We start from the raw sequence: 144,179 nt of genomic DNA, 5'->3' as shown, positions 1-144,179 counted from the left end.
TCTACACCAAAGCCAAATATTCGTTGTAATTCTCTGTATTTGGTGGGATCAAAAGGGTCTATTATGAGTTGCTGAAATCTGACCAGACCAGAATATGCGGCGAGACATGACACCACTCGGCCACAAGTTACAATACCTGTTAAAAACGATTTATAATGAAGTTTCACCTTACTCGCCTTATAGTCCAGGCTTTACCCCGTCCGACTATATTTATTTTGATCGAGGCTGAACGCTCTCTTTGGAACAGAGTAGCCGAAATTAGATTGATTCGTCCTTGGCCTCAAAAGATTAGCAGTTCTTTTGGCTCGGAATCCATATGTTGCCAGAATGATGGAAGAAGGTCATAGCTAAGAATGACAAATGACTGAATAAATTTATATTGTACAAATATCTCAAAATAAAAGTTAAAAAATTCCGGATTTTTAAGTCATAAAACCAATAGATAACATTGGTTTGAGCTGTTTAAGCTAAGGAAGAGCTTTAATTCATCTGCATACAATAATATTTTGGAATTCTAAATGCAAGAAGATAGATCATAAATGAATATTACAAATACTACATACATAGGTAAAATACCTTAGAGCAAAAATTTACAATAAAAAGTTATGCATACTTTTAGGCTTTTACTTTTACTTTTTATATGGGGGATAGAGTAATTATGCTCATATCCTTATGAAACTTAACAGATAGATTTGGCTTTATATAAAACTTGTTTATGTCGAATTTCATCACGATACTATTATTTTTATGTGAGTTTTGAACTATAAAACTATTTTCAGAAAGGGACCTATATGTGGACTAAGTTGAAATATGGACCGATTTTCTTCATACTTTGTAGTATGATATCTGGGCACTTGGAACTAGTGTTTATAAAAAACCGACTTTGTCGGTTAACCGAAAATTGGCCTTTTTTAGAAAACCGGTTTTTCGGTTAACCGACATCGAAAAAACCGGTTAACCGTCATATATGTGTAGAAAACATAAAATGTTCAATAAAGTATATACAGCTTTAAAATGTGTAGTTTTTAGTAATCAGGAATGGTTAATATTAAATAACTATAAATGTACAAACGAGCTAAGTCCAAAATTATTATCTCAGTCAAATGGAATTGATTATAAATATGTTACTAAATATATAATACTTGTTTTAATTGTTGAATTTCAACCAAAAAATGTTAATCAAGTTTTTAATTAAATATTTGATAATTTTGAAATTTATTATCACCTCGATTTTCTGATATGAAACAGAAAAGGTTACAAGTCCCAAAAAAGGACCTATAAGATGCAAATGTACTTCGTCTTAGCTGTGAATATTTGTCATCATAAATCATACCAAATATGTACATAAGTAATAAAACTCCATTATCAGATTTATAAAAATATTTCAAATCATGGATTTTAGAACGTTTTTAGTCTCTCCTGTAATATTTCTGAAAAGGACTTTGTACACTAAGCTAAAGAAATGATAATTTAATAAAAAATTTAAGAACAAAACACAATAATGAAGTCAAATTTATTGAAATAAGGTATGTACATCAAATTCAATTTGACGTTTTTATAAAATCATCACTAAATCTATCATTAATCATTTTTAAGATTAAGATTAACTTCTAGAATTATGCGGAATTTAATTTTTAATAGTTTCATTAAGTGCAATTTATTCTGAAAAAAGTTTTTAAGTAAATTCATCGTCCTCTACTATTTAGAATCATTGTAATTCTTAAAAAATATCAATCTAAAGAGGTTTGTATTGTAAATCAGCAGTTTAGGTTTAATTTTTATTATCATAGGAGAACTCCTTTTAATTTAAGTGATTCCGTCTGTATATCAGTAGATATCGCAATGAAAATAATAAAACTCCTCAATTTCCGCACCCAGTATAGTTTATTTGCAATGTTCTTTCCATGCTCGTATAATTATAATAATTATAAGTACATTTCTATTTATAATTTCAGCCAAAGTCTACCACTTCTTGTACTTCCATTTTGTATTTTAACAATACTAAATGTTTCAAGTTGTACATAACCTTAAAAGTTTTTGCTAACAAATTCTTGATAATTTAATTTTCGTAAAAGTTTTAAATAACAAAAAAAAAACTGATTTTATCACAAGAAAAATGTTTCTAAAACCATTTAAATCAACATGAAACAAATGTAAACATGTGTAAAATACAACTTATATTAGTTCAGAAAATCAGGCTTGACATGATGATGTAAAAATGCTATTTTAATTAAAATCGCAAAAAAACCTTTTAAACTATTTTATTTAATAAAATATTTCATAAAATATAAATTTTTTTATACAAAAAAAAAAAAGAATTGAATAAAACGGAGAAAAAAAATCTATAGAATTTAGTTTTACATCCTTTTAACGAAAGAATCCTTTTGTGTGCAAGTGTTTGTGCGTGGCGTCTTTCGTGATTTAACGTCGTCGTATCTGTGTTTCGAGGAAGTAGTTGTCACTACTATGACGTCGTATTTCTATTCTACGTTGATTTTTCGTTTCTTTCGCAGCTCTGACTGACATAGTTAATGGTGCCAAGTACCACTCTTGTATGACAAATGCTAAAAATAGTTTCAATTCCACACAAGAATGAAAAAGCTGGTGGTGATGATGATGATGATGACGACGGTGACTGTGATGATGAAGTAGAAACAGCAACCGAAAAGCAAAAAAAAAAAAACGTACAAGTAAAATATTTGCTTTACTATTACAACAAGAATGAAATATAAAAGAGAATAAAATAATAAGTGTGTGTAATACACTGTGTATGAATGTTTGTACTACTCGTATGTATATGTATGTATGTATGTTATACTCATATGAGTGTAGAAATGTAATGTTATTAATTTACAGTTATACAACATGTGGGTTATTAGAGAAAGAACAAAACAACAACAACAACAGAAATTAAAAAAAAAAACAAATAAAACTCAAAACAATGTTGCCAGATTATGTAAAAATACACAAATTTGGTGGAAAATACGAAAAAAAAACTTTGATCTCTAACTCGTTTAACGTTCACAATAGTTTTTTCTACGATATTTAATTTAAACATAGAAGTAGGACAAATTTACATTAATTGGGAGCGAAAAACTCATCGTAAGTAGTAAATTCTGAAAAGTCTTAAATAGGGTTCCTAATTTCCCTGACTTTTTTCAATCCCGAGAAATATTCCGGACATTTTTTAAGACTAAATTAACTAAAAAACTAGTAATTTTTAAATTCAATGATGTATATGGTAAAATCCCAGAATTTTTAAATATTTGGGATATGAAAAATTGTATATTGTTTAATGGTACATCGTACAGTGGGGCAGAATGAAAATTTTTTGAAAATAAATCTAGCATTTCTGGCATTTGACGTGGGCGTAGCCAAGGAGTATTCGAGTTTAAGATATTAAAATGCGCCATACAAATGATTCAGGGGTGGCGATATGGGGACTCAAAGTAGGGTACCCTCGACATGTAAAATTTTTAAACACGTGCAATTTTTTATTTCCTATCCGATTTCAAGATTTTTATATTTTTGAAAAGCGCTCGTCTAGGTCTTGTAAAAACATGCTTGCGTGTGCTATTTATTTCTTATAATTTCCGAGTTATATGCATTTCAAAATTGAAATTTTAAAATTTTGCCCTACCTTGTTACGCTCTTTTAAAAATATGGGTTGTACTTTTGGACCGAATGAACTCGAGATTTTTTATTAGTTAGACAACTAAATTACGAATAACATACAAAAGATTTCACAGCAATATCAATTATGGATCCAAAAACAAACTATTTTCAATTTAAATATTCAAAAAATAGTTGATTTTTGCTGTTTTTTGGGCGAAAAGGTGACTTAACTCTTTTTTAATTAAAAAAAACTTTCTTTAAGAACATATAACATATATATATTCAGGGTTTTAGGGTAAAATTATTAGAAAAGAACACGACCAAACTACATTTTTTTTAGAAAAGAACACAAAGAAGTGTAAAACGCAGAATAAATGCATTATTTATGCCAGAAAAGAAAACACCATAAAGTCTATCAAAAATATTGCACTTTTTCATACTAAAAAATTTGTATACATTTTCTTAATATTTTATTCAACACAAGTTGGTTCTGTCTGACTCAGTCACATTAAGAAAATTTATAAAAAAACTTTAGTATGGAAAAGTGCAATATTTTTGAAGGACGGAGTTTTAAAGTGGCATATTTTTGAATCTAATTGAGATATTGACTTGATTTTTTTTTGTAAGACCAACAATTAACTTATCTAAATAAAAGAAATTAGTTCGGAATAAATGGATCAAATTGTTCCTAATATTTACAATCCTATTAAAATTTTGATATAAATTTTAGTTTTAGAAACTCAATAAATATGTAATATGTAATCAAATCTTTATTTATTAACGAAACTCGATGAAACTTTCAACGTTTTTTAAGTTTGTCATTCTAAAAAAATGTGTTAAAAATTTGCCTAAAAATTGGAGCAAAAATCCCAAAAATGGCATTTTTTACAATTTTGCCTATAGGGTCCACATTTCCTTCGTGGCTGGGAAAATACTTTGGCGATAAATAGGGAACACATCAAGGTTTCCAAAGCAGCTTTTTGCTTTCTGGGATTTTAGAACATTTGGCCCAAAATTGAATTTTTTATAAAAAATAGGTCAAATTCCGAAGGACGTAGGGGCGACATATTTGAAAATTTTTACATGTTTTTTATACCAAAATATTTTCCGTAAAGATACCCTACAGAAAAACATAAAATTGTTATATGTTCTTAAAGAAAGTTTTTTTTAATAAAAAAAGCAAAAATGCTGAATAGCAAGAATACCTGATCATTTTTTATCATGACAAGATAGTGTTTATAATCCGGTTAACCGAAAAACCGGGTTTTCTTCAAAATGTCGGTTTTTTCCGAATTTGAAATGTTGATTTTTGGTTAACCGGTTTATGCGGTTTATACACTCGTTTAACCGGTTTTTAAAATTTGGGACTAAAATCAGTAAATCTCATGTTTCAATGAATTTGTTTATTAATGTTTTGTTTTTGTTTCGAAAAATTTGTTTGAAAAATATTTATGACATACAATACTACAACACTACGACATCAATGGTTAATTGTGCAATTATATCCAACATTTTACAATATAAAGTTCTTTCAATAAAAATGTTTAATAATTACAATGATTGTAAATAGTAGAGGATGATGAGTGTCCTTAAAAACTTTTTTAGAATCAATTACACAAATTTGAATTCATTAGTGTGTTTTGTTCTTAAAATTTTATTTTATTTATCATTTCGTTAGCTTAGTTTACAAACGTGATATGTTAATTTCCGGAAATGTTACAGGAGAGACTAAAAACATTTGAAATCCTTGATTTTAAATATTTTTGAAATCGGTTAATGCAGTTTTATTACTTATGTGGTATGATTTATAATGACAAATAATCACAGTTAAGATGAAGTGCGTTTGCATGTTAAAGGTCCTTTTTTAGGACTTGGAATATTTTCTGTTTCATATCAGAAAATATTTTTAAAAAAATTATGATTTACAGTTTTTAGTTGAAAATGAATGAACAAAGCAATAATTATAACAAGTATTAAATATTTAGTAACATATTTATACTCAATTCCATTTAACTCAGATAATATTTTTGACATTTTTACAAAACTAGTTGACCCGGCTTCGCCCCGTGGCATTTACTAATGTTAGTTCTTCAATTTTCTCTTACCCACATACACCTGCCTGTTCTTATTTATTTGCAAATAAAATATATAAATTTGTACTGCATACTTTAGGTAGCTTTTTTATTACAGTTATCTGGACTAAAAAAAAAAATTTTCGAGTTTTACTCCGAATTTTTTAATTTTTTTTCTTTACAAATAATTTCCTGAAAATTTCGAATCGAATAAAAAAAATCAGCCAAATCACTCCAGCCGTTCTCACGTGATGACATTACATACATGGACCATTTCATTTTTATATATATAGATAGATAAAATGGACTTCGCACTTTTGCATATTTATAGTTATTAAATATTAACCATTCCTGACTACTAGAAACTAAAAAATGATTAATGATTTAATATTATAACCGAAAACCCGGTTTTCTAAAAAAGGCCAAGTTTCGTTTATCCGACAAATCGGTTTTTTAAAAAGTCGGTTTTTAATAAACACTAGGTACAGACATATGGTAAAGTTGAATTTATGTTGGAGAATTTCACCAAGGAAAATTTTTTGAATATGACCATTATTTTTTTATTATTTATGTAAATGAACTTTCGTAATTTAGCTTTGTAACGTTTAAACAAATTTAAAACCAATTACTATATAGAAACGCATTTTTTTTTAAAATTTCGGATTTGTAATTTTTAAATGTCATGAATTAATCATTCATATCAAGTGTCACACGTGTTGTTTAACCCTGTATCCTGTACTCATGGGTCAAACTTGCCAAAAAAGTTGTCAATGTTTTAAAAGACGAGAAGTTCTTTTATTTAAATCGTTAAAATATTCAAACAAATTTCGGAATGTAATAAATTTGTTTGTAACAGTCATTTTGTCATGGGTGTAATAATGTCAGAAATAAAAAATATATGTATTTTTGATAATGGGAAATATCGACAGGAAGAGCGTGGAAATACCCATATTTAAATTTGTTAACAATTCAGCCTTATAAACAGAATTACTAATAAAACATTTACCTATATTTACTTATGTCAACCTAAAAAAACCCTAGCTAATCTGGCAACAATATAATGTGTTCCATTTCGTAATGTTCCCTTGTAACGATTAGACAACATAACCTTAAAAATTATGACATTTGAACTAAATAGATAGAGTGAACGATAAGACTAAGACACACACAAAAAAAAAAACACTGTTAAACTCAACATTAAGTGAGAGCTAAATTTCTATGACCACATGCGCACTTAGCCGCACAAATTGTCAAAAAATGACAGCTAGAGCAAAAGGATATTTTCTCTTAACTAGTTGACATTAGGCTGCAACAAAAGAAGAGCCGAATAAAAGAAATGAAGAAAATGTAAGCATAATTTGAGCAAACTATAAATTGTGTTATCTATAAAATTCCCGTATTAGTAAATAATGATTTGGAAAATGTTGTAATAAAAATAATGTCACTTGTATGATTATGAGAGTGAGAGAGAGTTATGAGTGCAAACGTGTATTACTATAACAATTTTATATGTCAAAATAAATGAAAGAGATAGAGAGATGTTTCTTTCATTTGCTATGCATTCCGTGAGTGAGTGTGCCAGTTTTCTTCACTTTTTTTTTTGTTTCACGCAATTGTCATTACAGGCATGTAGGGAAAAATATTTCTATTTTGTACTTGATACTCGTACAGCAACTAGTGGTCAAAGTAAAGTGAAATAAAGTATAAAATGAATTGAATATAATAGAAGAAGATGAACAGCAACAACAACAACAGAAAACACAGCAAATTTAACGTTGTATTTTACAGTTATGCTGAATGAAAAGAAGCAGATACAACAAAAAAATTATTAAAAAAAAAGAAATTACAACGTTTATAGACTAAACGACATTGGTGAATGAGAGCGAAGCAGAGCAGTCTTCATTGTGTGAGTGAATGAGTTAGTGTGAAGTTAAAAGCAGAAAAAAATCATAGTATATTTTAAGGCTACATACAATTATTTAACAAAGCACTAGTGTAATTTGTTTTCATTTTTAGGTTAAATAAATTAAAAAAAAAAATAAAAAACATTTGCAAGTGAAAGGAAACAATAAAAAACTATATATGAATGAATGCAAACACTGTGATAAGGGTAAGAGCAGTAGAATCGAAATATAACTCACAACAGTATGTAATGTGAACAAGTGAAATGTATTAATAATAAAAAAAAAATGCTATGATTTATGTGTTTATTTAATATTAATTTCACTAAACTTGTATTGAAATGTTATAATACATTATTCAAATACAAGTATGTATAAATGATTAAATGTTAATGTTTATTTAGCCACCTACATACTAAAAAAAAATATTGAAAAATTTTGTTTTATTTTCGGTTTTGTTCCATAGAAATGTTTGTGTATTTTAGATTTGTTCGCCTGCCTCTTTGATATTTACTTACATACCACTTATTAATTCAAGTTGTTGGTATTTTTTTTTTTGGGTTTGTTGGACATGACATACAATTTATTCCATTTATTTGTGTGTGTTTTTTTCTATTCATAATAATGCGTGAAGATGAAAAAAGGAAGAACACAAATGTGTGTGTGTGAAAGTTTTTTTTTCTTCGGAATCTATTTTCTTTTGTGTGAATGTGTATCTGCCGTTATCTTCTAAATGTCATACGTTTACTAACTGGTTTTTTTCGACTTCTTCAACTGCGGCTGTTGGTGTCGCCTTATAGTATTTTTGTTGTTGGAAGTGTCAGCATCCATTCATCCTACACAAAGCGTGTTGATTGAAATGGTGCGTTTTTATATTCGATTAATTTTTTATTCGAAAATTTCGAGAAAAATATTAAAAAAAAACTATCTTGTTATTAAATTTATTTAGGTTGTAATTCAGAAACTCCACCCGAAATCAATTTTAATTTTTTTTATGTAAATAACTCTCAAAAATTATTCAAAATGTTTATAAAGGGAATTTAAAATATAATTTGATTTGCATTTAACTTCAAGTCTTTTACACTGGGACAGTATTAGCATCATTACCTCATGTCTATACTAGACAAATGTTTATCATAACAATTAATGACGTTTGTTGTCAAGACAAAGTTACCTGAGCAAACGCACTAACAATTGTGTCATAACGAAACAATAATACTAATAAAAGGGGACTATACCTGATAATTTTTTATCTTGACAACCATTTTGAAGTTTATCATGATAAATATTTATCAGGTATAGACAATTTTTGATATAAACATTTTTGTTTTATGACAAAATATGAATATTTTATTTGTTTAATACTGCAAACCCGTAGACTGATGCTAATATTTTTTTCGTGTATGAAAGAAATCTAGGCCTACATTTATATATACTAATCGGCTCAGAACTATGTTCTGAGGCAACTTAACGATGTCCGTCCTACTGTCTGTCTATAGAAAATTGTTGGTCAAAGTATTTGTTATATTATAAACCGCAAAACAGTTGGGTCGATTGGAAAATGGATAATAAATCTACATCTTCTAAAGTAATAGTCCGATTGCAACATGATGTAGGAACGAAATTTGTGACTATCTTGTTAGAGCGTTTTTTTTATTATTTAATAACGCGATTTTTTCGCATTTATAAATATTGTTTGGATAAATTCACAGCAATTTATTGTTGAGGGTTAATCTAGTACCTATGCGTATTTCACTGATTGCTTAGGCCAGATATTCGGGAAACTTTTTTCCAAAAGCAAAACTTTGTAAAGCTTGAAACTTGCACAAATATGAACATATCGAGCCCTTAGCTCCAAATTATCGTAAGCGACATTTTTCAATTTTTTGTTTTATTGCAGAAATTAAAATTTTATGGACCGACTGATGTTTTAGCGGTCTCAGAATTTCAAAATTGTGAATAACATCAAAAATATAGGGGGTAAGATTTTATCGTAAGTCAATGTTTATATTTTACAGTAAACAAATTTTATCGTAAGCGACACACAGTGGTATAGAAAAAAAAGAGGCAAATAAATCTGTAACTTCTAAATGGTTAGATTGGTTTGAATGAAGTTTAACATGCACAAAGAAGAAGTGTTGTTGAGTTTAAGTTTTGAACGTGGACCTCATGGGCCCACCAGGGGCGCGACCAAGGGCCCTCAAAGTAGGACACCTCGGGTATGTTACATATTTAAAACGATATTATTTCTTGGTTTGAGTTCCGATTTCAAAAACATTATACATGTAGAATCTTCTCATCGAGCACTACAAAAAACCTCGTCGTAGCTATAAATTATCTATTATAGCTTAGGAGATATTCGCATTTGTAAATTAAATTTTCAACATTTTTACCCACCCTACTCCAGTTTTTTGATAACAGCGTATCCAAATATTTCCCGCTTTTCTCCAGTTTTCCTTTATTGGACTAACAACACATGTATGTGTCAAATGAGAAAAGAACTGTTTAAAAATAATGACTAAGTCCAAAGTTATATGCATTTGAATTTAAACAATTTTTAAAAAGCAATTTTTCGCTATTTTTTTTTGTTTTAAGTTATCGCAAACAATTTCTAAGAAGATGTATAAGAAATTTCTACTTTCTCAAAGCTAAGTTTTGATAAAATATTTTAAAGGAAAACCAATTTTAAAATTGTTGTTACCGAGGGGACCAGGTCCTTTCAAAAAACACCTATTTTTTATGTAAAATAAAATTTTAGGGCAAAAATTCTCAAATCGCGTATCCGATATCAAAACATAGTAACCGATTATATGTGGCTCAATATGTTTCTAATTATTTTGTAAAGGGTCCCGATAACCCCGACCCTGGTATGGATATTATAGCCAAAAAACTAAAAATTAGCACTTTTGGAATTTTTCAACATTTTTTTGGGAATTGTGGGATTGCTGATAATAAATTTCAAAATTCGTTTTTATTTACAAACAAAAATTTATTTTCAATTCGAAAAATTTTTATCTATGCAAAAATCCAATAAAAAACATTTTTTGTCATATTTTTCAATAAAGTATTCCTTCTGGCACAAAATCATGTCGAATTGATATGGGTTCCAGGACATGAGGGTATCTGGGGTCGTCCTTAGACGTAACTTTTGCGCAAAGGGATATTCATACTATCTTGGTAACCGTATCGAAATTGATAAATGAATGGACTTTGAGTGAGTCTTGTAGAATATCCAGAATGCTCTGAGCTACTCTGACAAAGGATAGGACCGGGACTCTTTTGTTTCTTAGTAGGAATTCGATTAGGCTTCATAGGGTATGATTACTGTACACTGTATGATTGGACACATGTCGGAACGTATGGGTTGCCCACGTTATAGCTATTGTAGAAGTTGTTTATATGAAGAGGAGGTGGAATCAGTACAACACTTTCTATGTGACTGCCCCGCCTTACAAGAACGTAGACTACAACATCTTGGTAGAGCTCTTTTTGATGATAAATTTTTTACATATTATTTTTGAAAAAAAGAAGAAATAAAACCGCCAAAATACTGACAAGATCATTGAATAATTAATTTAATTCCATAATCCACCCCGAAATCTCATTAGTGCTCTTATATCTGTTACAAATTCTAAAATTGAGAATCAATTTAACACAATTAAGTTATTTCAACAGTAATTTTAATATCAATTTAAACAATTTACATTCAAAAAATAACCGATTAAACGACCATATGAAAACAATAGTTATTTGCTTAATACTACATACTATATTGTGCCATCAAATATTTGCCCTTTTAAAGGGCAAAGTCTAAATGGACTATTAATAAACCCACAGATATTGTGGCTCTGTCATGTCGTCACAACAACTACAACTTCTAACTCCTACAATGAACTAGCACACATTTATCAGAAAAGAAAAAAAAATGCAATTTTATGCATTTCATGTCTCTACATGATGTATTGTGTTGGTAGTTGAAAACCTTTATATTGCTAATAAAATATTGATAGAAAGTGGTACTTGAAAATAAATTAGATTTTTATATAAATCCTAACTTCTGCAGGAATTTCCTTAGAATTTTTATACAAGTTAATTGTTTATTTGAATGTTTCCCCCTACGTATACTTAATATTAATTGTGAATTTAAAAAATAAAACATAAAATAAAGCATACTTATTTGGTTTATTAATAAATAATTATACGTAACTAACACCAACGATACACTGTGGGTCGTTTGCAAAACATGAAGGACTAATGGTAAAAATAATAAGTATGCACTCCTACTGGATATTTCAATGTATAAATATTTTATATATGTATACATATTAATGATTGAATGTGATAAATAATTCTACATATATTTAATTGAAAATAAACAGTGGCATCTATCATTTAGTCTGTTTGCATAAAATAATAATACTTAATAATAAAATTTAAATATTTATAAAACTTTTCTGTTTGTGATTGCTATTTTTTATTTGCAATTAGTATATTTGCTAAAATTTTAAATAATTTTATATAATTTATTTGAAGTTTTGTTGATAAGTTCACTGGTATTTTGTACCTTTGTGTCAACAAGACAACAGCGCTCATAAATCTTTCTAAACTTCTGGTCCGATTGAATGCATCGAAGGACAAAGTCTTTCAGAAAATAAAGTTTGTGATTACCCAGTTAGAATAGTCGACTACCTCTGGTTTGTAAAAGTTTGTTCAGCTCGTAACTTTTTACAAATATATACAACTTTCAATGAATTTTACTTTGTTATAAAATGAATAAGAGTTATTTATTTTCTAGATTTTTTCAGTATCTTTCTTTTTGAGTATATCTGACGGGAAAAATAAAACTCCTCAAATGACTTTTATTTTATGAATAATCTTTTTTAGGAATCAAACGATAACAAATTAAAATCCCACTTGATTTTATTTTAATGACTTTTTATTCAATTGCAATGCAAGAGGCTTTACAAATTGTAATGATCTGACCAGCTGCAAGCTTTTGGTGTCAATTTACATAAAATAAGTTTTATTTTCTGACGGGAAATATAAAACTCCTCAAATTACTTTTATTTTATGACGGACAAAAAAATAGTCCACAAATGAGTTTTTTTATGACGGCTATTTAAAACTCTTTTTTTAAGAGGTTCATGAGATCTTTTATTTTTACGTTGAATAATAACTGTTTTCGATGGATTTTTATTTTTAAGTTCACAAAATAACTGTTATAAAATAACTTTTTTGATATCACTTACAACCGTTACGGTCCCTGCAAAAATGGAGCTTAAGTTCTTTAAACTTTTCTTGCAGATTTAAAAAAAAAAATTACTATTTTTACACTATTGATAAAATCTAACGTTAATGCCCGTAATTTCAACAAGTAGATATCTACGGTGTAAAATACCCAGCAGTTAAAGTTACCTAAAAGGTAACTTGACATTATTTTCAAATCAATATCTACGGATAAAAATGACCAAATATTTTTACTCCATAAGCACTTAGCACTGATAGATATCTCTTTGTTGACTCTTTGTTGAAACTACGGGCATAAGAATTACTAATAATACATTTTTAAATCAATATAATCAAGTACCCAACTTCAGACAATGGTCATTACTAAAGACTCACATGGAGTTTTTACTTTTTTTTACAAATTATAAAAAATATATTGATTGAAATTAATTTGCAATTTAATTCTTACCCGCCTGCTCAAAAACTGGGATAGGAAAGCAAATTTTGTAGAAATAGTAAAAAATAAAAAAATAATACTACACCATTTCCAATTGTATTTCAGAAGTTTCTAATTATATTTCAGAACTTTCCATTTTTAATTTATACTTAAAATGTTTCTAAATATATTTCAGAATTTTCCAATTGTTTTTCAGAATTTTCCAATTGTTATTAAGAAATTTCCATTGGTATTGCTTTTATAATTTTCTGAAATACAATTAGAAAATTGTTAAATACAAATAGAAATTTTTGAAATATAATTGGAATATTCTGAAATATAATTAAAAATTTCTGAAATATAAATGGAAAATTCTGAAATTTAATTGGAATTTTCTGAAATATAATTAGAAATTTCTGAATTACAATTAGAAATTTCTGAAATGCAATTGAAAATGGTGTAATTCCAAATTATTTTTTTATTATTTATTAAAAACATAAATAACATCTTAAATTAAAAAATAACAAATATTACGATGTTTTGGTTGGTAGATTCGAAAGGAACCCGTTTCGACTAGCATATAGTGCCCCGTTAGTACTGCCAGCACTCTTGATATATCCATTCTATTATGGGTTATTAGTGTCACAGTTCGTTTTTCGTTAAAAGAAAAATTCTAAGACTCTGTAAGAATGTGTCTGAAGATAATATTTTTAATTAGAGTTTCGTGTTTTAACCGAAGCCGCGGTTTTTTAGGGCCTAAAACCGAACCGTCAATTATTCTTCGGTTTTTACTTTTAATCTATTTTCAGTAGAAGAATTCAAAATTAAGAAATGAAAAATAAACTTTTTTATCCAATGATTCAGCCAATTTCTGATTTTGTTTCTATAACACTTAATATTTAATAAATTATCACAAAACCAAAAAAAATCGAAACCGATCGGTTTTCAATTTTTTAAAACCGAAACCGCGGTTCTGAAATTCTTCGGTTTTTTGGAAACTCTTTTTTTAATAGTCCCTAGCGGAATTGCTACAGAAACTGCATTCGACTAATATATGACTCGATACAACCGACAAAAGTCTTAAATCATGTTATTCACTGTTTCACAATGTACGATTAAAAGTTAACGTGAATTTTAACCGCAAGTTAGGCTAATATGAATTTCACAATGTACAATTAATTCTTAACTGACACTATTTAACAACAAAGTTGCTGTTAAATATAACCGAATAAATTTCGCCGGTTAGCATCTTAATTGTAAGAAATATAATAAAAGAACATGGAAAAACATTTATATTTTTGTAATATTTATAATTTTTAAAAGTGTAAAGCGAAGAAAAGTAAATTTTGCACGGGGTGATCCATATACCACCCGGATATTGCACTTACAAACCAAACAACAAATGTGCACTTTTCCTTGTTGGTTTTCAGTAATTGTTGTTCAGTTTGTTCTGTAAATTTTACAGTTAGGTGCCTTAATATTTTTTTTTGAGTTTTATACGTTTTTTTATTATACCACTTTTAGACAATTTTTTATATTTCAATCTTTCATTACACTATTTTTCGTAAACAAATGTATGCATTATTGCCATACTTTCTACTGAATGCTTTGGTTAAGTAATCAAATGATGGTGAAACGTAAATCGGTAACCGTTGGTTAAATGGTCCCCGTTAAACAAACCGACAGTTAGTTAATTTTCCGGTTAAAATGAAATAATCGTACATTGTGAAAATGGCCGTAAGTCTGTTTTTTTATACAAATATATGGAAATTAACTTATAATGCTCTGCTAATTTGGTTTCGCTTAAAACTCTACAAAATTGTTAGAAAAGAAATTTCTGAAAGACCTTTTTGTTCATATAAACTGCATACGTATGAAATCATTATTTATTTCCTTACAAACTTACAAACAAAACGGAAAAAATTCGAATGAAAACTATAAATTCGTTCAAAAGTTATAGAATTTTGATTACTACTAGCACTGCAATAAAAGAACACTGAGCGTATACTTAATATTTATTATGAATTTAAAATAAAGCATACTTATCTGGTTCATCATTATTATGTATTCTATTTTTATACCAACGGACTGCCAAAGTCGATTGCAATATTAATATTATTATTATTATTAACAAATGCATACTTATTAAGCATAAAACTATTTCAAGATGTGTTGGGGAAGACATAAACTTCCAGAACATTGTTTCAAAGCATGTAAAATTTAATGACAGTTGGCATTACAGTGTGACAAAGTTGCTTAAATTGGAGAGTGAATCACTGAAGCAAATTTTATTCAAAACTATTTTTAATAATATTTATACATATTATTAAGGTTTTAAACGAAGTTTCAGTCATTCCCCTTATATTTGTGATATTAAATTGTATGTACTTATAAACAATACGTATAGAATATTCATAAATTTACAGTAGGTAGAGAAATGAACGCGTCACTATTTGTTAAAAGCTCAAAAAATTGTATTTTAAAACTCTTAAAGTAAAAATGTAGAAATCCTTTAAACACCATAATTTAAATTGACTTATAAAACTATATACAAACCATTCGATCTCTAACAATATTATGACTTTTGAAATAGTATTCCTACACAATCACAATCACAAGTACATGTATCTAACTATCTATCTATCCATACATGTAATTAAAGTTTAAAGTTTGTCAACTATGTATGAGAGTGTAGGTATGTAAGATGCATGCTTGTTTGCTCAAACATATTTACATACAATTCATATACATATGTATGTATGTATGTACACTTGTCTATATTTATTACATACTGTTTTATTATTTATTCCTTTATGAACTTGTTTTACACCCACAATGTACACGCTCTTAAATATACAAAGATATAAATAAAAAATTTAATAATAATATGTTAACAGACTAGTACGTTTGTCCTTTACCAGTTTTATAAGTAGAAATTAAATTTTCAACAAAAATTTAATAAAACAACTATCGAAAGCTACAACACCCAGGCATTAAAATTTAATTTAATTAAATTACTTTGGTCACAAAATCTCGGTAGTATACTGAAGTAGTAAACAATTATATTTTGTTATTATTTATGATGTATATAGTTTATTTTTGTTATAAATTAAAACAAATTGTTTAGTTTTCGGAGTTTGTGCGTTTCTTATGCAATTATTTTATATTTATCTCCAAAGGCCTAAAAGTATGTTAATTGTTTTGAATCTCAATTGATTTTATGATGATTTGATACAGTATTTAATTAACATATACGATTCCATTTTATAATAATACACAGAAAGAAAATGAAATGTAAGAAATAATTTAAATAATAATAATAATTCATAGAAAGTTTATTTTCCAAAAAATAAAGAATGTCAACGCCAAGAATTGAGATTTGAACTTTATGTTTCTCAAAAGGTTAATATTCTCAAAATTTTTCGATAATACACCTTGATACTAATAGCACTATTCCTGACCACCAATTTGATTACAGAAGTACATACAGTACTATTGAACAGGTTTATCGAATAACAACTTTTTCCGGAAAGCATTCGAGAACAACCAATATTGCTTTGCGTTATTTGGAGATATCTCTCAATCATTTGATAAAGTCTGACACGATCGACTAATATACAAAATCACTATCCATCTGAAGCATCTTAACAATTTCAGTCTCACATCAATGAGTTGGTGATAATAAATTTAACAAGATATACCCAGCAGTTTAGCAAGTAGTCAATATATCCCTAATAGACAGCAATTGTCAATAATGCCTGATCACTTGGCAAACCTCAATTTAGTGTCTCTAAGTAATCTAGATGGTAGTCACTTTAAACTAGAGTTTCCAAGAAACCGAAGAATTTCAAAACCGCGGTTTTAAAAAGTTGAAAACCGATCGGTTTCGGTTTTATTTCGGTTTTGTGATATTTTATTAAATATTAAGTTTTATGGAAACAAAATCAGTTAATAATATAAGAAATTCTATACAAATACAAATTTAAAATTCAAACTTGACGGGTTTTCAAAACGATAAAAGAAAACTGGTGCCTTTTCTTTTCATGGTACGTTTTTAATCTATTAAATTAGTTAGCTTATATACATAATGTATAATACATACATTTCTTTCTTCAAAATTGCTTCTCTGTACAGAAAGCTCAATGGTATTATGATACCAAAAAAGGATAACTAACCAAACTAAGGAATACTTTTTCTTTCTTCAAAATTGTGCATTTGGAATATTGAAACTAGAATCAGGAAATTACGTAACGAAGCGCACCGGGTCAGCTACTAATCCATACTTTTATCGGATATTTGAAAATAACTAAGTCTTTGTTACAAAAATGTTGCATTCTTTATTTTAATTAAATAAATAAACAGTAATTTGAAGTTTAATTGTCAGGAAATACTCGTGTGATCAATATTTTTAAATGAGTTTGTGCCATTCTTTATTAACAGGTTTCTTTGACTAGCCTGTTATATTATCTGCAGCAATTATTGTAATAAATTTAAAAAATTTAAGAAATCTTAAGATATTATTTTGAATTTTTCAACTGAAAATAGATTAAAAGTAAAAACCGAAGAATAATTGTCGGTTTCGGTTTTAGGCCTTGAAAAACCCCGGTTTCGGTTAAAACCGAACACGAAACTGTACTTTAAACGTTATTTTACACAGTATCAGAAGTAATATATTGAAGAGTCAGTTGCCACTTAGTGTCCATTTCTAATCTGAAGTGTAGTATGTTTAGTTTTTTTTATTTTTTATTTTCTTTCCAATTTATGGCTAAGCCATTTAATTGACTATGAAGTATTTAATTCTTGTTGTAATATCATTTTACTGTCCCTGGTTAGAACATTCTGTGGCCTGTAAAATTATATTTATATTTAAGCACTAACTTTTTAAGATATTTAAATGTGATGATATGATAGATAACATTTGGGGTGCCCCGATAGACTACACGATAGTGTGCTGGACTATCAATCTGGGGGTTGAGGGTTTGATTCCCGCGAGAAACTCTGAGTGTATCTGAAAAAAACATCAATGGATAAGGTATTAACATCGAATTTTATAAAAAAGGTTCCAACGGGATTTCATAATGATTAAAATTGATTAATCAAATGACTATAGAATTCAAAAGTCCATAAATAAGTGTTTCTTTAAATTATTTTCCAAGCGTGATCATTTTGGGTAAAAAAACACCAACGAAAATATCAATTACCGAACACTTAGGTAACAGTTGTTCCGAAAGTGACAATTTCAAGCAAAAATCATTGAATAAAGAACTAGTTCGGAACCGTTACTGCATACGCAATAACTACTTTATAATCAAGCTCATTCAAGGCCGAATAATTTCAAAATTAAATTCCCGGGAAATGAAAAAGTGGGGGAAAAGAAAAACTCTATTTGTCTGTATTAAGAATTCTCACAACTTACAACACACAGTGGTAAAAAAGAGGGACATAAATCTGTAACTTCTAAACGGATTGAATGAAATTCTCTGCGAGATGTTAAGTTTTTGCTAATAAATTTGCCACGTAAAAACATAAGTTAGACATGTTATATATCAATGGAAAGGGGATTTGGTCCATTTTTTTAAAAATATATATAACTATAGACAGTTAAAATATTCATGGAACATTTGTTTAAAAAACATAACAAAAATAAAAATTTTTCAAATTGAAATTGAATTTTTATTTATGAATATTTTTAATGAAATTTTACACTTATATAGAATTTTTAAATTCGTCATCATCCCGCAATTCCCAAAAAGAAGTTTTGAAAAATCCCTAATATGGTATTTTTTAGTTTTTTGGTTGTAATATCCACACCGTCGGATCGGACCCTTTACAAAATAATTAACAACATATTGGACCATCTGAAATGGGTTAATATATTTTGATATTGATTATGCTATTTGAGAATTTTTCCCCTAAAGATGAATTTTACACAAAAAATGTTCAAAATATTTGATGTAGCTTTACATCAAATATTTGAAATTTGAATTTATACTTTTCAAAAAGTATAAATTATAAATTTCTTCTTAGAAATTTTTTATATAACTTAAAAAGAATAAAAGTATTTTTTTCCTAAAAAACAAGAGAAAAATCAAATATATATAACATTGAACTCAGTAATTATTTTTCTATTTGAGACATACATTTGTTATTAGTCCAATAAAGGTAAATGGGTAAAAATGTTGGAAATTTAATTTTCAAAATTTAATTTTCCTAAGCTATAAGAGATAATTGATAGCTACGAGCAGATTCTATAGGTAAGCCTCCATTTACGCTGTACTTTATTTACGCGAATTCGGTATAACGCGAACTCAAATTAGCAACCATTTTTTCAAATACGCGACTTTTTTTACACGATTTTTATATAACGCGGATTTCTTTTTTGAAAACTTCATTAATGTTTATGAATTTTTTGTTATGTTTTAATCTCTTTTATGTATTAGAATATTTTGTTTTTTTAATTAACATTTTTTCCATAATTTTCGTTAAGAAATAATTTATTTAGTTGAGTTTTTTTTACTTATTTCGCCTTATTTCCGCTTTCATTTAAGGTGTCGATATGTATGTGCATATGGTTTTCTATTTAACGCGATTTTTAGGTCTCAATTTCTTTTTTGTTATTTGACTGATGTATTGTTTTACGCGAAATCAAAAATTATTGGCCCACAAAAGTATTTCGTTCTAAATTAGAACCTCGTTTTACGCGAATTTGATTTACACTCTATTTTTTGGGGCCCAACAAACCGCGTAAATGGAGGCCTACCTGTATGTAATTTTTTTGAAATCAGAACACAAACGAACAAATGAAATCGTTTTAAAAATTTTACATATCCGAGGTGTCCTACTTTGGGGACCCCTGGCCGTGCCTCTGGTTTGCCTATGATGTCCAAATTCAAAACACTTCCTCTATGCGCATATGTGAAATTCAAACCGGACTAACCGGTTGAGTTGAGATAGCTCTTATGCTTTTTTGAACTTATCACTACTAAATATGGACGTACGTTGAAACGTACGTACGTTGAAACAGAAAACATATAAAAATAAAATTCAGAAAATACAAAAGTTTTTCTTCTAAATTGTTAACAAAATTAACAGATATTTTCTGAATATCTGCTGAATTGAGAAATGAAAGAAAAAGGTCCATAATTATTATTCTTGTTCACAAGACTTACCCGTTAAAGGATATTTTACACAAATATCTTCATATTTAACAAATAATTTTATTATTTTGTCACAACTGAGATTTTCCTTCTTGATCTTCATTATTTTGCACTTAAAAATACTTGTATATTCAGATTATCATAGCCTATAAAAAATCGACAAAAATCGGAACAAACCAACCAAGCTACCAAAAGTCAAGAGAATCTACCAATTTTGGTCCAATTGGTATCCTTTTTGATATTATTTTATTATCATTAATAATGGTACTTAATTTCATGTTTTTAATTAGATCTGTAATAAATATATTAAATACATACTTATTTATTACAATTTATTTTACGACCAACCCCACTGTGCAACCGTTAATTGTGTTGCACAACTTTTTATTCCGTTTTTCAATTTTCCCAAAAAAAAACTGCAATTAAAAACTTCTCTTTAGTAAATCCTTGTGTAGTAATAATATTGTTAAATTTTAAGCCTTTACACGTTTTTATTATTCTAGTTATTTTGTGCAAAATTGTTTGTTGGTTTTCAAACTCCTTGAAAGCCGCGTGGTTCAGTTGTCATTTGATTTTTGTTCATTTTTTTCGTTGCTTTTTTTTCTCATTTTATTGCTGTACTTGTATTTGTCAGACTGTCTGTGTGTTACCAACAGTAAATGTAGTTGTATGTATGAAAAAAAATGAGCTGGTATACTTACATGTGCCTGTCAGTCTGTCTGTCTCTGCCCAGCAGTTAAGCAAGTAGTCAATGTATCCCTTAAAGACAGTAATTGCCACAAATATCTTATCACTTGGCTGACTCCATTTTATATATTTTGGACATTTGACACGTGTGTGCACTTTGTAGTGCAGAGAGAAGACAATTGGTTAATTTATACGTCCCAAGTAATCTAGCGTGAAGACAATTGTCACTTAAGTGTCTCTAAGTAATCGAGAGTGTAGTCACTTTAAACGTTTTGTGAGTAATTCGTACAAACTGGTTTTTTACAAATTGTGTTAATATAATTCTCATACAGTTTATTTTTATTTTTGCTTAAGTATACTGATATCCCATGTGAAATAGAATGTCACTTTACTGCCTCTTAGTAACCTATGGTGCAGTCACTTCAAACTTTTTTTGTACTGCACTTTATTTTACCCACCATAAGCGTTGACTACTTTCGATCAGCTATCTGATAGTCACATTGTAATCAAAAGGGTCAATTGACCCCCTGCTTAGGACATGCACATGTTAAAATAACTAGTCAAGTAGCTGATCAAGTAACCAGTTACAAAGCTAGCAAGGTAACTGACGCTATGTAACCAGTATGTGAATCCAATGCGTTGCCTACTTTGGTCCAGCTATTAGACAGACCCATTGTAATCAAAAAGAGACAATTGACCCCCTGCCTAGGACATGCCCGTGTTAAAATGACTAGTCACGTGGTTATTGAAGTAACTAGCTCCCACCCTAAATGATGGGTAAAATCACTAGTTCGGTACTGTCTCCTAGAACTGCTGGGTGCTTGGGCTCTCTAACACAACATGCGAGTGTGTGTTGAGTATGAGATCGTATGAGTAATCAGTTGTAGTTGTAGTATTTTTTGTGTTTGACTTGATTTTGAAACTTCTTCAATTCGTTTGTGAAAATGTTGCGTCAGTGTTTATTTCGAGTTTCATTTAACATCTTCTTGTCTTAAATATTGTATAAAAATATTTAATTTTTATTTTTCTCTATTTCTATGATTTTTTTGTTTTGTACAACTTGTGTCCCTGTGTGTGTGTGATAATAAATTAAAAGTTCAATAAACTTGTGTTGTCAAGCAGAATTTAACGAGTTCATTTCACCATTTTTTTTTCTCGAGAGTTTGCCAAAAAGCAGTAAAAAATCATAAATAAGTTCTCTAGTGTTTAACTTTGCCATAATATTTTAGAAAATGAAGCAATAAAATTAAAGTAAATTTATGAATGTATGTATTAAAATTTAAGAAAATGTGTAATGGTGAAATTAAATTAAAAATGGTGGGTGAATAACAAGTAATTGAAGTTTAAGATTTTTACACAAATTCAAAATGATGAAATAAAATGAAAAATTGTGCCAACGATCACACTTTCTGAATAAATCCTATATAAATAGCAAACAAATCTTAAGTGCAAACAAATCTTAAGTTTACATTGGTCATCACACTGTAAAGTTGTATGTTTTAACTTTACAGTGTGATGGCCAATGTAAACTTAATTGATTTTGTTATAAGATCACATCTAGGAATTTTGCCCGATTATGTAAATTATCCAAAATTATCGTTTTTCATTAAGAAACGCAAGTCGAATATACTATTGTTTAAAAGTGTTTACGCTAAAAAGAGAAAACTGAAAATATTAACTGTTGTTACTTAAGAACAAATACAAGGGAGTATTGAAAACGAATTTTTCAATAAATTATACATTTGATATTTTTGAAAACATTTCTCAGGAATATATTTTTCATTATTAACTTTGCCAGCTATTTGCTGTAAATATTTGTTTTAAATTATCTCGATTTAAACTGTAATTCTGATGCTTTATTTTATTCTAAAAACAAAATTTAAACAAATCCTAATTATTTTCTTCAATAAACTGTGGCTCTAGTAAGTAGTGACATACGTTTGTATACTACTATTGATTAAAAATGTTTTAAATAGTAATTCTGATGTTGTATTTTATTTTAAGTTTTAAACAGTTATCTCTTTATACATAAATCTCAAATTCTAGAACAGTTTCCACGAATTTTAAACCAATCCTAATTATTTTCTTCAATAAAATGTGTATAGGCTAGAGTGCTCCAAAAAAATAAAATTGCGAATTTTGACCATCCCCCCTCTAGAATGGTTCACTGTATTGTAGAAACACGTTGTGTAAAATATTAGGATGATAGGATAACGTTAACTGGTGCCGCAACGACGCTGAAGTTTTGAGGTGCATTTACAAGGGGATAAAATGCAATTTTTTCAGTTTTTGTAAAAATTTTGGCATTAAATAATTACTTTTGCAATTTAATTTAAATGAATCGAAATATACAAGTAATTGTCGTTCTAATAAGATACAAAAAACAAAAATTGGTTAAAAATTGTTAAAGTTATTAAAAAATCGCCAGGCCATTAACGTGTCTCAGGCCACTAGAACAAGAAATGTAGGAACAAAATTTACATATTTTGAGAAATTTTAAAATAATAGCACATTTTTATTTAAAAGATATCCATATTTACTTGTATATGAGTTTTTGTCTTCGTAGGATACCGTTAACCTATTCCAGCTATGACCAAAAAAATTTTATTTTTTAACGGCTGTTTGAAAACTCCAATTTCTAATTTTTAAAAATTTTGTTAAACAAATTTCAAAATTTGTTGATCATCACATTGGGATTTATTGAATAAAAATATGAAAAAAGTATGAAAATACCTCTTCTAGTTTTTCCGTACCCGCGATTTAAATTTTGAGATTTTCGAGAAAAACTATTCTTTGGCCATTGAGCCGAATTTATTTACTGTTATGATTTTCAAGCAAAAGCTATTCAGAATATTATATTCCAGGTAATTTTAAATATAGTCTGAAAGTTTTACTAAAATCGGAAAACGTTAACCCTTTAATCGTGAAGGTCAAATGTAAATTTTTCCAATATTTGGAATTTCTCATGGAAAGATAGCGAAATGTTATATATTTTTGGGCCGATTTTGATGAATCTTAAGAAGTATATAATAGTATTTACAAAACCAGCAGAAAAATTGAAATTAACCTTTAATAGCACTTGGGGTTAAAATGACCCCAAACTTCTAAAACCATAAACAAAATTGTCAATTTCAATAGTGCTGATAAAAAATTGTTTTTTATATGAAACAAACTTTAAAATATTGTATTGTTATTAGAAAATAGTATTACTAAGCCATTTTGAAAAATGTTAAAATTTATGTTTAATTTTGACCACACATTTTTCAAACGGCAAAATATTGTATTTATACCTGTTTTTTGCTTTAATAACGTAATTAATATTTTATTAAGGATTTTTGAATAATAAAATTAATTTTAACCCTTTAGTGTACTTAATTTAAGATAAGATTTAAAAAATAACTCGAATGATTCAGTTTATTTAATTCTGAAAAACATTAAAGTTACCACCATTCATATTGACTGTGTTTTTCGTGATTTTAAAAGTTGAGGGTAATTTTAACCCCAAGTTCTATTAAGGGTTAATTTTAATTTTTCTGCTGATTATGTAAATACTAGACTATGTGTTATATTTTTCTTAAGTTTCATCAAAATCGGCCCAAAAATATATAACATTTTGCTATCTTTCCATAAGAAATTCCAAATATTGAAAAATTTGACCTTCACGATTTACGGCCATTTTCACAATGTACGATTATTTCATTTTAACCGGAAAATTAACTAACTGTCGGATTGTTTAACGGGGACCATTTAACCAACGGTTACCGATTTACGTTTCACCATCATTTGATTACTTAACCAAAGCATTCAGTAGAAAGTATGGCAATAATGCATACATTTGTTTACGAAAAATAGTGTAATGAAAGATTGAAATATAAAAAATTGTCTAAAAGACGGCATAAAAAATAATAATTTGTGTTTTCTTAGTGGTATAATAAAAAAACGTATAAAACTCAAAAATATTAAGGTACCTAACTGTAAAATTTACAGAACAAACTGAACAATTACTGAAAACCAACAAGGAAAAGTGCACATTTGTTGTTTGGTTTGTAAGTGCAATATCCGGGTGGTATATGGATTACCCCGTGCAAAATTTACTTTTCTTCGCTTTACACTTTTAAAAATTATAAATATTACAAAAATATAAATGATTTTCCATGTTCTTTTATTATATTTCTTACAATTAAGATGCTAACCTGCGAAATTTATTCGGTTATATTTAACAGCAACTTTGTTGTTAAATAGTGTCAGTTAAGACTTAATCGTACGTTGTGAAATTCATATTAGCCTAACTTGCGCTTAAAGTTCACGTTAACTTTTAATCGTACATTGTGAAAATGGCCGTTAAGGGTTAACGTTTTCCGATTTTAGTAAAACATTCAGACTATATTTAAAATTTCCTGTAATATAATATTCTGAATAGCTTTTGCTTAAAAATCATAACAGTAAAGAAATTCGGCTCATTCGCCTAAATATGGCCAAAAAATAGTTTCTCGAAAATCTCAGAATTTAAATCGCAGGTACGGAAAAACCATAGGAGGTGTTTCCATACTTTTTTCATATTTTTATTCCCTATTATGTTCTCAATAAATCCCAATGTGATGATCAAAAAATTTGTTTAACAAAATTTTTAAAAATTTGAAATTGCCTTTAAAAAAATTAATTTTTTTTGGTCATACCTGCGAATAGGTTAACGGTATCCTACGAAGACAAAAACTCATATACAAGTAAATATGGATATATTTTAAGTAAAAATAAGCTTTTATTTTAATATTTCTCAAAATATGTTAATTTTGTTCCTACATTTCATGTTCTAGTGGCCTGAGATACGTTAATGGCCTGGCGATTTTTTAATAACTTTAACAATTTTTAACCAATTTTTGTGTTTTATATCTTAGTAGAACGACAATTACGTAAACATTTCGATTCTTTTAAATTAAATTGCAAAAGTAGTTATTTAGTGGCAACATTTTAACAAAAACTTGAAAATCGCATTTTTCCCCTTGTAAATGCACTTCAAAACTAAAACGCAAGTCGGCAAGGGTTGCAAACATGATAGAAAGACAAAATTTCATATTTAACTATAGTTTTATATATATAAAAAAATAGAGGGTATGTGTTTCAAAATTCCCAAAAAAAAAATTTTTGGACACTCTAGTGTACACACTCTATCATTTTGTTTGTTAAATTTGTCCTATACGGTAAAAAGTTGTTCATGCGTAAACAAGATTTTTCTGTGTAAGTTATCAGCTTACATTTTTTAAAAAGACTGAATTTTGCGTGATGTTTATCTCACAGACTATGGTTTTCTGTTTCCGGAGAGGATTTCAATGAACTCCATTTGATGGCTTTGATGACTTGCTTAATCCCCAACGTTTTGCAAATATACGGTTTTTGGTATTCCACAAAGTGCTGTATCAGGGATATGGTGCTCATCTCACGCTGATACAATTTGGAATTTTCGTATGATAATAAATGGGTACCCAATAAGAATTTTTGCTAGAATTCATGTTGAAATCAAGTGTAATTCTAGTCTTGAATTATAGTCATGCAATTGCATTACAGTTGTTTAAGTCTATATTTCGATAGCATTCTCCGGTAAAAATTTGTTTTAATTTGATTTATTTTTTTTTTGGAATTTTCAACCTTTTTCATTACACAAGTCTTCCTTGTGATAATTGTTGTAGCACATAAATTCATAAACTCATATTCTTATTTTGAATAACTGATGCATAAAGACAATATTAGAATTGGCAGCACTGCACTACTGCATGATTTTAAACGGTTTAAGGGAGAATGAATGCATTAAATATCCTTTAATCCCAGAATATTCGCATGCCATATCAATAACGATTAATTGTAATTGTAATTTTTATAGGCTCAAACACTTACACTTTGACTTAAATATCCATATACACATGCACGCGCTCCGTTCAAAAATCCTTGATGAAGAAAGAGTACAAGAAAGAAAGATAATTAAAAGAATTTTTTGTAAGATTTGAATTTGGCACAATCCGTCCATTGTTGAATTTCCTATTTGGCCTTAAAATTGTTCATAAACACACATACACACACTACACTCACTACTCATACAAACAGAAACAGAAGTGAAGTGTGTATTTACTCGTGCTGGTAAAAGGAAACGAAATAATTGTCCAAGTATGGATAAAGCGAGCAAGCAAACAAGCTTCAATAAAAAAGTACACGGTCACAGTCGTAACTAGCAAATACTCGTAGTCGAAGTATGTAACTTTAATGGGATAAATAGAAAAAATATAAATAAGTACATACATAATGGTTAGCATAACAATTAACCCAAAAGTTCAAAGGTCAAACGCACAAAACTTTTATACAACTTAAAAAAAGCCATACTAAACTGTAAACTGTATACGGAATTAAAGTTAACATCATGCAAACAACTTAGAGCAGAATTTTAAAAGAATGTTGTCGTAAAATTTAAAAATAAAAAATATACTTTTGAATAGCATGATATTTAGAACTAATATATGGAAATCACAGGAAATTTATGCGTTGATATTTTCTTTTGTTTCTTTTCTATAGCCATATTACTGAAACCAGCTGATTCATATCTGTGTAATCTGTGACACAAAGCTTATGAAAGAAATATGTAATGTTGCTCCTAAAAGTATACATCAAATATTTAAAGTGTTTTTTATTAACACTTTATTAGTTACACTTGGCAACAAAATCGAAAAAGCCATAAGTCTGAATATATTCTGAAGTTTTAGAGTTTTCATGTTTTTTTTTAAACAAAAAATTCGTTACTTTCATGTAAAAAATATATTTTTTGCTTCAATTTGTTATTATAACTGCGAAACTATTGAGCCGATTGAAACGCAATATATATGTGAAAATCTGAGCATAGCATGGGAAAATTGTTTTCAATATTCAATCAATCGAAAGAAGAACATTAACTACTCAATTTCATGTATATCAAACAAAAAACTTAAATTTTGTGAAAATGAGCGAATTCACTTAATTGTGAATAAATTCGAAAAGGATCAATCGATTTTTATGATCGATATCTCATTTTATTGCTATTATATGTGGATTTGCGATAAAGCAATAAAAACCTGAACAATTTCTGCTGTTTCGATTTTTCATGAGTTGCTATTTTCACTTAATAAATATATTTTTTGCTTCAATTTGTTACTATAACTCCGAAACTACTGAGCCGATTGAAACGCAATATATGAACAGATTAAAGGTTACGTAAAGTTGAACTTTTCAATAATATCCAACTAACCCTTTTTGAGGGTACAGTGAAATTCCTCCCAAATGAAATAACTCCCCACGAAAAAATGAAATAACACCCAACAAATTTTCCATACAACTTGGGACTTATTTCATTATGAAACAACTCCTAACGCATAGGGAGTTATTTCATAATTTTTTGTTGGGAGATATTTCATAATACAATAACTCCCAATGAAACAACTCCCAATGACATTTTTGTTGGGTTTTATTTCATTTTATTTTGGGAATTAGGAGTTATTTCACTGTATTGGGAGTTATTTAATTTTTGTTGGGTTCTACTTTGCCAGATTTTTATACACCCCGGAGGAGAAAACCTTAGCGCACGGCCGAAGGCCGGCAATGCACAAAACTTTTGCAAAACAATGCAAAACTAATTTTCTGAGTGAAGCCAGTTTTTGACACATCCCAGAGGAGTAAAACTTTGCGGTGCCCTATACGCCCGCGATGCAAAAATTGTTTGGTAGGCGAAGAATAATTTCACTTTTGTAGTTCCTTTTTTTAGATTGCATAAATAAATAGCTTCATATTGGGAATTATTTCATTTCTATTGGGAGTTATTTCGCTTTTTTGGGACTAATATTTTTAAAATTATGAAACCTCCGATTATTGGGAGTAATTTCATTTTACCATTTGGTAGTTATTTCATATTTCGAGTTTGTGAATTATTTCATTTTTGAAGGGAATTATTTCATTGGGAGTTATTTCACTGGGAGTTATTTCATTTGGGAGCTATTTCACGGTACCCTTTTAGAGTTATCATAAATTATATGGAGAAACATCTAAAAAAATTAACAATTTTAGAAAAAATCTTTCCATAGAATTCAAAAATTTTACCATTTTTTATCATGATGCATCAAATCTATTAGTGGTTTGTGAAGCCTTTTTTGCTGTTGACCTGTGTTTCATGGGAAGCTCCGGGACAGAAAGTCCGGGGAATTCCGCAAAATTTTCAATACCGAAATCCCGGGAAATAGTGCTAGAATTTCCCAGAATTATTTTATTTAGTTTAATGTCATGCTTTTTGAACTTGACTTAAAGCAGCAAAACAAATGTAGAAGATTCATACAACAAAAAAGATTTAACCCAAATAGACCAATAATGACATGTTCATTATTCGAATTATTCCAAAAACTCGTGAATGTTCAGGGCCATTACAGAATTCTATTCCTATCGAAAGTGGAATTATTTTAGTATTTTGCTTTTTCATAAAGAGTAAAACGAAAATTATTGGAATCACCTTCCGTGGAATTGGATTTTGTTTAATATTATTGGGTTTTCTTCAAGTTTTAATTAACATCTTTACTTAATTTTTGATTTAATAAGCAAAACATGAATAATTCAAAAATCTTATTTTGCAAAAATAAGAGTATCTGAACCATAATTTGGTCTTTATGTTCCATTCAGAGGGTACAATATTTTAAAAAAATAATAAGTTCTTTAGAAACATTGTTGTCCAAAACATCTATCGAAATAAGGGTATATCGTACGTGACATAAAACGGAAGTAATTTTGAGGTACATTTAGAAATATGCGAAAATATTCGAATCGTGAGAGACGTTATGTTTTCTTTTAATTTCTTACATTAAAACAAATATTTTTTCCTTTACAATCCTTCATATTTAAATAAAAACAATATATTGTATGCTTTGATAATAAATAAAATTTAATATCGTACGTGACATACCGTACGTAACAGATTTTTCTCTTATAATAAAACAATATATATTCTGTAAATATACTATGAATACAAAAACTAAAAAAATAAATAGAAAATATATCGAGGGCCTATATTCAAAACCATCTATCTTGAAAAACACAACTTTTCAGGAGAGCCAAAAACAGGTTTTTTCGCGTATTACTTGAATTATTAAAATTCGGTATTCTACAATATTTTCTAAAAGCACCTACTGAATCTCACATATAATTGGTTTTTAAAATTTTGCATTATTGTGGACTTTATGATAGATAGAGGGTTTTGCTTTTCAAAAATATTCAATGTGTATGTATGAAATGATCAGATAGAGGGTTTTGCACTTTAATAAAAATTAATTATTTTGATTTCATTTATGCCATCTTTCAGTTTTTAACGTGATTTATTTAAGATAACTTGATTTATTTCAGATAGCGTCTAATAATACAATATTAAACAAAAAATTATATAAAAAATGTTTTTATTTTGCTTTTGTAAATTTTTTTGAAGTTTGATTGAAGAAATTATTTCAACAAAATATTTGAAAATATTTTTTTTTTTGCATTCAGAAAAATTATTTGTGTAAGATAGAGAAATAACAAAAATGCAATAAAACAGCAAAAAAAATTTTTGTTATAAAATTCACACCATATATGAGTTCTGTTTTACTTAACATTTTACCATAAAAAAGTCAAGTCAAACTCATTTCATACTGCAAGCTAATTGGGAGCCTAGTTTTTGTCTCAATTTTAGCCTAAAATTTATCAATTAAATTAAATATAGTCAGTTTAATCAATTAGTTTTGCCCTTAAAATGTTGTAATAAGCTCTAGATACTTTCACATAGTAACATTTTGCTCCTATCTAAATCATCTTGAAAAAAAGTTTCAAGGCTTTTTGTTTTTTACAGTCGTGGTTGTCATACTCGTGGAATAGCCCATATGTAATTCCTTTGCAAACTGTATGAAAACTTTAGGCATGCAACAACATGAATACAATAATGTTTATCTTAGTTGGAATACATAAGAACGATGACATACATTTAAATGTTTTTATACTAGAAAATGTAAAATATAAATAGTATAAGTTCAAAGATTCATATTAAAGTAGTTGCCACCATAGGAGTTAGTCTGACACATAACAGGCGACATAAAACGTGATGTTGTCAACTTGAACATAAAACGAAACGAAATGAAGAAAAAAATACACAAAATCTAAAACAGAAAGAGGTGAAATGTAAAAGATTTTGCCCAATTAAGAACATTGAAATATGCCTGATACATTATACGACCATAAACCGGAAGCACAAATATCATCCAAGTGAATTCGTTTAAACCCAGTTTATTGACAGTCTTCTTTTCGAATTTTCTACTCTTTTCTTTATTTATTTGTTATGGTAGCAAGAGTGCAGATATAAATTTAGAGCAAAATATCAATGGTTTCCTAGTGTTTCCATGAAGTTCACGAAATTTATGTGTGCAATATTGAGATTTTTTTTTTTGGTTTTTTTCCTGTGGTTTACGAGTAATAAAATTGTCATTTTGTTTGTTTGTAATTCATTGCAGCCTTTGCAACAGAAGCAGTGCAGTAGCAGATGCAGTAGAGGCAGCAGCACAAACTAAAAATAACAGCCATTAAAAAATATAGAAATAGTTCACGATGCCGTACGAAACAATGCACCATTCACAGCAACACCACCACCACCACCATCAAACATCCACAGCTAACGGCATGTACGACTCCTTAAGTTTACAGTTACGCGATGCTGAAACGCGTCGTTCCGAAATCGAACGAGCACATCAAGTAAGTTGAATAAGAAACACAATTTTACTCCCCTTCCTCTGGCCATAATCATTACCTCATCTGTTTATAATTTTCTTTAATTGCATTTAATACAATTGAATTAAATTAATAAGAAATTTCTACCCGAGATAACTGAAACTGAACTGAAACTGTTTCTGTTTTTTATTTATTTTTTGTGTGTGTTTGTATTACAACAGGAAACCTTGGCACAAATTCGTAATCTTAGCAGTTCTGGCGGTCGTCAAGATATAGAAGCCATTGAAAATTTACAATCTCGTGCCAGAGAACTAGAGAAAAAGGTTTGTTGTGTTTTATATGTTGTTTATAATTAACTAACTAAATAATTATATTTATTCAATTCTATACTCTTGTTCTGTATGAATCTTTCTTACTACATCTTTCATTTTTTTTGGTTTATCTCTAGGCTGCTTTGGAAAATGTGCACTGCGAGGAATTACAAATTGAATTATCTGCTGCCATGAAAACAAAATCATCTCGTTCGAGCTGCGAGCAACGACAGAATGTTGCGTCGAGTGCCACAGCTACATCGGGTACCAGTACCTCAGTTACCTGGGCGCCCACAATAGGCCATCATGATGATCAGGGTTCCGAAATTGACATCATTATGGCCAAAATTGAACAGGCACGTTTATCTCTAGCTAATGTATGTTATTTTCTTTGTATGTTTTTCGTCTAAACTCTCGACACGCATTATTAGTGGTCATCTGTGAAAGCTATTTGCATAATGCTGTTACAAAATTCATCATCACCACAATCCCTTTCGTCTGAAGAAGATGTTGGAAGACTATAAAAGTGGGCATTTAACTAAGGAAATTGGAACAAATTAGGAAATTATGAGTGCTAGGAAATATCGAGTTTGGAAGCTTAACATTTTATTATATTAAATTTTTACCCCTTTTCACATAATATTGAACAATTTAGATGAAGGATGACATTAAAGAAGATAATCAAAATCAATTTGGTTAGGTTTCTCAACAATTTCAAATTAATAAGTCTGTTATAAAACTACTGCGAATTGGTTATATCTACCCTGAACAACTCCATTGATAATATCTACAATATAAAATAAGGATAAGTATCTCACATTTCGACGATGTTCGAAAGTACCAATATGCCTGGTAATAGTTTCGTTTCCTATAAGGAAGATCCATGTCAAAGCGGACAGCAGTCGGATTTACCATCTCCGATTTTAATGAAATTTACCACATACATAATATATCCAATATGTTTCTTATATCAGTGACATTTTCAATGGAAACTCATTCCGATGTAAAAATATCGCGATTTGAAAATTGAAAAATTTTTTAAAATTGTCTAAAATTATATACACATAATTGCCCATAACTTTGAAGCTACTCAAAGACCAGACCAAAATTATAAAAATTATTCAACTATAGCAAAAATTCTCAAATCCTATAGTTCCCCACTTTAGATAGCCCAATATGTATTTAATTTTTTTATAGAGGGTTCCAATAACCCCGCTCCTGGTATGAATATTAAGCCAAAACACTAAAAAATCTCATTTTTTGGATTTTTCCAACAAAAATTTTGCGAATTGCTGTATTCGTGATAATAAATTTAAATTTGTTTTTATTTTATTTTTTAACTGTAAAATTATTAAAAAAAATATTCATAAAAAAATTTAATTTCAATTTGAAAAATTTGTATCTTTGCAATTACTCATAAAAAATAAGTTTTTGTTATATTTTTCAAAAAAGTATTCCATTAAATTTTTTAATTGTCAAAAGCTATATGTATATCTTTTTGAAAAATAAATAAAATCCGCTATCCATTGATGTAAAAAAAGAAAAACTTATCACCTCGCAGAGAATTTACCCCTGGTGGGGCCACGAGGTCCAAATTGAAAATTTAAACTCTACAATATTTCCACTTTGCGCGTTCATTCAAATTGGACTAACCATTTAGAAGTTACAGATTTATTTCTCTTTTTTATTCTATACCACTGTGCAATGTTACAGAAGAGTGGTGTACTCTAGAGTCGTTTGTATTTCACTATACGATTTGAGAATTCGGAAGGTGGACTCAGAATTTTGGTTCAGAAAAATGTTCTGAAAACAATTCCAATAAATTAATACCCTTAGAGTCAGGACCTGACTGCCAATCAAATTCATTAGGTCTTCAGTAGAACTTCGGAATCCATATAGTGTATTATTCAAAAGTCCATTCAATTCAGATTAATTGAGGAAGAATTTTATGAAAAAATTCAGCTTGCTTTCTCATTAGATTCGGTATTAATATACTGCCCCTCAGAAACGGTTGAATTGGAACCCACTCGGAAAACAAATGCGTGTAATCTGTTTACAGAGTCTAAGTGGTTCTGCGATACGGAAATTAAAAACGATGTAAAATTTATTCTCGATCCGATTTGAAATATGTTAATAAATATGGAATCTACTAGAAGATGTCTATGGTCCTATTATATATTTATTAGAAAACGCATTGAAAGAAAAGCAAATGAATTTGACAGTAAAATGAACACTGGCGAGTTAAGAATTTCAGACTATAAGGTCTGGTAATTATACAATGAATTAAAAAAATCTCTAATGTGGTATTTGTTGAAATGCTACTTCATATTGAGAAAGTGGTTAGAAGTAGTTCCTTTAGCAACTTTATTAAGTTAAAAAATTGCCGTTCACCTTATAAAAATTAGGAAAAAGGCTAATTCCAGCTGATGGGTCTCAAATATGATAATGAGAAGATCATTATCAAACATATACTTCTCTGTAAATAATCTGAAATATAACCAAAAGATCTTATTTGATATGTTGATTTTATAGTTAGAACATTACATTTTGTTTAGAATTTTATGTTTTCTTATAGATATGATTAATTGAGAATATTGAACAATATTTAAGGTCCGTTGTCAGCCTTTAGTATAACTGGATCTTATAAATCTAAAAAAGGCCTACATCGAAATAAAACTATTAAGTGGTGAATTAACCTTGAGATTTATTCCAGTACCTATTTATGGCTACAGTATATCTGTTGTGGAATATTCATACATATATTATTCCAAGAACATATTCGTGGTACACCAAAGATTTAGTTAGGTCTGCACTAAACTTATTACACGTTCCACACTGGGGCAGAATCAACATTTTTTTGGAAATAAATCTGGTATTTCTAAACGGCTTGTCCGATCAGGATAAAATTTGATGTGGGCGTAGCCAAGGCGCTTTCCAAAAATATAAAAATCTTTGAAATCGGGTGGGAAACAAACAAATTTTACGTGTTTAAAAATTTTACATGTCGAAGGTACCCTAGGGTAGAGATGAGCGATCCCGTGATTTTTGAAGAACGTCGTTCTCAGTGAACGTGATTTATAAATCACTGTTCTTTTAAACAGTGACTGTGATCACGTTTTGTCTATGTTAAGCAAAATAACAATTATGTTACGAAGAATACATTATGTATTATTTTCATTCTTAAATCTGTTCTTATGTTAACCAAAAACTAATATTTGCTGATTTAAAAACGTCTGTTAAAAAAACATAGGAATATAACAGAATTAAGCAAATGCAACAAAATGTTAAGAGAACTGATATGTTACAAATATTTTATTTTACTTTTTTATGCGCCTAAAATATGCAGTAACTGTTGTTACCAGTGAATGTTGAAATATATAAAAGAACGACATTTAACAGTTTGTTGAAATACGTAAAAGAACGACATTAAAAGTACCTGTTACTTTCTCCATTTGTTACCAGTGATTTTTTAAAAACGTTACCAGTGAATGTTGAATAATATAAAAGAACGACATTTAACAGTATGTTGAAAAATGTGGAGTAACGATATTAAAAGTACCTGTTACTACAGTTGTTCCAGTGATTTTTCTAAAACGTTACCAGTGAATGTTGAAAAATATTAAGGAACGATATTTAACAGTATGTTGAAAATATGAAAGAACGACTTAAATGTACCTGTTACTTGCAATATTCAGTAACTGTTGTTACCAGTGATTTTTCAATCACAGTGATTAAATCACAGGTATGGAAATATCGCTCATCTCTACCCTAGGGTAGGGCAATTTTAATAACATAAATTCGAATACTCCTTGGCTACTCCCACGTCAAACTTTATCCCGATCGGATGAGCCGTTTACAAATGCCAGATTTATTTCCAAAAAATTTTGATGCTGCCCCACTGTGCGTTCATGCCTAGAAAACTTGCAAGTCACCTAAATTTTAATCACTCATAATCTTCCTATATCCAAGACATTCTGCACTAAGATAAACTATAGATTATAAATGGACTCTATGATTTAATATGTGATGCACTACAAAGCACCCCAACAAAGAGTTTTAATTAAGGAATTTAAAAACAACCAACGGTTTCCCTTCATTGGCACTCATTCAGAGACCTGCAAAATCCACAGTAAACTTCAACTAATTCAAATGGTCCTTGTAGAAAAACATGAAATTTCATTAAAGGAAACATTAAAAAAAAACATAAAAGTTCATGTAAAATAATAATTAAAATAATTTATTTTATTACTATTTAGGATAATCGAGTTTTGGCTGAATTGGAAAATCCAAGAACATCAGCCGGTCTATCATCCATGCCCACAAGTTCCATATTGAATACCACAAATAGCGAATTTAAAACCATATCAAAATCTGGTAATTTTAGGAAATTATATGAAAATATTGTAATAATTTAAATGAAAATCATTTGTCCTTTATTTTGTAGAACTTGAAGAAGAACTGAATCGTTATAAGCGTGCAGTACTTGGTGGCAGTAGTGGGATGTCGGGTACGGTGGGCAGTAGTGCCTACACTGGTTACTCGTCCGCTTTAACCTCCACCCTACCAAACGGTGGTGGCGGTGGTGGTAGTGGTACCGGTAATACCGGTGTGGTTTCAAGTCATTCGGGTACCACGTCGTCTGGTCATGGTCCCGGTCTAACATCCATATCGGCCTTGGTGCCAAATTCAATCGGTGGCATTTCCTCAAGTCTTAGTAGTCATGCTATAACGGCTGCCTCAGCATATGGTGGGGCCGGAAGTGGCGCTGGCTCATCGGCCATTGATAAGCTGTTGAGTGGAACAAGTGGAATCACTGGCATTCCACCATTGCCGGTAAATATTCATACGATGAAGTCTATGCCATCAGCATTAAGTCAGGTAAACTAAAAGAATTCTTTACATTCCACCACAAACAATTCTTAAACATTCAAAACAGACATTTTAGAACATGCATCAGTTTATCAATTAAATATTTAATAAAAAAACAAAACATAAACTTACATACGAGTACTTGCTAGAACAAATCACTCGACAATTTATCATTAGTTGACATAAAAAAAAATATAAATAAATTAACATGTTTTTAAGATTAACTACAATAGCCTAACATTAACATTAACATTGACATAACAGCTAATATTCGTACTAACATTTTATTGTTCTCGTGCAGATTAGTTTCAACGTTCCATGAATTTCATTTGTAAATTGAAACATTTTGATTTTCAGACTTGTATTGGAATTTGAAACAAGGTTTTTGTTAAAATGTTTGCTTAAACTATTTTATTTTCCTTCAAATATATTTGTGGTTGTTTTTAAATTTAATTATTTTTTAATTTTTGGCTTTTGCACGTTTATTTGTTTTTTTTTTCTTTTATCTGTTGAATTTCTTTCCTCCAAAAGAAAACATTTTAATTTTTCAGGGTGCTCCTCTTTCATATTCTTAAACCTTTTGAGAACGACCCTATAATATGAATGAACAAGACTTTATACTGCCAAATCTGGAATAGCTCCTATGCTATCCTTTTACTTGAGAGGAACCAAAGAAGGCAACAGTTTGGCTGGTGGTCTGTATCTAGAGTTTTTCACAGGAATTCCCGGGCCAGAAAATCCCGGGAATTCCGCAAAATTTTCAATCCCGGAATCCCGGGAAATTGTGCGAGAATTCCCGGGAATTATTTTCCTTAGTTTTATGTGCTGTTTTTTGAACTTGACTTTCTCTAAAAGATACTTAAAGCTCCAAAACAAATGCAGAAGATTCATTCAGCAAAAAAGATTTAACCCAAATAGACCAAGTTGGGTTTCCGCATACGTAGTAATCGGCGCCGATAACGAAAAATTAAAAACGTTGGTGTTCGTCAACTTCTCGTTTCTGAATTGTTTTCGTATCAGTTGGGTTCGTTGCGGCATATATAATCAAAATCAGAAATCGAATAAGTCTATCTTATTGTATTTAATTTTTATTGGATTTTTTATTTGTATTCAATTATATTTTAAAACAAATTTTTATATTCTTAAATTGAATAATTTGTTCTAGGCGGGAATTCCCGGGATACCGGGAAATTTCGAAATGAATCCCGATTTCCCGGGAAATGAAAAAGTGCAGGAAAAGAAAAACTCTATCTGTATCACTGATGCTTCCAATCAGAACTCTGGGACGATTGCTTATCTCAATTTAGGGGTTGTCTGTGGAGAAGGTTATGAAATTATGAGATCTTTGTAGTCTCTTATAGTCAGGTTGCACACATGGACTTAGATGTGGTCTGTATCTATTTTATATTTTTATATGAAACTTGGAAATACATTGAATTGGCATAGTGCTTGTTACTTAATAAAGAAGGGGAGATAAAGAAGACTGGAACCCTTATTCGGATTATCGGACGAGTGTGTCAGATCATAACCTACTCACAGAATTTGAGAGATGCGTTGTAAAACTCAGAGGATGTGATTTTGTATATCAATGTCTTTATTGTGGTTTTGTGGGGCATATCTATATCATATCTATATATAGATTAAATTATTCGAATAATTCGGTTAATTTTAAACGTGTGATCATTGGAACAAGTTAAAATCTCTTATTCGAATTATTCGTTTTATTTGAACACGAGAAAAATCGAATAATTCGAATACCCTAATATCATCTATATATATATAAATGAAATGGCCCATGTATGTAATGGCATCACATGAGAACGGCTGGAGCGATTAGTCAGATTTTTTTTTTATTCAATTCGAAATTTTCAGGAGATGGTTTCTAAAGAAAAATTTTCAAAAATTCCGGGTAAACCTCGGAAATTTTTTTTGGGGTCCAGTCAACTGTAATAAAAAGAGCCCCCTAAAGTATGCAATGCAAATTAATATATTTTATTTGCAAATAAATAAGAACAGGCAGATGGATATGGTGGGTTGGAGAAACTTGAAGAACTAATATTAGTAAATAGCTACCGGGCGAAGCCGGGGCGGTCAACTAGTTATATTAATATTTTTCTTTTTTATTTAGCAACATTTTTAATATTTACTTATTTTTAAAACTTTTTAAAACACTTTTATTAATTTTTTCCATATTTTTCTTGTATTTATCAGTTTTATTTTTTAAATCTTTTTTGTAATTAAGAACATTTTAATTGTGATTTATTTAATGTTTCGTGTGTGTATTTTCGCTTTGAGTGTTTTTCTCTGTGCAATTTAATTAAAATTTATATTTAATGTTGTTTGCATGTTGTCAAAAAGTTGCAGTTGCTTTTGTATGTTTCCAACAATTGCTCTACCTATAAATAAATAATTCAAATCAAATATGAATTAAGTATTTTAATACTTAATAAAACTACAACTACATTATTTTTCAAGCTTAATATTTAACAGTCATGAAATATCTACCCGGAATGATTGAACACCGTTTCAATGTTCATGACTTTGTTGATCGCATAATACTCAGAGATTTGTATCTAAATATGTCTACTAAGTTACAAAGGAAATTGTATGAATTAAATATAAAATCCTTCGGTGGTATAACACTAATAAAAGCCACCGAAGTAAAATAATTAAATAAAGGTTGTTGGCTTGGCTAATGCGCCATCTCACCACCAGAGGCGCTGCAATCTGCACTAATAACAAACATATGAGGAGAAAAGCTTTTCTTCTCCTTTCACCAACTTTTCTTCTACAATCTATCCCCTTTCCAAAGAAAGTACCACAACTAATATACACACGCAGAGAAAAAATATAGTTGGTCATGGTTACTGTAACCATTTCAATATTGTTACAAGTTTTTTAACAATATTATAGTCACAGTAACCATTTACATGATTGTGGTAACAATAATATGGTTAATTTACGATTCACATGATTGTATCAACCATATATATGGTTACAGTAAACAAATATATGTTTGTGACAATCATTCATATGATGAAGGACTTATCATATTATGTTGCACTCGGCTTAAGGCTTATCATAATCTGACAACAACATGTTATGATAAAATTATGGTTGTCACAAACATATACTTGTTTACTGTAACCATATATATGGTTGATACAATCATGTGAATCATAAATTAACCATATTATGGTTACCACAATCATGTAAATAGTTACTGCGACTATAATATTGTTAAAAATCTTGTAACACTATTTAAATGGTTACAGTAACCATGCCCAATTATATTTTTTCTCTGCGTGCAGGCATATTAATTACCTGAGTGTTACTTATCTTTTTTAAAAAAGAACAATTTAGATGGCCTATTAAACAGACTAAGGTTGGCATATTTACAGCTAACGTTTAAGCATCAGAACATAAGAGAATCTGATCAGACCACAAAATTTGTTTCATTTGATTTAATCGTAAGAACAATTTGCAAGGACTCTTCACAATCGAAAATTATATCTCCAATACTGAAATTTGATAATAAGAATTTATAAGGAATAAATCTGTTATGCGAAGTAATAAAAAAAATTGTTCTGCACAGTGGTGGAGGTTGATTTGTAGCAGTATTATCCCTTCTCTGAAATAATTTGGAGATTGATCATCCCATTATCATCAGCTAGCGGCATTTGACCCAGATATTCTTTGTAGGCTTGGATCGTAGTAACATCATACCTGCTGTTCTAACAGTTTGACTTAGAATTGTGCTGGCATTTGACATTAGCGAGCCTGTTTATCATTTTCGATTATTTGTATTAAATAATGTCCATTATCTAAAATACTTCATAAATATCGTCGTTTACTGATAGAAAATAAGTCAGATTGTTTGAAATCTGAAATTAGAAGGAAGAATTTCCAGACAGCAATCAACTACAATATTTACCTTTATGTTCATGTGCCTCGATACCCACAGGATGCGATATTTATTTAATTCTGAAAAACATTAAAATTAGCACCATTCATATTGACTGGGGTTTTTTATGGTTTTAAAAGTTGAGGGTTATTTTAACCCCAAGTCATATTAAGGGTTAATTTTAATTTTTGTGCTGTTATTGTAAATACTAGACTTTGTGTTATATTTTTCTTAAGTTTCATCAAAATCGGCCCAAAAATATATAACATTTCGCTATATTTCCATGAAAAATTCCAAATATTGAAAAATGTACCTTTGACCTTCACGATTTAAGGGTTAACGTTTTCCGATTTAGTAACACTTTCAGACTGAATTTAAAATTACCTGTACTATAATATTCTGAACAGGTTAAAATACAATAAGAAAATTGGGCTCATTAGCAAAAATATGGCCAAAAAATTAGTTTTTCTCGAAAATCGCAAAATTTAAATCGCAGATCCGAAAAAACTGTAGGAGGTATTGTCATACTTTTTTCATATTTTTATTTCCTATTATGTTCTCAATAAATTCAAATGTGATGATCAAAAAATTCTGATATTTGTTTAAAAAAAATTTTAAAAATGGAGTTTTGAAACGGCCATTAAAAAAATTAAATTTTGTTGGTCATACCTGCAAACAGGTTAACTGTATTCTACGAAGACAAAAACTCAGATACAAGTAAATTTGGATATATTTTAAGTAAAAATTATCTTTTATTTTAATATTTCTTGAAATATGTTAATTTTGTTCCTAAGTTTCTTGTTCTAGTGGCCTGTAACCAATTTTAGTCTTTTATATCTCATTAGAACGACAATTGGGTGAAAATGTCTATTCTTTTAAATTAAATTGCAAAAGTATTTTTTTAATGGCATAATTTTTACAAAACCTTAACAATTTGAATTTTTCATCCTTTAAATGCACCTCAGAACTTTGAGCGGCACGGGTTAACGTCGTTTAATCGAGCTCAAATTTTGGATATCTTAGAATCTGGAAAGGTGAATCGTTTTGTGGGGTCCAGAGGAACAAAATTCAGCCATAAATTTTTTGTGGTCACTCTATTGGTCACAGATCAGAATGGGTAAACGTTATACTAGTTACACAAAAAGGATTTATGAATCTGGGAAACATGGACAAAAATCTCTCATGTACGTTTCCTACAATTATGGAGTATTAATCACTCTCTCCACTATCTTGCGTAGTTTTTATTTCTGACGAAGAACTGAATTTGAGAATTACATGGAATCGGTAATTTAAAAAATTCTTCTACATCATTCTCATGATAATAATAGCTCATAGAAAGAATTAATCATTTGCTTTTTTGGTATAGTCTTCTGATAAATTATTTTCAGTGTAGTAACTATTAGTAAACAGATAATATGGTTTCCCAATATTAAAATAAAATTACGTATTTTCAAAAAAGGCTTTTAAAATCATTTGATAAAAATAAAAGTTATTTTTTTTGTGTTTAAACGCTTTTTGCATGTTTCGATTTTTCTTTTGAACAAACTCAAAACCAAAAGTTTTTTGTTTCCGTTTTGCATTTGGGATTTGAAAATGTATGTTTGATTGATTGATATTGATATTCCTTAAAAAAGATCTCATCATCTCGTTCAAAAACTCATAAGCTTTGTATTGTCATTATAAAAGCTTAACTGTCATCTGCTTCTCTGAAACTGAAATAACAAAAAAATAATAAAGATAATAAACAGCAACAACAACATAATATTAAAAATAATCGTAATAACATGTATGTAATTTACATAAGTTGTCATCAGTTTTCGTTGTACTACTATAACAGATATAGTTATTTTGTAAATTCATTATTAATTTTGTACAAAAAAAAAAAAGTTTTAACAAAAAGCAATAATGAATAAAAAACTTAAAAAAGAATTTCAATTTGATTTCTCTTTTTTCCATTTGTTTTTTATCTATATGTGCTGTCATTTTGTTCTCTCTTTTTTTATCTATTTCTCTCTCTCTCACTCTCTGTCTTTCTGTAACTTTATTTACAAACAACGCGTATGAATGATGATGGGGTGGAATAATAATTTTCATACTCGTTTTCTCTAATAACTTGTATAAACTGTTGTAAACATTTAATTTTCCTTGACAAACATAAAAAACTATATAATTTTTATATATTTGTTAACAAATAACATACAACAATACTAATAAATATATTTAAATTGTTTTTGTCCAATATTCTCTCCATATACATATTTATAAATGTACATATAATTTTATATTATAAAATATATATATAATAATTTTGATGTGTGTGCGTGTGTGTATTTGTCTATATATTATTAAAAATAATAATAATAATAAAAATTATAATAATAATCTCAACTATAATAAAAACAACAAAATACCATAAACCTTTATGTGTGTGTGTGTATGTATGCGTGTCTACTAAAAATTTTACAAAAAAAAAAAAACAAACACAACATTAATTAAATTAAATATAAACAAAACCAAAAAAACAACTGTAAAAATCCACAACCAAACCAATTAAAATACAATTTGAATAACAAAAAAACTACTACAAATAACAACATCAACAAACAAAAAAAACAACAATTTGATTTAATACCGAATTGTGTAAAAAATCATTATTAACTGCCTTAAAATATACTATACTTTTTTTTGCTATATAATGTTTATTAATAAATTCACAATGTTTGAATGAATGATGAATAATAATAGCGTGGCACAATACAACTATACAATTTACAGAGCACAACTATGCCTATACTCTCGCTGAACTCGCATAATATACCAACAGGCACCAGCAGCTACTCGGCACTCGGTTTAAGTGGCACGGGAGCAGGTGCTGGCGTACATCCGTTGGGTGCCTCTTTGACCCATCCCACCTTAGGCCTGGATACCGGCACACTGTTGGGTACGGCTGGCCTATCTGGTCTGGGCACCGGCTTGGCTGGCACGGCTTCACTTTACGGTTTGGGTTCCGGTGTTGGTGGCATTGGCGGCATTGGCGCTGGTTTGCCAAGCTCCTATGGTCCTCCTCCTCCCTCGTATCTGGACATTGGTTCAACCGCCTCGTATCCATTCACTTCGGCCGCCATACGTAATGCTACGAAAATGAAAATGTTGGATGAGATCGATATACCGTTGACGCGCTTTGGCAATCGCAGTTCACCTTGCTCACCGATTCCACCCAGTAATTGGGGCCTCGATGAATTTCCCGACAGCATGAGCGCCTCAATGATGCACAGTCGCGGCGGCTTAGCTTTAGGACACATGGACATGGAATGTAAGTACTGTAAGTTGAGATACGATTGTGAAATGTAAAAAAAAAGGAAATTATTATTGAATTTGGCTAGTGAAAGTGAAATTAATAATCCCCTCCTTGTATGAATTCCTCGAACAAACCACCCGCTTGTAAACTTTAATGGCGTTTTATTCTTTAGCTCGCAATCACAATCTAAATGGAGTGAGTGAACCACAAGTTGATATGTTGGATATACCGGGCAAAGGACGTTGTTGTGTATTCATCGCCCGTTTTCCTTACGATCCACCAGAGTAAGTATGTTTCAATTAAAAAACCTAAGAGAATCTGTTAAAAGAATGGGTAGTATCAAATCTGGTTGATTATTAAATCTTTAACGAAAATCCTTTGATTTATTTAATACAATATTTATTCCATGTAATCCAACGTTGGAAAATTTATTCTGGTTCATTTATTTATAAAAAGTTAGAACAACCAAAGTGAATATTCCTGGTAAAGTGATATGATAATTCGTGTTATTGGAAAGGTCAAGGCACGAATTCCATCTATTTGCTAAATTTTTCAGCAAAAATAAGTTAAATGTAAAAAAAAAAGAAATCACAAAAAGATTCTTTGTTTGGATCGATCTACATTTTCCAATTACACAGGGCAACAAAATCGAAAAAATTTTGGAGGCTTTTTAAACCACTACACAATTTTGATGTATTGTGGTTCCAGTAGTACAAAAATGGTAAAATTTTTAAATTCTATGGATAGATTTTTTTAAAATTTTTTTTTCTAAAATTGGGATTTTTTTTAAATGTTTCTCCACATAATTTATGATAACTCAAAAACGGTTAGTCCGATATTATTAACTTAAAAAAGCCTTTAATCCGGTTATATATTGCATTTTAATCGGCTCAGTAGTTTCCGAGTTATAATAACAAATTGAAGCAAAAAATATATTTTTTACGTGAAAATAGCAAATTTATGTGTTTTAAAAATTCATGAAAAATCGAACACGGCAGAACTTGTTCAGGTTTATTACTTTATCGCAAAGTCGCGTATAATAAGAACAAAATGAGATATCGAAAATAAAAATCGATTGATTATTTTCGAATTTATTCACAATTAAGTGAATTCGCTCATTTTCACAAAATTTAAGTTTTTTGTTTGACATACATAAAATTGAATAGTTAATGTTCTTCTTTCGATTGATTGAAGTTTGAAAACATTTTCCCCTTGCTATGTACAAATTTTTACGTATATATTGCATTTTAATCGGCTGAGTAGTTTCGGAGTTAGAAAAACAAATTGAAGCAAAAAATATATTTTTTATGTAAAAATATTAAATTTTTTTCTTTTCAAAAAAATCATGAAAAATCGAAAACGGCAAAAATTGTTTCGATTTATTGCTTTATCGCAAAGCCACATGTAATGGGAACAAAATGAGATATTGACCATAAAATTGATCGATTGCTCTACTTTACCCTTTACAAGAATCCTTCTGAATATTTAAAATTTAAGAGTGTAAGAGAGAAACAGAAAAGCTAAGCATGAAAACAATTTCCTGTTTTACCAGCATATCTATATTGTATTGGAACAAATATTATAAGTTTCCTTTTCATTTCATTTATATAAGTACATATGTATATAAACAAGTAACGTTACTGACTGACTGAAGCTAGAATCATGAAATTATAACAGTGGGTTCCTCTCCCCAAAACAATCCGATAAGAAGGGATTTTTGGAAATTCGAACGTTTAGGGGGTAAAAATTTTAAAAACGGGTAAATTCGGTAACCTTATATCTTCAAAACAAATAAAGATACAAAAAACTTAAAATTGCATGTTACTCCAATTAAAAAATAAGCTGACAGGTGTTTCGTACTTTTTCGAAATTCGAACCTTTTAGGGGAGAAACGGATAAAAACTGTATTTTGGTACTTTTTTTTGGCACCCTATATATCTTTTAAACCAATAAACATAGAAACAAATTTTAAATCGTATTATTTACTTATCAAAAAATATAAGTTTTGTACTTTTTGGAAATTCGAACTCTTAAGGGATAAAAATTGTGTTTATTTTTAGTACTTTTTCATAAAATATGTTTTTCTATAATTTGATATAGACATACGAATATGAGCTCCCACAACGATACAGAATTTTATTTGAATAAAATTTTACCATGGCGATGGGGATAAAAAAGGTACAAACAAGTGGATAAAATCGGGAAAATACATTATATTTGAAATTATTAAGCCAATTTTGATAATTTTTTTAACATTGGTTCCTGGATTCATACAGAAATTAACTAACAGGGTGTTATTTGGAACTCGAGTGCCAAGGTGTATCTTCGTCCAAATCCGGGTAAACAGTTTGGTACTTTTTTAAAAGCATATTTTTTCTTGGGCACATTAACACAGATTTTAATATTTTGAGACATGTCTGTAGCATAAACAATTTTGGCAAAATGGAATATTTTTAAAGTTCGAACTTGAGGTGTATTCAAGGAAGAAATGGGAAATTGGTACTTTTCTCCTAATGGTACTTTTTTAATATTTTAAATAATTTCACTTATCGACGTTAAAGTTAGCTGATTTGTATTTGAGTGAAGTTTGTGTTAGGCATAGGGTACAATATTTAGGTACCAAAATGTGAGAACTGAACTATAGGTACTGTTTTATTCATCTAATGGTACTTTTTGAATTTTATATGAAAATGGACTTAGAAACATGAAATTAAGCATGTATGGTCTAAAGTGAGTTTGAATTTTAGGAGTAGACTTTTTGGTACTTTTTCTTTAATCGAATGGTACTTTTTGTAATTTCTTCACCAATGAACCTAGAAACATGAAATAAAGCTTATATGGGCCCGAGTTGGTGGGAATCCACACGTGGCTGCTTTTTGGTACTTTTTCTATATTATAATGGTACTTTTTGAATTTTCTATAATAATGGACCTAGAAACATGAAACTAAGCGTATATGGTCCTATGTGAGTGAAAATTCAAGTGGATACTTCATGGTACTTTTTATACCCTTCACCTTCGTGAGAAGGGTATATATAAGTTTGTCATTCCGTTTGTAATTTCTACATTTTTCATTTCCGACCCTATAAAGTATATATATTCTGGATCCTTATAGATAGCGGAGTCGATTAAGGCATGTCCGTCTGTCTGTCTGTCTGTCTGTCTGTCTGTCTGTCTGTCTGTCTGTCTGTCTGTCTGTCTGTCTGTCTGTCTGTCTGTCTGTCTGTCTGTCTGTCTGTCTGTCTGTCTGTCTGTCTGTCTGTCTGTCTGTCTGTCTGTCTGTCTGTCTGTCTGTCTGTCTGTCTGTCTGTCTGTCTGTCTGTCTGTCTGTCTGTCTGTCTGTCTGTCTGTCTGTCTGTCTGTCTGTCTGTCTGTCTGTCTGTCTGTCTGTCTGTCTGTCTGTCTGTCTGTCTGTCTGTCTGTCTGTCTGTCTGTCTGTCTGTCTGTCTGTCTGTCTGTCTGTCTGTCTGTCTGTCTGTCTGTCTGTCTGTCTGTCTGTCTGTCTGTCTGTCTGTCTGTCTGTCTGTCTGTCTGTCTGTCTGTCTGTCTGTCTGTCTGTCTGTCTGTCTGTCTGTCTGTCTGTCTGTCTGTCTGTCTGTCTGTCTGTCTGTCTGTCTGTCTGTCTGTCTGTCTGTCTGTCTGTCTGTCTGTTGAAATCAGTTTTCTGAAGACCCCAGATATCTTCGGGATCCAAATCTTCAATAATTCTGTCAGACATGCTTTCGAGAATTTTGCTATTTAAAATCAGCAAAATCGGTCCACAAATGGCTGAGATATGAGGAAAAAACCAAGACAACCTCGATTTTTGACCTATTTTTTTACCTATATCTGGATTACTAAGACATTAATATAGACAATATGGATATCTAATGATAGATATTTCAAAGACATTTGCAACGATGTATATAAGACCATAGTAAGTTGGACCTACAATGGGTCAAAATCGGGAAAAAAAATTTTGAACCCGAATTTTTTAAAAAAAAAAAAAAAAATTGAAAAAACAAAAAAAAAGAAATTTTTAAAATTTAAAAAAAAAAATTTTTTAAAATTTAAAAAAAAAAAAAATTTTAAATTTAAAAAAAAAAAATTTTAAATTTAAAAAAAAAAAATTAAAATAATCGAAAAATTTTTTTTTCCAAAAAATTCAAAAAACAACTGGAAAAAAAATTAAATTTTGTTTTCCTAAAAGTATTTAAAATTTTGAAGTATAATTTGGTGAAGGGTATATAAGATTCGGCACAGCCGAATATAGCACTCTTACTTGTTTTTTATTATAATGGTACTTTTTTTAATTTTCTATAACAATGGACTTAGAACATGAAATTAAGCATATACGGTCCTAAGTCAGTGAGAATTCTAGGGGGAGACTTTATGGTACTTTTTCTCTATTCGAATGGTACTTTTTGTAATTTCTTCACCAATGAACCTAGAAACATGAAGTAAAGCTTATATGGACCGGAGTGAGTGGGAATCCACAAGTGCCTGATTTTTGGTACTTTTTATGTATTGTAGCGGTACTTTTTGAATTTTGTGTAATAGTGGACATAAAAATGTAATCGTGTATGTTCTAAAGTGAGTGAGAATTCTAGGGGGAGACTTTTTGGTACTTTTTGTTTATTCTAATGGTACTTTTTTGAATTTTCTATAACAATGAACTTAGAAACATGCTATTAAGCATATATGGTCCTAAGTGAGTGAGAATTCTAGGGATAGAATTTTTGGTACTTTTTATTTATTCGAATGGTATTTTTTGAATTTCTTCACCAATTAACCTAAAACCATGAAATTAACTTATATGGGAGTGAGTGGGAAACCACAAGTGGGGACTTTTTGGTACTTTTTATATATTATAATGGTACTTTTTGAATTTTCTGTAATAATGGTCATAGAAATATGAAATTAGGTGTCTATGGTCCCAAGTGAGTGAAAATTCAAGGCCATACTTCTTGGTACTTTTTCTATGTTCTCATATGTACTTTTGTGAATTTACTATAATAATGGACCTAGCGTTTCCAAAAAACCGAAGAATTTCAAAACCGCGGTTTCGTTTTTTTTTTTTTTTGGGTTTTGTGATAATTTTTAAATATTAATTGTTATAGAAACAAAATTAGTTGATAATATAGGAAAGGCTATACAAATTTAAAATTCAAACTTGACGGGTTATGGTTTAGTGAATGCGAATTCACTAATTGCAATGGTACTTTTTGAATATTTTATAATAATAAACCTAAAAATTTAAAATTAGGCACACATGATTCTGAATGAATTTGAATTCACAAAAGGTGACTATAGTGGTAAGTCTTTAGCATTTTCTATAATAATGGACCCAGAAATATGAAATTAGACATTTACAATTAGATTGACAAAGGGAGACTTAATGTACTATTTCCTTCTTCTAATTGAGGTGGCGAAGCGCACCGGGCCAGCTAGTTTTGAATAAATTCATTATAAGAATGAATTTTATTTAATGGAAAGTCTTGAAAAGAAGCTACTATATTTATGATTTGAAAATAGGTTTATGACATGAAAAGTGAGAATTCCTCAATTCTGAATTTGTTTGAAGCCCCCATCAAATTAGGCTAAATTTCAATATATTTTATATATTTATTTTAATTGTAATCTATTTTATTCATTCCACTTTTAAGCAGAGATGCTGAGGGCGAGCTGTCATTATGTGCGGGGGATTATCTTTTAGTATGGACCAGTGGTGAACCACAAGGCGGTTATTTAGATGCCGAATTATTAGATGGTAGACGTGGCCTGGTGCCAGCTTCATTTGTACAGCGTTTAATAGGTAAAGTAAACGCTTAAATTCATTTATGGAAAGAAGTTAATAAATAAATTAATTGCTATTTTTGTGCAGGTGATGATCTTTTGGAATTTCATCAAGCCGTCTTATCCACTTTGCGAGATGCCGAAGATGGTTCGATGCAATGTGATTCGACATCATTGCCCTCATTACCACCGCACAATCCATTGCTCACCCACACCCAAGAGGATTTAGCTAGATTAAGTGAAACTCATACTGATTTGGAACACGATCAAGATGATATTAGTGATAATGGTAAGATATTAATGGGCAATGGAAAGTGTTCTTTTTTGGAAAATAAACTTTTTATTAATGTTTTAATTTTTCTTAAACATTTTGTACGTAATTTTTTTTTTTTGTTTTATTTAATACATACATACATATTTATATGAAAAGTAAGCATGTTATTTGTTTTTTGAATTTATTTTATTTTTGAAACACATGTGCATTATAGGCTTGAAAGCCTTGAAAGCTAGATTTTTTCATAACATCTGAGTAGTTTTGTATTCAAGAATTAATTAATTTAAAAAGAAAAACTTGTGGTTTTATGTTATTTTAATGTTGGCTTGCAAACAGTTCCAGCACCAAAGCATTTGACATTGGAGAGACAACTGAATAAAAGTGTTTTAATTGGATGGTCGCCACCTGAACCCCTGGGCTACAATTTGATTGACAGTTATCATGTCTATGTCGACGGAGTGCTCAAAGTTACTGTTAAAGCAAATGAACGCACACGTGCTCTAATCGAGGGCGTGGACTCGAACAGAGTAAGTCAATTATTTTTCCTTATAAATAGATGTTCTTAATTACTATTGTCTATTTGTGGTCATCTAGCCTCATCGCATTAGCGTACGTAGTGTTGCACAAAATCGCCAACAATCTCGAGATGCTGCTTGTACCATGATTATTGGCCGTGACACTTCACACTTGGGTCCATCGTCTGTACGTGCTACGCATATAACGTGTTCATCGGCTGTCATAACATGGCTGCCAGCAAATTCAAATCATCAGCATGTAGTTTGTGTAAATAATGTCGAAGTACGCACCGTTAAGCCGGGTGTCTATCGCCACACTATAACCGGTCTGGCTCCCAGTACTCAGTACCGAGTAACCGTACGAGCCAAACATTTGCGAGCACCTGGCGGTCACCAGCCACCGGGCCGTCCTCAAGAGGAAGCGCCCGGAGCATATGCTGATTTCCGTACCCTCACAAAAGGGTTGCCTGATCCTCCACAGGTCAGTTACATTACATATGCATGTAAACTCTTCTTAAATACTAGTTTTATGGTTTTTCCACAGGATATACAACTTGAGGCTGGTCCTCAGGATGGTACCATTCTTGTGACATGGCAGCCAGTTAATAGGCCCACCTCATCGGGGCCTGTAACCGGCTATTCTGTGTACGCGGATGGTAAAAAGGTAACCGATATCAATTCACCTACGGGAGATCATGCGCTCATCGATATTGGTAAATTGGGTACATTCAATCCCAGAGCCGTAACTATACGTACTAAATCCCGAGAAGCACAATCGGCCGATAGTGCACCCATATTAATACCAAGTAATTTAAACTCTCAACCACCCCCCCATTAAATCTAGCCTACCAAACTCATATTTTTTAATATATTTTTTTATTCAGATTCTGTTCGTAGTGCTGTAGGTAGAAGGGGACCAAATCAAATGGGTATGGGCATGGGCCAACACTTACCCCAAGGACCTCACGGTCCTATGGGCATGCAACAGCAGCAACAACATATGATGGGCCATCAGGATCCTAATCAGTATGACCCCAATCAAATGCAACAACAACAACAGCCGGGCATGCAACAACAACCCGGCATGCAGCAGCAGCAAACCGGTCAACAACAACAAGGCCAGCAGGGCCAACAGGTATGTGTCGCATTACCCAGTCTACAAACATTTATAAATTATTTAAAAAAAAACAAACAAACAAACATACATTTCTCTACCAGTTCAAAATATAAAACTCCTTTTTTTATAATTTTGGATTTTTGTTTCAAGTGTTCATTCAATATACAAACACTGTAAAATATTCTTTCTACTAACTTTTAACAGTCTCTAACAAAGCAATACAACATTTGTTCCTTTTTTGTTTACATTTCTATACTAAAATAAAACTATCACTTGTTTTACTTTTACATTCCTCTGCCAACTCTGTACATAAACAAATACACTGTAAAAAAAAAACTTTCTTAAACAGAAAACAAACACTTACGTTGCGTCCAAAAGAATGTCAACTGTCTTTTCTAACAATAAAACACACATACACATCTTGCTCCTCTCTACAACAAATATGTTAATTTATTTTGCTTGCACCTTCTTATGAAATTCTTTACGTTTTCAAATATACTTAAAAACTACACACTCAATTTTTTTCTCTGTAAACGTTTAAGTTCAAGATGATTTCATTTGCATTTATGGGTTTTTTTTATTATTTTCATTCACAACATTTAAAACTCTACTAAACTTTTTCTACTCTGCTCTACTCTACTCTATTTTACTCTTTGCAAGAATCCTTCTGAAAGTTTTTAATCTATTCAAAATTTAAGAGATCGAGAAAAGAAAAAAATTAAAGAAATTTTGAAAATATTAGACAAACTGTGATATTTTATAAAAAGATTTTCATTAAAAATTCTAAAAAAAACTAAATTCGGATAACCTCAACATAGTAACTTTTAGCTTGAGATTTTAGTTTAATATTTAATCGAAACTTACAACTAGCTACTTCACTTCATAATTAAGTGAGCCTGAAGTTCGACATTCTTATCATTATGAATACCAAAATACTCAAGATAGGTGAAATAACATCCATCAAAACTCTACTAATTTCATAAAAAAAACAATGCGAGAGTATCTTTATAATCAATTGCTTTACTATGAGATTATTATGAGAATTTCTAAGTGCTCTTTTAGTTTGCCAGTTCATATTCTCCATGATGCTGATATGTGCCTATTTGTGACATCGATTTACCTTTCGTGTAGACTGACTAGAAGAGAAATTAATTTGTCGCATGCATTGAAATGATCGGTAGTTGTTGTTCTTCGCTGGAGAAAAACTTCCCGTTGATACAGCTGTCGCTGAGTTCTTAAACTTTGTACGGTCGTTCGAGAGCGATGATTAATTGTCGATTTATATTCTATAAGTCTATATGCTAAAGAATAATAGTTCAGTGATTATGTTCAATGTTTATTGTATTAATATCATCGACAACAGGAGAAATACATGTATATATGATCCGAAAGTACCTATGGCCTATTTAATCTTCTTTGGCGTGATGAGATTTACATCCCGCTTATAAAATTCGCTGTTGAAACTTTGTTGCCAATCGGACTCCATATACAATCCGGAAATGTTTTGCCATGAGTTTCCTTAAACTTGAGATATCCTTAATGTCTTTCATTTCCTGCAACATATCCGTTTGGGCTTCCGTATCACCTTATAAATCCAAGATATAAATACATATGGGCAATTCCATATCATCGTGCGTGACATGTAGAGTATATAGAGTGGCATAGATTTTGCAAAAATAAGAGTATTTGAAAAATAAATTTGGCCTTTGTGTTCCATACAGAGGGTGCTATATTTTTAAATAATAAAAAGTTCTTTCGAAATATTGTTGTCCAAAATATTGAGCGAAATAAGGCTATATCGTATGTGACATAAAACGGAACTCATTTTGAGGTACATGTAGAAATATCCGAAAATATTCGAATCGTGAGAGGCGTTATGTTTTATTTTAATTTCTTACACTAAACGAAACTTTTTTCCGTTACAATCCGTCATATTTAAATAAAAACAATCTTTGGATGATTTTATAATAAATATAATGTAATATCGTACGTGACATACCGTACGTGACAGATTTTTCTCTTATAATAAAACCATATATATTCTGTAAATATATGTGTACAAAAACTAAAAAAGTGAATAGAAAATATACATTCGGTTTCAATAAACAATTTGACAATAGCAAAAAAAAACAATCAGAGTCAAATTCATTTCATACTACAAGCTAATTGGGAGCCTAGTTTTCGCCGCAATTTTAGCCTAAAACATACCTAAAACATTAAAAAATTAAATATAATCAGTTTAAACTATTATTATTGTCTTTAAAATGTTGTAATATGATCTAAATACTTTCACATAGTAACATTTTATTATTTTCTTCTATTAAAATCATCATGCAAAAAAGTTTCAATGATTTTTGTGTTTTCAGTCGTGGTAGCGATTCTCGTGTTGTCATGGATGTCTGAAATATTAATAAAATCCAGTGACCTTTATATCTATATACGAAACTCCAAATATATATGGTCAGGGCATGTTGCTTCCTTTGCAACATTGCATTACAGATTTTTTGTATCATTAATTTGTGTTAAAAGTGTTAGATCCAGGATTTATCTTCTATCTCTAGTTTCAGAAGCGAGGGTTCTGATTCTTATTTACTAAAAGTAAATAAGAGTATTCTGTTATAAACGCCAATAATGTAGTACCTCTGACAATCGTGCCCTTGCTGCCCTATGGAAAATGATTGACGTTTGATTCACGTATAATTATCAAGTATTTCTGATTACCTGCAGTTAATTTTAACGTAGTTATACTCCATGGACTGTTATGATGCTTTGAAATTTATTTCAATAAGTATACATGATATAAGGATTAGACAATTCAATACCAACATATTTCAACTTTAATGAAACCTGATAGAGTTGAGTTGTATACGAAAACTATTCTTGTTTTTAGAAACGAAGATAAGCTGGTTCTTCGTAACTAATTAAATCCACATTAGAGGATATAACCGTGACTAATTCGGAACTTTGATTTACGTAATGTTTAACACTGCTGGAATAGAGTACAAAGACTAAGCGATCGTGTTCACATTCTGAATTCTGAATTAACGGAGCACAGAATTTATAGCCATATCCTTCACAACTAGATCAGAAATAAATTCATGAATAAGTTTTTCGCTCCTTCTTTCCCAGTGTAGTATTAGCTTTATGATATTCCTACATTCCCTGCAAAGTCTCATTGTCATTTAGTTAGTATTTTTATACTCACGACAAAAACACAGGTTTCTGGATAAAAAATTATTTTTCAACATAGTCTCCTTTGAGCTCTATGCAATTTATCAAACGTATCTCAAATTTTTTTATCCCTTCCAAAAAATTTGATTTGTCGAGGTCATCAAAATACATAGGCATACTTTTTTGAGATGGTTTCATGGTTAGAGTCAAATCTCATTCCACCGTGACATTTCTTCAGGTTTGGAAACAAGAAATAGTCACTCGGGGCTAAAACCTAATTCATGGATTTTTTCCATGGAAACTGCACATGAGTGTACCGTTTTGGGCACCCGATTGTGAGCAAACGCTACAGCTATCTTGCGGAAAGCTTTCTTATACCCAAGTGATCATTCAAAATTTAAACCACTGATCCATGTAAGGTGCCTATGGCTTCCACAATCTCTCGCACTTTCAATCTCCGATCACCCAATACCATATCGTGTTTTTTTCAATTGCTTCGGGTGTATAGACCTCAACCGTTCGACATTAAATTGCAAGCAATATTACACAAAGAGGCATCTGGAGCCCAGCTGATTATAGAATTTAAGGAAAATAATGTAAAATTGCATATAAAAAATAGAAATAATGAAATTATCTCCGATGAATTGTTCCTATAAAAAAATATCACAGTGTTGCATATAAAATTTAACAAAACCTCACAAAAACAAATTTCTTTAATTTTACTCTCTTGAATGCCATGTTTTCGATTAAACTCTATCTCCCTCTTACTCTGACTCTCTCTCTTTTCACTAAATTCCTAAAATAGAAAAACCTACATACACAGAACAAAATTATTTGTTAAAACATATTGAAAATGTCGTTTTTTGTTAAAGCACTTAACCAAATCAAAATCAATAATACTGACCATTAAGATTCAAACGATCTAAATCACAGTAAATTAAATACGTTACGTTTTAATTATTGAAATCCAAAACAAACAAACAAAAAATCCCCTCCTTTTTTGAAATGTATGTAAGTTTCCATAAGAAATTTAACGAAAAAACAAAAAATATATTTAATTGCTTGCGTTTTTTTTTTTTAAAAAAAATATATTGAACGAAATTTAAATAAATATTGTTGGCATGTTAATGATTGAAAAATCTGTTAAAACGATTAAATTAGCTGAACAATTTCATTTATTTAATACAATTAATTTTTTTCATAAATATTACATAAAAAAATACAAATAAACATCATCATTTTGTGTAAATTCTAAATAAAAACAAACAAATTCCCCCCTAAATCATCTGTAAACGCAGGCCGAGGGAAGTACCGGTGTATTAGGAGGCCTATTCGGGGGCCTCTTTTCAAAACAAACACCACAAACTCAAACTCAGACTCAAGCGAATCAAAATATTAACGTAAGTCTATAACTCATAACATCTACTTACTACATTTTAACTTAACACACATACAAACAAATATTCAATATTCAATACTTAATTATTAAATTTAAATTGTTATAATAATAATAAATACTTGTACTTAATAAATTAATTAATTAATTATTTAATAAATAATAATTTTCAATTACTTACTTACTTACATATATAATTAAATTGTGTTTGAAAGAAAAGTACATACTTAGAGTAAAATATTTTTGTTTAATTTTCTTTTTAAATTTTAATTACTGCTTGCAAAAATACAAACTTTAAAAAAAAATATATCAAATAATAGTAATAATAATTTGTTCAAAATTTAAGTTCAATTCGAGGTTTATCCAAATTTTACAAATAAATAAAAACTTAGTTTATGGTTTAATTTTCTTAAATAGAGTTGTAGCTAAGAACGTTGAAAAGTTTTAGAATCCAAGTTGTTTAGATTTTAAGTAAACAATTATTTAAGTTTAGTTTTAGTTTTGGTGTTAATTTTACTTAAACAATTTGAAGTAAACTCCACAATCAACCAAATCCAGGTCTAGTTTAGGTAGTTACACACCTCAATTAACACAACAAATCATGTGAAAATAGTTCATACAACCAAATGTCACAACCATCAAATCGAAAACTCCTCTACTCACGGTGTAAATTTAACATCTACAACAACAGAATATCTGAAAATATACACAAAAAATACACTGTAAAAAATAAATGTAAACCAAAACCAAAATCAAATACAACAAATCAAATACAACCGTAGAACAGTAAACTAAACTTTGTAACATAAACAAATACTTAGCTTTGCCTCTTTCTTTTATGTTTTCGGTTCTCTCTTGGTTTAATTCTCTTGATTTTCGCTTTAAACTTAACTTAACCTAACCTTATGTTTAATTTCGTTCTGTTCCTTCCCTTATCAGTTTCAAAATCATAAAATTTAATTATTTTCGCTTTGTTTCATTTCAAATATAAACTAAACATTTTCATTTCTTAAGATAAAAAAAGAAAAAAGAAATTATACCATTTGCTTCAGAAAATAAATATTATTTTTATTTTCAACTTACAATGAATTAAAAATTATATTCACTAACAAGAAAACAATCATTGAAAAAAGAAACTCACCAGAAATTATATTGCTTTAATCAAAATTTTTCCAAAAACTTTATTCGGGTTTAAACCAAAATTAAATTGATACCACAAAAAAGGGTTACCCACCGGGCCAACAGCAGCAGCGAATGATGCGGCCGCCAGGCGTGCAGGGTATGCAGCAGCAGCAACAACCATATGGACCTCAAGGCCCCATGGGTCCACAGCAGCGTTTCCCCGGCCAAAGAGGTCCTGCCCCTCCGGGTCAAATGCAACAAGGTGGACCCATGCAACAAGGTATGATGCCCGGTCAAACGCAGCCCGGCATGCAACCTGGTGGCATGCAAGGTACAATGCAAGGTGCTATGGGCCTTAGAGGTCCAATGAATCAACAGCAGCAAATGCAACAGCAGCAGCAACAACAACAACAGCAACAAATGCAACAAGGCCAAATGATGCCCGGCCAACAAGGTCTAACACCACAACAACAACAGCAGCAGCAGCAACAACAGCAGCAGCAACAGATGGCTGCGGCCGCCCAGAAAAAGCCCCGCTACTTTGTTGCCATGTTCGACTATGATCCCAGCACAATGAGTCCAAATCCAGATGGATGCGACGAAGAACTGCCATTCCAAGAGGGTGACACTATTAAGGTAAGTCGGCAAATTAAAAACATGACTCTAGAACATTCTACATTTTCCTTTTAACCAACTTGATTGGCCAGTTTTGATAAAATTGTAGTAGTTTTGCGTTAGGATTATTAATGAGGCTTGTTAAAATTTAAATTTTTTAAAAAAAAAATACGAAAAAAAATATAATAATATTAATTTCTTTTAAAGTGGCATATTATGCCGTAATTATTCAAATAAATAATTTTGTTAATTAGAGTGTTCCTACTTCTTTAGACATTGCAACAAATCGAAATGTGTACATTTAAAAACCCTATTTATGACATTGGTTTTACAATATGGCAATATACTAATTGAAACCCCTATAATATCGTATGATTTTACAGTGGAAAATTTCCGATCCAGTCTATTTTTAGTTAAACTACTAACCCCCATTTTCTCAATATCTGGTTATTTTATATCGTGACGATAAACTGACAGTTCTCATAAAAAAAAAATGTTAATTGGAGGTTTATCGTTACTAAAAACGATAACCAGATATTGAGAAAATAAAGGTAACAATGATAAGAAAGTATTTTATAAAAAGATATTCGAAAATAAATAGTTATAGTTTTTATGTTTCTATACCACCCCCCAGTTGGCCACGTCTTCAAGATATCCTCACTTGTAGGTGCACGACAATGTGTATTCGTCGACGACATATGAGGAGAGACAGCCAGAACAAATCTTCAAAGACTTTTTCGAACAATGTCGCGAAAATCGTGGACGACTAAAAGAAAGACAATGTTGTTCAGTTTGTCGTTTACACAATAACAATGAAAAGTTCGGCTATAAGACATGAATATCATTATTATAGTTCTCCAGATATTTAATAATAAATATTTACTTTGTCGTTTACACAATAACAATGAAAAGTTCGGCTATAAGACATGAATATCATTATTATAGTTCTCCAGATATTTAATAATAAATATTTACTTTGTCGTTTACACAATAACAATGAAAAGTTCGGCTATAAGACATGAATATCATTATTATAGTTCTCCAGATATTTAATAATAAATATTTACTTTGTACGAAAGAGGGCATGGCCTTTTCTCCGATACCATTAATTTTTGGCATAACTGACACTGACAACAACGTAATTTACACAAAATTTAAAAACGAAAACAATTACAGTTCACTTGATATTCGAAAATAACTATGTATATATTCACTGGATAGGGGAGGTACTACTCCACTGTTCTGATCCCACCCACAGATATGTCCAGTGGTAACAAAATAACTCTTTTCAAGCTTTACTTTAATTATTATAATTCTCCAGTCATTCAATTATAACTATTTTCTTTACATGAAAGGGTTAATTCCCACTAAGCTGATTCAGCGCCATTCCAGACAAACATCGTAAAAGTATAAGAAATTTATTCAGATGATTAAAGACTCTCAAAATCTCTCCCATTTTAAGCTAAACTTCGTACATTCACAATTATTGTTCTCCAAATATTCGAAAATAACTAATACAATCTGAAACATTTTCAGCCAACTACGCCCCTCTGTAACGAAATAAATCCTTCAAAGTTTTACGGATTTTCTAATACAGTTCACCAGATATTTGATAATACATATCTATTTATTTTGTATGTGAGATTCCATTTCCACTAATAATAACCCGCCCCTTTTCAATCAAAATTTGAAGAATCTTGTAATTTTATTTATACAGATATTCAAAATTGACTATGTACTTTATATGGGAGATGACTCACCCCCTGTTTGGATCCTTTCAATTTTTATAGATCTCCAGATGTTCGAAATAACTATTTACTTTATTTGGATGGTGCCACGCCCACTAATTCAATTCTGACCATTTTATTTCTATACTTTACTCCGATTGCTCACCAAAGCTTATGGTGAATGTGTTCCAATGTGAAGTTCAGAAGTGGTGATTCTGACACGAATGACAAGGCCAGCCAAAAAAGATTGAACACCAAGAATTGGAGGCATTACTTCATGAAGATTATTGTAAAACTCAACAAAGCTTCCAAAAATATAAAAAGCTTTGAAATCGGATGGGAAACAAAAAAATGGCACGTGTTTAAAAATTTTACATGTCGAAGGGACCCTAATTTGAGCCCCCATATCGCCTCCCCTGGAGCATTTGTATGTCTCATTTTAATAACTTAAACTCTAATTCTCCTTGGCTACTCCTACGTCAAATTTTATTCTGATCGGACTAGACATTTAGAAATGCCAGATTTATTTCCAAAAAATTTCGATTCTGCCCCACTGTGCAATGGACAATATCTATCTATATACATTAGACTCTAATGATTAGAGTGTTCCTTAGAATTAAATTTTTTGAAATGTTGAAAACTTTCGAAATGACCTAAAATACCACCAAAAATGAAAAAAAATAATTCTTTTTTCAGTTTTTTTAAATGTTTGACATTAAATAATAACTTTTGCAATTTAGTTTAAAAGAAACGAAATGTGTGCGTAATTGTCGTTCTAATGAGATATAAAAAATAAAAATTGGTTAAAAAATGATAAAGTTATTAAAACATCGCCTGGCCATTAACGTGTCTCAGGCCACTAGAACAAGAAATGTAGGAACAAAATTAACATATTTTGAGAAATATTAAAACAAAAGTTTATTCTTACTTAAAATATATCCATATTTACTTGTATATGAGTTTTTATCTTCATAGGATACAGTTAACCTATTCGCAGGTACATATAACAAAAAAAAATATTTTTTTTTAACGGCAGTTTCAAATCTCCAATTTCAAATTTTTAAAAATTTTGTTAAACAAATTTCAGAATTTTTTGATCATCACATGGGGATTTATTTACAACATAATAGGGAATAAAAATGTGAAAAAGTATGTCAATACCTGCTATAGTTTTTCCTTACCTGCGATTTAAATTTGGAAATTTTGCAGAAAATCTAATTATTTAGCCATATTTTGGCGAATGATTCCAATTTCCTTACTGTTATTAATTTTATGTAAAATTTGTTCAGAATATTATAGTCCAGGTAATTTTAAATATAGTCTGAAAGTTTTCCTAAAATCGGAAAAAGTTAACCCTTAAATCGTGAAGGTCAAATTTTTCAATATTTGAAATTTCTAATGGAAAGATAGCGAAATGTTATATATTTTTGGACCGATTTTGATGAAACTTAAGAAATTTTTTTGCAAAAATGACACCGAGGCCCCAAATGAATGACTTTGTGCAAAACTGGGAAACACGTTATATCTTTGCCATTTACATTCGGATCTTAAAGTGTGATATATGTATAAATGTTTATGTCTCGAAAAGACCAATGTTTGGCTATAAGGGCCATTGACTTCAAGTATCCCGTTTTACTATTTATCCACCAGATCTTTGTTCGGTCAAGCCCAACCATATGATACCCTACATCGAGAAGATGATTATAAACAGTTCTCTTTTAAAATGTATATGGGAGCTATGATTATTTTATTTGAATACCAACATTTTTAGAAATCTCGTTAAAATGATTTTCAGAAGTTGGCCTCATATGGGAGCTATGACTAATTATGGACCGATCGTCACAATATTTGGTGGTGCGAGTTCGGCTTATATAAAACTTATTTGTGCAGAATTGGGTTTGAATATCTATATAACTAAGATATTTATGAGAGCTGAACTATTTTCAGATAGGGCAATTATGTGGGGACTGGAATAAATAATGGACCAATTCTAAAAAGACTTCGTCTTTGGAGCAATAGAAAAGCTTATAACAATTCTTATCTTTGACAAAAAGACTCGATCTCGTTACATCATACTTATATATCCGACGGTAAATGCAGACTGTTCTGCAGGTATTATTGAATTACTTCGTTACCAAAAGTTTCATGATTTCTTGCGAACTTCAATTGTCTGACATTAGGGTTGTACAAACAAAGATCTGGAGGATAAATACTAAATGCTACACGTTCAATATATATTGACCGCGATCCAGTATCGCGATATTTATTGAACGTGTAGCATGCAGTATTGATGGATCTCGATCCAAATCGCAGAATAACATAATTTTGCGTGATACATTACAATGGATCGTGATCCAAATATCACAATATATATGAAAGTGTAACAGTTCCCTTAGAGCACAACATTAGTATTTTCGAGACAAAAATATTGATCCGACCGTAATTAGCAAGATATAACGAAAAATGTAAAAAGGCCCCTACGTTCGGTAAAAAAAACACTTTATCGTAACTGCCTGATTATTCTCAAGTAAAGTATGAACCCACAATCGAGGAGATTGTATGTAACTGGAGATATGAAATTACGTACAAACGATCTTTAGTAGTGCTAGTCGGATAGTATAAATCTAAAGATCGGATAATGATTACCTGTGCTTGATTTTTGTCAGTTTTTTTTTCAATAAAAAGAATAGTTTAAAAATATCGTTTTTTAATTCCAAAATAAGATCGCTTTAAAATCATAGTCGTAGAAGTTGGTAGGGACACTCTAAATATCTAATAATTAGCATTAACTATTAACTAATGGAATGATTGTTAATTACATATACACAATACTAAATATAATTTAAATAAATATTCGTATGTAGTTGGTCAGCTAAATTAATAAAAAAAAGTCTGTATGTAACCAACCCGTTTATAGCAAACCAAAGGTAAGACTAGAAATAACAACTCTACTACGAAAACCTTGTGGGAAATTGTTGAAACTAAAAGTGTTTGAACCCGCTTTATTTATAACAAATAATTAATAAATTAATTAATTAAATTAATGCTCGATTGGTTGACTAAAGTTTAAAAAAGGCAACTAACTGATCGGTTAGCTTAACATTATTTAAATCATTAAACGAATTAGATTTTGTCATCATTATTATTACAATTATTAAAACAATAATCAGAATTATTATTATTACTTAATCACCCTTCATCCCTTAAATATGTTCATTTCCATAGAATAGTGTTTAAATTTAAAAAAAAAAAAACAAAAAAAATATTTAATTATATTTGAATTAAGTATTAATGCTTTAATTAGTTTAGAGTTTAAATGTATTTCTTTTTTGTTAATTTAATTTAATTGCAACTATTTATATAAATACTACTAACTATATATATACATATAAATACTTTAAACATATTTATAAATGTTACTAATGTTGTTAATTTAATTATTAATTAATTAAATGATTTATTTATATATGAAAAATTATTATAAATAAATAAATAATTATCATTAGTATTTCTCTAAGGCAAGTTAACAATTTCTATAATTTTCTCTTTCTTCTCTATCTTTCTCTCTCTCTCTTTCGCTCTGTATTTGACAACAGGTCTATGGTGATAAGGATGCCGATGGTTTTTATTGGGGTGAATTGCGCGGTCGTCGTGGCTATGTACCCCATAATATGGTAACCGAGGTTGATGACGGCACTGGTCAAATGGGCCAAATGGGCGGCCAGATGCCTCAACAACCGGGCGGTGGTACAGGCCAAGTAATGCCCGGCCAAGTTGGCACTCAACAAAGCATGCGAAATGTTAGTCGTGATCGTTGGGGTGATATCTATGCAAATATGCCAGTAAAGCGTATGATCGCCTTGTACGATTACGATCCACAAGAGCTAAGTCCCAATGTGGATGCCGAAGTAAGTACCTACATATTTTGATTTTTTGTATTTTCATTAAACATAAGAGAGAGCATATTGTATTCAAAAATATTTGGTGTTCAATTAGCGTAAAGCGGCCAGTACCGGTGGTGGTGGTGGCTTATTTGGTGGCATTTTTAATAGTTTATTGCCTAGTTTTACTCAAGACACAACCACTTCACGTTGGGTGAGACAAATTATGTTCGTTAATTTATGATGCTAATGTATTTAGTAATTCTAACGAGGCTAGCTAAATCCTGCATTATATATGGGCTTTTATTTGTATTTAAATGTTGCACTTTTGTTTTTTGAAATCTTGTGGAATGTTTTATCTTTTAACAGTTAATGTATTGTCATACTAATAAACAATGTTAATAACAGCGTGTTTTTAACATTATTTATAATTATAAATTTTTCCTATGTTTGTTAAAACAGTTACATATATCGTTTATTGACTTGTCAGATCTATGCTTCTTCCATAGTGTTTCTTTGCCAAATACTTTCACTAATTTCTAAAGAAGGTTGCTAAAAGATTATTTTTCCAGGGGATCAATGAATTTAGATAATTTTATGGTTACAAAAAATTAGCTATCGGTAATTTCCAAACACAATCTCTTTAAATTTAGCCAATTTACAATCAGTTCAGTGACAAAGATATCCTTGTCTTTAAATCTTTTTTGTTTCTATATACTTTGCATTACACTCTGCTCCTTAATGCAAAGTTTATAGAAAGGAGAAAGTAACTTTCAATAGTTTTGCTTGGGGGAATACTTTTACACATTCAAATCAGTTTTACTATAAATGTAATTCTACTAAAGAGTATTAAATGACCAACAGACAAATTACCTCAATCATAGGGAGGAAAATTTTAATATATTTGTTAGAAATCCTTGATTTTACTTCAGATGCCGTGTGCAATATTATGTTGATAAATTATTTCTGTGCATCAAAGAACATATTTTTAAACTTAGGGAAAACTTGTTCCAATAATTTTTTATAATGAATTTTGCTCATTCGGATACTTTTTCAAAGGTGGCGTGGAATGAAACTAGAGTGTAGTTTTGGATCATTTTGACCCCAAGTGTGTTTAAGGGTTAATTTCTGTATTTGTGTTGGTATTGCAAATGTAGGACTTTAATTTTCTCATAAAAAGTTTCATAAAATTCCACCCAAAAATAAATAGCAATTCGCTATCTTGTTCTTAAAAATTCCAAATATTTCAAAAATTTACCTTTGACCTTCACGATTCAAGGGTTAGCCTTATCCGATTTGCGTAAAAATTTCGCTGTACATTTAAAGCTATCCAAGCTATGTAGTTTTTAATAAATTTGAAATTTGTTAAAAAAAAATTTTATCTTTTATATCTCATAAGAAAGACAACTACATACGTACACATTACTATACATTAATATGAAAAAAAATATTTAATTACACTATCCAACAGCATTCTTGGAACAGAATAGCGACCCTATATTCTGAAAGGGCATGTTGAGTAGATCATATTTGTAGAATAAACGTATAGTCCAGCTGGTCTGAATTTTTTTACAGTGGGTCAAAGTTTTAATTTTTTTAACGAAGGGAGCATCATTCTAACTGAAAAAAATGTTGTAAGTTAATGCCTAAGAGAATTCTTATTGTCAGAGTTATATTATGGAATTTTATTGGGATAATTTTCGTGGAAGATCTTAACCCTCTAGCTCCTCTCTTTAGAGGTAAATTTGACCCATTTTTCGAGAAAATCAAAAAAGTCCTTTCAAAAAGAACATTTAGGGATTAAAATATTCTAAGAAAATTTTTGACGGAAAACTTCAGTGGGGGGTCACCACAGATACCAACGTTGTAAATAAAGCTCTTTACGCTTAATTAGCAAAATTACACGTCACCTTGGGTCTCACATTTAAAAAAAATCACCAAAAATCTATTTATGATCCGAATGAGCTCATATTGAAAATATAAATAGTCCTAGAGAAGATCTACAAAAAACATTCATACACATGTAGGTTATCACTTTTAGGTCAAGAGTTAGTTAGGGTAATTCGGATCATGAATAGATTTTTGGTGATTTTTTTTTTTAAAATGTGAGACCCATTTTTTTGTGAAGTTTTTTATAGATCTTCTCTAGGACTATTTATATTTTCAATATGAGCTCATTCGGAGCATAAATCGATTTTTAGTGAATTTTTTAAAAAATGTGAAACCCAAGGTAGCGTGTAATTTTGCTATTTAAGCGTAAAGAGCTTTATTTAAAACGTTGGTATCTTTGGTGACCCCCACTGAAGATTTCCGGCAAAAATGTTGGTAGAATATTTTAATCCTTAAATGTCCTTTTCGAAATGACGTTTTTGATTTTCTCGAAAGAAGGGTAAAATTGACCCCTAATGAGAGGAGCTAGAGGGTTAAGATCTTCCACGAAAATGACCCCCATAAAATTCCACAATATAACTCTGACAATAAGAATTCTCTTAGACATTAACTTACAACATTTTTTTCAGTTTGTATAATACTCCCTTCGATCAAAAAATTTTCACCCACTATAAAAAATTCAGACCATCTGGACTATAAGTTTATTCCAAAAAAATTATCTGCTCAACATGCCCTTTCAGAATTATAGGGTCGTTCTTCAGTTCCAATCAAAAAGTCTCGATTTGTTGGACAGTGTTATTTAAAGCCAAAGTTTTAGCAAAAACTGAAACAAATAATTTTTTCCCCTTCAAAGCCTTTGCGCCATCAGTTAACGTTATACTAATCATCCTAATATTTTACAGAATTTGTTTTTACCACCCTAGAATAATTTTATGGGGCTTGAATATTTTTGTTTTATGTGACTTTCTTGTCACATCTAATATGTTTCTTAAAATAGATTACACTCTTTGATGTATTGTGGATCCAGTAGCACAAATATGGTACAAATTTTAAATTGTATGGAGAAGTTTTTTTTTAGAATTTTTTTTCTAAAATTGTGAATTTTTCTAGATTTATGATAACTCAAAAAGGGTTAGTCTGATATCATTGAAGTAAACTTAGAAAATTTAAAATTTACATAACCTTTAATCTGTTTATATATTACATTTTAATCGGCTCAGTAGATTCGGAGTTATAATAACAAATTGAAGCAAAAAATATATTTTTTACGTGAAAATAGCAAATTTTTGTGTTTAAAAAAACTCATGAAAAATCGAAAACGGCAGAACTTGTTCAGGTTTATTATTTTGTCGCATAGCCGCGCATAATAGCAACAAAATGAAATATTGAAGATAAAAATCTATTGATTCTTTTTGAATTTATTTACAATTAAGTGAATAATTGTCATTTTCACAAAATTTTACTTTTTACGTTTTGTTTTTGTTAAAATTTTTGATGCTGAGTTTACTTATCGCACTAACTCTTTTTGAGTTATCAAAATTATGTCAATTTTAGAAAAAAATTTAAAAAAAAATCAAACCATAGAATTAAAAAATTTTACCATTTTTGTACTTAGGGAACCATGATGCATCAAATCTATATAGTGGTTAGTGAAGCCTATTTTTGGTGTTGGCCTGTGTAATTAATATTTCCTCTCCAATCTTTGCATAGAAAGGTTTCAATCTCCCATATTTGGATGGTTCCTTGAGTTCTAATTTGAAAATTATTTTTAAAAAATGTCAACGTTATAGATTTTTAAATAATTTGGAGAATTTCATGTGGAACTTATTTAAAAAGCTGCATTGGTGAAGCTTTTGTTTTGTCTTCAAACTCTTAAATTACCAACTTAATAATCATTTCAATATATTATAATCTAATTAAGCTGTACTTTATTTAGTACTAAATAAGCAACCCTGTTTCCTGCTACATAATACAACTATGATATTCTAATCGTTGTTAGTTTCACATCCGCTTGTAATTCAATAAAATTCTCTTCTGAAATGTTGAATTAAAACACCAAATAAAATTCTATATCTTTAGTATGATATTTATATTGAAATTGCACTGATTATTTAGGCTAGAATTTAAATTATTTCTAAAATTATTTTACAATTAACACATTCAATTTATTTCTTTCCCCCCAAAAAAAAAAAATAAACACAAATGTAGCAAGTGGAGTTGAGTTTTAAAACGGGTGAAATCATACTTGTGTATGGTGATATGGATGAAGATGGTTTCTATATGGGTGAATTGGATGGCGTGAGAGGTTTAGTACCGTCTAATTTCTTAGCCGAAGCGCCCGATACATATAGCAATCAAATGATGCCTGGTGGTGGCCCTGCAGGACGCGGTGGCTTGGCCAGTCAAAGGGGCAGAGGTCAAGGGCCGGGTGCTAGAGGACCGCCACCACCTCCTCGCGATAATATGATGCCTGGTATGGCGGGACCTCGTGGTCCCCAAGGAAAAAGTAAGTAAAATTTGTGCAGATTCTCCTCCTCCTTCTTTATTTCGTTCTTTCTTTTATTTATTTCTTTGTTTATTATTTCATTTTACTTGTATAAACAAAATACATACTTTCTTTTTTACAATTTCTTTTAAATTATTTTATTTTTTTTTTTAATATTTTTTTTGTTATTTGTTAATTGATTTATTATTTTAACTGTAAATTGTAAAATAATTATTAGGTTTCATTTGATTACAATTTTTGTAAGATACAAAATACCTTGTTTTTAGTTTCTAAAAACAAAATTGGTTTCCTAATAATAACAAATATTAAATTTATATTGAAAAATCAAAAAACAAAAAAAAATAAAACTATTTAGTATCAGGTATTTTTTCCACAAATTTAGGTCTTAAAATAATTTCTTTTATCTATTTAAAAATACTAAATACTTAATAACAATATTTGGAACACTGCAAAAAGTATTTTCAACATTTTTAAACAAAATTTACAATAAAACTTTTCAGAAAATATTGTTTCTCATTTTAAGTTTTTTTTTTGTTTATTATTTCTTGTGTAAAATAATTTAATTTTTTCAATTTTATTTTTCATATTTTTTTTTTTTACTAATAAGTAATTATTTCGGCACAACATTTCTGTAATATTTTTTTTTTCAATATACATATGAATATAGTTGTTGTTCTTGTTGTTTGTAATTGTTAACTAAAAATTAGTCAAATAAAGTGGTAATAAAAAACTAAAACATTTTGTTTTTCTGTTAAAACATCTCATTAAATAAAAATTTAAAAAATTAGTGGTTCATTTATAGCAAATTGTTATGAACTGTTAAATTTTTAAAAATATTTCGAGTTCATTTCAATTTTTTCTTAATTCATTGAAACCATTAATTTTATCTATTCTTCCTTAATTACTTCTAACTGTTTTATTAATCTAAATGTTTTTTATTATTACTTTCCATTTCTTTACTTCATATTTATTCGTGTCCTGTCTAATTTAAACAATTGAAAAAATATACCAAAAAATAACAAAAATGTGTCTGTGTGTGTTTATTTATATTTTTTTATTTTATTAAATTATTATTAAATACATGCATGTTATGTCTTTTTATTTATGGTTTTAATCCACTGATTTTTTTTCCTTAATAAGAATTTGTCTTAAAGAAGAAATACTGAAATTGGCGTTAGAAAACCCTTTTGATATGAAAAGATTTGAATTGGCCACATTTATTTCTGAGTCACCCTGTAATATTTCCTTAATGTAAACTATGTTGCCAGATTTCTTTGCATTGTTTAGGAAGTTGAATTCGCCACAAATACTTAATTAGAGACTAAAGACTCGTTTGATCAGATAGTATTGAAAATTGTTTATGGAATTTATACTTTAATTCTGATGAACGCAAACGAGTGGCCTAAAGTGGGATATTTTGAATATTCCGATATCTGAAGGAGCATTCTCGTAGAAGAATATCATGCTTCTTATATAATCAGGCACAAGTTATTAGTCACATATATTCCAGGCAACCTATTTAAGATATCAGAAATTGGACTAATTATCTAGTACTATAAAACTATATCTACACTTTATAATAACACTAGTTTACAAATCAAACATTTTTGTTTGCTCATGGAATGAAACTTATATTTTTTAGAAGAGCTAGGGACGCTAGCTAATTGACCATTTTTTGTTTCCCACCTATACGTCAAAATGTTGCGATATATGGGTCTTTATTTATCACCTGCCCTGCGTACTACTAATGCATACTGTAGTGTACCGAATTGTGGTAATTAGGTATTTACATTGTTTTTGGGTACTCAACACTCTGGCGAAGCTACTAGATACTTTCAGAGTTGTATTTTTTTGACAAAATCCAAAAAAAAATTAACGAGAAAAAAATAAATACTGTTTAAAAGTACATCTTTTTTGTAGATGAACGTTAATAAATCGCTATTAAATACAAAACTCTAAAGTAAAAACTATTTTAAAATGTCTTCTAGAAAGTGTAAAATAAACCCAGACCATTTTTATTTTATTTGCGGAAAAATTATTCTGTTAAATCGAGGTTTTCCTATAACACGAACACTGCAAAATGCTTATTTACATTATTTTGGATTCCCCGTGTCAAATCAGGATAAAAAGTCCCTCATTCGATTTGCACAAATTGTAGTGAATATATTCCAGGTAAAATGAACATTAAAAATGTCAGTTTGACTGACCCACAAAAAATTGTTTTGCCGCCACCCCACATTAAATTAGGTTTAATGAAAAATTCAATATTTATGCAGCGTGTTCCAGGGTCTTTCTGAGGCTAAATTAAAAGAATGGATATTTGTGGGTCCTCAAATAAGAAAAATTTTGGGTGACACCAAATTTGAGTGTCTATTAACCGATGCTGAAAAAGCAGCATGGAATTCTTTTAAACTTGTTGTTCAAGAATTTTTGGGGAATAAGAAAAGTCAAAATTACAGAGATATTGTTGCGAATTTATTACATAATTTTGAACTAATGGGTGTAAATATGTCCCTCAAAATTAACTTTTTACATTCTCATGCGGATTTTTTCCCGGAAAACCTCGGACACATGAGTGACGAACATAGAGAGCGTTTCCATCAAGATTTGTTGTTTTTCGAGAGGAATTATAAAGGTTTTTGGGAACAGAATATGCTAGGAGACTACTGTTGGAGTGTCGTGAGGGACACAAATGAAAATAATTATAAAACACTTCACTTTTAATTTTTTTGTCCTAATTTAATGTACATTTTTATATGTTTCGTTTTTAATAAATATCTCAAAAGTTTGACGTCCAGGATTTTTTTAATATTTTTTCGAAGTTAGAAGACCTAAATTTTCAATTCATGAGAAAAAACCCTTGTATACTAATGTAATTTGAGTTGAATCTGTATGCGCTCTTAAAGCCCTCTTCACAAAATCCTTTTTATGCTTTTTAACCAAATTCCAGATTCTTATTTTATTAAGAATCAGATGCAAAATTTTACGATAATCTGCACAGTTGTGTTATCAGATTCAGATTAAGTGCCAGTCCTAATTTAATCATTCCTATGCACTAATGAAGGCATTTAGCCTTCTGACGATTGCTACATATCTGTCGGGTCATGAAAAAAAAGATACCTATAATCTCAAAGAAGTGCCCATTCTTGACAAGTGCGTACATTGTTGTTACGCTATCTAATAGCAAAATGTATTTCCATACGGTATATATAAGGCTGAAATCTTAGCATAATTAAACTGGACCCTTTCAGACTAGTACACTAAATAGATTATATAAAAGAGGCCTTAAGTACCACGAGTTTTTGTGCAGCCTTAAAACACTTCCTATATTCTCTCCAAATTTAATTTTGCATGACCTCAGCCTAGGACATGTGAGGTTTTGTCATGCAGCCAACAGAATTTACATGAGTTCCGTAGCAGCATTTCCCAGAGCGTATTGGTGCTACCTAAAATCACAATGTCCAGTAAGCAATCCTGTAATATCTTACCGTCGATCTTATCGTGCGATATAAATCGTTTGGCTTGTTCAGCTCAATAGCGAAAAAGCTCCAACTCATTCCATGATAATAGATACCAAAGAACGGTATCGGTTTTGCAAAAGTACGTTTGTTACCAGAAAGGCTCTCGGTTCCAACACAATGTAAACATGATGTACCAAACCTGATCATCTACTTCCTGCTCTCCAAGTCCTTACTAATACAAATGGCATCGTTACTCTGGACATAGTCCAGCCATTCAAAGTCTCAAAGGTCTACATTTTTTTAAATGGCACAATGATAGTCTTGATCTCAAATGCTTCTCAAATGTATCTTGAAAATAGATTTTTCATTGACCTAACGAGCTTTGCTGAACGGTGTGAAGCTCATAGTATCGAATATTGTGGTCCGAGAAATTCTTCCAGTTTTAGGAGTCAGGACAAAATGTCATCTGAATATTTGGAAAGATTAAATTGGGATGACACACATTGAATATTATGTTCCTGTTGGTCAAAATGTTAACCACAAAGAGGGTGGATTGGTATTAATAACCTGTGATCCCGGGAAGTTTACAAGTCTTTATTGGGTCCCAGTGTATATTTAGTGTGTCATCATCCCTTCGAATAGTTTGGTTGTGCAGTAGACAATGATGTCCGGGAGATCCTCTCGACGACGCAGTATGATCGCATTATCAAAGTTCCTGTCACAGTACGTATTCAGGAAAATTCTCAAAATATTCAGAATATTTTCTGCCCGAACCACTGCCCGAACTCGAATGAGTATTAGTGACTATGCCAAGTATATTCTTTTGAGCTCGTGCTGTTAAACGGGTTTTATCGGATCTCAACGTAAATAAGTCTCCTGGTCCAGATAATATACCAGTACTGGTCTTGAAGCAGTGTTCTTCGACGCTAGCTCGTCCATTGGCTACCCTTTTCAGCTTCATACTGTGCTGCCAAATTTTCTGTATGCTGGAAGGTTGCTAATGTAACCCTTTTCTAAAAAGGGAGAGGCTAACAACCCTGAAAATTGTCACTCAATAGCAATTTGTTCTGCTCTTTTCAAAGTTATGGAGAGTATGGTTAACATTCACCGTTTTGGCGAAAGTAAAGTGGCTCTAGATATATCCGATGCGTTCGATAGACTGTGGAGCATTTTTATCAAAACTTATTGCTTTTGGTGTCGGTAATAACTTCTCTCGATTTATATCGAGCTTTCTTAGATATCGCACTACACGAATTGTTATAGATGGGATCTCATCAAACGAGTTCAAGATAAATGCAGGAATACCGCAAAGCTCCGTTCTTTCACTTATTTTATTTCTTATTTTTCTAAACGTCCTTCTACGTCAGACTTCCAATCCTATCTATTATTTTGCAGATGACAGCAACATTTGTCATTCATATTCATCCAATTATCGTCCAAATACCGAGCCTGTTGGAGATTGGGGCATTGAGGAAAAACATATGATTTCCTTAATCAGGACCTTGTGACAATCTCTGAATGGGGTTGTGCGAATAGGGTCGCTTTCAACGCTCGCAAGACTCAGTGTAGCATGTTGACACAAAAACGAACGACAGAGCATGTCGCTTGTGGAATCAGTCGATCTTGATATTCTAGGCATGAGAATGTAATGTGATGTCCGCTGGTATAAACACATTTTTCAATTGTCGAAAGAAACATTAAAGTGTCTCGGTTTTCTGAAACTTTCTAAGAATTACTTCACTCCATCTGATTTCGTCAGTATTTACACCACCTATATTCGAACGAAAATGGAATACAACTCCCATGTATGGGCCAGTGCTTCAAAGTCTATTTTGAAGCATCACGACTGCGTATATTAGAAGGCGAAAGTAGGGTATCCTACTCTATTGAATCACTGAAGCACCGACTCAATGTGGGCTGCGTTTCACTGCTCTATCGGTACTACAATGAATTGTGATGAAATTAGGGAACTTGTTCCTGTTACCCGCAGATTTTTACATAATATGTATACGTTTTTCATAAAAAACACATCCCTTTGTGGTCGATTGTCCAGTGGACCGCACAACACACTACAGGGAAAATTCGTTCTTTAGCCGTACTATCCGTATGTGGGACAAACTTTCCGCTGAAATCCGCGAAGAACTGTAAAAAAACCTATTCACATTTTTTTTGTTTTCTAACTTGTTTTCTTTGTCTGATTTTACACACAGCAAGTTTACTTGAAGCAAGTCTCTTCGATTCCCTTTTAAACTTGCTCGAGTGTTTACACACAGCAAGTCTGTGTTCAATATGTCAAAACGTAATAGACGCCATAGTGAAAATGAGAAAACAAAAGAGAAGAGACTTGCCATTAAAAGCAAGTGTGTACCCCTCTTCTTTCTTCTTGCCCCTCTCTCCTATAAACTCTAGACTTGCTCAAGAAAACTTGCCCTGTGTCAAAGCAGACTTCGTAGTTTCATCAGTTTTTAATTTCAAGTATTCCAGAATAAAAATCTCAAGAATCGGGTTGTGAACAGTTTTGTAAATTCCCGGGATAAAAACCATAAGCCCCTAAATTAAACATATCATTCCTGTTTTCTATCATACTATACAATTTAAACATTACAAATTATTTAACATATCTATTGAGGATGACAAAATTTGTTTTTAATTTTGTGTATATTAATGTAATTTTCTCTAAAATTTAGTACTGGCTTAGTCAAAAATTTGTTTAAAACTTTTCAAATTCTGCATGTTTAATACGAGTAGCATTAGTTTGTTAACTTTAATTGTGTACTTTTCACACCCACCAACTACAAATAAATTTCTTTACAACACTAGTAAAATTCTAAATGTTTTTGATCTGGCAACAATCTTACCACAAACTATGTACACTGTAAACAAAAATATGTACAAACCAATGAATTAATTTCTTTAAGCAATTTCCTCTTACCAAAACATATATATTTTTAAAATTAATACTTATATTCCACTACATACATACCTACATGTCTTTAAATGTTTGATGCATATTTTTCAAAACAATCAATGTCTGATATACCCCAAAAAAAAAAAATAAAAAATATTTAAAATAAATTTAATCATAACATATCATTTTATATATTTATATATAAAAACAAAACAACAATAACAACAACAATACTATTATTAACAGCTTCAAGCACTAATTCAAAAATAAAAATCAAATTTAAAATAAAAATAATTAAAAAATAAACATATGTATTTAATAAATTATTTTTTTTTCTTTCTTATAAATTATACATACAAATTAAATGTAAAAATCAAACAAACCATTAAATAACTATGTAATATTGTGTAAAATTTATATATATCAATATCTATACGAAAAAACAATAACGAAAACTTAAGTTTTTGAAAGACAAAATACAACATTTTTAAAGGTAACGTTTTTTTCTTTTCCATATTACTCGTCTTATGAACTACACTTCTTCTGCTCTAATTTATTTCAAATATAAATATACATATAAATTGTTTTTCTTTTCTCAAATTTATTTATTTCTTCATTTTGTTTTTATTATTTTAAAGCTTTTTATATAAAATGCAAAATAAGTTTTGTTTTTAATTTATGGTTTTTGTTTGATTTTAATTGTATATTTATGTAAAAAATATTAAACTAATTTTAAGTGATTTATAAAAAAACAAAAAAAAATTATAAACTTGCGGTGAATTATATAGAAACTACATTTAATGCACAACAGGCCTTTAGATGCTGGTGTGTTTTGTCTATATGAAATGAACAGTGAACTGAATTAAACATTTAAAAAACTAAACTGATCACAGCTCATCAGATCTTGTTACGATCGGTTTAAACATATGATTTTATCTTTAGGTTACAATATAACAACAACAAATTGGTTTTCAATACAAGCAACAAAACAATTTTTTTATTTTTTGTTACAAAAAAGAACAAAACAAATGGAAGAAATTTTAAATTCTGTTTTATAACTCTTATTAATATTTGATTTTGATTTCATTTATTTTTTATCTTGGAGATTTTATTTCATTTTGTTTTTTTTTTTTAAACGTTTCTTTAACAAAAACAAAAAACAAATTTAAGTTAACAAAATTATTTTGTAATGGTCTGCTGTGGTAAATGTGAAGTCTTTATGTTATATTTGTTGCTATAGATGCTCGCCCTGCTTCCCCTACACTGTTAGACAACACGGGCCACCCTGCCCCCGATCACCAAACGCAGGTAAATACTCTTTCTTCTTTACGTTTTTTTGTTCAAAAAAATGCATTTTTAACTTTGTTTTTAATTTTGTTTAAAAATATACGTTACGTTATACTACTACTACTTACTTACTTACTTACTACCATTAAACTCTGCCTAAACTACCTTACTAGAAAATTAAAAACAACCTACCTACCTACCTACCCCCACTCACTTTCTATAAATATTTGTTTTTTTTTTAAATTACTTTGTCAAAAATAGTACACTTTTTAAAAACAAATTTTTACTACTATTACTACTACTACTATTGTACTACAACTCTGTCTCTGTTAAAAATAAAAAATTAAACTAAAACTCAACAACTTAATCATGCATTCAAAAATTTTTAAAATTTTTGTTCAAGTTTTAATTTATTTCTGTTTGTGTTTCTGTTATACTATACTACCTATACTACTGTTAAACATTTTATTTGAGTTTCAAAACAGTTGTAAGGAAATAAATACTACAAACTTTGTGACAAATTTAAAAAAAAAAATCACCTTTAAAATAGTAGTTGTGTTAATTGTTAATTTGAATAAAACAATTTCAGTCACCAAACTATTCATATTTGCTTTGCATACAATAAACATTTATATATTTATTTAACACTTTTGTTTTTCATCATCAACTCACTTTTCAACTTAAATGGCAAAATCTGAAAAAGAAAATGCTAAATATTAACATCTTCAACAGCAAAAACTAAATATTTTATTTATGAAAAACATTAATTAACCTCAAATTTTTGCAAAACCTTAAGAAAGTTAGTACTTTTTATGTATAGCTAGCAACATTTTATCAATAACAATTTATATTTATTTACATATAAAATAAAATAACAACAAATCAACAAGAAATTTAGTTAAATTAATAGAGAATTTAAGAACAAAAACAATCAAACGTATTTAGAGCACTTGATAAAACAAATAAATAAATAACATTTTCAATTATTTAGCTATTAATTAATTATTCATTTAGTATCAGATACACACTGTTACCAAAAGAAAACAACAAAAACATAATCACATTTCACCATTTACCAACTACAACTACAACAACAATATAACAATAACATCACTTTTTTCAGTCATTTTGTTTTCCCTCTCCTTCCATTTAACAAGGAGTGCATATGAATAAAATAAGAGAGACATTACGTTTATCTAACGGTTTTTAACCTGTTGTTTGTTTACATTTTGTAATGAGGTCATTATAACTGTTATACATCAGGGATGGCAATTGTGATTTTAAAATTGTAGCATCTAGTATTATAAATTTTACTTTTTTGATTATGATTGTACAAGAAAACATATGTATTTTCACCAATTTGTTTGCAAAAAGTACAAAATTTATTAAAAATCTACAAATAAGATAAAAGTTTTATTAAATTAAGAGGAATATAAATGAATAAAATCTATTTAAATTAATGTTTTAATAATAAATTATTTAAATTCGTAGTTTTGTAATTATAACAAGTAACAACACTTAACATATGAACAAAGGTTCGAAAGAATTAATTTTTAATTCCATTTTTGAAATCAAAATAAATTTGATCTTAACCTTTCCGTTAATGAATTCATTATGAATTAATTCATAGGCTAAATTCCTTTGTACTTTAAATGTATTGAATTCATTGCTTTGAGAATTCGTTACATACATATATAGTTACTTCCTTATCAAATCATTAAAATTTTCTTTCAATTCATATTCATTACTGATTTTAATGATTCAATATTTCTTCAATTCAAATCCAAACTGAATGAAATAAAATATTTTAATTCAATTCAAAGGTTGAATGAACTCTGCTAAAACATAATGTAATTAATTTAACGATGAATGAAGTCTATTTAAATTAAAGCCTTTGAATGAAGCTAAATAAATTTATGTTGGGAATGGATTTATGGAATGAATGGCTGATATATAAGCTCAACTTGAATTGATTTATTTGATGCTCTGCGTATGATACCCTAAACCAAGTGAAAGCATAGTAGGAATATTACTATACTAATCATCCATTCCACCGTACATCACTCAAAAATGTACCAGTAATAATATTTCATTGTATTAAAAATTAGTATAAATTTGTCAAAACTGCATCAGAAAATTATATTATGCTACCATTGCACAATTAATGAAGGCATTAATCTTTGTCATTTTATTTTTTTAGATATTCTAAATAAAGCCTAGTACTCTTCTCATATTTGCGAAAAATTATGGTTTTTTCATGCGAACAATTTTATATGCAACAAATGTTATGTTATTACGTGTGGAAAAATAAGAACAGAGTACTGACCGATGAAATACGATTTCGGGAGTACATTTGTATGGGGGTTAGGTAAAATAATGGACCGATTTCAGTCCTTGGGCCGAAAAAAGAAAAAGTACCAAATTTGATTCGCACAAGGTTTACATGCACAGCCAGCCAGATGAACGGGCAGACATCGTTTAATCGACTCAAAAAGGGATTGCAAGTCGATCGGTATACACCACTATGATGGTATAGGGTATAATAATCGAAATTGGTACTTAACAATGTTCATGAGACTTTGTAAAAACAGGAATATTTTGCGAACGATTCTAATTAATTATATCTCCTAACAAGTCTGGATTAAGACTCTGATATCATTTTGTTTTAAACGCAGTTTCCATATTGAAAATGGTTAATTTTCAACCAAAATAAAATGAACACCTTTGAAAAGGATAGACAATTCGTATAAAATTTTTTTTTAAAGCCATTTTCCCATGGTCTCAGCAGAGCTAACTCGTAAAGTATGAATAAACAACTTGACGGTATTCCCATTACATATTACCTGGTGTAATCATAGTATTCCCTTAAATTATATAAAATATATTATTGTCCAATTCACAATCGGTAGATACGATATGTTGTAGCTACTGCACCTGAAGCAACTATTATTAATAATAACTATTAATAAGCCGATATTTTTTGGCTAAATAATATATGAGCGAACCATTTATCGAAATAAACAAAAATCTGGGCTTACAACAAAAAAACACGATTCTATATTAATGTAACAATATGTATTTGTATTACAATAGTTGCTTCAGGTGTAGTAGCTACAACATATCGTATCTATCTCTCATAATACAATACATCCGTAGCTTACGTTAGATTGAGTAGAGGGGCCGTTTTGTGGCCCATATCCATTTTGGGTATAAACATGTTTTTCCCGTTTATCGGTATCATATAGACCGTGATCAGCATAGTTTCCTCAATGTAATATCTTAGTGCTTTCCAATCGGAATTTCTAAGATGTTCTAGGTTTGTCATGGTATCTGTATTCAAATTTTCGTCACTAAGTCGACTAAAGGCAGGACAGGATCATAGCTTATGTTTCCTTTTCTACCTCACATTAAATAGTCTTCTGATTTTTGGCCTATTTAGGTTCAGAAGTCTTATCTGCTCTTTAGGTTTAGGTTTCCCTAAAGGATATTAGTCGTCCAGCCGACTATAGAGTTCTGCAAGTCTCTGCGGTATTAATTTACCGCCCACTCCTTTAGTTTATTTTTGGTATTTTCCAGATCCTGTATAATTTTTCCGCATTTTCGATTTCGTTAATTCAATGTAAAATATCCTTTCAGCTTGACTACTGTTACCGCTAAGTTATCGTTACCGCAATAACTGCAATAACCGTTACCGATATAATCGTAAATACCGTTGCAACTACTCTATAAATAATTTTAAACAGTTCGTTTGAATTTTAAATGTAATTTGTGAATTTTATTATAAAAAAAGTTCCATCTTTTCGGTGTTGACCCCCAGTACTTTGTTTTCGGACCACATAGATAGATAGCTGTCGCACAGTGGTATGAAAAAGAGAGAAATAAATCTGTAACTTCTAAACCCTTAGCCCGATTTGAATGAACGTAAAAAACATAAGATAGACATGTTATATATCAATGGATAGGAGATTTTGTCTAGTTTTCAAGAATATATATAATTTTTGACAATTAATAGTTTTTTGAAAAACATGAAAAAAATTGCATTTTATTTAGTTTTTGCTAGTGTTTTCAAAAAACCGAGTTTTTAAAAAACCGGTTTGTCGGTTAACCGAAAATTAGCCTTTTTTAAAAAACCGATTTTTCGGTTAACCGACATCGAAATAACCGGTTAACCGTCATATATGTGTAGAAAACATAAATAGTTCAATAAAGTATAAATATACAAAAGTCTAAGTCCATTTATTTTGTAAAAAATTGAAAATTATTATCTTAGTCAAATGGAATGTTACTAAATACATATATAATACTTGTTTTAATAATTGGTTTATTCATTAAATTTCAACCAAAAAAATGTAAATCATAAATTGTTTAATTAAATGTTTGATAATTTTGAAATTTATTATCACATCGAAATTCTGATATGAAACAGAAAATGCTACAAGTACAAAAAAAGGATCTATAAGATGCAAACACACTTCTTAGCTGTGATTATTTGTCATTATAAAAAAACTCCATTATCAGATTCCAAAATATTTCAAATAATGGATTTTAGAACGTTTTTTGTCTTTCCTGTAATATTTCTCAAAAGCTGACGAAATGATTAATAAATTTAAATTTTAAGAACAAAACTCGCTAATGAAGTCAAATTTATTGAAAGAATGTATGAACATCGATTTCAATTTAAGGTTTGGTAAAATCATCACTAAGTTTTTAATGAATCATAAGTAAGATTTAGCCAAAACTTATAGAATTATGAGGACTTTAATTTTAATTTTTAATAGTTTCATTATGTTAATTTATTGTGAAAAAGTTTTTAAGTAAACTCATCGTTCTCTACTATTTAGATTAAAAATATTAATCTAAAGAGGTTTGTATTGTAAATCAGCTGTTTAGTTTTCAGTTCAGACCAATAATGTGTATATAATGAATATTGAAAATGCACAAAAACGTGAGATTTATTAATTTTAGTCCCAAATTTTAAAAACCGGTTAACCAAGTGATAAAAACCGGATAAGCCGGTTAACCGAAAATCAACATTTGAAATTAACCGGTTCGCAAAAAACCGAGATTTCGATGAAAAACCGGGTTTTCGGTTAACCGGTTTATAAACACTAGTTTTTGCAAAGATACAAATCTTTCAAATTTAAGTTAAATTTTTATTTATGAATATTTTTTAATGAAATTTTACAGTTATCAGCCCTGTCACACATTTTGTTCGGAATGATTTCAATTCCGTAGTTTTTATTCCGATCGATTTCGTTTTAGGTTCTTCAGATTACAGATTAATTCAAAAAATATTTAATAATTCTATATTTTTGATTTTAATTTAAAACAAAAGTGAAATTTTTGGTACAGAAACTGATTAAAAATTTTAGATAAATAAATGATTACAAAGAAATATCAATTCCACTTTGAAAACTGAAAGTGGTTTCATTCCGAAAGAAATTTTCGTTTTACTTTTTCTGAATGGAATTCTGTGACAGGCCTGTATATAGTTTTTTCTATTGAAAATGGAAAAGTAAAAACTATTGAAAATGGAAAAGTAAAATTTATAATCAGGAATCCCGCAGTTCCCAAAAAAGTGTTGAAAAATCCCATAAATGGTATTTTTTAGTTTTTTGGCTACAATATCCATACTAAGGGCGGGGTTATCGGAACCCTTTACAAAACAATTAAAAACATATTTGGCCATCTAAAATTGGTTACTATATTTTGATATCGAGTATGCTATTTGAGAATTTTTGCCCTAAAGTTGAATTTTAGATAAAAAAATAGTCGTTTTTTGGATGGACCTGGTCCCCTCGGTATCAACAATTTTCAAATTTCTTTTCATTTAGAATATTTAATATGAAGTTAGCTTTTCAAAAAGTATAATTTCTTAATACACCTTTTTAGAAATTTTTTAGATAACTTAAAAAGGAAAAAAGTATTTTTTTCCAAAAAACTAGCGAAAAATCGCCTTTCTTAAAATTTTTAAATTCAAATGCATATAACTTTGGAGTCAGTCACGATTTTTAAACAATTTCTCTTTTGTTTGACATATACATTTGTTAGTCCAATAAAATTAAAATGGAGAAAATCGGATGGGTAAAAATGTGGAAAATATAACTTTATATATAAATAAATGTGTATATCTCCTAAGTTATAAGAGATAATTGATAGCTACGACGAAGTTTTTTGTAGTGCTGGATTTTTTGAAATCGGAACACAGCCCAAGAAATAGGATCGTTTTAAAAATTGAAAATACCCGAGGTGTCCTACTTTGGGGTATCCTGGCCGCACACCTGGTGGGGCCATCCGGTCAAAATTCAAACTCGAGTCAAAACTTAAACTCGACGACACATCTTCTTTGCACATGTCAAATTTCATCCAAATCGGACTAAGGGTTTAGAAGTTACAGATTTATTTCCCTCTTTTTTTCTCATACCACTGCGTGTCGTCAATAACAGTAGGGTCTATAAAACTCCACCTTATACTAATCACAATTTAAGTAAATGATGCTTATATTGGCTTGGCTCTTAAAGTGGCCTCATACACAGAAACCCAATAGCATAAGAGAGGAGATAATTTCAGCGGACCAATCTATTGAACTTCTCCTTCAATTGATCAATTGATCAATTGTTTGATTAGCTGTTTAAAAATTGGTGTGTATTTGGGCAAAATTTGGCGAAATACTGAAAATTTTATAAATATAAAAACTTAGATGAATTTTAAAGGAGTCATATGTTTTGATTATAATATCTCAAATACGAAGACTTTATTTTATTGTGAAATGTGTGCCAAAACTAATAGATGTTCAGAAATGCTGTTCATTCTAAAAAACGATTTTTTGTTCAAAATGTCATGGTTCTAAAATGTAGACCATTAAATTATTTCGGAAATTTCGGAATTTTCAGCTTTTGAAAAATTAAACATAGAGATACAAAATTTTTTATACCCTTCACCTTCGTGAGAAGGGTGTATATAAGTTTGTCATTCCGTTTGTGATTTCCACAATATAATTTTCGGACCCTATAAAGTATATATATTCTGGATCCTTATAGATAGCGGAGTCGATTAAGCCATATCCGTCTGTCTGTTGAAATCAATTTTCTGAAGACTCCAATTCTGTCAGACATATTTTCGAGAAGTTTCCTATTATAATCAGCAAAATCGGTCCACAAACGGCTGAGATATAAGGAAAAAACCGGGACAACCTCGATTTTTGATGGATATCTAATGATAGCTATTTCAAAGACCTTTCTAACGACGTATATAAGACCATAGTAAGTTGGACCTACAATGGGTCATAATCGGAAAAAATATTTTTTCACCAAAAAAAAAAATTTAAAAAAAAAAATTCTTTAAATTTAAAAAAAAAATTTAAATATAAAAAAAAAAATAATATTATGAATGATTTGGAATACATCAGCTTTGGGATTTTAGAACACTTAGTTTTTTCAATTTTAAAGTTATCCTTGTCTGTATGTTGAAATCAACTTTCCATAGCCCCCAAATAACTTATATACATGATTCATACATCAATATATCGGGAATTCTTCCGGCTCTGTAATCGACAAATGGCTGAGATATAAGGAAAAAACCGGGATAACCTCAATATTAATATAAACAATATGGATATCCAATGATAGATATTTCAAAGTCCATTGCAACGATGTATATAATGCTATAGTAAGTTGGACCTACAATTTGTCAAAATCGGGAAAAATATTTATTAACCCGAATTTTTTTTTCACCAAATAACTTTTTTTCTCATAAATTTTTTTCAATAAATTTAAAAATTAAAAAATAAATAGGGACCGATTTTGCTGATTTTAAATAGCAAACTTCTCGAAAGCAAGTCTGACAGAATTATTGAAGATTTGGATCCCGAAGATATCTGGGGTCTTCAGAAAATTGACAGACGGACATGGCTTAATCTTAAGGATCCAGAATATACATATATACTTCATAGGGTCGGAAATGAAAAATGTAGAAATTACAAACGGAATGACAAACTAATATATACCCTTCTCACGAAGGTGAAGGGTATAAAAATATAGCAATAACTGCATTTATAGTCGCCAGTTACTGCTTTCCATAATTAGTACAGATCTCTTAACAGAAGTCCTCTATTTTAAATGCACTCCTTCCTAGGTTTTTATATGACAACATCTCACAATATTCATATAAAAACTAATGAAACCTTTATCAACTTAACTCTAAGTTTTCTAATTTTCCTTTTCACTATCGTTGATTTTTTCAAATATTTCAGTTAATTTTGTTTGTTTTGCATTATTTGCTTCTTAAATATTATGATTTCATTATTTTTTTTTCGTTCGTTTTCTAAATTTATTATTTGTTCTATAACTTAGAATAAAAAAAAACCAAATAGAAACCAATTTTAGTAGGCAAATGACACAATGGAGGAGTTACACAGCCCTTAAATCAAACTACCGGCTCCTATTAGGAACTTAAAGTATGGTGGGAAATGGAGGAAGGGCAAACTGATGTATCCTTCATTGTGTAAACAACTTTGATACATTTGTTACTAGCTAAATTTTGCCACATTGAATTTAAACATGCCACACAAAGCAGAGCGAACTTATTTATTTCTTTAGTATAAATTTGTTTTCTTAAATCGTTTTTTTTTTCATTTATCGTTTAGTTTCAAAAAAAAGTAAACAACCATCCATGTTCATATAAATCACAATATATATTTACTTACTTACTATATATATATATATATATATAAAAATTAAAAACTATATAAAAACAACAATTTAAACCAGTAATTAATTAACTTTATGATAAACCAACAAATCAATCAATCAATCCAACAACTTTTGTAAATACTTACTTACATTACATTGCTAATTAATTAATAAATAATCTTCTAGTTTCAATTAGAAAAGCATTTTTAGTGTAATTAATATTAATATGTTTAAAAAAAAACTAAAAAAAAATAAAACCAAAATGAAATGCTTTAACTATATATATCTATAGATGTATCATTTATAATTTATTTTTCATTTAGTTTTTCAACATTTCAACCAAATAATCGTAATAATAACAACAATAATTAACGTTTATTTTAATTAATAGTACTTTAATCGTTCGTACCTTTAACAACATAATTAATTAATTTATTATTAAAATTTTAAATTTAAATATTGGATGTAATAAATGGTGTATAAAAAAATTTCTATGTGATTCACTGTATGTGTAAAAATATGTCTTTTTTAGTTCTTATTGTCTATTAGAATATTGTCAATTAATTCGTTATTTTTATAATTTTTAATTTTATTTTGCTTTTTACTACCAAAAAACCAAAAAAAAAAAAAACTGTAAAACCAAAATTTAGTTTAAATGTGTTTGTTATATAAATTGCTAAATTATTATTATTATTTTTGTTTTAATATTCTTTTAATTAAATTTTTAGTTTCGTTTCTTATTGTTTTCCTAATTTTAAGTTGAACTGAAAATCCAACACAATAAAACTCCATATACTCCAAAAAAAAAAACATTTAATATTAAACATTGAAACATTTAAAGAAAAGAAATGCTTTTTTCGATACTACTAATTTTAGAGAGTTGAGTTAAAGGTGTTTTCTTTTTTTTTTGTTTTGCTTAATTAACAAAATTATGTTTATAATCATAGTTTTTGTTAGATTTATATACATAGAACATACATACATAATAATGTAATTAAATTGTCAAGTATAAATTTGACAACAGAAAAAAGTTGCTAGTTCTACATACTTACAAATTTTTGTTTGCAAATAATTTCAAATTAATTCTACTCATGGTTTTCTACCCCCCCCCCACTAAAAATATTTTCTCTGCCATTGGCAACTCTTTTTAGCTTAGTAATGTCATCATCGGATAGGGAGAATTTAAATTTTCTTCGGTATCAAAATAATATTCAAATAGTACTTTTTCATATTTAGAGTACAAAAATTTAAATTTTTATTATTATCATTCCCAAAAGCATTTTTACTGGAATTCAAGTTGAAGCAAGTGTAATTCAAGCCTTGAATTCAGGCAATTGAATTACAGTTGTATTACACTTTATTTCAATAGCATTCTTCAGTAAAAAGGAAACATAAATTTAAGTCATATGTTATTTAATTTTTCAATTATTTTTCAAGTTTAAAACATAATCACATTTGCATTCAAGTCAAGTTCCAACAAACTGTTCAAGTACTTGAATTTTTGGGCTTTGGTGCTTATTGGGTTTATTCTAACTATTATACACACAACTTTCTTTAGCATTTTCTAAAGATAATAGTATTATAGAGACAATTTTCTATAGAAAACACTTTTTCTAAGCATAAAAATTTTCAATAGAACTGTTATACACACAATTTTCTATAGAAAATAATGTTATACACAGTTTTCTTAAGAAAATACTCTTATACATACAATTTTCTACAGAATACTTTTTCTATACAAAAATTACTATTATACACTACAAAGCTACGATTGTATAAAATTTTTCAATCCTGATCAACATGATATTATGTCCAAATTTTACGTTTTTATACCCACCATCAAAAAGTTGGGGGTCACATCAAAATATTTTTCGCAGACTCATATTACTTAGTATATGGGAATTTCAAACGATTAGTCAACCAGGATCGAAAAGTAAAATGTTGATAATCATCATGTTATCATCGTGTTAGATATTTCGATATAATTTGATATATATCATTTTTTCGGCCCAATGACGAAGCCTATTGAAACTGGCCGAAATCGGTCCATTATTTCACCTAGCCGCCATACAAATGTCCTCCGAAATTGGACTTTATCGGTCACAAATGTTTAATTTATAAAATTCATGTCACCAAATTATATTATGATCGGTCCATAATTAGTCATTGTTCCCATATAAGACCCGATTCCGTAAATCACTTTAACGCTCATAAATCTCATAAAAATTTTGGTATATACATAAAATTCAACATAAATAACTTTCATATAGACATAAACTACGACCTAATTTCATGGTGATCGGTCAATAATTGGTCATAGCTCCCATAGAAGGCCCACTTCGAAAATCACTCTCGAATATAAATTATTGAACTTTTAAAAGAAAAATATTACTTAGTGTAGGGTATTATATGGTCGGGCTTGACCGACGATACTTTCTTACTTGTTTGTTAAGGAAATTTAAAGATATTTATGGGAAAATGCATGGTGATAATAATAAAAAAAAACATATGGAAAAATCGAACGTTCGCGACCGGTACTTAAGCCAATTAAACAAAAACCAATAGAGATATTTTATTACATTAATACACTTTTAAAATAAATTAATCGCTTTTAAATATTCCGTTCCATTTCGGAGATTTTTACATTTCACTACTGTCAGCTAAAGTTGACTTCTATTTTACGTACGTTCGTTACCATATGTTTATAACTATCATTATGAAAACAAAAACTCGATGAAATCCATCTTTTGCACTAAACAAGAGCTACCAAAATACTATTGACTCGCTTTTGCTTTCTATATTCTTTGGACATCAAAAACGTACGAACGTACGTTCGTGACTCCAGGAAATGCCCATATATATTCTGGGTCCTCATAAGATTCTAACACGATCTAGATATGTTCATCCGTTTGTCAGTGTGTTCAAAACACGATAGGGCCCAAACGAAATAAAATAAAATTTAGATTCGTATAAAAGAGTGATTTTTGCTCTGCGCACAAAATAATCGGAGCATTTAACTTTACGATCTGCTTTTCGAAAGAGTTGTTCAACCAATATCTGTTAGACCTTTTTTGCTTTCTGATTCAGGTTTTCTTTCAATGTTCAAGTCTTTCTTATACTCTTCAATGGTTTTTGAAACAGTGTGAAGATGAACCTTCAGATCTTCCGTTTTAATTATTTATTCACGTACTTTTTTATCGCTGCCCCTTTTTAACGGAAAAAAAAGTTAAAAATTAATGATTTATTCCGGGGGAACATTTGTATGGAGGCTATGTGAAATCATAGACCGATATTGCCCATTTTTAATACCAAACAAACTTTATCATTAGAGAGTATTTGTTGAAAATACTTCGTTTGGGCCCTATAGTGTTTTCAACAGACAGACATACGGACGGACATTCTAGATCATCTTAGATTCTTATGAGGACCCAAAATATATATACGAAAATGGATCTGCGACAAATATTTTGTGTTATTTGAATGACAAAATAAATATGTCTCCCCAAGTCCCTGCAGAAGTTACTGTTCAGGTGTCAAGGTGTCATGTTGGGATCATGGAGCTTCTTTTTTTGTCACCTTTATAGATTAAGTGGAAGTCACTGTTCAGGATTACAGTTGCCCTACATCTACGGTAACATTTGCTACTTTTTAGTTAAGGGGTTCTGATCTGAAGTATTTTCAGAATTTCCTCTGGGTCGGATGGAACAGTGGGGACCTAAGTAATATAACTCGCTCTGTAAGGAACTTCGTTGAGAGGTATCGTTCAAATGATCATCGGACCAAACTTTCCCGAGGAACTCATTAGTGGCCTGGTACAGCACTGGGTTGGTGGTTGTCCAGGATTCTGACGGACGGACAGAAATTTAAGAACTCTTCACTCATAGACGTGACTTTATCTTTTATTTTTTGCCTTCCAGTTGGCTAAGGTGAAGATTGCATTGCTTACATTGTATTGCAATCAATTATCTCCTATATGAGAGAATATTTCACCACTTCTTTGAACAATCACGCTTTGGGCTATGTACGCATATTTTCGAGAGTATCTTTTACTAAGACTTTGCTTCAGATGTTTGTCGTTTAGGCTAGCAGCCATATTTTGCAGGTGACACATTTATCCCCTAAATGAGAATTCTTTCTCTTTGAGCAGAGCCAATCAATCGTCGAATGTTATTAAATAGTGACACTGAGGAAACGTAATTTCTGATAGCTAAAATCTGGAACACCATGTCAGAACCTGAATCAGGGATTTCCACAAGATTGGATCATGTCAAGACCTTGGAAGCTTATCTAGTTTCGAATAATCACATTTTACCAAGCTGGGTTTACGAACATCACCACCAATAGTCGAGGCCTCACTAGCCAACAACTTACTGCTACATGAAGTAGTTGGGTGTCCGGAGATTATTAAGCCCTTTACCTGATACACAGGTCGTTACGTTTTTTCGGTTATGACGATAATTATCTGTTTCTAATTTATTTCTCAATATTTTATGAAGGTTCATGAATCATTCCGCATAGCTTAGTTAAGGCTAAAGGAGTATTTTTATTAAAGTAGTATTACAACTACATACTTCTTTAATTTATACATATTAATGGGGAACACCATTATAATTTCATTAGATTTATTACAATCAGCGCTTTTTCAAGTAACTGTCATCACTTTTTTTAATACTACGAAAAATTATGATTTTTTGTGTAAATGACGCAATTCAGAATACAGACTTACCATTACAATTCCTAGTTAAATAACTACCACAATTATATCTAATTACTCGTATCTAACACTTTTTATTAAACACTTAAATTATTAGAAACTTATTTCTTAAAAAAACTCGAACTTAACTACACAATGTAAACAATAACAAACTGTGCGTAAAGTTTACACTGGCAAATTAACAAACTCTTTGCAAAAGGATGAATGCCAAAAAAATAAATAAATACCAATTTAATTTGTATAACCATGAGTAGATATAATTTGAAGGATGTTAGTAAGAAAACAACTGTTATTCAATTATAAATCTATAACGGTTTAAAAGTAATCACCAGTCTTTTCTTATAACATCAATCATCAATTTGTAGTTTATTTAATAGTTAAAAAGTAGTAAATAAAATAAAATAATTGGCCCCACATTTTTGTTCCAAGTATTTTTACACACTTTATACTTTTACTCATCATAACAAATATGTACGTACTTCTTCTCATTGTTGTATTAAAAAAAAAGAAATCCAAAGGGAAATTAAAATATTAAAATTTTAAAAACAGTTTTAAATGAAAAATACCCCTGAGTGGATTCCTTACTTGTGTTGTTTACTCTTGGCATTTTTAAAATAACAAATTTTTCTTCCTAATTACAACTTAGTTACAAAAAAAACAAAAATAATGTTCTTTGAAGCCCCGCAACTTTGTTACTTTTTTTGAACAAAATCATATACTATATGTTTTACCAAGTTCTTTTTAGCTAATTTTCCTTTATTTTTGATTATTGAAAATAATAAAAAAAACAAAAAAAAATGTTCAATTGTTAAATTGAGTTGTGAAGCGAAATCATATGAAATTTAATGAAATGTAATATTTTACAGGGGATGATCGGTCGCGGTGGTAATGTTGCTGGCATGCAGCAGCAACAACAACCTTATGGTCAGCAACAAACGCAAATGGGACAACAACAACAGCAGCAACAGTTACAGCAGCAGCAACAACAACAACAACAGCAGCAGCAGCAAATGGGTCAGCAGATGGGGCAAATGGGCCAGATGGGTCAGCAGGGTATGATGGGTCAACAGCAGCAGCCAATGGGTCAACAGAATCAACAGCAAATGGGTCAGATGGGTCAGCAGATGGGCCAGATGGGTATGATGGGCGGCCAGCAGCAACAACAGCCTGGTCAGCAGATGGGCCAAATGGGAATGATGGGCCAGCCGCAACAACAACAACAGCAACAACCTCCTCCCGTATCGCAACCCTCAGGCGGTTTATTATCCGGTGCAACTAGTTTGCTCTCGGGCGCTACTTCGGCTGCCACCGGTGGTCTATTTGGATCTAAACAACCACCAAAACAAGATCCAATGCAACCACAAGGTGGTGCGCAGCCAACGCAGCAAACATCAACCGGCCTGGGAGGATTATTTGGCGGCGGTCAACAGCAACAGCAGCAGCAACAACAGCAGCAGCAACAACAACAACAACAGCAACCCCAGCAACAACAACAGCAGCAGCAACAACAACAACAACCACAAGTGCCACCTCAAGGTCAACAGCCACCACCACAAAGCCAAGGGCCCGGTGCTGGTCTGCTGGGCGGTCTCAAAGGTATCGCCGCAGCAGCGCCGGGTGGTGATGTGCTGTCGAAAGGTAAGGATCTCTTTGGCAAATTCGGATTCGGTTTTGGCAAATAACCCCGGTCATATTGTAGGTCGTTTTTATATATATATTATATTAATAATAACTATATTAATAAATTACTAATAATTAATTAATTAATTCCAACAAAATACAAAACAAATATTGAAAATAATTAACAACAAAACAAAACAAACAGCAACAAAAAAAAAAACTTTACAAAATAACATCATGAGGCAGGAAAAGGTTTTGATAAGTTAGCTCTTCATTTATGTTTTTCCAGTAATTTTGAGTGACTGTGATACTTCATTATTTTCAATTGAAAAATTTTAACAGTATTTCAGATGTTTCCAATCAGTTAATTCAACTTAAGCTTGATTCACTAAAATCTTAATTCTGTATCAAAAAATGTCAGCAATTCATTGCATGAAACCTTTACCAGCTTAACAATTTCTTTAGCATGATTCATCATTTTATATACATATATATTTGAATAGAATTCTTTCATTGCACAGTGGGGCAGAATCGAAATTTTTTGGAAATAAATCTCTGTCGCAGGTACCCTAATTTGAGACTCATAGTGCCGGCCTTGGAGCATTTGTAAGGCCCATTTTAATATCTTAAACTCGAATACTCCTTGGCTACGACCACGTCAAATTTTATTCCGATCTTACCAGCCGTTTAGAAATGTCCGATTTATTTCCAAACAATTTTGATTCTGTCCCACTGTGCATTGTTGAATTAATTCATAATAAAATTAATTCAACATTTGAATGATTAAATATTTGTTAATTCAAATCTTAATACAAATTGAATGAAATGATTTTATTTCATACAATTTGTTTTGTTGTAAATCGTTTACAAAATGAATTGAAATAAATTGTCAAAAGCCTATTTGTAATTGATTTGAATTGAAGTTAATTTTAATAATTTAATAAAATAAATTAAGAAAATTTAAATGATTCAAAAAGGAATTAATTCTAGAAAGAATGAATTATATTTCAGTAAATGCCAACTGTTTAGAAATTTTCTAATTTTGTTTCAGAAAAATTGTATTTCAGAGATTTCGAAACAAAGTTATCGAAATAAAGAATATTTTAACTTCTAAATTAATCTGAATCAAAGTTTCCAGCATAATGTTGCACAGTGGATGAATTACAATAAAAAATAATAATGGAACTAAATCTGTAAAGTCCGATAAATTTAAGTTTTGAATCTGGATCTCTTAGACCATTGGTAGGCAAAAAGAGGCATTTAATTTGTGTGCTTTTTTGGGTAAAAAAAAATATCCACAACAACATCAAGCAACTGAATGAAATGTGTGTATTTTTACGCTCTTTTGTTCACATTCGGGTTGTTTGACGAAAATCATCGTAACCTGAACAATATGAACGCCTACCATGGTCCAAAAGGATGAGGCACCACGTGTATATGCAAAATGTAAATGAATTTTAGGTATCCTCTTTTCAAAGTTGGTACAATTGTACTTTTTTTGGTACAATTCGATCTTGAAAAGTACAAGGTACACCAATGACTTATTTGGTACAATTTGAAAATGTATTTCACACTGAAACAAATTTTGGAATTGCTGTTCATCATGAAGTTTTATACATTCAGTTTTTGTTCTCTAACAATTACCAAAATATCAACAAATAAACTGCTTAAAAGTATAGTTATGATAATTGTTTTTTAAATAATGAAATTTATATCAATTAATACAAACGTTTCTGAAATAAAGAAGCAATAGTGGCATTTGAGTGGGCTTGTCATACTCCTAGTTTTAATCATTATTCAAATATTTCTCAAGTACATACACAAATTTAAGCCACTATTATTGTCATTATTTTCCTTAAATATGAATATCATTAGAGGTTGTAAATATTGCTAGTTTTCACACAAATTTAAATTGTACAAACAATTTAAATTTTATAGAAATTTGGGAAATAAAGAAAATAATGAGAAATTTTCAAAAATAAAATTTTTTCTCCTATTTTGGCTTTTTTGTTATTTTTCTATTTTAAAATTTTCACATGTTGCTCACAAAATTAAACTGATTATTTGAATTAGTGAAAAACTTCACGGGAATTTCTAAAAAAAAATCCCGTCTAGGAATCCTAGTTTTTTTACAATTAATGTCGAAAAAGTACAATTTTTAATGCTGAATGGTACAATTTTTAAATTCCATTTGCCATCTCTGTTTTTAATATTTAAAAACTTCATAAACTATAAAAGAAGTAAAATATTTCAAATCAGATTAAAACCAGCATGTTTTGCAGTCTTTGAATCCCCGGTACTGCACTACACCTCATCGTTAGCCAACAGAAATCGTTTAGAAATAATCAAGGCGTATTAACAAGTTGAGTGCATAAAATCAGCTGATTCTTAATTCGCCGTGGTTTAATGTAGGTCTTCTGTCAAACTTTGTTTATGTTTACATTTGTTATTGTAAATTATAATAGAAATATTTTATTTATACAAAAACAAAATGCCTGTTGTTTTTGCATTGTTGTATTTGTTGGCGTGACGCACTCACCTTGTTAATAAGCCTCGAAAACCATTTCAATAATAGATTCATTTTTATTTTTTTTTATAATTCTGTATAAATAAATATTTTTCTTGTATATGAATATTTTTATTTTGTAAAAAAATTAATAAAATGTTAATTATTTTTTAATCTCAAACGTCGAAAACCTTTTCTTGCCAACAACCATAAATAAATTAAATATATAAAATAGTGACTAATTTTTTATTAATTTTAAATTGATAGAAAATTAATCTATACTTTTTCCCCTCCCCCCTTATAAAAGATATAACAAAACAAAGATCCCCCTAAAAATAAACCTTAAAGGATTAAAAACAAAAGAATAAATCAATAAATTTTCCAATAAATACATAGATAAAACAAAAACTTATTTATTCCACCATTAACAAAACAAAAAAATTAAAAATGTTTTCTTTTATTTTGTTAAAAAAAAATAATAATAATAAAATCTAATTCAACAAAATCGTTGTAAAATTTTAAATTAATTAATGAAAAATTATCATTGTAATGAAAATTTTGAAATCCATGAAAATGAAATGCAATAATATATTTGTTTAAACAAATTTAAAGTTAATTGAATAAATAAATATTAAAAAAAAAAAAAAATCACCATCATTTAATTGATTGTAATCATATTATACATAAAACATAAATTATATTATATTATATATATATATTAAATATAAAGTTATATTAAATATTAATAGTAATGATAAAAAAACCAAACAAATTAAAATTTATAAACATATTAAATATTTACAATTATTTGTTACGCACATTGTTAAATTTGCTACTGTTGCTGACCAGTTTATAAAAAAACCAAATTGAGTAAAATACAAAAAAATATATATATTATATAAAAAATAATAAAAAAATAAAATGAAATCTATACATATACATATAAATTATTAATTTAAATGAAATTAATAATATAAAACAAACCATAAAATAAAATAAAAACTATAAAAAATAAAACCAAAAAAATATATTAAATCTAAAATTTATTAAATCAAAACCAAAAAAAAAAATTAAACACTTTAAACAACTACATAACAAATACATTCAACAAAAATAACAAAAAAAATTCTTATAAATATAAAACTTATACATACATTATTTCTTATACATAAATACTTATTATAAAGAGTGAAAAACCAAAAACATTTATTTCCTTAATTTCTTTATTTATTTTGCTTCGAAATTTCCTAATATCATTACATACAACAACAACAAAAAAACTACTAACCTTTACATACATAAATACTTTACTACTATTTACTACAACTATGACTAAAACTACTTTACTAATTAATTCAATCATTAACAATTTTTCAATTTTATTTTTGTTTAATGAAATTTTCGAAATTTAGTTTTCAAACAATTTTACATTTAAATGCTTGACTAAATAATTGAATTTATTAGAAACTAACAAAAAAAATATGACTAATTAATTGACAAATATGTATGAAATCTACAGCTACTTAAAACCATCCAAATAAATAATAGGGCACTGCCGTATTCAAATTTAACATACATATATATTTAATATACTTACAAACATACATACATATATACTGAGAAATATGCATAAATTACAATATATTTAATAGAATTTCTATATTATTAGTAAATTAGAAAATTTTCATTTCCATTTGCTTAATATCCCTGTTTGAGTTTAATAACATTTGATGTTAGTTTTACTCTCACTCAAGGCGAATTCATATAAGGTGTACGCATCCCTACAACAAGTACAACAATACAAAAACAACATACATTTTGCTTTTGCTTTTTACACCATCTGTCAAAAAATATAAGTAAGGCGAATTTAATATTAAACTGAAATTTAACAAAAAACTACTGTAAGGGTACTGATTCGGGTTTTTAATTTCCCGACCTTTTTTGATTCCCGGGAATCGGGAAATTTTTTTCTACATTCCCGGGTACCCGGCTATTCCCGAAATATATAATGATACTGTAAATGAGGAATATTTAGCCAAATTTCATATAAAAACTTAGTGTAGTAATTATTAAATATCGGAGTTTCGAATTAATTAATAAAATTTGAGATCAATTCACTAAAATCTTAATCCGTTAATAAAAAATGTCTGCCTTTCATTCCATAAATCCATTCCTAATATTTAATTTTTTAGATTCATTACAAAGCCTTTGTTTAAAGTTAATGAATAACAGAATCTATTCAAACTTTGAATGATTAAATTTTTGTTAAATAAAAAAATTGTCTTAAACCTTTTTGTACTAGATTTTAATTGAAGAAAAATTTAATCATTTAATAAATTTTTGAAGCTATTTTGTTATGGATTTAAAGAAGAAGTTTAAAGAAATTAGAATTCTCTTTTTAAATTTTCATACAAAAAACCCCAAATAAATAATAATAATAAGCGGTCTATTATTGCCAAGATATAAGCAAAAAACTGTAAAAAAAAACTTTCCACTGTTTTTTGGTGAAAAAAATTTAGTTCTAAATTGATTCCTATGTATTTTCGTCAGTTTTTAATTCCCGGGATTCCCGACTAAAATCGGGTAGTGAAAAATTGGCAAAATTCCCGGGAAATTTGTATCTTGAATTCCCGGGATAAAAACCCTAGTACTGCTGCAAGTTTAATATATGTATATTGTGATATTTGGATCGCAATGCATTGAAATGAATCACGCAAAATTAGGTTATTCTGAAAAGGACACAAACACACACATATATATGGAGTGCACCGACACATACATACATTTTGACAGTTTGGGTAAAACAGCTGATGATCAGCTGGGCTAATGAGTACACCTTATATGAATTCGCCTTGACTCTCACTTATAGGAAACGTTACCACAACTACGATTGACACATTTTGTTTTACTAACTATTTGTTGACATTAACCACTATTAACTTTAAAACCTTAACTTAAAGTTAACACTAATTAAACCCTGTAACACATGAAAAAATCTCTATATACGTAAAAGTAGAGATTATTCATAGTAATAGCGTGTACTCAGATTTTCTTGATCGGGTCAGATGTCCTATCAAATGGAATTTAACAGGCCTGTCACATAATTCCATTCCGATCGAAAGTGGAATTCCGTATTTCGCTTCTTCAGGAAAGGTAAAACGAAAATTTCTTTCGGATAGAAACCACTTTCAGTTTTCAAAATGAATTGATATTTCATTGTAATTATTTGTTTTTCTAAAAGTTTTAATCAATTTCTGTACCAAAGACTTCACTTTTGTTTTAATATAAAAAACTCTGTGAAATTAAAATCAAAAATACAGAATTAATAAATTATACGGAATCTGAAGAATCTAAAACAAAATCGATCGGAATAAAAATTACGGAATTAAAACTATTCCGAATATAACGTATGACAGGCCTGTAAAATGTCAAAGCTTAAACAGTTTTAAAAAAATTAAAGAAAATAAATATACATAAGTATTTGATTCCAAAATTCTTCAGCGTCTAATAAAGTTATAAGTTTCCCCTTGATTCAAAAACATGGTCAGTATTTTTGAATTTAAATATGTGATTGCATTCAACACTGTGCTAGGAACGATATACATATCCACAGACTACAAATCATGCATTGTCAACAGTAGCTCGTTTCTGTATTTCTCGCATCGGAAAACTTCTCACATGAAGTGTGAAACAATTCCATCGTTTCTCGATGTGCGAGAAAAAAGTGTTTCTGTATTTGAATGCGAAAACAGACAACACAGATTCTGTTCTTATTGGAATATTTCCAGTAATCAAGTGTCAAATGCAATACAAACGTCAACGAAAGAAAGAAATTATAATAAAACGGAAACAGTGAAAGGCTAAAAAATTTAAAATGCCAAAATATAACAATTGTGTTTTATTGATTGTCAGGATTTGAATATAAAACTTATAACTGCTGAATTTAAAAAAATAATTTTGAAATACATTTTTGTGTACTTACATGTGTATATATAATTATTTTATTCAAACTCTGTGCTACTAACATTTTCGGCTGATTTGAGTTCCATATTTATACATACGAATTTAAAAATATCCATATTTTTTAAAATTTAGTTTTTCTCACACCAATTTCAAATGTGACTTGTTTTGACAGTTCTTGTGAGAAACTTTTCGCAAAATATTGTTACAAAAACACTTTTTCTCACATCCTTCCAATAATTGCTGGAAATTTATTTAAATGACAGTTAATTCTCACAAACTCAAGATACAGAAACACTTGTGCGAGAAAAAACCTATTTTGTTTCATTTTACACTGTTTTTCAATAGTTTCATGCGGAATGTTTTTCGATTCGAGAAATACAGAAACGGGCTACAGGTTTCGGATCATAATTGCGCAATCTGCAGAGTAGATGAGGTCGCTTTAGTTGATATTTATCGATTTTGAGAAAGCATTCGATACGCTTTCCCATTCAGCCATGTGGAGTACGCTAGCATTCAAAGGCATCAAAATAATTGGATATTGTTAACCCTCTTACCCGCAAACTTTAAAAAGCTAAAAAAAAAGTTAGTAAAACTTTGATTTAAAAAAAAAATTACACAAAATTTCACGTCCTAAAATTATGACATCACTCACAAACAGCTGACAGAACAAAAACTAAAAGTCAGAATTCTAACTAAAGTCACAGTTAAATTTAAAAGAAAAAAATATATATAATTACTTTTTGATATAATTGGTGTTTTGTAATGCATGCCTTGAGGCTCTCTCGCGGGTTAGAGGGTTAAAGCCCTATATCACAAAGCGTGGACTAAGCGTTTAGAAGTAACAGATTTATTTCCCTCTATTTTTTTCTATACCATTGTTTTCCTAGTAACTTTTTAAATGGCGTTATTTTGTGTGGAAATTACATTTAATGTCAGACATAGTTGTACGAACAATTGTTCTGACAATGATGTTCGAACAACAACATAACATCGAAGAGAGCAGTCCATAATATGGAAATTAACACTTGGCTGTCTTTTGTTATGTCTCATTTCAGACTTTCTGGTTGAATTTTTCCTTTTGGTGTATTTAGGGACTTATAGTAAAATTTCACGGATAATATTTATGCGAAACATTTTATCCCCTCAAATCCCTGTTTTAATGGTGTTTTTTGCTCTTTTTTAAAAGAAGGACAAAAAAGACCCATGCCTTGAGGATTTAGAAGGTTAACATATTCTGCAAAAATGTTCTCCATAACATTTTACATAAATTTTATACTTAAAATGTAAGGATCACATTGTTTCTTATGCCGATTAACAATAAAAATGTGCCAGAGTTGGGAAACTTTAACCACCCCTCAAATGGAATTCAGATGTAAACTTTCAAAACGCCGATACACGTGTCTTTTTTTTTTGTCTCCTCTATCAAAATTTATAGGTCGGACGTGTAAGAATTCATTCATTGTTATATTAATTTATAACAGTTTCATTCAACCTTTGAATGCATTTTTGTTAATTCAAATCTAATCCAAATTTAATGAAAATATTTCTTTTCATTCACAGATTGTTATAGATTTAATTTGAATGATTAATATATTTAATGAATCTACATAAATTGTAATGAATTTAAATTAAAGATAAATCTAATGAATAGGGAAGTAATTCTATAAAGAATGAATTCTTAAAGGAATGAGTTGAGTACTAAGAAATATAGTCTATGCATTAATTCGTAATGAACGTATTAATGAAGTGGTTAAATTCGATTTTGTTAATTTAATTAAGAATTTATAATTTCGAACCTCTACCTTTTACTTAGCTTTAATGCTGACAATTTCCTTTAATGTCCGATAGTCACCCCTATCGTGAAAAACATGTGAAATTTATGTTTCCATGAAATATCCGTTTCCCTAGAAGCGAAAATTGCTATTGTGATATTCCCCTAAACTTTTCATTCACAATAGTTGATTTTGTTAGTAACAGCTGTTTATTGTTTACAAAATTCCATCTAAAAATTTCACAACATGGGGAATTTTTTCACGTGAACAAAGTTTATGAACGAAAAATGGGAAAAGGGAACATATTTCATATGAAATATTGATTCGCGATAGGAGTTTCCAACGAATTGGAGTTTCCAAAGATAATGTTTAGCTTAGTATGGTAATGTACATTAATCTGCAGCAGTTAAATCTTGGCAAACGTTTGAATATAATTAATTGTGACTGAGAAAGATATTTAGATGACCTGTGAACGACTCGATTCCCCACTACTTATTAAACTCTAATTTATAGTTTTTCTAACTTGAGCTTGAGTTTTTATAAAATAGTATAAAAGCAAATAAAAGCATTCATTTGTAAAATCGTTTTTAAACTAAATTAATGTTAAAACTAAATATATAAACACCAATTTTCTAAATATTATATGCTATAACTTTTATTTTGTTAAATTATCGTAAAACATTTGTTTAATTAAACATAAAACTTATGCTGCACTCAAGTTTAAAAATATTTAAAAGAAATGTGTTTCGGTATTCCGTACTATTGCACTTTTTTGATATCTAACAATGCATCGAGAGATTTAACGACTTCTCGAAAGCATCAAGCTGTCATATTCTTACAATATTATCAGAAAATGTTCAATAAATGGTTAACATCCATATTTTTCAACATAAGTTCTCATGGTTGTGTTAATCGTTTTCTGAGCATGTTCCTGACAGTCTGACAACCATGTATATGTAGCTTTAGACATAAATCATTAAAGAGCTAAATATTCAAGCACTTAAAAAAGTTTTGGAATTTTACTTGAATGCAAATACAATCGGTATTTAAAAACAATTCCCAAATAAATTCAGTTTACTGAAAGTAATATTATTTTTTAATGACGAATAAATGCACTAAAGAATGTCATAAGTTAAAAAGTGATAAAATCTATAAAAATCCGACTCAGAATAAAACTAAATTGTTATTGAAATAAGAAAAACCTTCGAAATTTATAAAAAATTCCTTTTATCTGGCTCCCTTTTTGTTAATATGTATTTTATTTTTCACAAAATTTAAAATTCGCGTTTTTTATTGAGTTTTCAATATATTTTCCTAAAAATCCTCTTCTTTTGAACTCAGGATATTGAACCAAAAAAGTGTCCTTGCATAATGAATATCTTAAATAAGAATGCTTCCATTTTCTAAAGATTTTCTTTAAATATAAGTCATTGTATGGTTAAGAACATAAAAAAAATTCAGAGTGGGACCCTGAGGATTTCCCGAGATAATAAACATTTAATAAGAATTTCTTAATATTTCTAAGAATAATCAAAAAACTTTAAATATATTTTAGGCATATATTAGTTGTCCAATTCCAAAAGCAAGGATATTTTAAAATTCATATCCCTAAATTAAGTACAAACCTTATTATTTGAATAATGGACCATAATCTGAAACAAATTATGCCAAAAACATTAATTGATACTATAAAATGTCGTAATATTTTGAATTTCCTATCAAAATGGAAATATCTTTCATAAATATGTAGTTTAGCATTAAAAGCTATTTTTCTCAGTTTTTCACCTTATGGTGGTAGTATTATTTATCTTTAACTTTTAAAATAGACAAAAATTCGAAATTTTTAAAATTAATCAACCTAACTCTGAAAGAATTTTTTTGTTAAAGTCGACTTAAAATAGAACTTTTGTATTTATTTGAAAAAAGCTTCGAAACTATTTCCAACATATACATTCAAATAATTGAAAATATTTTTAAATGAATGTAAATAAAAAAAAGAAATTTCAAAAAAACAAAATGTAAAAAAAGAAAAGTTCAAAACAAAAATCTTTTTTTTTAAATAATAAAACAACATTTTAAATTATATTACAAATTTGTTTTATGGTACGAAATTTAAAATAATAGTCAAATTTATGTACAGTGCCGAACTTAAGTATTGGCACAGGATGCTCATTGTACTTTAAGGTCTATTTAGAGGCATTATTGTAGAGATTTTTAATAAAAAAATATATTTACCAGATAGACTGTTGAATTTCCTATAAAATATTACCTACTTCATTTCAACAATTTAATACCACTATTTATTAATAACAAAACAACATAAAAAATACTTCATTTCAATGAACAAAATTATTGGCACACTTCATTAAAAGCTAAAAAAACATTTGATTTAGGAAGCAACATTGCAAAATTTAGTATATAGTTGCAAGTGATTTTTGCTTTATAACTGCCTCGAGTAGCTTAGGCATGAATCCACCAACTTGTTTGTGATATCTGACCCAATACTTTGCCCTTCTTCAACTAATTCCTTTTTCACTCGTTTATCTAGCTCTTCCCACAGATGCTCTATTGGGTTGAGATCCGGAGATTGTGGATGGTGTGGTAGGGCATGCGAAATATTGTATAAAAGCCACATACGTCCAGTATAGGCCGAATTTTTGGGGTCATTGTCATTTTGAAAAGTGAAAGAAAATGGTAAAATTAACTTTTCTGCACTTTTTCTGAGGTGTATCCATATATTTCACTTTGTCCTTTATTTCGTCAATGAACACCAGCTCTCCAACCCCTGCAGCGGACATACAACCCCACACAATTACCTCTCCAGCACCATGTTTTACTGTTGAAGCAATATTTTGTTTTTCCAGCTCTTTATTGGGTTTTCTCCATACCGTTTGACGGCCATCAGAGCGAAAATTATTAATTTTGCTTTCATCAGAGAGTAGCACTTGGTGCTAAAAATCATGTGGCTTATGTAAATTCCTAAACGGCATATTCTAAACGCTTATTTTGGCTCACAGATGAAATAAATGGTTTAGTCTAGCAATACGACAACTATAGTTTGTCTTCTGGAGCATTCTTCTGGCTATTGCCGCGTGAACTTCTTTCCCAAACTCTTCTTTAATCTCTGCAGCAACCTCTGTTAAAGATATTTTTGGACATAACATGACCTTTTTGATTATATGGCAGCATTTACGCTCACTTAAGTATCTAGGACGACCTGTATGTTTAGCACTTTCAATTGTTGATGCTCCCTTAAAACGTTGCGCGATAATCCGAATTGTAAAACGGCTCCTTTCCATAATCTCTACAATCTCAGCATACGATTTTCCTTGATTGTGCAAGTGAAAAATGATTTTGCGCTCAGATTCTGTTGTTTCCATTTTTTTGTTAGCTATTTTCAGCAAAATTAATAATTATTGTGCAAATTTTTTACAAATTGACATTAACAGTTTTAGAAACGAAAACTGTTAAATAAAAGAAGATAAAATGGCATTTTCTATGAACAAAAAGTGGATAGATTGATAAAATTTGAAGAATCTGGTTAAGTGTGCCAATAGTTTTGTTCGACGGAATTGGGGAATTTTTCGTCTTTTTATTATTAGTAAATAATATTGCAAAATTGTTGAAATAAAGTTGGTGGTATTTTGTAGGAAATTCATCAATCTATCTGATAAATATATTTTTTTATTAAAAATGTCAACAATATGGCCTTTAAATCGATCTTAAAGTACAATGAGCATCCTGTGCCAATACTTAAGTTTGGCACTGTACATAAAATCGGCTTTTGTAGTTAGGCTGAATATTTTCATGAATTTTCTTATAAGGTAATATAATTCAGAAAAAGTGATATAAAGTGATAATGAATGATGCAAATAATATTAAAATTTGATGAATTATATGTATCTGTATAATAAATGAATAAAAATATCCTTCTTATGTAATAATTTATTAGAAAATAAGATATGTAGTTAGCAAAATAAAAATTTATCTTATGATCCTTACAATTTCATTTCCAATTTTTGTCATATTATTCCCAACAGTATAAACTAATTTTTAAGAAAACAAAATACAAAATTTAAGGACACTAATTTCATGATATCCTTGTTCAAATGACTCTAATAATACTAATTATAATCAATTTTTTTAAATATATCCCTAGAAGTATCCATAGCTGAATTACATATGTATATATATTTAATCGAGCATTTTTAAGGAATATCTGTAGAAATTGGAAGATACCTTTTTTGAGATATTCATTGTTCAAGATTTTCTATGTTATAATAAACATTAAAATCTTCAATTCATTAACTTTAATATAAGATAAAAATTAGCAAATATGATTGACAGTATTAAAGTTATTAATAGTTTTACTTTAGGTGTTTTACACGCATGTATTTAAAAAATATGAACAAACTAAAGCGAATTTTAAATTTCTGGAGGACTTTAAATTTTGTGTTCAAAGGTTTAAATATTTATTTTCCGTTTCGTCGCATTACCAAAAATACGATTTTGTAAAGAAAGGGCAAAAAAGAAAATGCTATAAGTAGAAAAGCAGTTAAAGTATGAATGACTTAAATGTCGTTAACTGGTCCGTGTAAAATATTTTTATATTAGAACCAAATTGTAATAGTTCATTTTTCGCAACACAATTAGTTCAAAATAACTTTTTCATTCCCATACTCTATAATTCCTTTAACTTTGAAAGTACATATTTTTCTTTAACTTTCAATGTTGTTACTTTTAACGCTTTTAGCATGAATAGTACGACAACACCAGCCATTGTTTGTTTACATATTCCACTCCATTGTTTTTACCATTACCCAACATACGGAAAGAGAGCAGAAATTAAACTTAAACAAGTGCAGCATACTTTTTGGGTTTATTTTTAAAGTTTCGCTTTTATTGCTATTTAAAACCAAATTTTATAATAAAACATTAAAGTAAAAGAAGAATTATAATTGCAATAACTAAAACCTCGTAAAGTAAAGAAACCAAAGCGAATAGACCAATAATAATTACCAAGCATACATATATACAAAGTAAAAAAAAAGAAATAAAATAAATTAATTTAATTTAAAAGTAAAACAATTAGATGAACATATAAAAAATATTAACACTACAAATACATACATAACACATACTAAATACAATACTTGAACCTATACATATACAATACATACTATATATAACACTTTTAGTACATAAACATAAATATTATGGATTTATTTGTTATTATATTTTGTTTAATTAATTGTGAATTCAATTTTTTTTTTTTTGAATTTTAGTTTTTAACAAAAACTTGATTAAACAAAAGATTTTCTTCAGCTTGTAATAAAACCAAAAAAAAAATAAATTAAAAATAAAAATAAAAAAACAAATGAAAATATTAAATTTATATGCATAAAAAATTTCCAAAATTTAGTGCTTTATTTTAAATTAAACAAACAAGTTTCCTATTAAAGCATAATATATCATATTAAATTAATAACAAACAAAAAAGAAAACCAAATAATTAAAATAAAATATATCTATCTTATAAATTTTATATTATTATAATAATTATAATAATAAAGAAGAGAAGAACAACAAGAACAAAACCTTTAACAAAATGCCATAAATAATTATACTTTGAAATGTACCTTTTTTGCTTTAAACAATATAAATAAATACAAAATACAAAAGAAATATATTTATGAGTAATTCTGATGAAATCGTACATAAATGCGTACATACTTACATTAAACAAGACAAAAAAACCAGCATATACAAACATATTTATAAATATATTTAAAGAAAAAACCAAAACAAAAAAAACTAAAACTGAAATCTAAATTCTATACAATCCCGTTAAAATCCACAAATATTTACTTTAAATTTCCTTCATAAACAAATAACAAAATGGTAGACAAAATAAAAAACAAACAAACCGTTATCAATACACTGAAAGAAATACACTTAAAAAATATTCATTGTAAATTAACTGAAATAATAACCAAAACACCACAACAAATTTCACTTGATATTCACCCCTCCCCTCCACAACCCATAAAATAATTAAATATAAACAAAGTATATAGATATAATATATATATCAAGTAAATATAAAGAAATACCACACGATTTCAAGAAAATAAATTACTTAAATCATGTTAAAAGTAAAAAAAATAAAACCAAACAATAAGAAAAAGCAATTAAATTCTAAGCGTATGGAATGTTCGGCTAATAATGTATGGAATGAAATAGAACAAAACGGAACAGAAGAACAACAAAAATAAATAAATAAATAATTTAATTAAAACTCTAACTTATCCCACGCAAAAATCTACAATATTTAGTTTAAATAATTTAGTTTTTCTTTTTCTAATTGTTTCTATTATTTAAACAAAATAATAACAACAACAAACAAAACAAAACAACAAAAATATTTTCTAATTTTAATACACACACAATCATAGTTATTGAAAATTTAATAAATTTATGAAAAAACAAAACAAAATTATGAAATAAATAAAAACCAAAAAATAAAAAAATAAAAATTTAATAAATATTTGTTAATTTCTTCGGTTTCTTTTCTTTGTTCAAAAAGCCAATCATTAATACAAAAAAAAAAGAAAAACAAACAAACAAACAACAATTTCAAAACAAACAAAATTGAAATCTACCAATAACAACAAGAACAACAACCACAAAAAGTATAAGCAACTTAAAAGCAAATAATAAAATATTAAATAAAATCTTTGAATAATTAAAAAACAAAACAAAAAGATAATGACATAATAACAAACAAAATAATAATAAACAATTGTTATACGGTATTATTATACTTTTTCTATAACTTATAATTTATTTATTGAAATAAAACTGAGAAAAAAAAATGAATAAAAATTTAACAAAAATAATATATAAACAATTACTATAGTCATAACTTCCCTTAACAGTTTTGGTAAGTATTTATATATAAGTATATTTATAAGGAACAGTTGAATTTGAAACATTTGTTTATTTGGAATGCATTCTTTACATGCGAGATTGTAAAGTAAACATAATTGTTGTTTTTTTGCTATAAGAAATAATTAAATTTATATTTCAAAATAAAGATTAGCCTTGAGTTACTATTCCGAAATTGGTTTGATTCATTCATGACCTCAAAGGATGAGCTGAATTTTGTCGCGGAATCCATATGTTGCCAGAAAGATGAGAAAATACCATAGCTAACAATTGCCAATACTTATGGTAAGATCACACACGGCAAATATTTACTCGTGAGAAGGATATATATGTATAAGTTTGTCATTCCGTTTGTAATTTCCACAATAAAATTTTCCGACCCTATAAAGTATAAACGTTTACAATTTTAAATAAAAGAACTAACTCCCATACGACGACGACCTTTGGCTTCAGAACCCGGATAATGATTGGGACATGGAACATAAGAACTCTTTCTGATACATCTAGATTAGAACAAGTTTGCAAGGAAATGTCAAACTACAAACTTTCGATACTCGGGTTAAGTGAAATAAGATACCTGCAAAGTGGCTCTATGTACCTACCTTCAGGTCACCATTTTCTTTTTTCTGGAAGCAATAGCACCCGACATCGTGGTGTTGGTATCCTTTTAACACCTCACTCAAGTCGCTGTTTAATAGAATTTAACCCTATCTCTGACCGAATTATAGTGGCAAGATTTAATTGTCGGTTTCGCAACATATCTGTCGTTCAGTGTTACGCTCCAACGGAACCTGATGAGGATAGAGTCAAGGATGAATTTTACTCCCAGCTTGACACAACTATCTGCTCACTTCCTGGAGGGGATATAAAAATTATCATAGGCGATTTCAACGCAAAAGTCGGAAATGACAATACCAACATTCAATCCGTAATGGGAAGAAATGGTTTGGGAAATGTACGAAATGATAATGGTGAACGAGTAGTGGATTTTTGCGCGAGGCATAGCTTGTTTATAGGTGGAACACGTTTTATACACAAGGACATACACAAATACACTTGGGAATCACCCGATGGTAATACTCGTAACCAAATTGACCATGTTATCATCAGCAAACTTTTCGTCGGATCTCTTGAAGACGTTAAAACTCGACGCGGTGCAGATCTTGACAGTGATCACCAATTGTTAGTTGGCACTTTTCGTCTTCGTCCTGCAGCAATAAAACAACATAATCATCCTGCTAAACTCAACACCTCTCGGCTGCAAGACCCCACTATTGCGGGGAAATACCAGAACACATTAACAACTACACTTACAACATACGACAATACTGATTTATCTTGGAACGACATACTAAATGCATGCACACAAAGTGCAACAGACGTACTTGGTCACGTTGAGAAAAAGCGCAAGTCTTGGATAAGTGACGAAACTTGGGGAGAAATATTAAACCGGAAACACCTGAAGAACATGAAGAACAAGGCTAAGACTCAAGAGGAAAAAACTGCAGCTAAACTTCAATACAGGCAATCCGCCTCAAAAGTGAAAACTCTAGTACGCCAGGATAAAGAGAAATACTACAATAACATAGCTGAGGAAACGGAACGGGCGGCAAATACTGGGAACATGCGCCAAGTATATGCATCTATTAAGAAACTTGGTGGTAACAACATAAGAAGCACTGCAACAATCAAGGACCGAAATGGCACGACGCTCACAGCACCGGAACAACAACTTAACCGATGGTGTGAATTTTTCACAGAAAATTTGCCAGTAGTAAACACAAATGCTATAGTTGACCAACCTCTGTCTGCCCGACGAAACCAACGCAGGAATATTTCCACATCTCCGCCTACAGTCCTGGAAATACAATTATGCCTAGAAAAGCTAAAAAACGGCAAATCTTCTGGCCCTGACAATATTCCTTCGGAACTTCTCAAATATGGCGCGCCGATATTAGCAACAAAACTACATCCAATTATAAAAGAGGTGTGGGACACAAACCAGATGCCGACGTCATGGAAAGAAGGTGTCGTAATTACGATTCCAAAGAAGGGCGATTTAAGTGAATGCAAGAACTGGAGGGGCATTACCCTATTAAATGCTATCTCCAAGCTAATGGCAACGATTCTACTAGAACGCATTCAACCATCAGTAGAATCAGGATTCCGTACTGGTAGATCCTGTGCTGACCACATTAATTCTCTACGTATCATCATTGAACAGTCCAAAGAATACAACACACACCTTTACCTTCTTTTTGTTGACTTTGAAAGAGCCTTTGACACAGTATCAAGGGTTCACTTGTGGGATACACTTTCTTCTAAAGGTATTCCCAATAAAATTGTTATGCTCATCCGAGAACTATATAACGAGTCCACCAGTCGAGTACGTTTTAATGGTAACACCAGTGTACCATTTTCTTCCTCTGCTGGAGTGAAACAAGGCTGTATTCTATCACCTACATTATTTCTTCTGCTTCTTGACAGTGTACTTGAGCAAACCAATATCGAAGCCCCAAATGGCATACAGTGGAACATGGCCGAAAAACTAAATGACATAGATTATGCCGACGACATTTGCCTAATGGCACACCGCTTCGATGATATAGAAGCTAAATTAAAACAACTTTCTGTAAATGCGAAGAAGATCGGTTTGAAAATTAATTTAAAAAAGACAAAGCTTATGCGTATAGGCACAACTTCAATCACGCCGCTAAAACTGGAAAATATCGTAATACAAGATGTGGAATCATTTAACTATCTTGGAAGCGTAATTACAAAAGATGGCGGCACTACTGATGATATACAGGCGCGAATAAATAAAGCAAGAGTTGCATTTCAATCATTGCATAAGGTATGGAGAACCAACACCATCAGTAGGAAAACAAAACTACGGCTCTTTGACTGCAGTGTAAAGTCTGTGCTGTTGTATGGCTCTACTACATGGGGAATAACACAGTCCAATTTAAAGAAACTTCAAGGTTTTATAAACCGATGCTTGCGCCGGATTCTTTGTATTTTCTGGCCAAACACCATATCAACGGAAGACCTCTTAAGACTTACAAACAACACACCAATAGAACACGAAATAATGAAGCGAAAATGGACATGGATTGGCCACATTTTAAGAAGACCTGAAGATGATATCACCCGATCAGCACTTCAATGGAACCCTCATGGTCATCGTAGACCTGGAAGACCACGCACTACGTGGATAAGAGCGGTTAAACAAGAATGTAATACTGTTAATAAGTCATGGAACCAAATTAAGTATCTTGCCAGGGATCGAAGAAAATGGAAGGAAATTGTAAATGCCCTATGTTCAACATGAACTTTTATTTTTTATATTACATATACGTATTTATATGATTATTTTAAAATAAATAAAGGACATATATATATATATATATATAAAGTATATATATTCTGGATCCTTATAGATAGCGGAGTCGATTCAGCCATGTCCGTCTGTCTGTTTGTTGAAATCAATTTTCTGAAGACCCCAGATGTCAGAAATGCTTTTGAGAAGTTTCCTATTTAAAATCAGCAAAATCGGTTCACAAATGGCTGAGATATGAGGAAAAAACCAGGATTACCTAGATTTTTTACCTATTTTTGACCTACATATATCTGGATTACTAATGGTGTTTTCTTTTGTGGCATAAATGATGCATTTATTCTGTCTTTGTGTTCTTTTCTGAAAAAATGTAGTTTGGTCGTGTTCTTTTCTAATAATGTTTGTTACCATAAAACCCTGAATATATGCAACATGTTTCACCCTCAATTTTATCATAAGTCATTAATATAGACAATATGGATATCTAATGACAGATATTTCAAAGACCTTTGCAACGACGTATATAAGATAGAAAGTTGTACCTACAATGGGTCAAAATCGGAAAAAATATTTTTTAACCCAAATTTTTTTTTCACCAAAAAAAATTAAAAATTTTTTTTTTAAATTTCCAAAAAAATTTTAAATAACAATTTGGAAAAAAAAAATTTTAAAAAATGAAAAAAAAAACAACTTTGGAAAAAAATATATTAACCCAGATACGCCGATTGCTTGAGCTTGATAATTTTAAAAGTAAATTTATAATATTTTGGAAGCAAATGAGAAATAAAATACAGTGCAATTATTGTTTTTTAAAAATTTATTGAAAAAAGTGTTTTTTTAAGTCGTCCTATATATAGGACATTGGGGTCACAACAACAAAACTAAAACGCAATAATGAAACATTCATGCATATAACAATCAAGCTATTCTTCATAAATACATATAAATTCCAAAAAAATATATTTATTCACTTGTAAATGGACAAAATTTTATTTTCCGTACAAACGATATATGTCCATAAGGACTGAATATGGGCATTATGAAAATATCACAAATTAAAAATTCATTAACTCAAAATTAGTAGCTAAAAAAATCACACAATTTTGGTGAGTACTAAATATGTGAACAAAAACAAGTTAGAGAGCTATATTCGGCTGTGCCGAATCTTATATACCCTTCACCAAATTATACTTTAAAATAAAAATTTTAAATATTTTTAGATAAACAAAATTTTAATTTTTTTCCAGTTGTTTTTTCGAAATTGTTTTTTAATTTTTATTTAAATTTTTTTTAAAATTTTTTTTTTTAATTTTTAGTGAAAAAAAATGTTGGTGAAAAAAAAATTCGGGTTAAAAAATATTTTTTCCGATTTTGACCCATTGTAGGTCCAACTTACTATGGTCTTATATACGTCGTTGCACAGGTCTTTGAAATATCTATCATTAGATATCCATATTGTCTATATTAATGATTTAGTAATCCATATATGGGTCAAAAATCGAGGTTGTCCTGGTTTTTTCCTTATATCTCAGCCATTTGTGGACCGATTTTCTCGATTTTAAATAGCAACCGAACCGAGAATTTCGGAGATATTGATGTATCATTCGTGTATATAAGTTATTTGGGGGCTTCAGAAAGTTGATTTCAACACACAGACGGACATGGCTATATCGACTCCGCTATCTATAACGATTCAGAATATATATACTTATATATACCCTTGCCACTCATGGAGAAGGGTATAAAAATGGTATTTTAATAAACGTGACGTATTCTTGGTTAAAATTTGTATTTTGAAGTATAATATAGCCGAATATAGCTCTCTTACTTGTTTTAGTACAAATTTGTTTGAAGTTGTTTACTCTTACGAGTGTTTTGTAAGATCAAACAGCATCAAATTAAATAAAACTAAATATTTATTTTGAATCATCATATTGTATACAAATATTTACAGAATATACATACATACAGTGGTGGCCACCAATTTAAGACAATTACTTGAATTTTTTTCATCAACTGAATTTTAAGTGCGATAGAGCCAAAATAAATGGACCTCTAAGGGTATGAAATTTATTATTAATGTTTCTAGTTTCTGAAAAATGTTTGGAAAAATCGGTAAAACATATATAGACAAAGATATGTGGAAATACGTTGACCCACCTCAGCGAACATCCGCTGTTAATAACATGATATGACCGATACTAATGGAACTAAAAATGCGAAATTTGGTAAGAATATTTTATAATAATATAAATGTGAGAAACTATGTTTATTTAAAAAAAAAACTTTTGGTCAAATTGTGTTCGTGGTGAATCATAATATTAATAGGCAAGTCGATTTCTTTAGACCCCTTTTACGCTCACAATATACATTCAATTTGGGCAAGAAATATACCATTTTAAAGGGATTTATTCACAGAAGTGCAGAATATACAGTGGGGAGCTCAAATGAGTACATGTTTCTATTTTGTGCACTTCTTATGGAATAAAAATAAAACTAATAAAGCAAATCCAAAAATGTTTTCTGTCATTTATTTTATGTCTAATATGTAACAAAATGAATTACAATTCAAAACAAAAAACATCTAGTTCTAAATAAAAAAAACAGACAAAACTAAAATAACTCGCATGTACTCAATTTTGCACCCACAATAATTTTAGGGATGAATTGCATTTTTAAAAAAAAAATTCAAAATTCTTTATTACGTAAATAAAATTTTACACGCATTGGCATATTTTATATAAATTTTTCATTAACTTTTTTTGGAATACTCTCTCTCTCGTGCTCAATCCGCTGTTAAAGCTCGTACGAATTGGTAGGAGTTAATATTTATTGTTTCAACCGCCAATTCACGATTTACTAAAAATTTTCAATAGGATTGAACTCAAGACATTGAACTGATAACTGCATTAATAAGAAATTTTTCTAGGAACTCCATTCTTTACAATTTGTGACGTGTGCATTGGGTAACCATCCCATTGAAAAATTACTTCTTCTGCAGGATTTCCTCTTTTATATACAAAAACGTGATGATGAGACTACAAAATCGGTATGGTGAGTCTGCAAAATACGCAGATGGTTTTCTTTTCAAATTATTTCATTGATTCTTTGCATTGGTCCAAGGTGGCACTATATAAAGCAACCCCATATCATTACCGTGTTTTACTGTTTCCTTACTGTGTCACCAATTTTGAAAAAATCGGCGAAATAATCAGTTAAGAAGACTATCTGCGTATATTGAAGACTAATCATACCGAATTTATAGACTTTCCATTCCGATTTTGTAGATAAGAGCGCCAATCATGTCGAAGAAGTTATTTTACAGCAGGACGGCGAATTAAAGCACTCATCAAAAACTTTGAAAAATGGTTTAGTGAGAAAAATTTCTAACGAAATAGTGTCCAGTTCGATATACCGACCTCAATACGTAATCATCTTTGTCTTTTTCACATTCGTCTTTTGACTTTGTAGATTATAACGCTTATCCCGCAGAAGAAGTAATTTTTCAATAGGATGGTGACCCAATACACACGTCAAAAATCGTAAAGAATGGTGTTCCTAGAAAAATTTCTTATTAATGCAGTTATCAGCTCAATGTCTTGAGTTCAATCCTATTGAGAATTTTTAGTGAATCGTGAATTGGCGGTTGAAACAATACCGATTAACTCCTACTAATTTGTACGAGCTTTAACAGCGGATTGAGCACGAGAGAGAGAGTATTCCAAAAAAAGTTAATGAAAAATTTATAGAAAATATGCCAATGCGTGTAAAATTTTATTTACGTAATAAAGGATTTTGAAATTTTTTTTAAAAAATGCAATTCTTCCCTAAGGTTATTGTGGGGTGCAAAATTGAGTACATGCGAGTTATTTTAGTTTTGTCTGTTTTTTTATTTAGAACTGGATGTTTTTTGTTTGAATTGTAATTCATTTTGTTACATATTAGACATAAAATAAATGACAGAAAACATTTTTGGATTTGCTTTATTAGTTTTATTTTTATTCCATAAGAAGTGCACACAATAGAAACATGTACTCATTTGAGCTCCCCACTGTATATTTTATTAGGAGTTATAAGCGTTTAAAGATGTTACTAACACATATGCAAAAACGTGTACATGTGAACCTTAAGCTAAAAAGTAAACAAAGCAATGCATGTTTGTCCAATTTGTTGTTGTAAATAAATAAGAGAAACAATTAAACAGTATTGAGTGAGAGTTATTATAGAAAACAAAGAAGAAGACTTTAGTAATTTAAACTTTCAATTACTAAAGTCTTCTTCTTTATTTTAAAGTTTAAATTTTAAACTTTAAATTTTAAAGTCACAAAAATATATTTTGAAGGTGCTTTTCTTATTTTCTAACTCCCATATGCATAAACATTTTTTAAATTGATCAAAATTAAACAAAATTTCCATTCAAAATTTCTTTTATAAACCTTTGACAAATTTAAAAACTGTTTATGCATATGTGGGGTGGCGGGGTAAATATGTAATTGTACTTGAGTAAATAGTTATTTTTAATATGTGCAGAAATATAATTGTGACGGTTTTCAAACTTCATACGCATTTATTACTTATCACTGCATGAAGTTTAATCAAAAAATGGGACGGGTGGGAATAAATGGTGAGTCGCCTCCCATTCAAAGTAAATAGATGTTTCTAAATATTTTGTGAACTATAATTGCAAGATTCTTCAAACTTTCGTTTCGCAGAAATTGTTCAGGATTGGAATAGTGGGCGTGGCTTACCCTATACAAAGTATATAATTCATTTCGAATATCTGTAGAACTATAATTATAAAAGTGTTTAAACTTTTAGCGAATTAATTTCGTATTACTATGCGGAGTTTAGCTGAATATAGACGGAATTAGATTAGAGGGCATAGCACCTAAAATGGGAGGGGTCGGAAAAGGATGTGAGTCACGTCCCATACAAAATAATAATTACAAGGTTCTTCAAACTTTGTCCGCATAGCTCTCTTACCATTTTACACAGATTGGCTGAAAATAGTCGGGATTGCATTAGTAGTTGTGGCACAAAGTAAATAATTAATTTTGAATATCTGGAGAACTAACTATAATTCTAAAAGTATTTAAACTCTGTATCAATCAATTTATTACCATTCTACGGAGGTTAGCTAAAAACGAATTTATTCCTTTTCCCTGTTCGAAGTTTAGCTAAGCATTATCGGCTTAGTAGGAATTACCTCTCCCTTACAAAGGAAAGTAAAGATTGATATTTACATAAAAGGTTCAAAAATGGGTGGGATCAGCGCAGTAGAGTGGTATCTCCCACACAAAATTAGTTAGTTATTTTCGAATATCAAGTGAACTGTAATTGAGAGATTCTAAAATTTTGTATGTGTTATTTTCGTATTTCCATTCATATTTTTTTAATTTTACTAGGGTAGGGGTAGCGAAGTGCACCGGGTTATGCTAGTATGTATGAATTGACACAGTCGAATAAAACACACTTGTGTGTTAAAACAGTCCTCATGGAAATATTTGAAAAAATAATTGACAATTACATGGAATTTAGCAAACAATTTTTGTCTTAAATTCCTGGCCACCACTGTATATTGTACATATTACTATATTAGAGAAAAATCTGTCGCGTACGGTATGGAACGTACGATATTAAAATAAGGGCACCTCCCTTATGATGTAAATTAAAGTATTTAAACTTTGTACGAATTAATTTCTTATCACTATACGGAGTTTGGCTGAAAATGGGCGGTACTGTATTAGTGGGCGTGGCACCTATCGTACAAAGTAAATAGTTATTTTCCAATATCTTGACAACTATAACTGTGACAACCAGGACAACCTCGATTTTTGACCTATATCTGGATTATTAAGTCATTAATATAGACAATATGGATATGTAATGATAGATATTTCAAAGATCTTTGCAGCGACGTGTATAAGGCCATATTAAGTTGGACCTACAATGGGTCAAAATCGAAAAAAAGAAATTTAACCCAATTTTTTTATCACAAAAAAATTTTTTAAAATTAAAAAAAAAAATTTTAAAATTTATGAAAAAAAAATTTTGAATTTTAAAAATTAAAAAAAAAAATTAAAATAACAATTCGAAAAAAAAAATTTACAAAAAATTAAAAAAACAACAAAAAAAAATTTTGTTTACCTAAACATATTTAAAATTTGTATTTTGAAGTATAATTTAGTGAAGGGTATATAAGATTCGGCACAGCCGAATATAGTCTCTTACTTAAATATAGTACCCTCCTCGGAATGGAACATAAAAACCAAACTCTTATTTTTGCAAGATTTATTCGACTCTATAGGTGTACAATTTATTTTTTTTAAAAAACAAACACAAACTGCGAAACTTTTTGCTTGTCTGCAGATACATCCAGAGTCTCTATCGGGAATCGAACCCGCAATACTCAGATTGACAGCCCAGCACACTATCGTCTAGTCTATCGGAATACCCAATATCACGTACGATGACAAGGAAATGCCAATATAATATTCGGCATAGTCGAATATAACACTATTAATAGTTAAAATTTAAAATTAATTACAGAATAACATAAATGATTTTTATAGCTTAGCGGTAATGGTAGCCAACCTTGAGTAAAACCCATTATTTATTTATTTCATACATTTATTTATTTCATAAATTGTCAAGTTTTTCTTAAAAATAATTACAATAATTTGTGTTTCAAACTAATATTCTAATTACGTATTTATACTACATATTTGTAATTGCAAAATAATAAATGCAAATTGTTTTTAATTTTAGAACTAAATAACTAACTTAATTATACTAAATATGTATTTAATAATAAAATCACACATTATCAATGTCAATTTACTAGGAAAATTATAATAATAATAATGAGCGTCAGACAACAACTAAAAAGTAAATAAGAGTGTGAAATTTACAAAATAATACTAGATGCGAGTACTACGGCGAGGCATATTTACTATGTCACTTTACTACTGTATGACGCTGACAAAAATAATAACCAAAAATAATTACAGCCATACCCAAAATAAGAGCGTTGATCGTTGTTTATTTGTCAAAAATGTATGAAGCGTACCGAAATAATTGCAATATCCACGATCCGTTTGAAGTTAGATGATAACAGCAGTTAGTGTTTTTTTGCTTTGTTTACATACAAATTCAACCCTGATCTAATACGAGTGGATTGTTTAATGACAAATGATTTCATTACAAATTACGTTTAGTCGATCCCATTCGTTCTCTTCTACACAAACATTTTACAGATCATATTACTTGTCGGAAAATGCTTTTGGTATGCTACTTTATCGTTAACACTAGGAAGCAGAAAACGCAACGCTCCATGCTTTTATTTAGTTACGGCTGTTATAGCTGTTTTACAGCCAGAAAACAAAAAAAAAACAGATCAAATATCTGATAAATAAACTAAATATTTAATTTAAAAATTAAGTTGACAGTTGATGTAGTAACTACATGCGATTTTGCACTGAGATAAAAATAGAACACGGTAAAAAGAATAAGAAATTTAATACGTCTGGGTATTCATTCAATTAATCATTCATTAATTCATTCACTTTCTCATACTACAAAGTGTATCAATCACAAACGAGAGCACGACTGACTGACATGACAAGTATGTGACACTTGTCTCTGACATAATCACATATTTGAGTTAATGTTGAAATATGTCTGCAAAAATATTTTTGATTTAACAAAGTCTAGACTTTGTTTGGGAATTTTATGTCGTTGTTGTCTCCTTATTTGGCATTAGGTCAGCCACCGTTATGATTCTTTCATTTACATATCTAATATTCGAGTTAATGGGCAATAAACGTTGCTGTTTCAGACTCAACAACTGCAAAATCAACATGACTTCATTCTCTTTTAGATCTTTGGCTACGGCATTGATCATTTCAATGAAGGTGGCATCGAAGAGCATAAAACGCGAACAGTCGACCACGATGGGAAAATCATTTCTATATAAAGAACAGGCGGCTCGAATTTCGGTACGTAAGTGCTCTACACCGGCAAAGTAAATGTCTGATTGTGGTTGGATGTAAACATATGTCAGGTTGTCGCACTGTAAATAGAGAGAATGAAATGATTTACAGATTATTTTTGAATAATTTTATCTTAAGAAATTTTAAAATTTTTAATAATAACCTTCTTTTAACCTTCGCTTTACCAAAGGTTTTTTATGTACGTAGTTTACCAATACCCACCCGGGTGATGCACTTCTATACATATATCCGACGAACAAAATTTTAAAAAATCGAAAAAACCTTATAAAATGTTTAAAATGTTTTTATTAAATAATATAGAACTCTAAAATTTGTTCATTGAGTCTAAATTTTATTTAAATCGAAACAAAATGAAACAAATTATTAAGCTAACAAAAACCGAGTGGTCACCCGGGTGGTTTTTATTAAAGCGAAGGTTAAACAAACTTTATCGTATTTGATAAAATAAAAATTTTATTGTGTAGAAGGCACTATGAATACAGTACATAGCAAAATTGACTTATCGGCATATTCAAAAACGACTATTAAAGTTAACTATGGGTTACATACAAAATTCTTGTTGGAAACTATAAATTTTTCATAACTAAAACTTTAATATCAAAATCGTTTCTAAATTTACGATACACGGTGGGCATTGAATTTTGTTTAATATTATCAGATACATCTACACCTTCATCAGAGAATCAGTCTGGTTTGGTATGTACAAAACATTTGTAGATTGAGAATACTGTTCTTAACCACTTAGGTTTAACGATAGGATTGGTTTTACATGGCTCCTGTCCCCAGAATCTAACTTAGTTTTCTATATTCATCTTTCCAAACTTCAGCACTTTAAAGTCTTCTACGTGTCATATTCGAGAGGCAGAATATTTAATTCGTAGTTTTGACTTAGTTAAATAATATCAAGTTAAGGTACAATGAAACAAAATATCCTTAAAGTTGTATAGGTTCAGAGGAGAAAATCAGTATTTAATATTATCAGCTACCTAAATCCTCGTACAATATCGATGAATATCTTGGTTATACTTCTTCAAGTGCTACCTTTAAAGAAGACGAATAATCTTATTGATTTGGTGAAAGAAATGAAGCAACAATACACGGTCCAACTGCCACTGACAGGGGAAAACTAGAATTGGAACATCTATATCTAGAGATGAGAGTATTTGCAAATCTAGGAATGGTGCTGTAGGTAATAGAAGGCGACTTAAATCTATTCGATAATTTAAGAGAAGCGAACTATACCCCTACCGTGAGTGGTAAGGGTATATATAAGTATGTCCGTTTGTAATTTCCATATTCTTCATTTGGGAACCCATGAACGCATATTTTGGATTGCTGAAATTTGCGCAATTAGTGAATGAACCAACGCATATTTCATGCATTGATTAACACCAAAATAACACCCTCGACCTTTTTCTAAATTCACACCCTGACAAGTATGAAGTAGACGTTTCTGCACCTCTCGGCAATTCAGATCATTGCACAATTTCCGCCTCCTTTTCGCTCTCTGAACTTCGTATCGTTTCACGACCAGCTACGAAACGTTCAACTTTTATTTACGAAAAGGCTCGTTGGGCTGAGCTCAACGAGTTCTTTCGGCATTTTATTTGGAAACTTTGTTTCTTAGACAACAGTGTCAATGCCACGGCGAAAATGGTGGAGAATATAATTATGATGGGGATGAAAAGCTTCATTCCATCTAAGAAAATTTCGATTAAAACTATGGAAAAATCCTGGTTTAATCAGAAGTGCAAAACTGCAATCAGAGTTCTTGCTGCTCCCCGGGGCAGTAAGAGCTTTTGGTCATTCGTTAAAAGAGTTAAAGATAGTACTAGTTCATCAATTCCTATTCTTTTAAGGGATGGCCAACCATTCAATACCCGAGCTCGAAAGAGTATCAGTTACTATGCCGTATATATTCATTCCCGCTCGAGCAGTTAAAAGGGTTTTAGCGGATATCAACATAAATAAGTCTCCTGTGCCTGATGGTATACCAGCACTGGTCTTGAAGCAGTGTTCTTCGAAGCTAGCTCCTCCATTAGCTAACCTTTTCAGCACTTTATACCGTGCCAACAAATTTCCAGTATGTTGGAAGGTTGCTAATGTAATGCCAATTCCTAAGTCCAACAATTTACTCAGCGACCGGCAGTATGGCTTTCGTAGAGGACGCTCTACGGGAGACTTGCTAGACTTCCTATCGGAAAAATGGTGTCGTTCCATACTGTAGGTAATAGAAGGCGTCTGATAGAGTATGACATGGTGCGCTTTTAGCAAAACTTATTGGTTTTGGTGTCGGTAGTAACTTCTCTCGATTTATATCGAGCTTTCTCAGAGATCGCACTATACGAGTTGTTATAGATGAAATTTCATCAAATGAGTTCAAGATCAATTCAGGGGTACCGCAAGGCTCCGTCCTTTCTCCCTTATCTTTATAAACGACCTTCTACATCAAACTTCCAACCCTATCTACTCTTTTGCAGATGACAGCAACATTTGCCATTCATATGCATTCAATTATAGACCAAGCCTGTCGGAGATTGGGACAATGAGGCAAAACATGAATGATACTCTTAACCAAGATCTTGTGACAATCTCTGAATGGGTTGTGTTTCACTGTTCTACCGATACTACAATGGTATGGGCTTTGCTGAAATTAGGGAACTTGTTCTTCGGCAAGGGCACATCAATTCGTTGTTGACTGTACAGTGGATCGCACAACACATTACAGGGAAAATTCGTTCTTTAGCCGTACTATCCGTATATGGAATAAGCTTCCTCCTGAAGTCTTTTCTGTCATTTTCAATATAGGAAGATTCAAATCAAATGTCCACAAACACTACTCCCTTTATCCTCCGTCCCATAACCTATTTTCCTAGTTCCAACACAGTGCTTTGCATGAGTAGGGGTCATCCACTGAGTGCAGGTACAAAAAAAAATTACTAAATGGACTTAATTTCGAAGAAACAACAAAACGAATCAAATAAGTTCAATTGCAGGACTCTTAAGCTTAATCTACTGCTCTTTTTGATTAATTTCCAATAAAACTGTATGATACGCAAGCTTTAGGATAGTTTATTGATGCTCTCTGATGAAATACACTTCGTATTGTGTATTCAATACATCGATTCCTTTATGAACCGTAGATTCAGAACATTGAATACTTTTTCTGTCACTTCCTTATCCAGATAAGAATATTTCGGATACTGAAATGAATTATTTCAAGAGCTTTAACACGTTTTCTGTCACTTCTTTGGATCATAATTTCTTTGGTTTTTATATACGATTGCAACACTGAGATCAGATAAGCCACGTAATACAGTCTACCAGCAAACTTCAATGTACGGAAATACCATATAGAATACTTTAATTCCTCCTAAAATAAACTTTACCCTATCCTATATGCACTCGGGATGGTCCAAATAGACTCAGTAGCAACATATCAAACATACGAATTGTGTTCCATTGGAGAAGTAATGATATGTAAAGATGCTTCTCAAACTTACCCTTTTCAAGCCAACTTCCAACTTTGGATTACCCAATCTTAGTAGTACAAATATCATGTTAACAACAATGCCATATAACAGACCCATTTCTACGCCAGCCAATAAGCAAACGATCAAACAACCAGACCAACTTAAGAAATCTTTTTTGTTGGTTTTCCATAAAGTTTTCATGGGTTCAAAGTCCACCTATATAAAGACAATATAAGAAGGATAATATTAAATAAAATATATAAATTTTAAGGTTTCTTTTTCCATATACCATAAATATAACAGCAGCTATAAGAACAGCTGACAAGGATGATTTCGGTATGTACTGGAAATAGGGTGTCAAAATGGATAAGGCAGAAAGCACTATAATACCTGAAACAACAATTAATTCAAACATTTTAAATATTAATAAGATATACGGTAAACTTTAACTAATTCTGGAACATAGTTATAAATTGATAAATTTAATTAAATCAGAATAAACTTACCAGTATAAATGCCAGCCATGGGAGTTCTTACACCACTTGCCTGACTTACAGCCGAGCGTGTAAAAGCACCACAAGTGGGCATAGCACTGAAGAAGGAACCAGCCAAATTGCACAGTCCCAGAGTTAACATTTCCTGTGAGGCATCCAATTGACCATCCTTAACTAAATATAAACAGAACTTATAATAAAACTTATTTTCTTTAAGGTAAAACAATGAATAATTAACATACCAAAAGCCTTAGCTATGGCCACATTGGCCAATACAGCCACTATGGGCACCACTATAATAGCACTGCCCAATTCCCGGCAGATATCGGTAAAGACATACGTTCTGTTATTATGTTCGAAAGCAAATGGTGGCAAATGTATGCTAGGCATACCCGATTGAACTTTCGAGGACAAAGAGAAAGGCACTGCCTGCAAAGAACTTTTATGGATCCACAAGTAAGCTATAAGGCCGCAGAAGAAAACCACAAAGGCATTACGCGAAATGCTAATGTACCATAATGTCTTTTTTAAACGACGGGTGCTGTCACTTTGTTTTTTGAAAGTTACATTGGAAAGTTGCTGGGAGAGGAAAAAACCAGAGATATTGAAATTATAATTTTGTTTATAAATCGTAAGTTGTTAATAGAACTTACTCTTAATGACAGTAAAACAATTAAACATATTATGCCTACGGTGGCATCGGGTATGTTTATACCTTCCCAGATTTGAATAGGTGTTGGTACACCCTTGATGCGAATGCCCAACAAATTCTTAAGTTGCACCAAGGTTACAATTAAAGATGTGCCTGTGGTGAAAGCTTTAGTGACGGGAGAAGGTATAAAACTAACAATAAAACCTAATGGATGAAACAGAAATTTTGTTATTTTGTTAAATTTTGAAATTTCAGGGTAAATTTTATAGAAAGTTACGAAAGAATTAATTCTTAATTAAATTTTCAAAATCAAATTAAATATATTATTTTAACAATTTAATTAAACCATTCAGCACGAATTAATTCGTTGTCTTAATTCCTTAATACTTCAAACGTTTTGAATTCATTCCTTAATTCAAATGCATTACACACAAGTAAGAGAGCTATATTCGGCTGTGCCGAATCTTATATACCATTCACCAAATTATACTTCAAAATACAAATTTTAAATATTTTTAGGTAAACAAAATTAATTTTTTTTATTTTTTGAAAAAAAAAATTTCGAATTGTTTTTTTAAATTTTTTTTTTTGTTTTTTAAATTTTAAATTTTATTTTTGGTTAAAAAATATTTTTTTATCTATATTAATGACTTAGCAATCCAGATATAGATCAAAAATCGATGTTGTCCTGGTTTTTTCCTCATATCTCAGCCATTTGAGGACCGATTTTGCTGATTTTAAATAGGAAACTTCTCGAAAGCATGTCTGACAGAATTATTGATGATTTGGATCCCGAAGATATCTGGGGTCTTCAGAAAATTGATTTCAACAGACGGACAGACGGACATGGCTTAATCGACCCCGCTATATATAAGGATCCAGAATATATATATGTACTTTATAGGGTCGGAAAATTATATTGTGGAAATGACAAACTTATATATACCATGTCCGTCTGTCTGTCTGTTGAAATCAATATTCTGAAGACCCCAGATATCTTTGTGATCCAAATCTTCAATAATTTTGTCAGACATGCTTTCAATAATGACAAACTTATATATACCATGTCCGTCTGTCTGTCTGTTGAAATCAATATTCTGAAGACCCCAGATATCTTCGGGATCCAAATCTTCAATAATTTTGTCAGACATTCTTTCGAGAAGTTTCCTATTTAAAATCAGCAAAATCGGTTCACAAGTGGCTGAGATATGAGGAAAAAACCAGGACAACCTCGATTTTTGACCTATATCTGGATTACTAAATCATTAATATAGACAATATGGATATCTAATGATAGATATTTCAAAGATCTTTGCAGCGACGTATATAAGACCATAATAAGTTGGACCTACAATGGGTCAAAATCGGAAAAAAGAAATTTAACCCGATTTTTTTTAACCAAAAAAAAATTTAGAGATCAAAAAAAATTTTAAAATAACAATTCGAAAAAAAAAAAATTTACAAAAAATTATAAAACAACGTTGGAAAAAAAATAAATTTTGTTTACCTAAAAATATTTAAAATTTGTATTTTGAAGTATAATTTGGTGAAGGGTATATAAGATTCGGCACAGCCGAATATAGCTCTCTTACTTGTTAAATTTTCTATAAGGTTGAATGTATTCTATTACGAATTACCTCCATTATGATTTATTTCAACAATGAATTAATTATATTTAAATAAAAGTATTTGAAATTTTAAATTTTTTAATTCCGAGTTAAGATTTAAGTGAAATAACCTGTATTTGTATATAATATTTGGAATCTTTTAAGTATAGATTTAAAAATTCAAATAATTAATTTAATTTTATAGTTATTAGACTTACCTAAACGGAAAATACCCATTAGCAGCTCAACTAGACCCGCTAGAAAAGCCAAAACTATTACAAATTCTACCGGTTTATCCGAACAATATTGAAGAACCAATAATGCCATTAAACTGGTCGGTCCAATAGATACTTGAGGTATAGTGCCAAAGAAAACATAAATTATAGAGCCTACAATAAAATAATCAAAATACAAAACTATTCAAATTCAAACTAATTAAACAAAATAAAGAATCTTACCTATAAATGCCGTATATAAACCATATTCGGAAGACAAACCCGCCAAGGCAGCATAAGCAATACTCTGTGGTATAATGGTTAAACCCAAAGTGATGCCGGCAATTAAATCGGCTATGGCCTTCTCACGATCATACAAACGTATCCAGGTCAAAATGAAGACTCGCCTGAAAAACCAATGAGGTTCTTTGGCTTTAGTATATTTGTCATCGATAATATCGATATTTAAGTCCACACAATCGCCACTTTTAACCGGATAACTGTTGTCATCTTCTTTGGCTGAAAGATTAAAAAACAAAACACAATTAATTTACAAATCTGTATTAATTCACACTAAACTTTTCCACTATTAATTAAATTGTGAAATAATTATCATATTTTTCAGCTGCAATTATTTATAATTGAGCATTTGTTAATACTTTTATATATTATGGCAATTGGTTCTCTATTATCGTTGGACTGTTGTTTCTCATTTTTATGCAAATCCAAATTTTGTTTTGTTTTCCAAGTGATTAAACGCCATAAAAAACTTTTGTTAAAAATTCGCATTGCGAACCGTGTCACTCAACAGTCACACAACTTCTGTTTAAATTCCCAGTTAAAATTTTAAATATTATTTTATTCTATTATTGTTTTCATTAGTTAGTTTTTTTTTTTTGTTTAAATCTGTGATATTAAACATTAATTGTATTTATTTTTTTATTCCCCGAAATCTCTCGAGTAGACGTAAATTGAAACGTAGCTATTGTTTATTTAGTAAAAGCAAAAAAATTAATATAAAATATATAAATCTGTATGAAAAAATATTACTTTGCCTGCAGCAATTAGTGTTTTATTTACAGGGTGTTGGAAAAAAATTAGAAGAGTTAATACAAAGATAAAATATAAATAAATATATTCGTTGAAACCCGCACTCATATTTATATTCACTACCATATTCATAACGAAAATTATATTTTATCAAAGTTAATGTATATTTTTGCTTAAAAATTCATTCGGTATAAGCTTCCAGGATCTAAAACTAATGTTTAAACATCGCACAACAAAAATTCAGGGTCTAATGAATGATTTAAGGACTAGTCTCTCAATTTCACTGCAATGCTTTTGTTGGATATCACTGTGTGTAATTTTTTAAGTCATGGAAATATAACCATATACGGACACCAGTACGTGATAAACGACAACAAAAAAAGAACAGTTTTGCCCAAAGTAATACACTTTTTTATTATGTGCCTCCAAAGATTTATGGCCTCGGTGTCATTTTTGCAAAAAACACTACGGAATTTTTATTTACTCTCTGAGGCAAAGTTGTAGCCCTTGTCATAAAGAACAAAAATTGTGAACATATAAAATCAAAAAAACTTCGTCTTCAAGATCAAAATCGCAAAAAAATCGAAATAAATCTAGAAATACATTTTTTTAAAGCTGCCTAAAAGTATGCTTTAGTTTATAATAACTCAATAGTTTATGGTCAAAACACTTAATTTCTTTAGTTTTTTTCTTACTAACTTATATTGACCTACCTAAACGTTGTTCAGAATCATTATGTTCTAGAAAGTTGTTTATTGAGATCTTAGGTTAATTTTGGTAGTTGATTGTTTCCTTGAATTTTGAACGGTTTGCTACCTATGGACCTGAACAGGGAAAATAAGTTAAAAAACTGGAGCTATTTTATATTTTTATACCCTTCGCCATGAGTGGCAAGGGTAAGGTAAGTTTGTCATTCCGTTTGTAATTTTTACATTTTTCATTTGCAACACCACAAAGTATATAAATTCTGGATCGTTATAGATAGCGAAGTAGATGTAGCCATGTTCGTCTGTATATTGAAATCAACTTTCCGTAGCCCCCAAATAATTTACATACATGATTCATTAATCAATATATCGGGAATCGTCCGGCTCAGTTGCTATTTAAAATCGACAAAATCGGCCCACAAATGGCAACCTCGATTTTTGCCCTATTTTTGATCTATATATTTCAAAGTCCATTGCAACGATGTATATAAGGCTATACTAAGTTGGACCTACAATGGGTCAAAATCGGGAAAAATATTTTTTAACCCGAATTTTTTTTTTCATCAAAAAAATTTTTTTTTTGTCCCAAATTCTTTTTCCAAAAATAATTTTTTTTAAAAATTAAAACAAAAAATTGGAAAAAACTTTTTTTAAAAAAAATTAAAAAACTATTTGGGAAATTTTTTTTTTTTTTAAATTTAAAAACTGTTTTAAAAAAAAAATATATTTTTATGTATAATTTGATGAATGGTATATAATATTCGGCAAAGCCGAATATAGCGCTCTTACTAGCTTTTAATTTTTTTTTTGTTGAAAAAATTTGGGGTAAAATATATCTTTCCCGATTTGACCCATTGTAGGTCAGACTTACTTTGAACTTATGTACGCCATTGCAAGGGTCTTTGAGATATCTGCTATTGGATATTCATATTGCCTGTATTATTGACTTAGATATAGATGAAAAAATAGGTAAAAAATCTAAGTTATCCTGTTTTTTTCCTTATATCTCATTTGTTAGCCGATTGTCCCGATTTTAACTAGCAGCCGATACGAGAGAATTCCCGATGTATGAATCATACTAAGTTGATTCCAACATACAGACATACAACATACATGTGACTAACGGAGGGTTAAATAAACAAATTTAAATTATTTATTTAATTTGTAAGAGAACAAATATGTGTTTATATTTACTTCAGTGATTTCTTTATTAAATCGCAAATTTATTTTCTTAAGAAAATTTCTTAAACTTGTGAAGTGTAAATATTATTATTTATTTATTTACTTATGTAGTCGTACAATGTTTGTGTCTATATTTATATAAATTATATTTGTTTATGTCTAAAATAGGATTTAATTTTGTCACATTGTTTTGTTTAGTTTATAAATTTAAATAAAATTAATTCCCCTAAATTTTGTTTTTATACGATGGTTTGAATGAGTCGTCACATTTTATTTTGAACATGATTTAATTAGAGATTCTCCAGGCGTGATTAAGTGGGAATTAAATTAATGTGTGTTTAGAGATTTAAATGACACTGATTTATTCAACTTAACTAGAAGAGCAAAGTTTTAAGCAATAATTATACGTATATTTAATCAGTGGTCGGCATAAGGAAAACATGTAACATATTTTAAAATAACATATTATTATGCACTTTCATTCTTTGACCAGCCGTCTTTATACCACCCATCTAAAAAGATTAGTTCTAGACCGATCTTTTTAAAAAATTGTGCCTGAATTACTATCCAATAAGACTAACTAATTTCATGCCGATCGGAAAATATCGATTTCAAAAGTTGGGTTTCACTTGACATGAAATGCTCTATATATGTATATAATCTCTTAAAACGGAACAAAAACTAAAAATTTACATCGTTATCAATTTTTTCATATGAGATGAGAAAATAAAAATAATTTTAATTTATACAATACTACGAGTATTACAGTCTGTTTTTATAAAATTTTCGAACGACTCGTCTACAAACGAATTCTATATAAATTTCACTTCTAAGTATAAATCACAAGAATTGTTTTTTTTACCAGCTTTTATTTAATTTGTTTGTTTTTCTTTTTAGGTTAAAATTTTTAACTGAATTTTGAACCAGTTCTCGTAGACTGAATAGGCTGACATTTGGCATTCGTCCGTAGACCTGGCGACAATGCAATATTATTTTTGAAAATTGGAAATCAAATTCGAAGTTATGTCAGAAAAATATTAAAAACTCTTAAAATAATCTCTAGGTCTGCATGAACATAGAAAATTATGTTTGATAACTCGACATTTCGAAAATTCGAACTTATGTTGGAAACTTTTTTGAAAGCTATTAAAATAATCTCGAAATCATGAGGATTCTTAAAAAACAATTGTTGTCTTATTTGTGGCCTATTTATTAATTTTTACAGTTTCGAAATTAAACATTTTGAAAACAAAATTTAAAATATTCATGAATTTTCAGAATAGTTTCAGAATATAAGCTATTTAAGATATCTTCGAAAATTCGAATTAAAATTGGAAATATTCAAGGTGCTCTACTAAACAGAAGAAAATAAATGAATAATACAAAACTTTTTTAAAAAAAGTTTTTTTTAAAGAAGAAGATAAACTTTAAATTAAATCAAACTATTTATTACGTTAATAATGATATAAAATATCGCTAAAAGCATTTTAATATAATATAAATTCTATAATGTAATAAATAAATAAATGGTTTGATTTAATATCAATTTTATTTTTCATCTTTCTACAGCATTTAAAATAATTTTTTTAAAGTCGAAAACAAAATTTCTTTGGTTACTGTGACGAATTGAATGAGCTAAAAGTCTTATAAAATAATCATGAGTGGTAAGGATATACATATAATTCATACCGCTTGTAATTTCTACATTTTTCATTTGCGAGCCTATAATGTTATATATTTTGGATTGTTATACATAGCGGAGTCGATATAGCCTTGTCCGTCTGTATGTTGAAATAACTTCTTGATTCATATATCAATAAATCCTGGTTCGGTTGATATTTAAATTCGGGAAAATCGGGCCACAAATGGCTGAGATAAAAGCAAAACTGCCTCGATTTTTTTACCAGATTTTTACCAGATCTAAGTCGTTAATATGTACAATATGGATATCTAATGTTAGACATTTCAAATACCTTCCCAATGACGTATATAACGACATTCTGACCGACACACAGTGGACAATTTTGGTAATTTTCGGATTTTTGAGATTTTGTATTAAAGTAAGAGTACTACAGTACCTCTAACTCACATATTTTTAGACTGATTTCAAAATTTTAAACAATTATGGATAGACATCGAATTAATCTTTCATAAATATCTGCATATTTCATGAAATTATGTAAGTTTTTATAAAAAGTTTCGCATTTTTTTATTTTTTTTCAAAATTTTTCAAATTCAGCAAGTTATTTTAATTTTTTTATATGAAAACCTATTTTTTCCGCACCGTGTTTTAAAGACAATCTTATATAGACAAAAATGAGACATTACTTGTTAAAATCGGTTTATATTTGCAACAGTTATTAAACTTTTTTCGAAAAAAGTTCAAAAAAAATTACTTTTTAAATTAAAAATTGTACAAAAAAAATTTTTTATATATAATTTGAAAGTAAATTTTTAATTAGGCTTAAGTTCATTTTTTTTATTATAATTTATTTGTAATAATTCAAAGAATATCACTGAATACTAAAATTTTTAGACAATTGGCAAATTGGAATGCATTTTCTACCCTGCCAAGGGCGTCATCAACAATCTTCATTGTCAAGGTCTATTTGTAAATATCATCTATTTAACTTACTATTATTAGGAATTAGAATATGGGTAGCCTAATTCATATTTATATTATTTGTAAATTAGACGAAATTTCAAATATTTTTATTATATATGTGTATTCTTATTATTACAAATTTATTATTTTATTAGTGTTGCATGCATTTTCTGCCCTTGGCAGGGTAGAAAATGCATTCCAATTTGCCAATTGTCTAAAAATTTTAGTATTCAGTGATATTCTTTGAATTATTACAAATAAATTATAATAAAAAAAAAAAAAAAATTAACTTAAGCCTAATTAAAAATTTACTTTCAAATTATATATATAAAAAAATAAAGTTCGAATAATTACCAAAAATCTATAAAAAAAAAAAATTTTTATTCTTGGTTTTTTGTTTTTTTATTCATATGCGCTGAGGGAGAAAATGCAATAAAAGGTGTTAATGAAAAGTTGAATAACTTTTACAATTTTCATCCGGTTAATTTTTATAAGCTTTAATAGCAAAATAAGCAATGAAAAGCAACAAAAATAAAAAAAAGCTGATAATTTTTTTTTTTTTAAATTTCTGAGTTGCTCAACATTTTTGCATGCCATTTGTTTATAGGCACCAAAAGGCAGCTAATTTTGATATATCTTTTAGATAATAAGTTAGACTTTAATTCCCTGTAAAAATTAGATCGGCGGCAAACGGCGCCAATAGCTAAAATCCTAGTCAAATTAGCGTAGGTAAGACTAAAAACATTATATATTTTAAAGCAATAAATTTCAAATATGCTAAAAACATATACAAAACTCATTACAAAGATAGAATCTGGACAAGATGCCCTTTTCAACAAGGTATAACAATCCTAAAAAAAAATAATTATAAATATTAAAAATACACCCTTGAATATGGTAATTTTAAAACCCCAAATTTTTAAAGTCGAAAGTAGTGTGTTCTGTCGCCATTTTCGAATACTTCTGTTGACATAATAACTATAATTTCTACAAATAATTATTGCTTGACATCTTAGCTTTACGATATAACTTGTTTTATGGTTAATTTCAATCATTTGCAAAAATCAATTATGACATGCATTCACCTTATATAATCCACTGTGCGACAGTGGGTCAATATCAGGAAAAAAAATTATTTGCACCATAAAATTTTTTTTCACTAATACAATTTTTCAGCAAAAAAAAATTATTTAAAAAATATTTTTTTCACCAAAAATTATTTTCAATCTTTATCTAAAAACATACTTTATTGAATGTAATAAAAGACTCGGCACAGCCAGATATAGCTCTATTACTTAGGCTTAGGTTTCTCAACATCAAGTAAAAATTTATGTTTTTAACTATAATTTACTTATTTCTCAATATTAATTTGTATTTCTTGATTTAATATTAGTTTGATTTTCTCAATTTCAATTTGTAGCTATTTTCACAATTTCAACTTGAAAATTGTATTGTTTTTACTCTTATAGAACTGGATTAAGGAACAAAAAATTTTAAGTTTTATGGCTTTGTTATTTTTTCATATAAAATATGAAAAAAATTAATAGATTTTGAATTATATACATATTAATATCATTTTATATTATTCAAAATATCATAACAATTCATATTTATTTGTTTAGAATGAAAATTCTTAAATATAATTCGATATGAATAAAAGCCACATTTTGTGGAAGCGCTCTAAAATTATTTCTTTTGGGAATTTTAATGAAAAGGGAGTTAAAATTATAAATTTGGAACACAATGAAATCAGGCATCTAAAAGGTTTTATTCTAGGTGGACAACCGATTCATGTTTTTACATTTCATAAAAAAAACTATTATTAGAAATCATTTGGAAATAAAGTTTAATTAAAAACCTTTTTAAGGTTTTCACTAACTTTTCCAATCCGTTATTTATGACTCTTATAATTTTCATATCGTATTTAACATTATTAAACCCACCTTCAAATTTTAAATTATTAAGATTTTTCATTTTTATTTATTTCTTTTTTTTTTTGCGATATCTTAAACACTTTTATTTTTTATTTCATTAGTTATCACTTTCTTGGCTAAATTCGAAATTCAATAGACGACATTAAAGTGATTTTTACTTTTATCTTTATCTATTATTTTTTATTTGGAATAGACCGCTGAGAAACGCGTTTGAATGAAAACTGTCAAAAATATTATACGCTACTGTGATATTAAATAAAAATATGTGGACCAAATTATGCGATTAATATTTATTTTTTTAATTCTTGACATTTTCTTTTTTAGCAGCCACCCCCACAACAACAACACAACTGAGATACGAATACGAGACGAGCGAATATCAGTTGATTTGAGATGAAATCAAATGTGACTGAGATGTGATGATCATATTGTTGTGATATAATTAGCAAAACATTTATTTATAAGTAAATAAATAAAAGATAATCAGATTTTTTATTTTTAATATGTAAGTACGTACATACATATGTACAATCAAAATGTACAAACACACTTCAATTAACATTTAGTGCGAGCGACTACCGCCAGACGACATTAACCTACAAGGAATTAGACAAATAGTTACCTGCTTAAACGAGAGAGGACTGAAAAATCGTTTGGAAGTTGTTAAAACTTATTATTTTGGATTTTAGACAACTTATATTCTCCACATATAGTTACACGATACAATATTAAAGATACCAGAAATGGATCCGCTACATCTTCATATTCAGAATAATTCCCTAGAACCCAATTTGATTGAAGCTAAATTATCAAATCATCGTTAGAAGCTCTCGTCAATCATTGCTAAGTCATAAACACATTTATTGAATTGAATACATATATCAGAATCGACTATTTGACGTATCAAATTAACTGGGAGAAGGAGATTACCATAGCTATAACTGAGAGATGTAACTAGTTGGTCGAAAAGAACCATATTGAAGGATTTGAAGTTTATCAAATGTTTGAAAGATGCATATTAGACATAATTAAAGATTGAAATACATATTCAGCATCTTCCGGGTCAACATTTTTGCTAAAGCTGCTGGGTTATTATATTGTAGACCGATTTATTCATGCGACTTTCAAGGGACTTTCATTAAGCGCTTCCTATTGGACATTCGACAATCTAAACGAGCGATTTGAGGACATGGTCAGCTTACGTGGAGGTGATGTGAACTGGCCACCGAGATCATCAGATTTAACCCCATTTGACTTTTTCTTGTGGGGTTTTCTCAAGTTGCAGATCTATGCGAATTTTGATGATATCTCACACGTACTTTGTTTTATTTAAATTTAAATATAGGAAGCGCTTAATAAAAGCGCTGGTTATAATTATGTTCTTTAAAAAGGAAATTAGTAAACTGCCCTCGAGCTTTTAATAAATTTATTAAAATCGCACAAATACATTCATCTGATTGTTGACTTTATCGCATTTTAGTATCTTAATCTAAAACGATTGTTGTGTTCGTATGCGTTAACCAACGTTATCGTTGATATTCGTAGATATTACACACCTTTAAATTCTTTATTATTTTCATTTATAAAAAAATCTATTATTATTTTAATTTTTTTTTTATTTCTTTTGATTTTTTTTTTATCAGAGTGGGAAATTGCGACACTGAGCGTGTGATCAGCACAAAAAGATTTGCTTTGTAAACAGACGTTAAACGTAACGAAAAGTTTACCCATGAAATGTTCTTTGCTATGATAAAAGATTTAAGAATAGCTATGCAGTTTATTTTAAAATAATTAGAATATCTATAATGTGATTTACTTAACCGTGGCCTTTAATTAGTTTAAACAGCGTTTCATTAGGTTACCGATTTTCACCAAATAAGATGGATAAAGTATAGAACTGATATCCTATAGTGTGCAGAAAAATAAATATAAACCTCGAATAAATATTTAAGCATTTTGTTTTAATATTTGGCCTAGTGAAAGTTGAAGAGTTCGACCATAAATTATTTAAATACATACATCCTCTATTATCTGAGGAGCCCGTGAAAATAGTTAAATAAATATGTCTCTCTAATCTGTGATAATGTTCCTAGTACAAAATAGCTTCTGTGATTAAGATTAAGTAGAAACGTAGAACTAGATTTACGCAAGTTATTACTAGTTATGATAAAAAAAGCAAAAATAGCTAATTTCAAAGAATACGGTTTCTAGATAAAATTAATTATTCAAGTAAACACTTTGCAAAAATGTTGTAAGATTACACAGGTCAACAGTAAAACAAGGCTTCACTAACCACTATATAAAAAAAAAAATTTAAACACAAAAACTAGCTATTTTCAAGTAAAAAATATATTTTTTGCTTCTATTTGTTATTATAACTCCGAAACTACTGAACCGATTAAAACGCAATATATGCATAAATGGATTAAAGGTTATGTAAATTTGAACTTTTCTAAGTTTACTTCAATAATATCTGTTTAATCCTTTTTAAGGTATCATAAATTATGTGGAGAAACATCTAACAAAATTCACAATTTTAGAAAAACATTTTTTAAAAAAAATCTATCCATAGAATTAAAAATTTTTACCATTTTTGTACTACTGGAACCACAATACATCAAAATTGTGTAGTGCTTTAAAAAGCCTCCAAAATTTTTTCGATTTTGTTGCCCTGTGTTATTTAAATACACAATGTATATTTAAAAAATTGCACCAACTTTAAAGCAAAATCAGCTTCTGCTTGGCGATAGTTTCGTCAATGACGTCATCTGACTTGTTCATCTCTCTAAGTTGTGTTCATATTTGTCGCACTTGTAGCATTATTGTGTCATGGACACTTTTCGTTTCAGTCCTCCAAATTCAAGTCCTTTCCCTCACTTGCCCCTGTCTTTATGCACATATGTATGTATGACCAGTAAAGGAACAAATTGCAACAAAAAAAAAAATCGAAAAAATCCACATAGTACTAATATTCAAAACAGGGACGATATATAATTTGGGTCTTTATAGATAGCGGAGTCGATTATGCCATGTCCGTCTGTTTGTTGAAATCAACTTTCCGAAGCCCTCAAATAACTTACATACACGATTCATACATTAATATCCCAGGAATTCTCCCGGCTCGGTTGCTATTTAAAATCGATAAAAATCGGTCCACAAATGGCTGAGATATAAGGAAAAAACAGAACAACCTCGATTTTTGACCTATATCTGGATTACTAAGTCATTAATATAGACAATATGGATATCTAATGATAGATATTTCAAAGACCTTTGCAACGACGTATATAAGACCTTAGTAAGTTTGACCTACAATGGGTCAAAATCGGAAAAATATTTTTTAACCCGAATTTTGTTTCACCAAAAGTTCTTTTCGCTAAATATTAAAACAAAATTTAAAAAACAAAAAAAAAAATTTAATTTCAAAGAATCAATTTTAAAAAACAATTCGAAATTTTTTTTTTTTCAAAAAATGAAAAAAAAACTTTGGAAAAAAAATACATTTTTTTTACCTAAAAATATTTAAAATTTGTATTTTGAAGTATAATTTGATGAATGGTATATAAGATTCTGCACAGCCGAAATAGCTCTTTTACTTGTTTTGTTTGTTTTTATTTTTATCAGAGCTCATAAATTGTTCCCACGAGTAAGTTGTAAAGTAAACAGTCTATCGCTGTGACGGCGTGCATAGACCGGGCGACTAACATTTACAACCAACCCTTGCAATGTAGAACGGGGAAAACTTTAACCCTCTAATGCTTAAGCATACCTTTCAGCTTTGTGAAAAGGGTATATATATGTTTGTCATTCCGTTCGTAATTTCCACTATATAATTTTCCGACCCTATAAAGTATATATATTCTGGATCCTTATTGATAGCGGAGTCGATTAAGCCATATATGTATGTCTGTATGTTGAAATCAACTTTCCGAAGCCCATAAATAACTTACATACACGATTCATACATCAATATCAACGGAATTCTTCCGTCTCGGTTGCTATTTAAAATCGAGAAAATCGGTCCACAAATGGCTGAGGTATGAGGAAAAAACCAGAACAACATAGATTTTTTACATATATCTGGATTACTAAGTCATTAATATAGACAATAAGGATATCTAATGATAGATATTTCAAAGACCTTTGCAACGGGTCAAAATCGGAAAAAAAATTTTAACCCGAATTTTTTTCACCAAAAGTTTTTTTCGCTAAATAAGTTGAAAAAACACCAAAAAATTTTTTTAATGTGCTGTTTTTCTATAGCGAACGAGTGCTTTGAGTTTACGTTTTAAGTGTATTTTGTTTTTGTTACAATAACAAAACACATGTTAAATTCCCACTCAAAGTACTCGTTTGGATTAGAAAAACAGCACATAAATTTAAAAAATTTAAAAAAACAATTCGAAAAAATAACTTTGGAAAAAAAAATAAATTTTGTTTACCTAAAAATATTTAAAATTTTTATTTTGAAGTATAATTTGGTGAAGGGTATATAATATTTGGCACAGCCGAATATAGCTCTCTTATTTGATTCTAAAGTAAATATATCTTTAAGTAAAACTAATCATTTGAAATGAAAGATTTTTTTCATCTACAGATTTTAATATAGGTGATTCAGTAATATTTTCATCCCATTTCAAAAGGTGAAGTATGACGTAGCATTCAAATTTATCTTTGGTATCTGAAACAGTCGTAATTTATTTGATGTTGTGGATCTATTTTTCAAAATTCGATGGACAGCTAATTCACGAATATGTTTTTGGGGATCTGTTAACATTACAATTAATATTGGAAATTGGTTTAAACTTCACTATTGGTCTTTTTTCAAAGTTTTCGAGTTCTTTGTAATTTTTCTAAAAATGTCTGTGGTCTTGATTTACCACCATCAATATATTGAAACAGGTGTCTGAATGGCAGTTCATTCATATGCAAGAAAAAGATTTTAATGTTCGTAATTGTAATTGTTCTGTTTCTTCACAATCCGACTGATCATATTCAAGTTCAAATGCACTGCACAATATATCTGGCTACTTATAGCCATTTGTGTAACCGTTCTCTGGTATGTTATCAAAATTCGTTCTCCAGCATGTATTTTTTGGATATTTCTTTATATGTTGGCTCTTTTTTAGTTTCCCTCTCATATTTAAGGCTATGACTGGTCCACTCATAAAATTTCATATCACTAAAAACAAAAAATAAGGACACTTCCAACAATTCTTGTTACGCTCCATTTCTCATAATCTGAGAAATGGAGAAAACTCAATTAAACAATTTTTAGGGTATTTGTATAAAAAAAAGTAATATGTAAATACGTGTTCTGCTGAAATGTAACAGTAAGAATCCGGATTTGAATTCTAATATTTTATATTGGTATCTGTAGTTAATATTATTTCGCATAAAAAAGTACATATTAGTTACACCATTTTGGCACCTTTTTATCGCTGAGCCTTTCAAAACTTTTAGAAAATGTTCACGAGTTAAGAAATAAAATTTAAAAATTATTTCTGTATAAAGTGCAAAAAAAGACATTTCGGTTAATCGGTTAATCGACACAAATTAATCGGTTTATTCGTTATTTGAAAATCGTCAACTTTAAATTATTCGAACAGTTAACCGACAAAAATTAATGGGTTAAACGTTAACCAAATGAAAAGTATTAAATTGTATCTACACCATTTCAAGTTGAAATTGAAAAAAATCCAAATTATGCTGTGAAAATACAAATTGGAATTTCCAAATTAATGTTGGGAAAGTACATTCTTTTCAATTTAATATTGAAAAGAAGCCATTCGGAATTCAGAAATTTGAATTAATATTGAACAAATAACTGGAATTGAGAAATTTCGATCTGAAGATATCCAATTTTATTGAGAAAAAGCCAATTAATATTGAGATATCGAAATTAATATTTAGAAAATTAAAATTGAGAAAAGGCAACTAAATACAAATAATAAATTTTTAATATTGGGTTTTATTTTGAATCATTTCTACAATATAAATTTATTCAAAGTATAGCTATGACCTTTTCTCATCTTTCTGGCAACATATGGATTCCGAGACAGAGGAACTGCTCATCTTTTGAGTCCAAGAACGAATAAAGCCCATATCTGATAATCTGTTCCAAAGTGAAGAGTATCCCACAGAGAGCGTTCTGCATCGATCGAAACAAATAGTAGTCGGAAGGGGCAGGGTCTGGACTATAAAACGGGTGATGCAAAACATCCCAACCACTTCATTCTAAACAGTTTTTAACAGGTGTTGAATAATGTGGCCGAGCGTTGTGATGATAGAATAATACTACCGCAGGGATGTTAAACGGGGTCTTCAATTTTGTACCACCCTCTTAAAAAAGTGTACTTTTTGGACCTTGGCGGTACCATTTTTTTTTTTAATTAATCGAAAAATCAATAAAAAGATCTTAATTAATTTTTTGTTTGTACTAGAATTGATAATGTTGGCACATGTAATATTTTTCTTTCCATAGTTTTTATTATATTTTGAAAAGAAAAAACACTTGCCAATTTTACAGACGAATGTGGAAAGGATAAAATTCCAGCAACGACTCTAGAAATGTCTGGAAACACATGGATATTCTTCTCATTTTGTAAATTAGCTACTACCGATCAAAATCTAGAAATGGTTTAAATTTTTTTTAAAAAAACAAACACAAACTGCGTAGCCTTTTGCTTGTCTGCAGATATACCCAGAGTCTCCGATGGGAATCGAACCCGCAACCCTCAGATTAATAGTCCAGCACACTATCGACTAGATCAGGATTAAAAACATTAATTTAAAATATCATCCTTAAAAAAACGCATAAAAAACATATTTTTTAATTTTGTTTTTAACAAAACGTACTTTTTTTTCTTTATTTTTTAACAAAAGGTTCTTTTTCCGATATTAAAATGGTTTTAAATCAAACATCCTTAACATTTAATGTGGTAACTTATGGCACTTAGATGTATCTATTGATAAGCAAGAAACTGGATACCATTTCCAGGTTCATACAGTTTTTTAAGGGGCGAAATAAATAAAACTCAATTTTAAATGAGCAAAAAAGTACCTTTTTTTCTGCGGCTCCTCTATTATCAAAACAAAACTATAGCATCTCTCGACAGGGTGAAACCCTTCAGGCCACCTTGCTTATATTATGGACTCCATTCGTATTAGTACCTATAAAATACAAAGTGTTTTCATAATAAATCTATTTGTTGAGAATTTTTTTAATCCATATGGTTAAATTTAAACATGAATGAATTTTGCAAATAAACCCAATAATAATCGTAATTATTATTGGATATGAGAAATATTAAATTCGTATTATAAAATAAATATCTCATAACAAAATTCACTTCTTGCTTCACCATCTCGAATACTTCAGCAATTAGCTCTATAGTCGATTGCTCGAAAAATCGAAATCGACTTTATGGTAGGGAAAAAACTCCAACAATCGATTAAGTTATTTTAAAAGTCGAATATTATTTAATACATTATCGCTGTAATAAATTTCATTTATATCGCTAAACATATCAAAAGGCACATCCATAAATGTAGAAACCATTTATTTTTTACAAGAAAAGTCGAAAGTTCGAAAAGTTGACTTTTTAGAAAACGAAAAAAGTCGAAAGGTCTACCTTTTGTTTCAACTATAGAACCCTATTCAGCAAGCAGCTAGCTAGACTATGTTATGGCCAGCGAAAAGCTTAACAACTTTGCTCAACGTCACTTTGCAATATTCGGACATTTAGATGGTCAAATTGCACAACAATTACAGTTTCAACTGTACGATATTTATTTACATTAAATCGATATACATATATCGGTTCCTAGATCTGACCCAGCGAAACGCCGGGACTATATAACTTTGTTTCCCGGTAAGCAGAATACCCGATTTTGGATGTCGCAGTATATTTCATTTTGGATGTCGCAGTATATTCGGTCAAGCCCGACCATATAATACTCATACACTAAGTAAAAGAGCAAAAACATTTTTCTTTTAAAATTTCAATAATTTATATTTTTGAGTGATTTTCGGAAGTGGGCCTTATATGGGGGCTATGACCAATTATGGACCGATCACCATGAAATTAGGTCGTGTGATTTATGTCTATATGAAAGTTAACTATGTTGAATTTTGTGTGTTTACCAACATTTTTAAGCGATTTATGCACGTTAAAGTGATTTTCGGAAGCGGGTCTATATGGGAGCTATGACTAATTAAGGACCGATCGTAACAAAATTTGGTGACATGAATTTTGTGTATATAAAACTTATTTGGAGCGGAACTTGTGGAGATACATATATATATTAAACATTTATGACCGATAAAGTCCAATTTCGGGAGGACATTTGTATGGGGGCTAGGTGAAATAATGAACCGATTTCAGCCAGTTTCAATAGGCTTGGTCCTTGAGCCGAAAAAATAATATGCACCAAATAAATATCTTCAAAATTGCGACCTGTACTCTGCGCACAAGATTTACATGGACAGCCAGCCAGCCAGTCGACCAGACGGACGGGCGGACTGACGGACATCGTTTATTCGACTCAGAATGTGATTCTAAGTCGATCGGTATACTTTAAGGTGGGTGTTAGACTAATATTTTTGGGCGTTACAAACATCTGCACAAACGCATTATACCCTCCCCACTATGGTGGTGTAGGGTATAAAAAGGGCTGGACCGATTTTGGTGAAATTTCCAGAGAACCTTCAGAATAGTCTAGCGGGTAACAATGTAAAATCAGATTTTTGATATTTTGTCTGTGGGCGGAGGGGCGTGTAAAAATCCAATTTTTACATTATACCGCTAATGTCCTATATTTCATAAAAATGGGTTTGTGTATAAATGTTCCGTATGGACTGAAAAATGGCTGGGCCGATTTTGATGAATTTTTCATGGAATCTTCAGAAAAGCCTTTTGGGTAACTGTGTAAAGTCAGATTTTTGGTCTGTGATAAACAATTTTGTTTACTCTTGCATATTAGGTGCATGAATAAGAAATTTCCATACTGAATTTTTGAATTCAATGGAACGAGCCGAAATGCCACTACATGTGTTAAAATTGAAGGTTGGTTCTCAACTTTGTCTAACACTGTATATTAAAATCGAGATGCAATATAAAACAGATGTTTTCTAAAGGCCATCAACGCGGACCGGTTTCAGCTAGTCATTTATAAAATAGATGTAACGGTATTTACGATTATAATGGTAACGGTATTTTAGCGTTTACGCTAATAGCAGTTATTTCGTTAACGGCAGCCAACCTTTCAAAATATCGTTAACTAAATAATCCAAATTAGCGTTAACCATGTTTTTTAGAAAGATAATTATGTGTAGATGATTCTGATATGATTAATAAAAAAATATATTTAATAACAATTTATTGCCGAAACTTAAAAATGTATTTTTCTCCTTGTAAATGTATTTCCAAGCTTCACAGCCGATGCTGCAATGGTTAACATTATTCGATTTGATTTAATTTCAGTTTTCAGAATTGGAATATTATACAAAAAAATAAAATATGATGATTGTATTAATAAAATCATAACAAGATTTGTTTAGTAGACAATAGAAAAAATGATTATATTTAGAATAAAATAATTCTCCTCTTAACCAATTTTGATCAAAGTTCATGTGTATCAAATTAAGAATGTGTAAAAGTGTTAATTAAATCTATCTATTTTTTGATCGAATAGGACAAGTACATACCGTATGGTACAAGTGTCAATTATTGACACATTTATTGATAAAAAATACTATTATTTTCAATATTTGCCAAAATAATTTACAAACTTTATAAATGCGATCGACAAGTGTCGCTAAAATAATTTATGTACATTTTTGATTAAACATTAATTTTTCGCTCATAAAGAATTGACAATTTCTGCTCAAGTGGAAAAATTTCAATTTGAATTAATATTTAACAATAATATTTTTCCATTCCAAGAAAAATGTATTTACTTATGTTTTTTTTTTAAATAATTATATAGAGAAAAATACATTTTTCATTCAGAGTTAAATATTTATAACGATGTTGTTTGTTATTTATTTATTACCATCACTAACTATTTATATTTCTATTTTATTAAAATTTCGTTTCTTGTTGTTTACATTTGCTTTTTTTCATTTATAAAGTTTTTTTTTAAAAAAAATGTTGATTTAACGCTTAATTAAGATTAAATATGTCACTAACTAAGAGCGGTAAAATGTTATTTCGTGCTATTTTTTATTTATTTACTAGTCTATTTACGTAATTAACATTTAAATCTTTTTTTATGAAATTTTTATAATTTTATTACGGTTTTAAAACTGATTTCGGTAATAAAAAACGGCGAACGATAAGATGCAAATGATGTGAATTTACATCATAGATACAGAGTTGTTTCTTCTAAAAGTTACTTCCGTAATGCATTCGAATCAGACAAGATTTTGTTGCTGAGACGTCAATGGTTTAAATTATTCTAAAGTAAATAAATAACAAAAAAAGTTACAACACACAGTGGTATATATAATTGGTCAATTCACAAGGTCTCTTATCATGTCATATTGTCATAATGTTCTAATATTTCACAATGGTTTTTATTGTTTTTCTAGCAGAAAATGTCATAAAATAATATTACTCTGTATGCTATGTTTATTGTGTTATCGTAACCCACCAGCAGAGACCTGCGCCGAATGCCTAAGAGTCGGTTAAGCCGAGCTGCCGAGCCGTGATATATTAGAACATTATGACAGTATGACTGATAAGAGACCTTGTGAATTGACCAAATATGTCTCCCTTATGTTTTTTAAGTGGCAAATTAATTATGGAAAACTTAACAACTCGCAGAGAAACCTAGCATAGAAATTCATAAAAAAGTATGTTGCCTAACAGAATTTTTATGAATGTAAATAACAGTGATAGGTAAATTCTCTGCGAGTTGTTAAGTTTTCCCTAATTAATTTGCCACTTAAAAAACAAAAAACATAGACATATTATATATCAGTGGATGGAGGATTTTGTCTACTCTTCAAAAATGTATATAACTTTCGACAATTAAAAAATTCATGGAATACTTTTTTGAAAAATATGACAAAAAATGGTTTTTATTGAATTTTTGCAAAGATACAAATTTTTCAAATTGAAATTAAATTTTTATTTATGAATAGTTTTTAGTGAAATTTTACAGTCAATTTAATTCTATTTAAAATGGTAAAACAAAAACAATTTTTGAAATCTATTTGCAGCAATCCCAAAATTCCCAATAAAGGGTTGAAAAATCCCAAAAATGGGAATTTTTAGTTTTTTGGCTATAATATCCATACCAGGGTTAAGGTTATCGAAACCCTTTACTAAATAATTAAAAACATATTATGCCATCTAAAATCGGTTACTATATTTTGATAACGAATATGCGATTTGAGAATTGTGGCTCTAAAGTTGAATTTTACATAAAAAATATACGTTTTTTGGTCCCCTCGGTATCAACAAAAAAAACGGTTGCCCCAAATACAAAGGCTATTGAATTTGGTTAGAATCAGCCCATTATTTATTTAGCCCCCATACAATTGGCCTATTTGAAAATAGTTAAGCTCTCATAAATATCTTAATTATAAACGTATTCAAACCAAATTCAGCACAATTAAGTTTTACTAGGATCGCCTGGTGGTCAAAATTCGACCACTAATAACAAAATTATACAGTTACTTTGAGTATACGCAAAAATATTTTTCACGTTTGTGTACAAACACACGTGTATTTAGATGTGCATAAACATGTTGTTGTTGTTTTTCAAGCAAATTTAAAAAGTTTTTTAACACTTTTATGGAAAGACTTTTTAAAAAAAATTATATTGTGCACATCTAGAGAAAATAATCTTTTAAACCATATAGGTTTCATCAATATTGGTGGACAATAACATACTTAAAAGTGTACCACAAAAAAACGTGTGGCCTATTTATATATAAGATGTAAGCCGAACTCTCACTACCAAATTTCGTGACGATCGCTCAACAATATTCCATAGCTCCCATATAAGCAACATTCTCGAAAATGTCATTAATATACATAAATCTTTGAAATATGTCAGTATCCAAACAAAATTCAACACAAATATGTTTCATATATTCGCAATTCATCCCACCAAATTTTGTGATTGGACCATAATTAGTCTTAGCTCCCATATAAGGCCCACTACCGAAAATGTGTGTATTCAAATAAGATTCAACACAAATAAGTTTCATATCAAAAGAAAACTCTTTATAATCATATACCCGGTGTAGGGTATCATAAGGTCGGGCTTGCCCGACTATACCATTTTACTTGTTTATTAAAAAGTCTTCTTCGTTGCTTTTCACAACGGATTTTGTTATATTTTTTTCGAAATCTAAAAGGATATTCAAGGATAAACATTTTAAAGGACATTTTTGACATCTTTTGATCCTTACAGCATAAAATAAAAACAATACGAAATATTTTACAACTCTTCTTGATCATTTGACACCAAATTTGACATAATAGGATGATCAGAAGTCCTTTTAAAAGTGACTGAGCTGCTTGAAGAGTGGCTACCCATGGAACCTAACCTAACGAAATGAAAAACTGAAAACGCAGTTTTTCTCCATTTAATTTATTGTTTCATGTCTAATATTGAGTGTCGTAAGGTGTAATCGCCTTATCGTCATTAAAATTTCGTTCGGCAGCTTAGTTTCCATATATTTGAATTAAATTAAAAATATATCCACAGAAATATCAAAATTTAACAACCCAATAAACCAAACGATATTAATACGATATCGAAACGATATCATATAGATAATATAAACTATCATATATGATATCGTTTGCGTGTCATA

At 29.6% G+C, this 144,179-nt stretch overlaps 2 protein-coding genes across 7 annotated transcripts; one reads left to right on the top strand and one right to left on the bottom strand.

Moving 5' to 3' along the window:
* The first annotated feature begins 31,632 nt into the window (after positions 1–31,632).
* On the top strand, positions 31,633–91,033 carry Rbp (RIM-binding protein). Of its 6 annotated transcripts, none has more exons than XM_065513740.1 (19): positions 31,633–31,861; positions 32,059–32,160; positions 32,286–32,504; positions 36,405–36,522; positions 36,593–36,981; positions 43,697–44,234; positions 44,392–44,503; positions 49,867–50,012; positions 50,082–50,282; positions 50,604–50,794; positions 50,862–51,263; positions 51,327–51,588; positions 51,667–51,917; positions 56,369–56,470; positions 57,691–58,224; positions 63,527–63,838; positions 67,910–68,207; positions 75,817–75,884; positions 90,134–91,033. In XM_065513740.1, the coding sequence occupies exons 1-19, from the start codon at positions 31,718–31,720 to the stop codon at positions 90,947–90,949; spliced, it is 5,205 nt and encodes a 1,734-aa protein (XP_065369812.1). In that variant the 5' UTR covers positions 31,633–31,717; the 3' UTR covers positions 90,950–91,033. The 6 variants fall into 6 exon arrangements, with proteins under 6 accessions (XP_065369812.1, XP_065369802.1, XP_065369791.1 ...); XM_065513730.1 differs by having other exon boundaries at positions 49,864–50,012; XM_065513719.1 differs by having other exon boundaries at positions 36,593–37,026.
* A 26,095-nt stretch (positions 91,034–117,128) lies between these two features.
* LOC135962017 (sodium-independent sulfate anion transporter) lies at positions 117,129–131,499 on the bottom strand. The gene is made up of 9 exons (XM_065513695.1): positions 131,354–131,499; positions 124,110–124,385; positions 123,870–124,040; positions 122,046–122,248; positions 121,635–121,971; positions 121,405–121,566; positions 121,188–121,288; positions 120,929–121,114; positions 117,129–117,484 (listed from the first exon to the last, which is right to left on the bottom strand). Exons 1-9 carry the CDS (start codon positions 131,382–131,384, stop codon positions 117,143–117,145), a joined length of 1,809 nt encoding a protein of 602 aa, XP_065369767.1. The 5' UTR covers positions 131,385–131,499; the 3' UTR covers positions 117,129–117,142.
* Positions 131,500–144,179: the final 12,680 nt, after the last annotated feature.

This window comes from Calliphora vicina, chromosome 1 (genome assembly GCF_958450345.1).
Source record: "Calliphora vicina chromosome 1, idCalVici1.1, whole genome shotgun sequence".
NCBI classification, from domain to species: Eukaryota; Metazoa; Arthropoda; class Insecta; order Diptera; family Calliphoridae; genus Calliphora; species Calliphora vicina.
The sequence above is the reverse complement of the archived record's forward strand: the minus strand, read 5'-3'. Positions and strand labels throughout refer to the sequence as shown.

What these genes read in the sequence shown, in the direction of transcription:
- Rbp (XM_065513711.1), top strand. Translation starts at nt 31,718, where the DNA reads ATGCCGTACGAAACAATGCACCATTCACAGCAACACCACCACCACCAC. An exon ending in CCAGAGAACTAGAGAAAAAG is followed by an intron (nt 32,161 to 32,285) that starts GTTTGTTGTGTT and finishes GTTTATCTCTAG; the next exon opens with GCTGCTTTGGAAAATGTGCA. An exon ending in AAGGCCAGCAGGGCCAACAG is followed by an intron (nt 51,918 to 56,368) that starts GTATGTGTCGCA and finishes CTGTAAACGCAG; the next exon opens with GCCGAGGGAAGTACCGGTGT.
- LOC135962017 (XM_065513695.1), bottom strand. Translation starts at nt 131,384, where the DNA reads ATGAAAAATCTTAATAATTTAAAATTTGAAG. An exon ending in AATGGGTATTTTCCGTTTAG is followed by an intron (nt 122,249 to 123,869) that starts GTAAGTCTAATA and finishes TTCATCCATTAG; the next exon opens with GTTTTATTGTTAGTTTTATA. An exon ending in CATGGCTGGCATTTATACTG is followed by an intron (nt 121,289 to 121,404) that starts GTAAGTTTATTC and finishes TTGTTGTTTCAG; the next exon opens with GTATTATAGTGCTTTCTGCC.